General features: G+C 32.5%; 4 protein-coding genes across 6 annotated transcripts in view; 2 read left to right on the plus strand and 2 right to left on the minus strand.

The window, feature by feature from the left end:
- Positions 1 to 39561: 39561 nt before the first annotated feature.
- Positions 39562 to 103524, minus strand: LOC145292987 (transcriptional adapter 3-like). The gene is made up of 12 exons (XM_080139231.1): positions 103385 to 103524; positions 83364 to 83470; positions 62025 to 62135; positions 60428 to 60603; positions 54680 to 54727; positions 51653 to 51793; positions 48403 to 48652; positions 47938 to 48031; positions 46619 to 46734; positions 44085 to 44192; positions 43169 to 43362; positions 39562 to 40554 (listed from the first exon to the last, which is right to left on the minus strand). The coding sequence occupies exons 1-12, from the start codon at positions 103522 to 103524 to the stop codon at positions 40426 to 40428; spliced, it is 1614 nt and encodes a 537-aa protein (XP_079995357.1). The 3' UTR covers positions 39562 to 40425.
- LOC145292988 (GPI alpha-1,6-mannosyltransferase 2-like) lies at positions 103508 to 109903 on the plus strand. The gene is made up of 3 exons (XM_080139232.1): positions 103508 to 103591; positions 107484 to 108659; positions 109310 to 109903. Exons 1-3 carry the CDS (start codon positions 103523 to 103525, stop codon positions 109568 to 109570), a joined length of 1506 nt encoding a protein of 501 aa, XP_079995358.1. The 5' UTR covers positions 103508 to 103522; the 3' UTR covers positions 109571 to 109903.
- Positions 109904 to 117586: 7683 nt separating this feature from the next.
- Positions 117587 to 133290, minus strand: LOC145292990 (uncharacterized). Its single transcript, XM_080139239.1, has 3 exons — positions 133089 to 133290; positions 129891 to 130378; positions 117587 to 118413 (listed from the first exon to the last, which is right to left on the minus strand). Exons 2-3 carry the CDS (start codon positions 130368 to 130370, stop codon positions 118333 to 118335), a joined length of 561 nt encoding a protein of 186 aa, XP_079995365.1. The 5' UTR covers positions 130371 to 130378; positions 133089 to 133290; the 3' UTR covers positions 117587 to 118332.
- LOC145292989 (N-acetyl-D-glucosamine kinase-like) overlaps positions 130604 to 144179 on the plus strand; it is a 133598-nt gene continuing 120022 nt past the window's right edge. For 2 of the 3 annotated variants that reach the window (XM_080139238.1, XM_080139235.1), the window contains exon 1: positions 130604 to 130864. The gene's annotated coding sequence lies outside the window, so the exon portion shown is untranslated. Of the gene's footprint in view, positions 130865 to 131261; positions 131357 to 144179 lie in introns of those variants that run through there. The other variant, XM_080139237.1, reaches the window with a different exon arrangement.

The following is a 144179-nucleotide window of genomic DNA, read 5'->3' on the forward strand; positions in this document are numbered from 1 at the left end:
GAGATATTCATTATTATGAGTAGAAAAATATGTTTATTAGAATAAAGAAATTGATGACAATGACAACTAACCAGGTTAGCAATTAAGTCCACAAATCGCCAGGTCATTTGTCTCATGGAATTATAAAATAATTAAATGATTGATTTTTTATTAGCACTTCACAATCCCTTTTTTTTTTTTTTCATTAAGGAATGGTTTATTCGTGAATTTTGAATCATAGAAATCTACAAAAAATATGGGTTCTATGTCATTTTATATTAATAATAAGAAAAACCCTCAAACCTCGGAACCTTCGTAGAAGTCTGTAGTAGTACGTAAATAATTTTTTTCATAAAGATTCTGTATGTAACTTTTTTTTTTTTTTTTTTTTTTTTGCTGCATCATTTTACAGCTAGTGTTCGTCTATAAATGCCTTTGAATAGGAGTGTCTGCAGGTCAAGCGCGTTTTTGGGAAGGCCATCTCATTTGAGCATAAACTCCAGGTGTCTTGGTTTGGCCGCAAATTTTTCTAATACCTTATTGTGCAATTCATTTCTTTGCTCTAAGTCTTTAAGCATTTCCTTCTCAATTGAAATTCGGGCTAAAGACGAAAGTCGATCCTCAGCCATAGTGCATCTTAAAAATGATCGTATTCTGTCCAAGGTTGAGAAACTTCTTTCATTTGAAACTGAAGTAGCGGGAATGGTAAGGAAAAGTTGTATCAGTCTCAGACATTGCAGACAAAAAACCGAGTTCATGAAGCATCTCCAAAATAGCTTTACTTGAGGTACATTTTTTGAAATCATTGTCAGAATACAAATACCTGAGCTCACTTGTCAAGGATTTTAGGTAAAAAATACCAGGGTATTTTTTCTGCAACGCATCTATATGTTGCTTAGGGAATGTACAGGAAAAAACTTCAAACTTCTTCACATCGAGCAATTCAAAATATGAAAAGTCTATGTTGGCGAATCGATCCTTTAGTGACGAAATGATGTTTTGAATTATTTCAAAATATACACTTTTGTAGTTGATTCGATTTCCCCTAGTTCTTTTTGTTGGTGGAGCGTGTGATTCGTCAGATATCTCCATGTCTGTCATCGTTTGTTGGATCATAATTTCATAATGTTCATTGTCACAATTGTTTGATATTGATTGAATGAAATCATGTATTTTATCTTGAGCATATTTCACGTCGAGTTTTCTGCACTGTAAAATGTCAAATAGTTTCTCTGCTTGAGAAAGAATGACATAAAAACAGTTAATAAAAAACATGAAAGTGAAATCATTCAATTTTGACAATAAATTGTCGGTTTCACTTAGTGTTGCTTCATCCCATATTTCGCCATGATCAAGAATATCTTTGAGTGCGTTCATTATTTTTTGACGATCGTCTTTTCTAGCGGATACAGTTCTTGATTTATAAAACCATCTGGTAGCACACAAAGATGGGATGCTGATTTCAAATTTTCGGAACACACCCTTCCGTTTCATACTAGATGATGTGAATTTACTAAAGCTGTGTAAATGTGAAAAAAATATTTTAACACCATCAACATTTTCTGTACTTTTACTCAAAAGTAAATTAAGTTTATGGGCATAACAATGGATGAAATCGGCATATTTAAATCCCCTCTCTCTCAATTTAATTTGCACTCTTTTCCGTTCACCTGCCATCACGGCTGCTCCATCATAAGTTTGGCAAACCAATTTTGATTTTGCATCATCGAAGAAATTTAAAGACCTCTCGATTACATCAGCTAATCTTGTGGCACTTTTGTCATCGCTCACGTCATGAAATCCAAAGAATCGTTCAATAATTTTGCATCCATTCACATACCTAACAATGATCGAAAACTGTGCATGCATTGGATAGTCAGTTGTTTCATCAGCCTGCACTGAAATAAATGGGACACTTTGAATTTCAGCGTAAATAACATCAGCAATCACGTTATCAATTGCAGATATAATTTCATTTTGTATTGTTCTGGAAACACCTGAAAATTGCCTAGAGCCTTCTTTTGCGGAAAGTTTTGATGCAAACACACTGTCCATTTTAGAGAAACACTGCAATAATTTTCGATAATTACCTTTGTTAAGACTATCTTCCCCTTCATCGTGTCCACGCAATGGTAGTTCTTGTTTGCAAAGATATAATATTGCGTTTATCAGGTGTTTCAGATATTGTCTATTTTCTTTGACCAATTTATTGTGCCTTTCTCTTTCAAGTTTGGCCGATTCACTAATAGCAGTAACTATGTCATACATGCCAAATGTTTTTAAACGCTTATAATTGTTCAAATGAGTCATTGATTTCGAATGAATTTTGCAGTCAGCCAAAATATGCCTATAATCAGTATAGCCAGTATCAGTCCATGATTGTCCTGATTTAGGCGTGAAAAGCAAGCAAGGCCAACAATAGAGTTTTTCCTCAGATTTACTCGCACATAACCAGTCAATGTCATTAAACCATTTGGATTGGAACGAACGAGTTCTAACCTTATTCACCAATAAAGGAGTTGGGCGCCCAACTTTGATAATTTCTCGCTTCTCGGCTACATTTCTCTGGCCAAACGATCTATTTTTCAGGTCTAACACAATATCCATTTCCATTATATCTAATTTTAAATTCAGATCATTAACAGTAAATGCAGTAAAACTTTTTTTTTTTTTTTTTTTTTTTTAATGTTTTAGAGAATAATCTGCTTACCCGTGAAACACAGGAAAATTAGCCCAAGTGACGTTATACGCAAAATACAGGGAACTTCCAAAAAGTAAATTCCATCTGATGAATCTTGAAACATATGATATCTTGACCAGTTGAAGTTATCCGTGGAAACACTGAGAACATTGAAAATCTTAATTTTATCCAAAAATTCTAAGATACAAAGAATTCATAAATAAAGTCCGTGGTAAAATTGAATGTAGTGAAGCGACTGAAATATTACGGCAACTGAAGTAATGTTCTCCAAAAACGGCGATTAAATTTTCCCATAGAATAAAAGGTAATATTGATGAATAAAGTTGGGTTTAAATAGCTGTGAAATGATGGATGCAGCAAGAAAAGTTACATACAGGGTTTTTATGAAAAAAAATTACAAAGTATTTACGTATCACTACGGAATTCTACGAAGGTTTATTGGATTGACGGTTTCTTAGTATTAATATAAAATGACTTAAAATCCGTATTTTTCGTAGATTTCTATGATTCAAAATTCACGAAAAGAAAGATTCCTCAAAAAAACAAATTCACTCTTATTCAAAACCTGTTCTTTATTAATTAATGAAACAATAACTTCATCACTGATATTTACTTACAATCTGATATACACGCGTGGTTATGTTTACACAGAACTATTCGTGCTACTACATATTGCAACAGTAGTAGTAATCGTTCTTCATGTGTTTATGCGTATGTATGTGTCTAGAGATCTCTCTCTCCTCCTCTCTCTCTCGGTCCCTCATCCTCTTCCTAAAACAGACATCAGCAGGCTCGATCGTGCTAAATATTTTAGGCACTATAAGTGGGCTTCCCTTTGCGGGTGATTACAGAAAAATCTGGATTTCTCTAACATTATGATTATTACGAGTAAAGGTTTGGCTTGGCACGAATTACGGACGTTCAACGTCATAGCCGCTGTTATGGAGTTTTCAATGAATCTGGCGGTGGCCGGACAAAGACAACCCGTTCAAAACAGCATCCTTGTATTATTCCCAGATATATTTATGAATTTTTTGCTACTTAGTTATCGAAACTTGAATAGATATGTAATTTAATCTTGTTTCGTTTAGAAGAAATTATCATAATGTCTTTGGTTCGGGCGCGTGCGAAAAAGAAAAGGCTGCAGCCATGAAAAGCACGTCTTACCTCATGAAGTCCAGTGGAAGAAAAGAGGAAGAGAAACACCTCAAATTTTGCGCCAGAGTTTTTTTTTGTTCTCTTTTTTTTTTTTAGAGCTCTCCGGAAACGATGACATATCAAAAAGTCCCTGTCAACTTTTAATTCCGGGATAGGCGCTACAATCTTATCACGGACGACTTGAGAGAGTTCTTTACGTTTACTCATCCTGAGAACCTTCATGCATGATGGCATACTGGTGACTAATGTGTTCCAATACTTTCCAACGACGTAGAGTATGATCTACAACAATCAAGAAACTTCTAAAACGTATAATAGTGTCGGCAAATTAAAATGCAAATAACAATTTCCAGCATTATTTATAAAAAAAATAATAAAATATAATTTAAAACAATGTGTCCAATACTTTTTTTCGGCTATTCTCGTTTTTATTATATAATTTTTGTTACGCATTAAAAGGTTCCAATTTCTAAAGTTATTTGTTATTGTTAAATTAGTAACTATTTTTTGTTAAATTTTCGCGTCATTTGCTGTATAAAAAATGTGTTAAATAAAGAATAATGGGATGTGTCCAACACTTATTTTCCCCACTGTATTTATATATATTCGGCAATCACTCATGATGCGTATGATTGTTCTCCTGTCACTGAGATTGGGTTTGGTCCTCTGTGAGTCCTCAGATGGCTGTGGAGGCCGATCCTCGACCCACAGACTTTATTGCAGTGGGGGCATGTGTGAGTGGTCGACTGGGTAGTAGAAGAGGTGGAAGGGCCTATGTTGGTAGTAGATAGTGCTTCAAAGTTCTGAGTATTTGTCCCCAATAATAATGATGTGTTTTCTGGGTTTATATTTGTTGGTGTGTGATTTGGTGCTTGTGTATGTAGCTGGTGTGTTTTTGAAAAGTACTTTTTGGATCTTGTTGCTATTTTTTTTAAATAGTCTTAGTCGTCATGTTTTCTTTAGTTTTTTTTTTTTTTTTTTTTTTTTTTTTTTTTTTGTCAGTTATTACTTAACAATTATCAAATTGTAGGTGTTTTTGCTTTACAAGACACATTATACATATCGTGTTAGGTCTTTATTTTGTGTTTTCAGTGGTTCTTGGTCACATGGTCTTTTTGGGTCATGTATTTCTTCGTCTTATTCGTATTCTGGGTCTGCTTGTTGGTTCATGTAAATCGACGGTTGTCTGTTATATTCGCTATCAGTTCATCTTTTGTTTTGCTGTGAGAATGGTTCTGTTGATATTGGTGTTATGTTGTCATATTCGTTCTCTGTATTATTTTTTGTTTGGCGGTTATGTTTTGTATGTTTGTATATTCTTGTTTCGGTGAAATGTTCAAAGGTTGCGTCAAATTTTCTTTTTTGACTAAAGGACATTCATTGTGCATGTACTTGTGGTTGTACTTATTCTGTCTTTTATATACTCATACCAAGTTACACACTATTCTGGGTGATAGCTTTCTCCCCCCCCCCACTGTTTTAGCTAGTCTATCAGTTAAGTGACTGCATTATAGAGCATCCTCACTCTTAGTGCTTTTTTTTAGTTTTATTTTTTTTTTTTTTTCATTGAGGATTATTTTTCATGGTTCCTCATTCACGGTGCTTAGGCAAGGTATTCTTTGCATCAGTATACATTTTGCTTGGTCCACATTTTGTTTGTAAAAGCACATATCATCCATAAATATCAAACATTTGTCTTCACATTCACTGAATGTAAATGCGTCTTGGTCCTGGCATTTCATGCTTCCGAAACTACTTGTTTATTTTTGGTAATGTCTGTTGGCAAATATTGAACAAGTCTTTTTCGAATGCTTTTTGCATCCATGGTGTCATTAAATGTGTATTCCTATCTCTTTAATATTTACTTCCATAGTGATTTCTTCAATCCGTCTATTACAACAGCAACTGGGTCAAAAATCAGGACGAGAACATAACTGATGAAGAATAGTTTTATTTTGGTGCAAAACAAGTGTACATTCCTTAGTGTGAAGACTGAAACAAACACAAAAGCACTCATAAATATTTTGAAATGGAAAACAAAGTAAAATATGAAAGATTATTAGAATTGGATAAATTTAGAGAACTCGTATGCTTACTGCCTTTTGCCTTGCTATTGACCCAACGAAGACAACGCCAGTCTTGCATGCCAGTTGATTTGAAAAAGTCCAAATCTGCGCCAGGCGGTGTTCATGGTGGAAGTTTCTTCCACACCCACAGACACTGGCAGTGTGGGAGGCAAAAGTTTGCATTACAGGCGGTATAACTTTTTAGAGCAAACACCTACATTTACATGTCTCCTCAAAATAAGCAAAACTTGTTTTCCCAGTTTGAACAAAAAGGTAACATAAAGGCTCTTTGGTGGGGACTTCCCTGGTCTCAGCTTCACAACTAATTTGTGAACAGGGCATTCCAAAGTTTATAAAGGTTGGTCTCTTTAACCCATGTTCAATTTTGTGCTATCAACTGAAACTTTCACCTTGCAAACCAGACCATCATTGCCAGAGATTGTTTCGATGACCGGTCCTAGTTGCGAACTGTTTCTAGGGGACTTGTCTTCCTTGATTAGAACGACTCCAATGGAGACGTTTCTTTGATGCCCATGTCATTTCTTTTTCTCCTGAAGCGTCTGAAGGTATTCCCTTTTCCAGCGTGCCCAAAATTCACTTGCCAAATACTGCACACATTGTCATCTCTTCGGACCATATAAATCTGGCCTTTGGAAATTTTCAAGTGATAGTAGTAGGATCTTTGACTCCATTGTCAACAAGTGATTCGGGGTCAGTGGTTCTACTGTTAATGGATCATTTACGCTATCCACAGTGAGGGGTTGACAGTTCACAATGGCCATTGTTTCACAAAGGAAAGTCCTTAGAGACTTAGTGCTTAGTTATGCATAAGAGAGAAGAGTATGGTTTGAACTGTATGAATCTGCCATTCCCAAACGCCACCCATGTGGCCAACTGAAGGTGTTGTGCTTAAGTGCTGTAGTCGCAGCCCAAATTCAGAAGATGCTGTTGGAGCTGATTGTGATTTATTTCCTCCATAGCCGCATGGAGATCACAACTCGCACCAGTAAAATTTGTACCTTGGTCCGATCTCAGTTGTCTAATTGTGCCACAAATGGACACAAATCTTTGTAATGCATTGATAAATGAATTTGTATCTAATGACATGGCAGTTTGCTCAAAAAGGGTTGCTCAGGAAGCCATACATGTGAAAAGAACGCCATATCTCTTTAACCCCTTTGTTCATGAAAAATGGACAAAAAAATCAAGAAAATAAGTGAAGGGTGGCTCAGGTTGAATTCTATCTGTTGATAAATCGCTCACTTTTGGAATTTGGATTTGACCTCTGACTTTGCAACATATAACATTTTGAAACAAAGGTGTAGACAGCTGAACTACAGCCGAGAATCCCAAACCCACCTTGTCTTATCTCGTTTGCAGTCATAGTACGACCTTGATGTATAACTTTCTCGTGGAAATGTGGGATGAGTTCCATGATGAGATTTTTTGGGAAGTATAATTGGATATTTTATATCTTCACAGAAATATCCTTTGTTTAAATGACCAACATAAGACGATTCTGATCAAAAAAGGGTCAAGACAGTACAGTGGAGATGTGTATCTTAGCTGCTTAGCATGTTTCTTTTTATCATCTGTATTTTGTTGAGCAAATTTAAATCTTGCAATTCCTTGTTGACAATGTTCATTTGTAACTGTCCCAGGATTTCGACTTTAGCCATTTCTAGGTCTGCCTTCTTCAGCATTGTTCTGTGATGAAGATGCCCGATCTCTCAAGTTAGCTTTATATTTTAAGCAAAGAGCCACGGATCTCACAGCTTTCATCCAATTAGAAAAGTATTGTAAGTGATCCACTATTGAATTCTGGCTAATTAGCCTGGTCAAAATGTTAAAAACATGAGATTTCTTTATCTCTGGATCATTATAATCTATACATAGTTGTTCTTTGTTTTGGTCCGGTATGAATGGGGTACCAGATTTCCTTAAGAAATCTGGACTGTTAAACCACATGCCCTTGCTCATTAACTCATTTGGTGTTGTTCCTTACAAAGTTATATCTGCCGGATTATTAGCAGAGCAAATGTAATTCCACTGATATGGTTCCATGTGGTCTCGAATTTGTTGAACCCTGTTCGCCATAAAGACATGAAAATGACAAGAATCGTTATAGATGTAACCCAGAACCACAGTGCTGTCTGTCCAAAACCATTCTGCAATATTTGGAATGTTAATTTTGTCAAGTAGCATTGAACTAACCTTGAAGCCAAGAGATGTTTTGTCATGCAGTATGTGCATGGTTCACTGTCCATATTGCCATTTTCCCACCACAGAAACTTGAGATAATCTTGATGACAAGCCTTGACTCAGAATTGCAAAAACATCTACTCAATATCATATCTGGTCTCTGTAGTAGGAGCTCATTTAACGATTGAGACATCTGGGCAGGATCTGCTAAAAACACTCTTTCCTGCCTTGACAGAGTACAAAATAGACTTCATGGCTTAGTGGGGGATGCCCTTTTCTCTACCCTGCAATCTCTCTCCCACAGAAGAGACGTTGCGAGCCTATCCTTGTTTTATCGTTATTTCCATGGCAGGTGCTCGTCTGAACTCCAATCTTTGGTCCCCCCTCGCCAATCTTTCACAAAACACACCCATCTAGCTGAATCCACTGTGAAAAATTTCCCCCATTCTATATCTGTGCCTAAATCAAAACGCGGATTCCATGAACAAAGCTTCTTTCTTAGAACTGCACGCCTGTGGAACTCTGTTCCGTCTGCCTGCTTCCCACCGGACTACAACTTGGATGTCTTCAAGTCCAATGTTAACAAATTCCTAATGAAACACCCCCTTAAGTAAACACTTCATCAAATCTCCACACTAATGTAATGTACTTGCAATAACCCTTATCCCTGAGTGACTTCCAGGCCTTGATAAGTGGTGATCACTGTGTAAAAAAAAAAAAAAAAAACTCACCAGTTAATTGTATTTTTTTTCCTGATGCCCCACATGCAACATGATTTGTCTTAAGTGTTGGTTTTCCCAACAACTCCCACGTTTGATGTGAAATTAGGGTGATGTCTGAAGCAGTATCAAACTGAAAATTCACCAGTTTGTTGTTTATTTCAACAAGTATATACTTTCTCCACGCTTCAAAATTCACATTGAAAGTAGCAAAATTTGAATTTGATGAGGCTTTCTGGAACCGTCCTGGAGTTTTTCTGTGGATTTTCCCTCTTTGTTGTGCCGTATTAAGTTTGGAAGTGTTGTGGTTATTACCACAAAATCCATCATTGTGCCCACGACGCGCAAGGGATTTTTAGTTTTTCCAGTAGGATTTTTCTCTACTGATTTTATATTTGAAACAGATGGAGCTTGTTGTTGCACCATTGCTGTGTCCCGTTTCAAATTTGTTAGCCGCTGACATTCTGTGGTCAGAAGTCTTATCGTTATGTCTTTGTCTTTTTCGATCATAGACAATAAGCGAGTGCCGATGTCTGCATCTTGGGGTGATTGTAATCCTGCGATGAAAATGAAGCACTTGAATTGCTTCTCAGTCAGCGATTTCAGCTGAAAACTTTCGCAAGTTTGATTCACAATTCTCGCATATTTGATCAAATCGTCCGTATCGTTTTTCTTTAAGTGCAAGCAATTGTATCTAATATTAAATAAGTATACTGACTCACCAAAAATTTCCAATAGCTGTGCTATGGTTTCATCAAATGTAAAGTCTCCAGTTTTCTTAGGAAGGATAAAGTTTGAATACTGTTGATACTCGGCTGTGCCAAGTTTCCGTAACAGTAAACGCATTCTGCACGAGTTGTCCATGGAGGCGAATTCATGTTCAAACGTATATTTCCAACGGCCATACCAAGCGTTGAATGTCTGTTTTAAGTCCGGATTGAACAAAAATTCCGTTATTGTGCTTGCTATGGAGTCCAGAGAATTTGAATTTGGTAACATTTGCTTGTTAAACAGTTCAATCAGACTGTTCTGGGCTTTCAAAAATTCCATTTGTTGCGATTGAAAGATTTTCTTGAGCATATTTAGATCCGTGGGGGGTGGGGGGTTCAGCAAGAAAAAAAAAATTATTAGGAAAAATTCACTTTTTTTTTTTTTGTATTCACAAAAAAAAATGTGCAAAATTGCTCGGGAAATTCGCTTCTTAGAAAACGGACACCATGTGCGTTTTTTTTTTTTTTTTTCTCCGTGAATTTAAAATCCAACATCCTCGTCGCCATTGATGTGTGTGGGGTTAGGTTGTATTTGCATACTGGAAATGGTATGAATAACCCTTAAACACCAAATGCATTTGAAATACATTATTTATTTGAACATATAGAATAAATGGAATTTGTTTATAAAGGACGAAAGAGTAAACTATATTTGGCAGCGGCCATATTGTCCAGCCTCTCCTTTTGTCCTGTCTGGCTGCCAGGCACAACTGACTTTCGATGGAAGTGAGATAACTCTGCATTTATTCATTTATCTCTCTTTGACTATCTAACATATATATATATATATATATATATATATATATATATATATATATATACACATATATATACACACACACCCATAAATATATATACATATATATACACAGCAGAATAGATATCTCTTTAAATAGAATTCAAAGAATCATAAAGTTTGACCGGTTGCTTCATTGAGGTCAGGTCGTGTACTGGATATAGAGACTTGGTTCGGGGAAGGAAAGAGGGGAGCAAAAAGATAGAGATAAGAATAAAAATAAAAGGATGGGCCAAATACGTAAATGGAATAATTCGTTTTTTCAAGATTTATCCTAGTTTCATCTCAAATCCCTTTATCAGTTTAAATCATATTTGTTCAGTCAACTCAAGTTATATATACTGCCCATGAGGTGCTAATTATTATTAATTTTATACGTATCTATAGTTTCCCTTAAAAAGGATGATTGACATAAGGTTTAGAATATACTAATGTTTATGAGCTAATTGTGAAACCAATTCTAAGATTATTAATGGAACGTTTTATCTTTATTTTATGATCCTTACGGTAATAGTTCAATGCTAAATAAGCTAAAACAAAAGTAATAAAGTAATAATAATACCTTACTGAAAAGCGTTTAAAATCAGTAATATCCATAACATTATACTATTTAATATTTAACTGGAAAGATTTTCTACACATGCATTCAAATACACAGTTACATATAAACATATGAATACATATATATATATATATATACACACATACATGCACGCATACAATATATATTTTTACATACATGCAACCGTACAGTATATACACAAATACGCTCACTTACACTATATATACTTACATCTACGCCCATATATACCTACATATAACACATATGCCCATATATACCTAGATATACTCTCATATATACAAAAATATATATTTAGACATAAAGAAAGTATACCATTATTTAACACTATTAATTATAGCAATAATTAGTGTAGGTAACTTAACTAAGTTTATCATAGATAATTTTTAACCCCTACACTGCTAATTTACATTAATAAGATGAAAAGAGTGGGATTGTGTATCTATGGTTATAGAATTGAATTACCCTAGTACCAACAGGGATGATGCATCATTGAGTATAGTTCTTTCTTGTTTATACGTGCGGATCTGGAGATTATCTTGCAATGGGGAATTTTTACTCCTTTTCTGGTTAGTAGATGGGGTTGAAATTTTAAATTAAGTTGGGAAGCTACATGTTTTTGGAAATACTATTATAATGAGATCTTAGAGTGCAAATTACGTGTAAGAAATTTAAAGTGTAGTATGTTAATGTGCTTATAGTAAGGCCCTACTTAACATGGGCATATATACAAAAGAGAAAGTTATTATATGGGTTAAAAGAGGTGCTTAAGAACCTATCTTTAGAAAATGAACATTTTTATATTAGCAAAGTAATAGTTTAGATTTTAGTCAAGACTGATGTGTAGTTAGTCATTTGTTTTTACCTATTTATCATTTATACAGAGAGTGTATGCTATTTTATTTTAAGATGGCTGTATTTAAATTTTTTCTTGTGTTTACATCTGGACATTAGTTCATTCTTGGTATTTATTATGGGTTTGTTGAAGGTGATGACATTAACTGCTTCGGATATACAAAGATTGCAAAACTGGGGCATATGAGCTAGATTTATTCAGTATGCTCCATTTAATTGAATATGGAATTTTCTTGTCCTTTAGGCTATTGATTAATTTAGTTAAGGATGTGCTATTATTATCATTGTTTTGAGATCTTTCATTTCTGAAGGAATGTAGGTGGTTTGAGATTCTTATTTTTATTAAGCTTGATGATGCACCTATATACTGTAACATAATCCCCCATTGAGGAGCATTAGAACTATGCTGAGGTAGCTTTGTATTCCCGGGGGATGCCAGATAACTCAAGGATTTAAGATAGAGAAGATAAATATGTATATTTTATTTCATGCCAAAATAGATATTGTTTGAAAACCAGAGAAATATATTTTTACGGCTAAAAGTTGACAACAGGAAATTTCACTTAGAACCTTGTCTGGCCTGGGTCGGATGTCAGAATTGACATCTGTCCTTGAAAATCGTGAGAGGATTTCAGGTGTGGGAATGGTGCCCACCCAGCGACCTGGGGCTTAGGATTTCGTGGAGATTTTGTGGCGAAATCTTATTGGCTGGGGAGAATTACTACCCTATCCACATACCTTACTATATATACGACTGTCGTGCGAAAATTAACCAGAGTTGAGTCGCAGAGTGGAGAGTTTCAAAGCAGATTGCTTGTTGAATCCGAGAAGGGGCGTGACCCCTCCCCACCTCATTCATCCGTCTGTCGCTGTCTGTGAAGAGAGTTGAGACTTTGAAAAGAACTTACAAAATCTGAATGAGAATTGTAAAAACATTTTGTACATAATTTTGTGAAAATTAAGCTTCTGTAGATTAAAGTGAATACTGCCAAATGGAGGTTGTAGTCTGAAAATTGCCGCGAAGTTCGTTGGAGCAGACTAAAATAAAGGGATTCACTAACGACACAAAACAGGATATAGAAACAAGTATTAATTATTAAAACAATAAAATTTACAAGTTTTGCAAAACTTATTGTGTTTGCGGCTTTAGAGAAAGTCCAACTATAAACTTCTTTTACGTCCAAAGAATTAGACGGCTCTTGTAATGTTCGTATAGGCACAAAATTTTAGGAGAGGAATTTTCCTACCTATTGCTTCATGGACGAGCTGTGGTTAAAAGAGGAAGAGACTATTGTTCTAAAAGTGAACCCGATAAACGGGGGGTCCCTGATTGGTTAATTAGACAGACCCTATTTTTAGATTGTTAGTGTATTAAAGGGAGGTAAGTGGGAATGATAAACCTTTTTTTTTTTATAAGATAGACTACAATTGTTTGTCTTTCTTCCTGCATGCCGCTTCGATATTCGCTTTCAGCATACCAGATTCATGTAACAACCTCCGAGGAGTCTAGACGACACGTGCCGAGAATCTAGAGAAAGAAGAATCCTTAACCACCTTCTCGAGGGAAGCGTTACAATACGTGAATGTTTTCCTTGTTTTATTATTGTTTATTTGTTCATCGTTCCCATTGCTATTAAGTCTTATATTGGAGGGGCTGGATTAAGATGGGGCCTGGGGATTCATAGCATGGGTGCTGGTTAATCCTAATCTGGTCTTTACTGGGAGTTATATTATTGGATACGTTAGCCTGGCTGTTATTTCTGTTATTATTAGAGCCCTTACCATATGTTTCCCTATGTATGCTTGCGTTCTGAACGCTTCATTGTTTTCCTCATTTGATTGGTTGTTTGCATGTTTTGGTAATTGCATGACTGCAGGCATATATCACATCTTTGTGTATGCAATCGTTATTAAGGGGGCATTCATTTTTATTTTGGCAGTTACATTTGTTACTAGGTATTAGGTCAATTGGTATATCCAGCGCTTGTTTAATTTTCCTGTTATTTGTCGAAATTATTGTCTGTGTTAGATTAGGCATTGTGGAGTATGAGATTTTTATGGAGTTTTTGTTCAATATGGTACTATACTTATGAGGGTATTTAAAAGATTTTTCCACTATTCTGAAAAATTCTTTTGGAATGTTAGTTTTTACATTGGAACTGAAAGGAGGATTGAACAAAATGGCATTTTTACGTCTTTTCTCTTAAATTGTTTTTGGTTTGGAATTTAGTGAGGAAATTTGTATTGTTAGGAACATTTTGGCTTGTTTTGTTGTTGTTATTTTTTGTCATATTATGAGTAATTACTGAATGTAGCTTTCTTGCTAAAGGGTGTATTTTGTTATATTCTATGGGTTCTTTATATCCTGAATTCCTTAAAGCATTATTGTAGAATGTCGATACCTGGTCAAAGGCTTTTTTGTCAGCTGATAGATTTGATATTCTTTTGGAGATAGACGGAACTTGATTTGATTATTGACTTTGGGTGATTAGATTGTTTGTGTACATAAAATAGGTTTAGATTTGGTTTATGGTACGGGGTATAAGATTCATAACATAGATTTAAAGATAAGTCTAAAAAGTTGGAAGTTTTTTCATTTGGGTCGATATCTATTGTTAATCCAAAGTTTTTGAAAAATTCATGCAGTTTTTTGATAGTGTTGTTGTATTGTCTTGGTCTTGCAGGGGTGACGAATAATGTGCCATCCCTGTATAGCCCCCCTCCCCCTGTATGTTGTTGAATTCTATACTAATTTCTTTTAATAAATACAGACCCACTATGTCGGTTACTTGTGCACTATCGGAAGATCCCATTATCATGTCGAAGTCATTAGGGTTATCTTTTCTTGTCCAATATTTACCTTCAAAATTAATTAGGGATCGTCTGGCTAATAAGATTAATTTAATTTCTAAATCCGTTATGTCCGAATGCTTTTTTGCAAATATTAATGCCTTATTTAATAGTATTGGGGAGATTGAGTGATAGTAATTATTTATATCGAAAGTGATAAAGCTTAGTTGTTGCTTATCTTTAAGTTTTAAAAACCAATTTATAACTGAGTCCGTACATTGCCACAGTGGGAATTTAACTTTGTCTCTAATGGAAGGTATGATTCTATCTAAGATTTTCTTGCTTACTAGACCAATGTCCGACCTAGATGGACAAATTAGTCTAATGGAAGGGTTCTCGTGGAAGTTTTTTTTTTGTGGTCTTTCAGTGTAAATCTGGGAGTGCCAGAAGTGACAATTTCTGTATGTTCATGGATATTCATAATGTTAAGTAAGTTTTTAGCTTCTAAGTTGCGGCATTTCCATTTTAAGATTCTCACAATAGACTGAAAACAGACATCAGTGTTGCTTTTTTATATATATATATATATATATATATATATATATATATATATATATATATGAACAAATGATTAATAAAACATGTTAAAAGACATTTTGAAAAAGAGTTAAAAACATATTTAATTTTTAAAAAGGAAGCACAAGATAAGTGGATAGTCCTTAATCCGCGGAGTTTCGAAGAAATACTCTCCTTCTCATCAGAGGGCAGGAATTAGCAAAATGCGGGATCGGATTTTGCATATAAAAGTATTTAATGAAACTACAAGTAAGTCACAGATCTTACTTAATTAAATTTTATATATATATATATATATATATATATATATATATTAATGTAACAATAATTGAAGACATTCCAATTTTTATGGCTAACTATAAATGTCTCTGAAAAAATACAGATGTTCAAGAAATGATTTAATACCTCCTTGCCCTGGAATAAAAGTACTTCGGACCCTGATGAGTTAAAGGTTGCAATTTTCTTTGGTCTGTAACACTTACTATTTTTTATGGTCTGTTATCACATTTTCATTGCGTAAACGTGCAGATTGAATGAATGACTTCTAAGAATGTATCCATTCTTTTTCAGGAACTAAAGTAAAAGTAATTTGATAATGTTTACTAATTCCATTGAAAGTAAAAAGAAACTGCTGACACATTTTTTATATGATTTAAAAACCTGCTTTTAAATGCAGATGTTTATCTTTGTTTTATTATTTGAAACCTTTTGTTTTTTAATTAAAAAAACAAATCAAATGTTAAATCTTTTAAAATATTATATAGTCTTTGTTTTATCATTATTTGAAACAATTTTTTAAAAATTTTAAATCAAATGTTAAGAATCTTAGTATATTTTAATACTAGCGGGGGTACCCGGCGTTGCCAGAGTGTTTGTTTCCGGGACGGGGGGGGGGGGAGTTTTAAAAAATGTTATGGTAGGTAAGTAGGAAGGATCAAACCCGGAGTCATGAGTAAAAGTAGGAAAATAAAGTGTGAAAAAAAAAACAAAAAAAAAAAACATCTGCAACGTTAACAGTTCGGCCACCAAGAAAAGTCCATTCCAGTTGTTTAGTGAAAAACAAAAAAAAAAAAAGACTACGGTAGGTCGGCGCGAACGTGAAAATATAATGTGAATTGTCCAGCACGCTAACCACTACACCACAGAGCACTGCAGCTTAGTTTAGTGATTTTAAATAACTTGACATGAAAGAACTACGAAGCCAAACCGGTGTTCTCTTCTCAACTGTTCCTTGTGAACGATCCCCAAACGGTGTTAAGTGGTGGCAGGGGGAGGAGGAATTTATTAGAGAGAAAATATTTTACCACTTCCATTGATCTTAACCGGTTTTGGCCGTGACTTCTCAGCAGAAAAAGTATAGAAATCTAAGATTATCGAGGAATTTGAGAAATAATAAGCCTATAACACACCTCAGATATTGTTCTGCCGTTTGTGCATATTATATTTGCATGAAATATCTTGATTTTTAATCCTATTAATGTCAAAATCCCACGGGAAAAAATGAGTTCATTTTATTTATATAGAGATAAAATGAATATTTTCTTTCCCTAGAACAGACCCCCTCCTCCTCAAAAAAAGTTTTGTTTTGTTTTTTTTAATCTTTCAGCCTTCTTTGAAATGCAGATTATTATCATATTTTTGTTTACTTAATTTTTAAAGTTTTAATTTCAATTATTATTATTTTTTTTTTTAATTTTATTTATAAAGAAAGACTACCTCCAGTCTTTCAATATTTTGTACACATTTCTAGTAGAATTGTTTCACATTTGTTCAGCAGAAAAAAATTGGCTGCCAAAATGTTATAATTACATTTCCACCTTTTAATTAAATAAAAATTGATGCATCTTTCATTCTTGTTGGCATTTACAGAGTGAGGGAGGTATAGAAAATTCAACAAAATTATTTTTTCATGTAGACATGGTTAAAGTTGCTTGAACTAAACTTCTAAAGGAATATAGAAAAGATGTCACGGTAATTGGATTAATAGTCAGATCTGTCAATCGGGGAAACAATTTTATGAAAATCTATATATCTATAAAAGTGAACGTGTCTGTGTGTACATTTCCCTATGCAATAACTCTGTAAATTTTAAGTCTTGAAATTTGATATACAGGGTACGGAGATTTGGGAAAATCTTTGTGACTAGTTTTCGGCGAGAAATTTGGCTGTTAAGGGGGTCAAAGTTCAACGATTTGACCTTTGAGAACTCTATCAAACTCCTCCGCTAATTTTGGGTCTAAACACTTGAAATTTTAGATATAGGTTCCTTGGACATCGATCTAACTTAACTTTATTTGAGCCCAAAACAATAAATTCTAAGGGGTCATAATAGGGGTCAAAGTTTAAAAAATTGACCGCTTTTTTTTTTCTTTTTTTTCTTTTTTTCTTTTTTTTTTCTTTTTTTTTTCTTTTTTTTTTTTTTTCTTTTTTTTTTCTTTTTTTTTTTTTTTCTTTTTTTTTTCTTTTTTTTTTTTTTCTTTTTTTTTTTCTTTTTTTTTTTTTTCTTTTTTTTTTTCTTTTTTTTTTCTTTTTTTTTTTCTTTTTTTTTTTCTTTTTTTTTTTCTTTTTTTTTTCTTTTTTTTTTTTCTTTTTTTTTTTTCGCTCAACATACACTTCAGGCTGAAATGCTAGTCAAAAATATTGTCATAGTTTTTAATAAAATTCTGCAAAAAATAAATAAAAATTAAACTTAATATTTTATCATAAAGATGTTACATTTTCCAAGGGGGGGGAAAAATAAAAATCTGTCAATTATAAAGGAAGATAATGTAGTATTGCTTCCAGTAAAAAAAAAATATAAATAAATAAAAATTAATTTCTACTTTTAATTCTGCATTTATTTGATTCTCTTGATTTATTATTTTTAAATATGAAAATATTTTTTACAAATATTTATTGGTGCAAAAATTTTTTTAGTAAAAACAAATTTCTTCCTGTTAATTTTTTTTTTTACTATGTTAATGTTTTTTCAATTTCATTTATTAAAATTTTACCACAATCTTTTAAATGTTTTCAAACGTTTCGGAAACAGTTGACAGATAAAAATCCGATGACCCCCCAAGTACCAATTTTTTAATTTTTACCCTCTTAGCAGCCCTTTTTGTCTCCCCCCCCTTAGGATGAAAACTGATTAAAGTTTCCACATGTCTGAATACCCTACATACCAAATTTCAAGTCTAGATTAAAAATTTGTTGAGCATATAGGTTGAAGTGTCCTCACACACACACATTCTCACTTTTATAGATATATAGATAAGTGTCAAGTTTTGTTTCAGATAAGGGTTTTTTTTCTTTTTTTTTTTACATAGTTCTTGGTGATAGTATTATTATTGAACTCTGCAAGTGCAATAAATAAAAAAATCTAATATTTAAAAAATTTTCACAATATTTTTAAATTTGAATATTTTTTTTTCTAAATTGTTCAGTGTTTTGCTCAGTTTATACTTTTAAATTTACTTGTATAAACAAATTAAGCTTTTGAAATAAAGAAAAAAAAAACAATCATTGATAAACCCTCTTACCTCTTTTTCTCAATCTAAATTTTTAAAAATTGATTTTTAACTGTTAAGTGAATATTTGAATATTTCAAAAATAAAATGTCACCCTCTCCTTCGTTCAATGGATTCATTAAAAAGTATTGCATTTACTTGCAAAAAATAGGCAATCACCTGGGATTCTGAGATTTCATAAATGAAGTTTTTTTTTTCTCATAGCTTAAAAAAAAGCTTAAACTGAGCAAAACAAATCAAGTTTTAACTGTTATTTTTTTCTGTGATTGTTTGTTAAAAAGAAAAGTTTTGTTTTGTTGAGTTTCAATCATTTCATTGCATTCAAATGAAAAATGGTCTAAATTCGGAAATCTTGTATTATGTTATGCTGCGTTTTTTTTTTCTTTTTTGTTGAAGTTAAAAGCAAAGAAAAAAATTAAATCTATTTTTGTATTGTGCTGTATGACACTAAAATTACAATGATTGCAACGTTACAAGATTTCGTTAAATTTTTATAAGCAATCATCAAAGAACAATCTTTCATTTGAGTTGTTGACATAATCACAGATTCTCAAAAATCATTTATAATCGAATTGAAAAAATTATTTTTAAATTTCCATTCAACAACTCAGATTGAATAATTGTTGGGTTTTGTCCAAAATTCTCACCATATTAAAATAAAAAACAAAAATAAAGAAAAATATCTATTTTGTACATACTCATGACAAAATGAAAATATCATCTTTCAAAAATTACTTAAATTAATAAAGTAGTTTCGCTTTTTAAATACAAAAAAATATAGTTTAATAAGTGACAATTTTGCCTACTATTTTGAAAAAAACATCTTGAAAAACAAAGAAACTAAGCAATTCATACTAGATTTGGTGTAATGCCTAAAAGTTTGCATTAATCACTTTAAAATGATTTTCTTTATAAAAAAAAAATTAAGAGGAGTTCTGGACACAAGCCTAATCATTTTTAAAAAAATTTCTTTGTTTCTTTTTTAATATGAGAATCACGTGTATCTGTTCTGATATTTTGTAAAAAAAAAATAAAGTTGTTTTTTTACCTTTTAAACCTGTTTTATGTTTTTTTTTCTCCTCCAAAAATGATTTGCTTAAAACTCTAATGAAATTTTATTTCTATTAAAAAAAAAACAATATTTATTTCAAATGATTTTTTTAGATAATTGTCCAGTTTGATATTGTGCCCACAATTTTTTTTTTTTTTTTTCTGGATGCAGAGAAATGACATGGGTATGGTTTGGTGCATTTTAGGTTTGTGTCTAGACGACATTTCTGAATCCCTGGGACTGGAGGTGCCTAAACCAATGTCAGCTTTGCTTTTTAACCACTTACACTATGAACAATGCTCTACTTGGATAAAAAGGCGTAAACACATTTCAGTTGACAGACCCAAAAAAAAGTCACTGTCAAAAGACAACTTGAAATCAACATAAACAATTTTCATGGAGAAAATTGTCAAGTATTGCCATGACGAATGTGTAATTCACACCTTATGTGGAAAAGCATGCTAAATGAAGCAAAAGTAAAACTCGATTCACAATTTTTTAAAAAATTTAGAAACAGAACTGAATATATACAATTTACTTTCCGCACTTGATTTGGATATCTTGAGAATGTCTGCAATTTATCTGATTGTCAAACGGCAATCTTCAACTATATCTTTCATTTGGTTATTGTTTATCATCTTTGGTTGGCAAGGAGAATCTCTCACTGAAAAACTTCCTTTTCAAAATGAAGCAAACCATTTCTGACAGATCTGTTATATCTTCATGCAGGTTTCTGTAGTAAAAAAAAAAAAAAAAAAAAAAAAAAAAAAAAAATCAAATGTTGGTAGTGCTCTGCTTGATCTTCCATTTCAAAGACTGCAAAAATATAAGAACTCTTCTCCTCAAAGATTGATAAACAGGTTTTAGGAGTGGCAATGAGATTTGTGACAGTTAAGGAAAGTGTGTGGACAGTTTTGGGTTTGTGCTAATGAAAGCCCATGGCAAATCTGGTACAGCAGAGCCCAGATTATGGCTCTGAGCACATAGTGATTAACTGATGAACACTACCTTGGCAGACACCTATTTTGCTGTAGACATGTAGAGAATTGATGTTGTCTCTCTCACACACACACACACACACACACACACACAAACACACACTCACACTCACACACACACACACACACACAGCAACTGATATTTGCAGAATGTATCAGTTTATTTTAGTTTTTATACTTGTGAACTCCTGTATGCCCACTCATTCCTTCTTTGGCAACTATCAATGTGAGAGATGATCCAGTTAGACGAGGAAATGAAGTAAACAATGAAAATAGAGTTGGTGGTTGAATAAGGGAGCAGGGCTGGTCTCATAAGAGGTCAACAAGTTTTGATTTCTCTCTTTCGTATATATAAATATATATATTGTATTTCTCTGTCTTAATAAAGATCCAATCACTTTCGTCCCTTGCTTCCCGAGAAAAGCCTTTTGGCAACCCCCCCCTCTCTCTTCATACTCCTAATTACTTGTGCCTCTATCATCCACTGTCATCCTCTGATACCTTGATAGGGAGGGGTATCACATTCCTTCCATTTGCACCCCCTCCCTCCTTCCCTAAGAAAAAGATTAACTTTTTTCTCCTCTCCTCCTTGTATGAGGTGCCTTCATTATCTTAAACGTTTTTGTACAGGTATTTAAAATTCTCGTAGACTCTTGAAAATTCACTGTTATTGTTATATTATTGACTGACCAATTTTTATGATTTGAACATGAACAGCTACAGCAGGAATTGGAATATACCCTACTAAAGCTTGATTGTCACAGCTAATAAATTTCAAAAAATACAATCTGGAAATGAAACTTTTGAAGAATGATATGCAATAAAATTCTGTTTTTAAACTTGGAGAAAATGCCACAACTGCTATGACCCAGAGACTAAGAGACGGTTCCCAGTGGAAGCACGCTGGCTCTTCCAGACCCAAGAAGACCAGATGCACTGGGTTCTCACTGAACAGTCAACAAGGAATACTTTGTTGAGGTTTTAAAGAAGTTCAGGCCAGCACTCTTCAAATCTGGTCAGTGGCACTTTCACCAGGACAATGCACCAGTCCACAACTCCATCCTTGTCACAGACTATTTGACAAAGATGGGCATCAAGACTGATCCTCACCTCCCCTATAGTTCACACCTTGCTTCCTGTGACTTTTGGTTAGAACAATTCAGATGAAAGAGGCGGAGACGAAAGTCATTGACACGCTCACACAAGAGTACTTCCATGGGGCCTTCCAGAAATTGGAATGATACAAATGCATTGCAGCTGGAGGAGATTACTTCGAAGGGGACTAGAGTTTCATGTATGTACTATCAATAAAAGTTTCATGTGTGTACTATCAATAAAAGTGCCCAGATGAAAAGTCTGGAAATTTATTGAAGGCATCTGGTACATTTAATTTTTCTTATCAATTTTTCCAATATTTTAAGCCTTCATTGTGTCTCTTTCAATTAATCTTTTTTTCTGACAGTTTTTTTTGTTTTTTTTGTTTACCACCCCAAAATATTAGGTGAGGACTTATTCTTATCTAGCTATGTTTTTCTGATAAACCAAATGTCCCTCTTTTCACTTTGTTTGGGTCGCACCAGTACTTTTATCTGGGTGTCACATATGCCATTTTGTTTATTCCTTTTGGTTGGCTAAATATTTTGGGTTCAATTCCAGCCCTTTCCAGCATTCATTTTTCTTTTCACATACTGAAACTTACATGTATGTAAAAAAAAAAAAAAAAAGTGGCACAACTCTAAATAGAAAACTAAAAATGTTTCCACTGCCCGTTTACTTCTGACTCATCAATATTTAGAAATATAAATTCTCTTATGAGTTTTTGGATTCAGCACTAATGCATCTTTTGAACCATACGTAACCCAGCGTTCACTCGGCTTTCCCTGGAACATGACGTCAACAGCCAGATTACACCGAGCATCGGCAATGAAATCATAACAATTCTACATAAAAGAAAATAGTTAAATTTAGAAACATCAAAAAAAAGAAAAACTTACCGTAATTTTATTTTTTTATTAACTGTGAAGAAAAGTTTATAAGTGCTTTTTTTGTCGAATAATTTAAAGCAAATGTTTTCAAGAAAAGGTTCAAGGGAATGTCTTTTTTTTTTTTTATTCTGATCATTTTCTTTAAGGAAAATTGGAAAAGAATTTAATACTTAAGTTCCACTTGCTTTTTAGGAGTATTTGGGTTAGGGTTTTTTTTTTTCTTTTTTTTTCTTGCAAGTATATTTGGGACTAGTACACTTAATCAGACATGGTAGAAGGCTCCTATTGCTCTTGGGATTTGTACACAACTGGCCAACTAGTAGATTGTCTGCAACAATAAAAAGGTTTTCATTAAACAAATGGAATCGTCAACAATTTTATTGTTCCACCCTGTACATGAATAGACATTTATTTGATAAAAGAAAAATTTACGAATATTCATATAAGTATTATACTTAAGAAGCAATATTTTTATCCAAAAATGTTTGAAAATATTGTCTTGACAGTGTTCAAAACAGACTTTGTAATCTAGTAGGTGGATACTCTTTTCTCCTTTCTGCTACCGCGCTATTTTTTAATAGTATTTTCAAGTTAAAGTGTTACAATTTTTTTTTTTTTTTTTTTTAGATAGATGAAAGTACAAAATAGTTACAAAATACTTTCCTCTCCCCATGTTTAAGAATGGCTTTCTAAATATTTCAGCATGGTTCAACAAGTAGACCAGTACCGTATTTTTTGATAAAATGTTAAAACAAAAAGTAGGTGGATCAGAGCCACCCCTCCCCAAGATTTAGTGAAGAAGGTTTCAGTTCGGATTGCTGTCCTTCACATTCGCACCTCTCTAGCCATATTGCACATTGTATTGTTTTTTCCAGTAGTTTCTGCCATTGACAAAAGTCAATTATGGCGTCCAGTGTCTGTAGCTGTTGTCAGTCAGATGTTTTGCTCTTCTCTTCCTGACCGACTTTCATGAAATGGTGGCTTTTTTTCCTCCCTCTCTCTTCCAATATTTATCCAATTTCTCGTCTGCTGCTCAGGAGTAGCACTCTGGAACATGAGTATCGAGTTGAAACTAAGATTCCAAACTAGCTCCTTCAGCTTGTGGGAGAGGAAGTCATTTTGATTATCCGTTAAGGAAACAGATTTCTTATTTCCATCATTGTTACAACCAACAATGTGAAATCTCCTGAACTCATGTCAAAAGGACCACTCAGAAAAACAACCGCTTCTTGACTCAACAGCAAGACAACCCGACGTTGCCCGGTCCACCATCTGGTTACAATCTAGATAACCAATTTCCTTATCGTGCCTAATACAGGTGGCCTTTGGGAAAACCATCCCACTTGAATGATGGTAAGAGGTACAGATTGAGAGAGAAGAAAAGGAAAAAGTTCCTCAAAGCTTGAGAAATGCAATCCTTTTTGAGATTGGTTTATGGGGAATAGTGAAATAAAGTTCTGTTGATTGAGAGGCGAGGATAAGCCTATCTGACTCTGAATATAATGAAAGGCAACAATAGTCTCGAGGACATCTTTGCCTGACCGCCGGGAGACACTTTTCTTTCAGAGAAAACACCTTTCACTTAGGTCTCACTCTGCTCCAAACCACGGCGTCCACACTGTTAAGAGACAGGCCTCTCAGACTTAGGGTTAGTCACCCCAAATTTTACTAACAAAAGCCAGCAATTCCCTGAGTATTTGTATCTGGAGTTAGAAATGATCAGTTTGTAACTACCAGTGAATAACTTGTTCTTGTTACACCACAACCGGAGTTGTCTTTCTCTTTTATTTTGAAATGACCTCTACTTTCCAGTGACGCTGACTTTGGAGACCAGAGCTGAACAGATTGCACACTCTATCCAAAGCAACGTGGGGAGAGTGGCAGCCTGTTGGACTGATTTTTATCAACCAGGACCCTTGCCAAAGAGACATCCATAGTTCCAGCGGCCACCTGAGACCAGAGCAGACAAACCTGGTGACATCATTCACTGGACCTCGGTGGGAGGTACATTCCCATATTGTGTTAAATTCTAAATTGTGCTGCTTCTTTGAGTCATCTTACTCTCCACTATTCTTCTATCTATAAACTTTGTCCAATAATGGTAAATGGTTTCCTTTTTCCTTCCAGATATGGTCAGCTATACCTGATTTTTCAATCTTTTCATGTATTATGGTTTTTTGATGTTCTTCTAACCATACTTTTAGTGAATGATATGTCTCACTTGTGTATAGTTTTTCACATTTACATGATCTCATATACACAGTTCTTAGTCATGATATTTCTGTAGAGAGCTTGACTTGCACAAGCTGTTTCCGGAGAGTTGAATTGCTTCTGAATACAATCCTGATGTCATATGGATTACACATTCTTTGAAGTTTTTCCGACAAGCCTTTCACATATGGATATACAAACTGTGGTAAGTTTTCAGGTGGTGTCCATTGGTGTCTCGTTCAGATTTCTTGGAGCCAAAGTCATGCGCTCTGAGTAGTTTTGTTGGAGAGTTTTCTCTTAAACTATCTATCTATGCATTGCTGTGACTACATATTGCTTTTGTTCAATGTTGTAGGTAACGGATAATGCCTTTCATTACATGGATGGTGGGAGTTAAAGTTTCGGTAGTATCTAGTGAATGTTAGCTTCCAGTATACAGATGACATAAACCCTTGACCAGTGTGGGTTATTAGTCATATCTTTCAGTTGACCAGAGACAAAAAGAAACCATATCACCCAGACGACGAGAGAGAGAGAGAGATGCTGATTTTTGCCAAGCACCTGGTTTTTATAAAGCAGCTATTTCTTCCTCCAGCTCTCTGAGATCATGCTTTTCTTTTCTCTTTTCCTCCTCTTTCTTCTGAAATTCCTTTTGTTCTTTCCCCCAAACAAATTGATTATCAGCTATTTGTATTTTATAATCCCCTTCCAATGTCATCTTAGGTCAACTCTTCCATTGATGTGTTCACAATCCCCCTCATCACTCTGACCTAGGAAAGCAAACATGTCATTCTGCAATTTTTCTTTACCTGAAATAACAAAAAAAGAAAGAAGTTTTTCAAATATAAAATAAATGACCGATGGTTGACAATCCTTTCTGATACTAACTAGTTATGTCTAACAATTGTCCTTTCTTTTTATCATTGAGATATTCTTATATTTCTCCCTCTCAGTACAGGCCAATAAGTCTCCTGTGCATCATGAGTAAGTTGCTGGAATCTGTGTTAAATAGAGAAGTAATCAACCATCTCGGCAAAAATAACCTTAGTGATATGCAATATTGTTTCCGTTCTGCTAAATCTACAGCAGATGTGCTTACAGTTATATCTCATAGGATTAGCGAATCTCTCGACGGAGGCTACCTTTCTAGGGAAATTGCTCGATATATCAAAGGCCTTTGGTAGGGTATGGCATAAAGGTTTACTTCACAAGATCTCCAGCTACGGTATAGCTGGAAATGTCTTCTCAATTATTAAATCATTTCTCTCTGATAGGTTCATAAGAGTAGTGGTGTATGGGCAGAAATTAGAAGCTCATAGTATTAATGCTGGAGTCCCTCAGGGGTCCATCCTGGGCCCAACTCTTTTCCTGATCTACATTAATGATCTTCTAAATCACATCCTTACATCATTCATAGACATTTATTCTGATGACACTACCATCTATGGTAGCACATCTAAGACTGTAAATGACCAAGTTCTCTCCGATTCTCTCGCCTCTGATCTTGAGCATGTGGTACAATGGGGAAAGAGGTGGCTGGTTACTTTTAATGCATCTAAAACCAAGCTTTTATCTTTACATCATCAACACTCTGATCCCCATCTGGCATCAATTGAAATGAATGGCTCTCGTCTTGGAGGCCTCGTGTTTTGACAAGCTTCTGGACTTGACCTTTACTCTTGATCTGAAACAGAACATGTACATCAAATCTGTTGCCAAGGTCGCTGGAAAAATGGTGGAATCCTTCTATCGATCCAGTAGATATCTCACTCCTGATGTAATTCTCTATCTATATAAGAGTCAGGTACGTCCAAGGATGGAGTATTGTGGCCACATCTGGACAGGAGCTGATAGAACTTATCCTGCCTTGATAGTTCAAAATAGACTTTGTAGCATTGTAGTAGATGTCCTTTTCTCTTCCCTGAAACCTCTTTCTCACAGAAGAGATGTTGCGAGTTTGTCTCTGTTTTATCGTTATTTTCATGGTAAGTGCTCGACTGAGCTCCAATCTATGCCACTCCCCTTGCCAAACTTTCACAAGAACAAGAAACACTCGTCTAGCTGAAAACACTATCAATAATCCCCCCCACACACTTTATCTGTGCCTAAACCTAAACATAGATTCCATGAGAAAAGCTTCTGTCTTAGAACTGCACGCCTATGAAACTGTCTTCCGTTTTCCTGCTTTCCAGCTGACTACAATATTGTCGTCTTCAAGTCGAACATAAACAAGTTCTTGATGAGCCGTTCCACTTAAGTTAACAAATTGACCGAATTTCCATAACTAACGATTATTGTATTGTCCAATTTTACTACTGTACACTCTTTAATCCTTATCCTTGAGTAGCCTCTGGACCTTGATAGGTGGTGATGACTATGTAACAAAAAAAAAAAAAAAAGTATCTCATCATTCCTTGGGCTGTCTGGGATTTTTGACAAAGTATCAACCATAGCATAACTATACTTGATTCATCGAGATGGCTTAACAAAGCAATCCAGTTTTGCTTGGTACTAAAAAATAGCATTACATTTCTTGGCTCGGCAGAATACAAAACCAAATTTGCAATCTAGTGGGGACTATGATCTCTTCTCTTCCATACAGCCTCTTTTCTACTGAAGACATGTTGCTAGTTTCTGTCCAGTGTATCATTATTTGCGGTAGGTGGCACAACTCCCCTTATCTGAAAAGCATTCGGCACAATGAAGTTTTCTTTCTCCCTGTCTGTACACAAAACCAAACAGAACTACCATGAAGAAAATTTCTTTCCTAAAACATCTCTTCTATGGAATAAAATACTACAAGGCTGCTTCCCAACCGATTACAACATAGTTGTGTTCAAGTATAATATAAACAAATACTTGAACTATCATCTGGAATAATCAGTTCCTCTTAAGTAATCTTTTGCCCATTGTATCCACTGTCTTCCAATCTTTTCATGGTGTGTTCATTGTCTAACTGACAATCTCTTTAACCCTTATCCTTCAGTGGTCTTAATAAGCAATGACCCATTAGCAAAAGAAAAAAAAACTGTAAGACTTTTATTATTTTATTTATTTTTTGGCAGGATTTTATTATAAGAAAGCATTTGGACTTGTTAGGTTTTGATCAAAATTCTACTGAAAGTATCTCGCTAAATAAAAATCCCCTCCCCTTTTATTTATTTTTTTAATTTTAAATAGTAACATAGAACATTTTTTTTACTAATTTAAAAAAAAATATAGGCGTCAATTAGATTTTGCAAAGTGTTTTCTTATTTAAATTATTTTTGATACTTAACTTTTTTTTTTTTTGTTTGTTATTGATATTTTGGAATGTAAGTGAAACAGAAGTGTTGAAAAACATTAAATGCAATCCATTTTATACTTATATTCAAATGGTGAAAACATCCTTTGTTTTTGTTTCCTTGGAAGTAAAAAAATTTCTTTAAAATAAATTTTATTTATTAATTGCATAAAATCAATCTGTAAAGATTGAAGAAACGTTTACTTATTGATTATATCATTTTTTTCTTCCAAATTATAACGTTTTTATTTCTAACTACATTAAACAATTATTAGTTTCTTCAAATGACAACATTTATTAGAAACCTTATTTTTTTATTTTATTTTTTTTTTTTGTCAGACTTATAAACCTGTAATTTTTCAAGAATGAATTTTACAAAACTATATTTTTAGCTAAGCAAATCCCTCTTGACCGCTGTAGGAAAAAAAAAAATCATCTCATTCAGAAGATTAATATAGATGTATCCAATCCATGTATATTGTGTATTTTGCTAATTGATCGACTAATTGGCCTGAGACAGACCTAGTTAATGACACACTAGGTGTCCCGTCTACTGTTAGCTGGCAATGCCTCAACCTCAACTTTGATTGTGACGTATTTCATGGTTCGAGTATGTAGTTTATTGGTCAGACGGCGAATTAATTTCTCTGATCTCCTATCTGGCATCACTTGAAATGAATGGCTCTCGTTTTGGGGGAGGCTCCATGTTTTGACAAGCTTCTGGATCTGACCTTTACTCCTGATTTGAGATGGAACATGCATATCAAATCCATTGCCAAAGCTGCTGAAAAAATGGTGGGATTGTTCTACCACTCCAGTAGATATCTCATTGCTGATGCAATTCTCTACCTGTATAAGAGCCAAATACGTCCAAGGATGGAATACTGTTGCCACATCTGAACAGGAGCTGCTAGAAAGAACTGATCCTGCCTTTCAAAATAGACTTCATCAACTGGTGGGGTGGGGCTTTTCTCTTCCTTGTAACCTCTTTCTCACAGAAGAGACGTTGTGAGCCTGTCTTTGCTTTTGCTTTTCATGGCAAGTGCTTGTTTGAACTCCAATCTATGCCCCCCCCCCCCCGGCCTAACTTTCACGAAAAACACTCGTCTAGTTGAAACCACTATCAATAATTTCCCCCACTCTTTATCTGAACGTAGATTCCATGAACAAAGCTTCTTAGAACTGCACGCCTGTGGAACTCCGTTCTGTTTTCCTGCTGACTACAATATGGTTGTCTTCAAATCCAACGTGAAGAAGTGCTTGATGAACCATCTTAAGTAATCCAATTTACCAAATTTTTACTACTAACGATTATGACATTTTCCCATTGATTACTGTACAGTGGCCGCTGGGATTTGATAATTGGTGACTCACTTGTTAAAAAAAAAAAAATTTACAACATAATCCTCTCTGGGTGGATACACAGGTAAGCATGCACTAAGCTTCATGTTTATTGGGTGGCAATGCAAATGCACGCGAATAACTTTCTGCAAGTAATATTTAATATTAAGAATCGCTTAAAATATGGGAAATCTCTAAATTTGATTATAATGTCTTTAAAGATATAGAGCCTCAGAAAAATCTGTTTCTCCAGATATGAATTTCCAGATTTTTTTATAATTATGGATTTGCAGCTGATTAACTTTTCGTATGTGCTCTCAGTGGGTGTGTGTGTATATATATGTATTTTTTTTTCTCAGAAACTACTGAGACAATCTAGCTGAAATTTTCTGTAAATCTGTCATGATAAAATGCAACAAACTAAGTACCATGCTATCTATTTAATGCAAAAATAAGCACAAATTTAACTATTAATTTGGCGTAAAGCACTTATTTCAAGTCAACGGTCTATAACTTTAGCCCATATTTAATTGGCTAAAAATCTAGTATTTGTACACACATATTCTAGCAGATGGAATTTGAAGTAGTTGGCCTTCACACCATCTCACAGTCTGTTGGGCCCATCTCATAGTGAGAGATGGGCCAGTGGGCTGATATTGGACTTGTTTTGATTTCGTTAAGTTAAGATTTCTCATTTGCAAATCTACTAAAAAAAACAACAGTTTATACTGCAATCGATATCAGAATCCAGCATTTGTTTTGGACGGACTTGACCAGCAGACGATCACAGCCTGTGCAGTAAATGAGGACACAGAACCTATTCATCCAAGCCCTCCCTGTGGGTGACAATCGTCAGGGAGCTTTTGTGTCCACAAATGGTTGGTTTTCAACAGTGGAATTGTGATTGGCTTGGAGCAAAATATCTATCCTGATACTACATTTCATCTTCTGTCCTAAGAAATCCTTCTAGACTGAAATAATTTTAATTGTGGTCCCAATTTAGAATGCGATTTTGGAAGGAGCTGGATTTTTTTTTTCCGATACACTGACCACAGTGCCTTAGTGTGGGGAACCGAAAATACAATAGTTAATTACTTAGGACCTCTATCCAATCATGGCTGATGACAGCTGAATAAGCTACCTCCGTGAATTAAATAAGAGGTTATGTTCAAAATTCCGTACAGATTCCAGAGTTCAACAAGATACGCCTGAAAATCGGAAATTACATTAACTGAAATGTGAAAATGAGGACAGTAGTCCGAAAAATCCAAATACTCAACCCTTGTCTGAAAAACGTAATATTAAAACATAAATTTAATAAGTATGAATTATTGTTCAGTGATATCCCTTGTTTCTTGAGATTATTTCCTCTAGATACTCAAAAAAATTTGATTTTATTTAAAAATAAAACTACTTGATCAATTTACATGATTTTTGGAATATATATTTTTGTTTCATCAGATGTATGTATATCATTTATCTTTTTTTTTTTTGTAATATACAAGGAATTAGGGACAAAAACCATTTTAACATTGATCTTTAAGTCATGCCCCCCCCCATGCTGCAGGAATTTCAATCAGACCCAGATAGTATTTAAGCTGACAAATTCAAGTTAATTTCTGACTTGCCAATTTTTATTCATTATTGTAACGTGTTATTGGCAATATGAAGTACATAGCTATTAATTTATTTTAAAACTTAGTCCAACTCAGATGACTGCTAATATGAGACAATTTTTAAAATTATCACCTCAAAATAAAAAATCAGTAATTTTCATTTTGAATTTAAGGATAAAATAGTTGTCAACTTAAAGTTTAAAAATGTGCAAAGGTTAAAAACTATCCAGCAATTGAAAGGAACAAGATTTAGAATGACACCACATTTGATGTCACATGTTGCCAAACTGCAAACAAAACAAATTTTTAAATTGACTTTCATTTCAAATACAAAAAGTTTTTTCACATTTAAAAAAAATACAAGTTGATTTAGTTACTGGATGGCTGGAAAAGAAAAAAATTTTTTACCAAAACAATTGCAATGAACATGGATGGCGAGATTCTTTTATTAAAAAAAATTCCTCAGAAATTATAAATAAATGAGGGACATTAAAGCAAAAAGAGATATGAGCAACAGTAGAAAAAGATTTGTCATTTTTAATTTAATAAATGGTCAAGTTCTGGTATAAAATATCTCCTATATTAAAAAAACAAAGGTAAAGAAAAATCTATAACCAGCTATGCAGTTTCACTTTTATTTAATATTATTAAAATTTTTTTTATTGCATATATATTAAGTTATGAAAATATATATATGGCAGTTAAGCTACACAGAATATTCCGCGTTTCATCCACGCTAGGATTCATCAGGCTTATGCCATATATATTTTATGCATATATATATATATATATATATATATACTAGCCTGGGAGCCCAGCATTGCCTGGGTATTTGGAGGTGTATGTTGAGTAAAAAAAAAAAAAAAAAAAAAAAGCGGTCAATTTTTTTTAACTTTGACCCGTTAACATTTATTGTTTTGCGCTCAAATCAAGTTATTAATCCATGTCCAAGAGGCATATCTAAAATTCCAAGTGTTTAGACCCAAAATTGGCGGAGGAGTTTGGTAGAGTTCTCAAAGGTCAAATCGTTTAACTTTGACCCCTTAACAGCCAAATTTCTGGCCGAAAACCGATTAAAGATTTTCCAAAATCTCAGTACCCTGTATATCAAATTTCGAGTGTAGATATTATGTAGTAAAATGTACAGAAACACACACACTTTCACTTTTATAGATATATATATCTTACAATAGAAAAATGCGAGCATGAAAAGTAATATGGTTAAGCTTAAACATGGAAAAATAACGGACTAGTTGTTGGAAAAGAAAAGGACAAGATATTCTAGTAAAAAATATAATGAATTTATAACTTTAAAAAAAAATTCTTAATGCTGCAATATTTTAAGTTATAACTTTATTATATTTTTTACTAGAATATCTTGTCCTTTTCTTTTCCAGTTTTAAACATGGAAAAGTAAGACTAGTTAAGTTTAACCATATTACTTTTCATGCTTGCATTTTTCTATTTTAATCCATGATTTTTCCAGGCTTTCGGTAAATTCACTTGTTCTTTGTTTAATTTCAGTCTTATTTTTTTGCCCCCATAAACATATGTATGTCACTCGTTTGCTTTCAATAATAAAATCCCCCTAATTATCTCCCTTTCATTCTGTTTCACTTGTTATTTCTCTTTTTGTGAGAGCGATAAATTGGTAGCGACAGTAGTTGCTGAAGTGACGTGATTGCTATGGAAACCAGCCATAAAAAAAAAACGTTGCTGACCTTTTTATGATTTTAAACACCAGTAAATTCATAACTTTTTTTTTTTTTTTTTTTTACTGAATGAAAATTGAAAAAAATTTTTTTTTCACAATACAGCTGAGGTGATCTATAAACTGTAACAGTTGTTTGAAGTTTGGTCAAAAAATGAGTGAGCAGTGAAGCTTTAAAGCAGTTCTAAATGACTAAAACTGCCACTTAACCATATATTCAAACACGGTAGTGTTTGAATGATATATATTAGTCCTCGCGCGAAAGAGCAGGACACAAAATGTTTTAAATACTAATACAATAACAAAGACTTTTGCTGATGAAGACTACTATTGAGCGTAACCAGTGATACAGTCCTTTTGAAATTTTAATCTCTATTTTTCTTGTTATCTATTGAATATTTTTAATGAAACCTATATGAAATATGTTCCTTATTAAATTGTAAAGATTTTCTATTCTGAAAGACGTTTAAAATAACATTTCTAGATTAAATTTTTTTAAAAGTTTTTGTTAAAAAAAATTCAGATTTTCTCATTATTCAGACATGTATGACAAAGAGGGAGTTGCAAAAAAGTGTTGTGGTGTGAGGAGAAATATAAACCGAAACAGAATATTCAGACCTGTAATAATACAAAAAGGGGGTTGCAAAAATGAGTTGTGGTGTGAGGAGAAATACAATCTGAAATAGAGTAGATTTTTTATAAATACATGCAAAACCACATTCATTTTTTTAAAATCCAAATTAATGAATTAAATAAAATATAATCTTAAAAAGATACGATACAAGTTAGAAAAGCATGTCATCCAAGGCATGAAAATTGTTAAACAAAATGTTTTTACTGTAGGCTTTAAAAATAAAGGTACAAGATTCAATTTGAAATTTATTTATCTTCAAAGTGCACTTTTATACATTTTACAAAGTAAGGTATTAAATTTTTTATACCTTACTTTGTAAAATTTATAAAAGTGCACTTTGAAGATAAATAAATTTCAAATTGAATCTTGTACCTTTATTTTTAAAGCCTACAGTAAAAACATTTTGTTTAACAATTTTCATGCCTTGGATGAAATGCTTTTCTAACTTGTGTGTGTGTCTATATATATATATATAAAAAATATTCTACATGCAATATATTCTTACTTACAGGCTGTTAGGTGGCACATCTATGATGCTATATTTTGAGACGTTTTCTCTTCATCAGGCGTATGTTAAATGTGCATGGTGTTTATTGTAGACAGCAAAGTCACAGAAATTAGAAATTTGTTTCAGCAGCAGATCAGTAATATCAGACATGTGATGGCATTCAATATTATAGTTTTTTATATTTAATCTTAATTATTTATCTTTGTATTATTAACTAGTTTTATTTTTAATTTTTTTATTTTTTAACCATTATGCAGAGATAACATTTCATGATTAAAGGGGGATAATTCTGTACTGGTTAGTTTTTAAGTGACTTGTATAGACACGTCCATGCTCTATGGGATATTATTTGCAGGGAGTTGAGCAGCAAGATGTCTTAACATTTCACTTTAACTTCTGCATGTCAGTTCAGTCGGGAAACAGGAACCTAGAGAGGAATTCTAAAGTTTAGCAGTTCTAGGGAAGAAACTATTAAAGGCTTTCTTACATTTAGGGATTTCTACTGTGTAAGCGTAGGATTTTGCTGCTTGTTGGGGTATTTACGTCGAGATGGTATTAGGGCTTGTAGTTCATCGGAGCATCTACCATTAAAATACTTGTAAAACAGCCAGAGGGATGCAACATTTCGTCGATGGGACAGAGGTTGAAGCCTAGCTGATAGCGCAGGACTTATTAGGTTGGCAACTTTTTTGAACCCTGTCTAAGAGTGAGAGTCTATGACAACAATACTCCATACATGGGCGAATGGTTGCCTTGTAGAGGTACAGAATACTCTCAGGCGTAAATAACTTTCTAGTATGGTAGAGAGAGCCTACCTTCTTTGCAACAGCCTTGGCAATGCCCTCAATGTATCTATTCTAAATCTTGTTCCCTGTGAACATTAAGCCGAGGAGTTTGAAAGAAGTACTTCCAGGTAATGTATCTTTAGTCATAGCTATTGATGGTTGAGAAGGTTTCTTGTAATTATTAAAGGAAAGAAAGCTTTGTATTGGCAGCATTAAATGTTACCATCCATTTTTGTCCTCATTCCACTACAGACTGTATTGTATTCTATGTATTTGTATATTATTATTCATTTATTTGTTCACTGTGTATAATATACTTTGTTTGTATCTATTTCTTTTTCCATTTGTTTTATTTATTATTCATGAGTTGTTTTTAAAATATATTTTCTATTTAATGTGTTCGGGTTATTGTATTGTTTGTTTGGCTGTGTAAATGGCAATCTGCATTTGTTCCTAGAAGTTTTATTTAGTGTTCAATGATTTATGTTTGATGTAATAATTTAATTGGGTTGTCTTTTTTCTGGAGTTATTTGCTTATTATTGTTTATTGTCTATTTGTTTGTATTTAATTTATTCTTGACGTGTTATGTAGGTGTGTATATTAAACTAGAAATGCGGATCTTTAATTCATGTTGGCTATTTATTTCAGGGTGTAATAATAGAAAAAAGTAATAAATAAGCAATGTGTAAAACAAATAGAAAAAAATAAGGAACCATTCAACAACCTTAAATACAAATAAAGTAAATCATACACAGCAAACAAACGAATGAATAAAACATATCCAAATACAATGAATAAATAGAAAATAAATGTGAAAAGCAATTAAAAAAATTAAAAAAAAAAAAAAAAAAAAAAAATTTGAGCATCCGTTTATGAGCGACTTAAAAACTAAAACCGCTACAGAATTATCCCTCTTTAACCATGTAAATGCTACCTAGCCTTAATAGTAAAAAACAAAAAAAAAAAGCCAGAATACCTAACAATCTTTACAAAATTAGAGAACATAAACGAATAAAGACTAGTCTATATGCATAAAACAGCAGATGTTTGTGTCTGTAAATATTTAACTGATACTGGTCACAAAACACTGAAATTAATAGGAACTAGTGATTATACATCGAAGATGGTTTATAATGGATGAATAGATGAGAAGTCGGAAAATTGAAATGCAAAAAAGTTCATTTCAACTTGCCAACATTTCTATTAGTTTTCACATGGATAAAACTATTCATAGCTTGAGATGGTTTAATTGTATAGCCTATCTGTTGTGATAGCTCAAATGCTAACGAATGTGACTGAAGCACTAAATGTTTTGGTTTCAATTCTAGCTAATGGCACTAAAGTTTTTTTTTTAACGTTTGAAATTAGTACTATACATATACAGGTGGCACCACAAAGAAAGTCCGCACTTGTCATTTTTCAAAAACTGCAAATTTAAGCTAAATTAAATGCGACTGTTTAAACAACTTATACCTTATTTGATTCACCTTTTTATTCCTCTATAATTTTACCTGCAGTGTTGAAATTGGGCACCTAGGATTAAATTCTTTGTCACTAAAAATTACTTTTGACCAGTATGAAGATTCATGATCTTCATTTGCATCTGACAAAGTCCAGATGGCACTTTCTGTTCTTTACAGAACTCATTGGTTTGCGTCTTTCAACACAACCTCGCAAAATAAATTCCTTCAATCTCTTAACTGTAGAAAGAGAGCATTTTTAACAAGATTACACTGTTGTTGGATTTGGGGAGCCGTTTCAAATCCGTTTCTGAAGCTGCAGATCTTAATAGCATTTGTCTTCCCTGTAAGCACTAACTCTAGAACGACCAGATTTAGGGGCATCATAAACACTGTCTTCTAATCACATCTCAATCTGCAGCCGATTTCTTGATTGAAGAGAAAGTCGCGGCATATGGACTAAATGTTACATTGTATAACCATGGAACAACAATGACGATTAGAGATGCACAAGCTATTTTAAAACTCATTAGTTGCTGCAGAGTTTCCTTTTGCCTTCTAGATTTAAATTAAAGGTCAAGTATGAACAGGTAAAATTATAGAGGGTTAAAAGACCAATCAAATGAGGTATAAGTTTAAACAGTTACATTCTTAAATCTGGTTTTTGAAAAAATTGGCTCTGTAATAATAAATATGAAAAATACATGAACTATACCATATTTAAACATATTTTACTACCATAAATAATTATGGTTAAATATTAATATAAATAAATAACATCGAGTACCAACACACACTCGATATGATTAATCTGCATTTAAAACAAATGAATTTGGAAAAATTGGAAATTAATTTGACTCCTCATACACATTTGAAAGTCAAACACATGTCCTGAAATATAGCATAATAGATACGCCACACACACACACACATCTTTTGATTAATAGTAAAAAAAACTACTTGGACCTCTTAAAGAAAATCTGTATGATGTACATACCTCTGATGAAATGATGTCAATTGATCAAGTAGTTTTATTTTAAAATAAGAAAATCAAATTTTATGAATAACGAAAGAGCAGCTCCATTTTGAAAACAAGCTAAAAACAAAAAGGGAAAAAACTCAACAATTCATACTTACTAGATTTGTTGTAATGCCTATGAATTCCCATTAATCACTTAAAAAAATTTTTTTTATAAAAATAAGACTACTTGATCAATTTATGTAACTTTTGAAATATATTTTTGTTTCGTCATGGGTACATTTTTTTTTTTTTTTTAATATATATCTCGCAGAGATGACTATTTGTGCAGCAGTTTAGGAATTGGCAAGATTTTTAGCTTTGTTTTTAACAAATAAACATTTGGGTTTTTTTTTTTTTAGATATTATAATAAAGGGTTGAACTATTTCATGGCATATCAACCTTTATAATTATTTAAAGCTTGGGAATCATTTTTCAAAAGAACTTGTTAAATACTACAACTACTAATGCAAATGAAGAGTTCATACTTTTCCCCAAAATTAAACTGTTTAGTAGATTTGATCCTCAAGCAAAAGGATTATTTTTTTTTTTGAGATTTTCTAAAATCCTAATGTGTTTTTGATTATTTACCTAAAATATTTAAACCCGCTTTTTAATCTGAAGAGGAAAACCGATGACCGGATGGGCAGACACACTGTACAATGATCTCTGTAAAACCGGTCTTCACCCAGACAAAGTCTGTGATTATGTCAAAAATTGTTGCAAACCCTGACAATTAACATGAAATAGCTCACGATTAATGTACAGATGAATACAAATGAAACCAAAAAAGCTCAACTGAACAAATCCAATTTCATACACGATTTTCCAATCATGCCAAATATTTATTCAATAAACACTATGCATTATATTGAATTAGTGTTGATTGAATAAAATATATTTGCTCTTGCACAATCATTTCTCCTATAACATTGAATTATACATGCGTGAGAAAATTTGTTTAAATAAATATGCAACAGAATGTGTCGGTAACTATAGAAGTGAACAAGGAACCACCTAAATAGAATGATAAAATTTATTAAATCAAAAGAAGCATGATTTTGTTTTTATTTCAGTTGTGAATTTTTCTCAAAAATAGCATTTATTGGACAGTCAGATCAAATACACAAACAGTTGGAAAATGGTGCTGGAAGAAAGACAAGCTAATGATGCAGGTGAGCAAATATGTTAGAATGAGAGAAGTACTACTCTGCAAAGTTTCCGAATTGAAACAACATATCGAATCCATAAAACAATTTTGTGCTAGTTTTTTTTACATTAATTTTTGCTTATTCTCATCTTTGCCTACACATTCTGTTGGACATTTATTTTTTTGGTTTAAATTTTACGCTGATATTTTTATTTCCATCCATAGATTCACATGAAAACTTGAAACTTCGGACTAATGTCATATCATAGTATAAACGTATAATTCGGATTTATTCTGCAATTATGCTTGACAGTAAAAAGGAACAAAAAAAAAATCTTCATATATGTAACAAAAACTGAGATCATCCAGGGGATGCCAATTATTTTTCCTGAAATGCAGAAATAGAAATCTGAAACTTTATTGCAACACCATGGCAATTACTCGCCTTCAAAAGGAATATTGTCAACCATATCGGAAAGATAATGTGAAAGGCCATTCCTCTTTTCTGCAACTACATCACCAAAGCTTGTTGAAATGAAAACTAAAATGGTGCAACTGTGGATTCACATTAAATATTTTTTTGGTTGCCATTGATAGTTGCTTTTAAAATCAATATTAAAAAAAAAAAAAATCAGCTGCACTTTTTTCCATAGGATTTTTAGAAAAGATTTAATTGTCACAATTTCGTTGAGAGAGAAATTGCCTTTTTATTTTTTTGTAAAAAAAAAAAAAAAAAAAAAAAAAAAAAAAAAAAAAAAAAAGTTTTTAAGGAAATGCATGTCTTTACATAAAGTTTATGCAAACAGATGTACAAGTTCGCCTTTTCATGTTTTCCTTTCATGTAGACAAGATTGTAAAGTAGAAAACCTTTCTGAAAACACTGACCACAAAAAAAAAAATTATATAGAACTTTTTGTGTGTGTGCAGACAAATGCACACTGTATTTTTGACATGGTGCCAATTTGTTCATTAACTGCATATCAGGAAAGTTAATGACAAAAAAAAATGATCAATTTTGGTTTGTACAATTAGAATGAATTGATGACATGAAATGAAAGAAAATTCTTGAAAAGAAAAAAATCTTAAATTTCATTTTAGTTTTTTAGATGAGAATGAAAAAATAGCAAACAAGTGTTTGTGGGGTGGGGCTATGGCAGAAATGCCAGCAGGCCATTTTTTTTTTTTTTTTTTTTTGATGATATGTACATTAGTGATCTTTTTAAACCGACACATTTCAAGTGAAAACATTACAGGTCATGTCGAAATTAGTATAAATTGCAAAAATTATGAAAAATGACTCAGATGTGTTAGAAATATTTTAAATAAAAAAAAAAACTCAGCCAGAATTACATGCTGAGATTTTGTTTAAAAATAGTGGCATGTATTTAAAATAGTGATAAATCAGCATTGCAACTTGCAGAAACTTGTGAAAATTATTGATTGCAGTTAACTCCCTTTGCATCTTGCAAACTTTCCAACATTAAAACATGATAAAACTATAAATCATTAAACTGGATAATTTTTATTTTTACTTGTAATTATTTTTCTACTGGAATTATACTAATTTGGACATGACATGTAATTACATAACTTTTTCACTTGAAATGCGTTGGTTTAAAAGATCACTAATCTACACAAGCACCTTTCTTTATACACTTTGTTATTATAAATTAATGTCTTCAAATAGAAACCGTTTCCCATTTTTGTATGATGTTGTGAGATTTTCTTTTCAACTGACATAAGTCAGACTTTTTGGAAACTGACAAATGGGTAGAACGGAGTTGATTGTTGTTTTAAAGGTAATGAGGCGGGGGGCAAAAACAAAAGTGCCCTGGGGTAATAGGGAGACTACGTCCCTCTCTCCAATGCCCTCAAACCCAATTCAAGATTTGCTGTTAATAGACCAGAAAGTTCCATAACTCCAGATACATAGTTTATATGACATCAGAGTTTCCTAGGAAGTAGCACACTTCAACCGTCCAGCTGTTTCATGATGGCTTCTCGTTCATGCAAAATTTTCCACACGGCATCTTTTTCTTTTTTTGAGGGCTGACGCTTCTTTTGTCGTGCACTTTGAACTTTGCGATACGCTTCAAGCAACTGAAATAAAATAAAATAAAAATTTTTGAATTGCAACCAAATTTTTAGTTTTTGTGAAGAGAAAATGTCAAAATCAGACCACAAATCTAATTGTAACAAGATTTCCTTGGAGCAATCGGAAGAAAGGCAAGATAGTCAATCGAAATGTGATGTAGGTAAACATTGTGTTTGATATATGACTATGCGATTGTTTTGATTATTACAAGATTGAACATATTGATCAAAACAACTGCAGGTATACATCACCAATCGAGAGAAGATCGGAAAAACAGACGTGATTGTTGTTGACATCGGTTTCCACGATTCTTTCTAGAATGAGATACTCGCAGAACAGACCACATGAAGGTTGCCAAGTCATGCTATGGAATTGTCACAATTCAAACGTATAACATTCAGATGATCCATATCGTAATTAATTTGTAACGGAAAAGCAAATATGTTTCAAAAGTTCGAAAAGTTTGAAAAAAATATGCATTTTTAGATTTATCTTAACATAAGAACTCTATCTTCACAGATTAAATATAACGTTTAGTTTGACGTTCCAGAGTTTGACAAAGATTCTCATATTTTGAAATTTTTCGGATAAGGATTGATAATTTTGATTATTCAGCATTCTCACAACGTTTCGGCTGATGTAACCTCTGTCCTTCTTACAGTGCATCTTATTGAACTTTATCCATTGCGCTACAGGTCCATGGACCTGCGGCACAACAGATAAAATGATAAGTACTAATCATTTCTAAAAGGTTTAATCCTTACTAAGAATAGAAGAATGACCTAAGACTTCTACCTGATCTTGGCTGACAGAACAAGAAAAATCTAGACATGTGGATTAGGGTTTAGTTTGAAACTTCATACAAATTCAGAGTTTAACAAACCACACCTGAAGAAAGTTGGAGGTTACATTAGCCAAAACATTGAGAATGGTCACCCAAAATGATCCAAATAATCCGTTTTTATCTGAAAATTTCTGAAGGTTTATATAACAAAAATTATTTAACAATCTTTAAACTCATTGAATAATTTTGCTAATTTATGATTAAAATTCCATCGATACGAAGCTTGTTAAATTAGTGGAACTAAGCAATATGGAATTAGATTATCATTAGATAGGAGAGCATTTGAAAATACTAGGTGGTTCAGGTTATCCGTCCTGCTAACTACTGATATAACAATATTTGTGTCTAATCCTTTAAAAGGAGTTAAAAAAATAGTGTTCAAATACTGTTGTTTGTTTCAAATATATAAGTAGTTGTGAGACTACTGAAGATTGCTAGGAAGAAAAAAGAAAAAAAACAAACTAAAACAACTAAAGAAAAAAAAAGAAAAATAAGAAATAATTGATTAGCAGAATATAGTATAGGAAGTGAGCTTAGTAGGAAGACGGGGGGGGGTTGAAAATAGGACGATTAATCAAGATAGATGTTAATATATTTAGAGTTTATTCATGGACAATTTATGGAGTGGGAGTGAGTTTTTATGGACTGTCTGGAGCTGACGACAGATTACGGTTTCGATAGGATCGAGATATCTTTAGGAGTCTGTATTTTCTTTGGAGTTTTTTTATTTTATAAATATGAAACAGCGCTCACCCTATAGCAAATATCATCACAGACATAAGGACACCTATTCTTGGCACTGATTTCCTTTCAAACTTCCATCGATCTAATAAGATGGTCGTTTATCCAACACAAAGATTTCTCTTTCTGTTTACTGTGGTATGCTTTCCTGTGAAACACCAAGCGTCCACACAGCAAGTTCATCAAATGCAATTTTTGCAGACCTGTTGAACCAATTTCCTAAGCTCACCCAACCCTTTTCTAACACAGAAGATATCAAGCATCACGTGCGATATCATATCACATATGGTGTTCCCGTGCATGCAAAGCCTTAACGACTGTCTCCGAAAAAGTTAGCGTGGAAACCTGTTCAGAATTTCAACACATGATAGATCTCAGCATAATACGGCCCTCAAGCAGCCCATAATCATCCCCACTTCACATGGTACTCATCCCCACTTCACATGGTACTCAAGAAATTGGAGGGAGACTGAAGACTTTGCGGAGACTACCGAGCTCTCAATGCAGCAACTGTTCCCAACAGATATCCATTTCCATACCTGCATGATTTTTCTGCATCCGTATCCAGTTTTTTTTGCAGATTGATTTAGTTTGTGCATATGAACAAACCACTATCGTCGAGGAAGACATCCCTAAGACTGCGATATGCACTCCTTTCAGACTATTTGAATCCACCTGCTTTACCTTTTGGACTGCGTAATGCTGACTAGGCATTCCAAAGATTCATCGATGAAGTCCTTCATGAACTACCCTTTGTTTTTGCATACACTGACGACATTCTGATCGCAAGTAAAGAATACTTTACCCATGTAACTGAAGTCTTCTATGGATTAAAAATTAATGTTGCGAAGTGAAAATTCAGTGTTAGTTCCCTTGATTTCCTTAGACACCGGATCGACTAATCTGGACTCACACTGCCTTCAAAAGTGCAACCAAGATTTTCCTGTACCCACTTCCTTGTGTCAACTACATTGTTACATAAGACTTACGAACTACTACCACCGGTTCATTCCCAACAGGAAATACCAACTTACCTCTGCATCAAGTGCTGCCAATTTTTTCTTGAGTTTCTGACACTCCATTTCCTCACGTGCTAGCTTAATTAATCTTTTGGTCATCAACATGTTTTGGTGGTTTATTGACTTCAATTCATCCTGTTTCCGACGTAATTCTGTCAAAATTTCATCATCAGGATTGTCTTCGATTCGATCATCAAAATCCAAAATACCTGAAGAGAAAAGTTAAAAGTTGCAAAATGATGAAAACAAAACAAAAGCTATCAGTGCAAAAACAAAACTTCGACCATTTTCTGAATTTACTTTTTTTTTCAAGATGGGTAGCTCCTGTTTTCAGGATCTATTGCCACAGACATAGCTAATTGGTAAACAAATCTCACTCCAAAAAAAAAGGAAAATTCCAGTTAATTTTTCTGTTCAAGGTACCTCAATGACTTTTACTAGGAAAGATCATACATATGTCACCATTTTCGTTAAAAGAAACTTTTTTCTAACCATTTTTGTATAATATTGCTTTTTTACATTTAACATCTCTTTCACATCAAATGTTGGCTGACCTAATTTTAAAATGATTATAAAAGAAACAAAAGAAATGTTTTACAAATACTTTAATAATGCTCTTATAGTATTTGGGCCTCCTTGATATACATACTCCTGACAAGCAACAAAATCCCACCCCCTCACTTGAGGTACCTAGATGCCGGAAAACCTACTCTAAGAATTCCTTCCCCTAGACTGCTTGATTTTGGAATTCCCTCCCTTTTTCCTACTGTACTAACATGCAGAAGTTGAAATAATGTGAACAAACATTTTGCTGCTCAACTCCCCTGTTAGACACGATCCCTATTAGTAGCACCTTACGTTCCAAGTGGCAATATGCCTTGTTTGGGAGGGAGGGAGAAAAACAAATCAAAATGGGGTGGGTCATTCATACCTTGTTCTTCAAGTTCTCGTTTGATCCGTTTTTCAAGTTGAAGTGGATTTCCTATGTTGAGCTGCTTGGCTAACGTTTTTGTTGAGATCGAAGGGGGATCATCCAAATCTGCAAAACAAAATTTCAAAACTTAACGTTTGACAATTTTGATTATTCGGACTACTATTCTCACCTTGGTTTTTAGTTTTTATATAAATATCTTAATTACATGCTTTATTTAAAAACGTGAGGGTGGGGTGATCAGCTGGCTTTGCCGTATCGTAAAATACGCTTAAACATATTTTAGTTCATGCAAATTTCGTACTGATTAGATTGTATCTAATATATAGTAGCGATTTAAAAGGTGTTTGTTTTTTTGATTTTTGTAAATAATAACTTAGGTGCCATGAACTAGAATCGAAACCGGAAGATTTAACACTTCAGCTGCGTCTCCTACTGATGTAACTATTAAAACATAGGCAAGAAAGATTTAATATTCAACAACTTGAAGAAATGGATTGAATTTAGGCATGCACAGAAAGAAACAAAAATATGTTAGCAAGTTGAAATAAACATTATGCATTTAAACTTGCCGATTGTTTGTACATGTTATTCATCCATCCAAAGATTTTACTCGTTATAAACCATACCTGGTGTAGAATTACTATTTCCTGTTAATTTTAACATTATGTGACCAGTAGTTAGAGTTTGTCTGTGTAAATATTTAACCAATAGACATACATCTACTGCTTATATATATATATATATATATATATATATATATATATATATATATATATATATATATATATATATATATATACAATAGTCTAAATTAATTTTCGTTCATCAATTTTAACTATATCAACATCAAAATGAATTATGCTATTTAATTCTGTGATACAACTTATTTGTAATGCTGGATATATAGCACACTACAAACATATTTGCATATTTATTTTATAAACAGTTTTAAATAAATTAATATTCAGTTGTAATTATTTCATTGATAGATGTCAATAACATACTATACTTTGATCTTTGCGAAAAAAAAAATGTTTTCATGGCTAAACATTTTAAATGAATGAAGAAAAAAAAAATTTAATCTATTTTTGTATTATCGTTTAATAGAGGTGGGTAATGCGCCTCCTTTTTTAAGGAGGTGGAGTTAATGATCCCAGGTATTACACCTTTCTTTTGGGAGAGGAAGTAATATTGTTTCTGTTCTGTTGCAATGTGACCATTATGTTATTGACCATCTTCCTAGGGAGTACTTTTTTTTGTGGAGAGAGGGCAGTGAAGTATTCGCTGTTTCCATGATACCATACTCCTAAGTATAACCTTTTTTCGTAGGGCGAGCCTTCCAGGTATTATCTAGGTAGATAATACCTAGGAGGAATATATGTTCATCCCCCATGTTACCATCCTTCCTTGATTAGCTTCTCCATTTGGTAGTGGGGGGGGGGCTTAGTATACTATCAGTTCAGTTGTCTTATCCTTCCAGGCATTAACTCCTCCTTTGGGGAGAGGGGATCAGTGTAGTATATCTCCTTTACCTCTCAAATGTTCAGCATACCTTCCCAGCAAAAATATGCGACCAAAGGATAGAGTGCAGATATTTTCTAGTACCATACTAGAGTTGTCCATATGGACCCTTAGCGTAATGGATAAAAGAACTGATTTTGTGAATCAGTGCCTAAGTGACAATCTTCTGGAGGTTGAAAGTTAAAGGCAGTAAGGATATAAAAATTAACACTTCTACTTGGTGATGGCTGATGAAACAAGAACAATCTACCACTGTGGATGAAATAAAGGGTTCAGTTTGAAATTATGTATAAGTTCTGAAATTCGACAGATTCCTAAATCCAAAAAGATGAGCCTGAAACGTGAAAACAATAAGAATGACCATAATAATCCGAATTGAAATAATACACAAAGAATTAATGCCATAAGAAAATAAATCTTTCCCCAAATCTGTGATAAAATCACAATTTTAATTTCACACATGAAAAATACCGTTTTAAATAAAATAAATGAAAGCAAAACAATTCTCACATATTCCTTTAATTTTTTATTATTTCATTCAATTTCAAATCAATTTGATCAGCAAATTCTAAAAGATATGGTGATTGAAATAGTGATGTATATTAAAAAATTGACTAATCAGAAATTAAAATTTTATTTTTCAGCTTAAATGTTATTTAGGTCCAACTTAAAACCTGTCTAACATAATTTGATATATTAGAAGTCAGAATGAAAGTTTAGTGAAAACCTTTGAGACGAAACCAACAATGTCTCCTTATATTATCCAGATTTAATCTCTCTCTAGGGTCATCAAACTTAAATCTATAGATAAAACTCATATTACACATCCATTGTATCATTCTCATAATTGCTTTGCATGCAACACATGTCCTCAACACTCACTAGCCAGCCTTAACGTTTATACATTGTCACACTGCGTACACATGCCTTAAAGACTCTTGATGAAGATAAAAAATAAGTTTTATTAGTTATTTATTTCCATCTTTAAAAATCTGTTGGACATCACTTACCCTTAACACTAATATCGGCAGTCATTGTGTCATCAATTGGAGGCATCATGTTTTCTTCTAGCAAGGCAGTTACAAGGCGTTGGGTGAGAGGACCAAATGGAGAGTCATCATTTGAACTAAAAAAAAAAATAGCATTCAATTTATTTGTTTTGTCTCATCAACTAGAAAAAAAAAATCTAAAAAATCCCTCATTTATTAAGTAAAACACAACAAAGCTTCCTTTTATATCAGTTGAAATTCTCAGAAATCAAGATATCCCACTTCCTGGAGCTAACACTTAATCTCTATCTGATAGACATCGATATTTGCGTATTCCATTAAAGTTCTCCTTTACCGCTCAAACGTTCAGTTGTGTGAATATTTGTATGTGCAGTTAAGTCAAAAACTACAAAACAAATGCCCACAAAATTGGTATATTTCGGTGTTGTCCCAGATAAATAATATCTAAAATTTAGGGGGGGAGGGGGGGAAAAAAACTTGGAATTGTTGACCCTAGATTAGTGCATTTTTTAAAAATTTTTTTGGAGGGGAGAGTTTTTCACAGCCATTTGATTTACTAAGTGGAACTAACTGATTTTTTTCAAAGAGTTAATTCACTTATGCCAACTCATTTCTCAATGAATCTATAAAAATGAGTTGTGTGTAGAGAGAGTAATGGGTTGGGCAGACGAGAAAGAAAGGATTGATGAGAGGGAGGGGAAAACCGGGGAAAGGCGAAAGAAAAAAAAAGATCTTTTAATAAAAATGTTACACTTTTGTCCTGGGTAATACTGTGTAACCCTGCTAGTGCTATAATAACGATCAATTGTATTTATTTGTATACATAAATATATCCGTAATGTCACACAAAAGTTAGAGAGAAAAAACATGCCCTTGCCTAGCCTTTGAATGCAACAATTTTAAGTGATGAGGGAAAGCAAATAGCAAGTCAGATAACTGTCTGCAATGAATATAATAAGAAATCGTCCACTTTAAATAAAAAGTCAATTGTAAGTTTGTTTCTTTTTCAGGTCATGAGAAATCATTTATATATCAAAACTAAAATTACTGATGTAATTTTATGATTTTTTATGAATAACTGCGTGAATAATTTTTTTTATAAACATTTGTGAGAATACCCCCCCCATCGGGTCATTTTTTGACGGACTATGTCCACTTGTATATATAATAGTTGAGCAAAATAAATGAAAACAGACAATGTTATTTATGTATAAAGCGTAATTTTTAACATTGAGATTTCCAGTCAAATATATTTTGATTTTTCCAAAGAAATTTGTCGTAAACGAAAATGAAGTAAAAAGAAAAAAAAAAAAATTTACCAGCTTTCTGCTTTTTTCAGTAGATTAGACCCTTCGTTAGAATTAGCAGAATTCGAACCACTGGCATTTCGTCGTTTGTCAGAGATTTTGCTTCCTATAAAAAAAAAGAAACAATAAAGAAAATGAGAATGAATGAAAAAAAAAAATTTACAAATGGATAGCATTAAGAGCAGAGTTGTTGTCACAGGGAATATATCACTTTCTAGAAAACCAACCAGATCTAACATTACTATTGTATAATACTCTGAAACTATTTTTCTCTTGAATAGATAATTTTGTAGATATGTATTAAATTCCAAATAAATTTTTTATTTTATATCATTTTAAAATTAATTCATATCATTATATTTTGGTACAAAACAGAAAATAGGGAGAGACTGTTTTTTTGCTGTTTTATAAGGATTAGTAAAGCCCTGCCCCACCTCCATCGCAAGTAGATCTTTTGAGAAAACATGAACGACGAACCTTCTTTTTGTTCTTCCAAAATGTCCTCTTGTGCCCATCGTTCAGAATAATGTTTGCCGAGAGGTGGTATTTTGAAGAAGTCGGCATCATCTTTCATGGAAGAAAGCACTTCTTCAAGTACTTTGAGGTCTTCGTTGCTAATCTCTGCACAGTACGGATCAACTGATGCCCAAAAACGGTTCACAATGTCGTTTTTTTGGTTACGAGCAATGTCAGGGGATTCAACGAAGTCGTAATCTGGAAGCTTTGCCTGAAAGGAAAATGAAGAAACACAGCAAAATTAGATTTTAATTTAAGGACAAATTCTTTGAAACTTAAGAATTGAAAAAAAAAAAAATTTTTTTTTAAAGAAACGTGTTCAAATATTCAGTTTGAAATAAAAGTTATATCCCTTTTTCTTAAAGTAAATCTTGCATGAGATTTCAAAGTACAATGAATAGATGAACCAGCAATAAGTGGGTTTCTATAAACAATTATAAAAAATGGGATGCCATGCACCCTGGCAGATTCCATTTTAGGCTCGTAAGTTGGAAGGGTTCAGCCTTAGCACAACTGAATCATATCATTGCCTGACTCCAACTGTCAGCAGGAAACACTTGTGTGGGCGCTTCATAGAACTAGTCCAGCAAACTGTATTCATACACCAAGTCAATCGATTGATCAATGGGAAAATTACTCAGCGATAATCAAAATATGTGGCTGCTACAAATGAATGCTGAAAAAATATTTCATTTAAGTTTTGCCAATGTGGGATAATGGGTGTGTTAGGATTAAGGGATAATGAGTATAGATCTACTAGTATAGATTTTAGCACAGGTCAATTATTAGGGTGTATTAAAAATAACCTGACGCTTGAGGAAGATTGACTATGTGAAGGGTTGGGTGGGCATGCATATAATGTCACATAGGATCAAAGTGAGGAAAAACAATTAGGTTTAAAAGGAGACTGGTTTTTGATACTGATATCAATGATTACAAAAATAATGACAAGATAACTGTTGAGGTTTGTATACGGCTAGGGGGCACACCTGTCTGTCTTATCTAAATAATTTCCTTAGGTTAGGATTTCCATCTCTTTCTATTTAGTTAATTGTGATAAAAATATACATTGTACATAGGACATCTCACACATTTCTATTAGTAAACTTTCATTTCTGAATAAAATATCTTCTCTCTTATATCACAACAATAAGCCAACAACAGGTCCTAATTTGAAACATGAGCGCGAGAAGCAGCTGACAAAAAGATTGAAGCAGTCATGTAGCAACAGCACAGGACTTAACAAAGAAATACATGAAACACAGGGAAGAAAAAGATGACAAACAAAACACCAACTTTTTAATTCAAAACTCTCCCAAGATAAGAACACATGCATCATAGTATGTATTATTTGAATTATTTGGACTACTGTACTCATCTGGAATCTTATTCTTAAATTTCAGACGATGTAATCTACACTCACCATTAGGTGCATCTTGTCGAATCTGTACGGAAATTTGAACAGAACCATTATTTAATACATGGAGGTAGCTTGTTCTTGTTCTGAAGTCTTAAACAATTCGTAATTATTCTTAATAAAGCCCGTACTGAACCTTCAGTTTCCAGAAGACTGCCACGTAGAGCTTAGCACTTATATTCAATGCAAACAATTCTAGTATACATTTCAAGAGTCTTAAACCTAATTTTGCTTTAGGTGTGTAGCTATTACTATATATTACTACACAGACACACACGTGTGAATGGATTTGAATATCTCTTCCAACAGTAATTATCAGTTCATACACTGATGATTGCATACACATGAAATACTAGTGTCTGGAGGTACAAAAATAATTGTTAATATATATAAAAAAACAGGCATGACATATAATCTCAAATTAGTTGAAAAAGCAACAATAAATTGTTCCTAGGTCCTGCAAGAGCTAACAGAAAGTATTTTATTTTGAAAAAATATAAATACTAATGCAAAGTTTTTAAATTTAAAAAAAAACATGCATCTAAATTTTGTCATGGTATTTTTCTTATGGATTTCAAAAATAGTAATTCAAATGCTGTGGAAAAAAAAACCCCACTACAAATCATAATTATAGCAATAGCAGAGTGACTGAAAGGATATGTAAGAGACGTTTTTTATTGATTTAAAAAAGGTGACTACAGTCTGCAGGATAAAAAAGGTTGCCCAGTAGGATTGGGTTCTCATGTAAATCTGACTGATACAATTTAATAAGATGGAAAAATAGAAATAATAATAATGTGATAATTTGTATAGCTATGATGACGAGAGTATACCTTGTTATAAAAGTGTGCTATTCAAAGAGAGCAAGAGCAGTTGATAAAATAATGAATGATTATCAAGAAAGAAATAGATTTACTTGAAAATGGATGACATTACAAAGTAAACAATTTTTTTTTCCAAAGTTGCCATCAGCCATTTTCAAGATAACAAATACTGTCCCAACAGATCAAAAGTGATTTAGTATATATACATATATCATTTTAATGAGGACATATTTGTTTCAAGATTTTATCAATTCATTATTTTTTGTTTACCTGACCACGATTTTAATTTTTTTTATTTGGAATTTTTTCAAAATATATTATACCTCCATTCCCCTTTTTTTGTCATAGTTGGAGAAATTCTCGCTAGCTCATAAAGCAACAAATTTGTTCTAATACCAAGTTCTTGACTCCAAAGTTCTTGATTTCGACAATGTGTCGCTGTTCTCATCAGACTCATATTTGTACGGATTTATGGAACTCAAGATAGCAACAACATAAAAAATACTGAATTCTTATTGGTTACTGAAATCAGATTTCAACCAATCCGAAGTTTAGAATGATACTCATGTTGGTAGTCAAACACCTGCTATATATTGACTATTCAAGTGAGGAAGCTAAGGCAGTCAACAGTGAGACTAATCTTGCCACCACAAATGCGTACAAGTTGCTACATGCCAACACAGAGTAGCTAATTACAGCAGATGCAACACAAACGGACTAAACAAAGGGCAATCATGCATATGCAAAATACTGCCTAATCTGCTGAACTTACACAATCTCAAAACAAACATGTCAGCTAAATTTCTAACAGACAAAACAACTCTTTCTTAACTTAAAATGTTCATGAATAATTTGAACTCTTTACTGTTGGTGGTTCTAACAAATTATAAATAAAAATCAATATATGCATAGATGGACTTTCCCCTTCTTTTCATGCTTGAAGATTAATTAAGCATCAAGGTTTTATTACCTGTGAATTTTTGTTTTTGGGTCTACCTGGCCCACCAGAGTGTGTGGCTTTCCCATTGCTGTCTTTGAATTTTTTATTGGGTTTATCTTCTGTTGAACTTCCACCTTTTCCTCGTTTTCCAGTCGTTGGAGTTTCTGGAGTCTGAAACAAAGACAACGTTTAACAATCAACTAAAATACATTCAATCAAATTTACACTCAATGCAAATTCAATATATAAGATACACATGTGTATACTTATAAAAGATATGCAGCAATAGATTTAACAAATGAGATGGACAAAAATCGCTTTCTTGGACGCTTAAAATGATGGCAAAAACACAATGATCCAAATCAAAGGGCAATTTTTACATAATTCATTTTTTTTTTTTTAATTAAAAAGAAAATTAAAAGTTTTGCAAATTCAAAAAAAAGTAAATAAAAAAAAAAGCATTAACAAAATACAATATTGATGGAATAAACAATAAAGTTTAAAAACATAATTTTTAAGTAGAAAGTGGACCTTGATTTAGTTTCACCAACCTTGTAATTATTGCTTCCCTTATTCTGTCCTTTAATTCTCACATTCTATGAGTGATGCTTCTGACAAAGGAGGAAGAATGGCTATTTTCTGGATTTCAACAGAAAAGGCCAATTCTCCTCCACAACGATGCTTGACCACACATTGCTAAACCAACTCTGCAGGAGTTGAAAGAATTGACCGACAAAACTCTGCCTCATCCTCCATACTCTCCAGGCCTCTCACCTACCAACTACCACTTTTTTAAGTATCTCGACAACTTACTGCGTGAGAAATGCTTCAAATACCTAAGCGATATTAAAAATGCCTTACAGACTTGATCGCCATCAGATTTTTATGTTACTGGCATAAATACACTTGTTTTGCATTGGCAAAAGTTTCTTGTTGTGAAGGTGCTTATTTCAATCAATAAATTTTTGTTTTAGCCGAGATATTTTCATCTGAATTTAAAAGTTAAAACCACAAGAACTTTGTCAACCTGATTATGTATATATATATATATATATATATATATATATGCATGCATAAAAATAAAATAAAAATACCAGCAATGGTTGACGTTATGTTGTTTTGAAGAAAGGAAAAAACAAATGAATTTATGAAATGATAAACGTTTTGTCCCTATTGCAGAGGATATCTTTAGGATATTAAAAGGAAAAATGCAGAAGAAGAAAACGATCATAGACCATACGTAAATGAAAAGGAAACAGTGTTAGAATCCTACCCATATTGGGAAGGAAACTATGTGTGTGTATGAGAAGGTTGGATTGTTCAATGCCAATATATATATATATATATATATATATATACACTTTTAAAAATACGTTGAATAAATATGTACACTTTTTTTTTCTCTCTAATCTTATTCACTTTGATTATTATTTTCCCTATACTAGGGGCTAAATGGTAGAAGCCCTTTCTTTGCGTAATAGTATTAGTGTTACATATAGGGGGGCTTCTTAAAAGAGTTTTATTATAAGTGATTCTTTGTCTTGAGAGAGATGCTTTTTCATAGTGAGAGATGCTTAGAAGGAGTCTTATTACAGTGAGGGATGTTGAAAGATTCCGAGAGAGATAGAAGTTCATTTTATTGTAAGAGAGACTTAGCGAGATTGTTCCTGTTATAAGAGATTCCTATATATTAAAATGTTCATTCCTTTTTTTTGTGTAGAATGGAAGAGAAAGAGAAAGCTCTTAGAGTGAAGGGATATAGTGTTCAGACAGTTCGGACATTGTGTAGACATGATGATGTTGAGACATGTATGTAAAGAGATATAACACAAATATATAATACAATTGGACTTTACCTTTGTATAAGAAACATAAGACACAAGACGAGCTTTACAAAAAACACTTGATGGTTTATTCTTCACACGGCCGTGATTCCATCATCAAGAATTCAAAGTCTCACATTTTTCCTTGAAGTGACGTCTCGCTTCTAGATGTCGGACTGTCCCTCTCCGAGTTTTCTCACTGACTGTCTTTAACTCTAACTAAAGTTTTTCTCTATCCCTCGAACTTTCTATTTTCCATGACGTCATACACATGTTAAAACATGTGCACTCTTTCACGTGTCCTGGACATACGTGTCCAAAACTTTGCCTATTTCTACAAAAGGAATTTTAACCTATATTCAATATGTTAAAACATTATCTTATAAGCTGCATTCTTTCAATTTAAAATTTCATAATAAACTTGACAGCTCACATTCTTTTCTTGAATATTTATCTATATTCTAAACAAATGTTTTGTTTTACATTTTTAAATTCTCACACGTAATCTATTTCTAAACCAAGATTACGAGGTTCGAATTTCTCTATTGCCATCCCATTTCCATTTTTAACTAAATTCTCCATTTTTATACTTACATGAAAAGGGGACAGCCTTTATCATGTAACATTAGTGTTTAATATTACTGCCGACTCTAAAAGTCTTCTTTTGGCTCTATCTATCACGTATTTTATAATTTTTGCATGATCTAAATTAAATGAATGCAGAACACAATCATTCATTCATTTCATAAATTCATTCGGTTTTTCTTTTTCAAAACAACATTATAATATATATATATATATATATACACACACACACACACTTTAGCTCCTTACATGAAGTGGTTCATGATTTCTCTTGAGTGATTTCCATAAGGGTAGGGGAAAAAAAAAAAGGAAAGAAATACATAACGAAGACAAATATAATAATCCAACAAATATTTTAAATACATTTCTATTTACATTATATGATTTCATCATAATAAACACAGTAACTTGTTAAACATACTGCATTCCACAGAAATTGAACTTGAATTTTCAAATTATGAAACCTTTGTGTTTTTAATACTTTCTCCCTTCTATCAATTTCTTTCCACTACTTCCCGTCACATATGCCTTACAATGTCATCAGTTACAATACATCCAGTAGTGATCAGATGACAAGACAGATACATATCATCATTATTATGACTGATTTTTTAAGTCTAAATTATCTTTGATTTTAAAAATTACTTACCGTAAAACTTTTTGAATTTTCATTTTTATTTTTTGTCGTATTATTTTCCTAAAAGAAAAAAAAAAGAGAGATGTTAAAGTGGGAATATTATCATTAAATTTCATAATTCAAATTTATGCAACCAAGGTTAACAGTTATGTGGTTTTCTTTACTTTATATAAAAAATCTGGGTGCTTATTTAGAATTACACTTAACAAAAACACAGAAAATTTTTTTTATGATATATGTATTCGTCATGGAACGAAGATGTCATATTCCAAAAATTATGTGGATTGATCAAGTAGTTTATTTTTTTTAAATAAGAAAATAAAAATTTACGATTTTTAGTGATTTTAATACTATATTCAGTATAAGGATAATTTTGGTCTAGATACTAAGAATTGAGTTGTCTTCATCTTATTTATTTAATCATGACCGATGAAAACACTTTGTTTTGTGACAAGTATATACAAAGATTTTTCTGCATCTTAGTTTTTTTAAATAAATAATTCTAAATAAACACTAAAATCTGTCTGGAGAAAAATAAAAATAACAATATTGAGCGTGATATGTGAGCTATGGACAAAAATAAATAAATAAATAAAAAATAACTAAATTGTTTTATCATTTAACAAAGTACGAAAAACGGTTATAAAAAGCCAGGGTTACAGTCATATATCCCAGAGCATCAGGTTAGCAGTCAGTCAATTATTGAATCCCAAATTAAAATTCTGGCTATACTTTATATTTACTAGATTTTTAACAAAGCAATGAGGATAAAATTATATTCTTTTCAAGAAAAGAAATAAAAAAGAAAAGAAAAAATGAAAGGAAAAGAAATAAAAAAGAAAAGAAAAAATGAAAGGAAAAGAAATAAAAAAGAAAAGAAAAAATGAAAGGAAAAGAAATAAAGAAAAGAAAAAAATGAAAGGAAAAGAAATAAAAAGAAAAGAAAAAATGAAAGGAAAAGAAATAAAAAAGAAAAGAAAAAAATGAAAGGAAAAGAAATAAAGAAAAGAAAAAAATGAAAGGAAAAGAAATAAAGAAAAGAAAAAAATGAAAGGAAAAGAAATAAAGAAAAGAAAAAAATGAAAGGAAAAGAAATAAAAAGAAAAGAAAAAATGAAAGGAAAAGAAATAAAAAAAAGATGAAAAGAAAATAAATACAAAAGAAAAGAAAAAATGAAAGGAAAAGAAATAAAAAAGAAAAAAAAAAAAGAAAAGAAAAAATGAAAGGAAAAGAAATAAAAAAGAAAAGAAAAAATGAAAAGAAAAGAAATAAAAAAGAAAAGAAAAAATGAAAGGAAAAGAAATAAATAAAGAAAAGAAAAAATGAAAGGAAAAGAAATAAATAAAGAAAAGAAAAAATGAAAGGAAAAGAAATAAAAAAAGAAAAAATGAAAGGAAAAGAAATAAAAAAGAAAAGAAAAAATGAAAAGAAAAGAAATAAAAAAAGAAAAGAAAAAATGAAAGGAAAAGAAATAAAAAAGAAAAGAAAAAATGAAAGGAAAAGAAATAAAAAAGAAAAGAAAAAATGAAAGGAAAAGAAATAAAGAAAAGAAAAAAATTAGAGGAAAAGAAATAAAAAGAAAAGAAAAAATGAAAGGAAAAGAAATAAAAAAAGAAAAGATGAAAAGAAAATAAATAAAAAAAAAAGAAAAAATGAAAGGAAAAGAAATAAAAAAGAAAAGAAAAAATGAAAAGAAAAGAAATAAAAAAGAAAAAATGAAAGGAAAAGAAATAAAAAAAGAAAAAATGAAAGGAAAAGAAATAAAAAAGAAAAGAAAAAATGAAAAGAAAAGAAATAAAAAAGGAAAAAATGAAAGGAAAAGAAATAAAAAAGAAAAGAAAAAATGAAAGGAAAACATGAAAGGAAAAGAAATAAAAAAGAAAAGAAATAAGAAAAGAAAAAATGAAAGGAAAATAAATAAAAAAGAAAAGAAAAAATGAAAGGAAAATAAATAAAAAAGAAAAGAAAAAATGAAAGGAAAATAAATAAAAAAAAGAAAAAATGAAAGGAAAAGAAATAACGAAAAAAAATGAAAGGAAAAGAAATAAAAAAGAAAAGAAAAAAATGAAAGGAAAAGAAATAAAGAAAAAAATGAAAGGAAAAGAAATAAAGAAAAAAAATGAAAGGAAAAGAAATAAAGAAAAAAATGAAAGGAAAAGAAATAAAGAAAAAAATGAAAGGAAAAGAAATAAAGAAAAAAAATGAAAGGAAAAGAAATAACGAAAAAAAATGAAAGGAAAAGAAATAACGAAAAAAAATGAAAGGAAAAGAAATAACGAAAAAAAATGAAAGGAAAAGAAATAAAAAGGAAAAGAAAAAAAATGAAAGGAAAAGAAATAAAGAAAAAAATGAAAGGAAAAGAAATAAAGAAAAAAAATGAAAGGAAAAGAAATAAAAAAGAAAAGAAAAAATGAAAGGAAAAGAAATAAAGAAAAAAATGAAAGGAAAAGAAATAAAAAAAATGAAAGGAAAAGAAATAAAAAAGAAAAGAAAAAATGAAAGGAAAAGAAATAAAGAAAAAAAATGAAAGGAAAATAAATAAGAAAAGAAAAAATGAAAGGAAAAGAAATAAAGAAAAAAAAATGAAAGGAAAAGAAATAAAAAAGAAAAGAAAAAATGAAAGGAAAAGAAATAAAGAAAAAAAAATGAAAGGAAAAGAAATAAAAAAGAAAAGAAAAAATGAAAGGAAAAGAAATAAAGAAAAAAAATGAAAGGAAAAGAAATAAAGAAAAAAAAGGAAAAGAAATAAAAAAGAAAAGAAAAAATGAAAGGAAAAGAAATAAAAAAGGAAAAAATGAAAGGAAAAGAAATAAAAAAGAAAAGAAAAAATGAAAGGAAAACATGAAAGGAAAAGAAATAAAAAAAAGAAAAAATGAAAAGAAATAAAAAAGAAAAGAAATAAAAAAGAAAAGAAAAATGACAGGAAAAGAAATAAAGAAAAGAAAAAAATGAAAGGAAAAGAAATAAAAAAGAAAAAAAAAGAAAAGAAAAGATGAAAGGAAAAGAAATAAAAAAGAAAAGAAATAAGAAAAGAAAAAATGAAAGGAAAATAAATAAAAAAGAAAAGAAAAAATGAAAGGAAAATAAATAAAAAAGAAAAGAAAAAATGAAAGGAAAATAAATAAAAAAGAAAAGAAAAAATGAAAGGAAAATAAATAAAAAAGAAAAGAAAAAATGAAAGGAAAAGAAATAACGAAAAAAAATGAAAGGAAAAGAAATAAAAAAGAAAAGAAAAAAATGAAAGGAAAAGAAATAAAGAAAAAAATGAAAAGAAAAGAAATAAAGAAAAAAATGAAAGGAAAAGAAATAAAGAAAAAAAATGAAAGGAAAAGAAATAAAGAAAAAAAATGAAAGGAAAAGAAATAAAGAAAAAAAATGAAAGGAAAAGAAATAAAGAAAAAAAATGAAAGGAAAAGAAATAAAGAAAAAAATGAAAGGAAAAGAAACAAAGAAAAAAATGAAAGGAAAAGAAATAAAGAAAAAAAATGAAAGGAAAAGAAATAACGAAAAAAAATGAAAGGAAAAGAAATAAAAAAGAAAAGAAAAAAAATGAAAGGAAAAGAAATAAAGAAAAAAATGAAAGGAAAAGAAATAAAGAAAAAAAATGAAAGGAAAAGAAATAAAGAAAAAAATGAAAGGAAAAGAAATAACGAAAAAAAATGAAAGGAAAAGAAATAAAAAAGAAAAGAAAAAAAATGAAAGGAAAAGAAATAAAGAAAAAAAAAAGAAAGGAAAAGAAATAAAGAAAAAAAAATGAAAGGAAAATAAATAAAAGAAAAAATGAAAGGAAAAGAAATAACGAAAAAAAATGAAAGGAAAAGAAATAAAAAAGAAAAGAAAAAATGAAAGGAAAAGAAATAAAGAAAAAAAAATGAAAGGAAAATAAATAAAAAAAAGAAAAAATGAAAGGAAAAGAAATAACGAAAAAAAATGAAAGGAAAAGAAATAAAAAAGAAAAGAAAAAATGAAAGGAAAAGAAATAAAGAAAAAAATGAAAGGAAAAGAAATAACGAAAAAAAATGAAAGGAAAAGAAATAAAAAAGAAAAGAAAAAATGAAAGGAAAAGAAATAAAGAAAAAAAATTAAAGGAAAATAAATAAGAAAAGAAAAAATGAAAGGAAAAGAAATAAAGAAAAAAAATGAAAGGAAAATAAATAAAAAAGAAAAAAATGAAAGGAAAAGAAATAAAGAAAAAAAATGAAAGGAAAAGAAATAAAAAAGAAAAGAAAAAATGAAAGGAAAAGAAATAAGAAAAGAAAAAATGAAAGGAAAAGAAATAAAGAAAAAAAATGAAAGGAAAATAAATAAAAAAGAAAAGAAAAAATGAAAAGAAAAGAAATAAAGAAATAAAGAAAAAATGAAAGGAAAAGAAATAAAAAAAAAGAAAAAATGAAAAGAAAAGAAATAAAAAAGAAAAGAAAAAATGACAGGAAAAGAAATAAAAAAAGAAAAAATGAAAGGAAAAGAAATAAAGAAAAGAAAAAATGAAAGGAAAAGAAATAAAGAAAAAAATGAAAGGAAAATAAATAAAAAAGAAAAGAAAAAATGAAAGGAAAAGAAATAAAGAAAAAAAATGAAAGGAAAAGAAATAAAAAAGAAAAGAAAAAATGAAAGGAAAAGAAATAAAGAAAAAAAATGAAAGGAAAAGAAATAAAAAAAAGAAAAAATGAAAGGAAAAGAAATAAAGAAAAAAAATGAAAGGAAAAGAAATAAAAGAAAAGAAAAAATGAAAGGAAAAGAAATAAAGAAAAAAAATGAAAGGAAAAGAAATAAAAAAGAAAAGAAAAAATGAAAGGAAAAGAAATAAAAAAGAAAAGAAAAAATGAAAGGAAAAGAAATAAAAAAGAAAAGAAAAAATGAAAGGAAAAGAAATAAAGAAAAAAAATGAAAGGAAAAGAAATAAAGAAAAAAAAATGAAAGGAAAAGAAATAAAGAAATAAAGAAAAAATGAAAGGAAAAGAAATAAAAAAAAGAAAAAATGAAAAGAAAAGAAATAAAAAAGAAAAGAAAAAATGAAAGGAAAAGAAATAAAAAAAAAGAAAAAATGAAAGGAAAAGAAATAAAAAAGAAAAGAAAAAATGAAAGGAAAAGAAATAAAGAAAAGAAAAAATGAAAGGAAAAGAAATAAAGAAAAAAATGAAAGGAAAAGAAATAAAGAAAAAAATGAAAGGAAAATAAATAAAAAAGAAAAGAAAAAATGAAAGGAAAAGAAATAAAGAAAAAAAATGAAAGGAAAAGAAATAAAAAAGAAAAGAAAAAATGAAAGGAAAAGAAATAAAGAAAAAAAATGAAAGGAAAAGAAATAAAAAAGAAAAGAAAAAATGAAAGGAAAAGAAATAAAAAAGAAAAAAAAAAATGAAAGGAAAAGAAATAAAGAAAAAAAATGAAAGGAAAAGAAATAAAAAAGAAAAAAAAAATGAAAGGAAAAGAAATAAAGAAAAAAATGAAAGGAAAAGAAATAAAAAGAAAAGAAAAAAATGAAAGGAAAAGAAATAAAAAGAAAAGAAAAAAATGAAAGGAAAAGAAATAAAAAGAAAAGAAAAAATGAAAGGAAAAGACAAAGAAAAACAAAGATAAAGAAAAAAACACAGGAAAAAGAAGAAACAAAAAGTAAATTATCTATTTTAACGCCAATCAAAATCTGAGTATTTTTTTAAAATAACAATAAAATATAAAAACGTTTATTAAATTATCTTTAGAAATAAAAATGTCTGATTATATCCAACAAAAGTTACAAGGAAAACAAGAAAAGATACTGACTACTTTCCCAGAAGTGGGTTTTTTGTCCTTTTTATCTTGCCAACTGTTGAGCGTCGTTATTTCTTTTTCCAATAATTTTAGTCTCTTCCCAGCAGATGCCAACAAGGTTTCCAGTTCAGCTTGCAGACCATCAATTTCATCGCCCCCAATTCCCTCATCAGCCGAACGAGATAAAACTGAAACAAGAAATGAAATGGCAACAATACTGTAACATTCCAGGGTTTTTTTCTACTAGCGGGACTATCCAGCATTACCCGGATGAAGATATAAATAAAACATGGAAGGAAGTGACAGATTTGAAAAAAAGAAGGTTAAATAAAGACCAGAGATATGTTAGTTTGGAATTGAATTTTTAAAAGTCGTCCAACACATGCCAGCATGTAAAACAAACACTGAATCAAATATGATGATGAATAATTTTCAGTCACAAATATTTTGGATTTTTGATTAAAAAAAAAAAAAAAAAAAAAAAGAAGCAAATTACTTTCATCATCTGACACTGTTGTTGTTACAACAGCATTTACGCAGCTCAGATCAAGCTGGTTTCTTCTCTGACTACGTTCAAAATCATCATGGCTGCTGCATGATGATCCCAAGCAAAGTCACACAAGATGGCTAACTAATCATGATTCCACTATCAAATGCTGACACCTGAGAACTCAGCTAAGTCCTCTTTGATAGTTGTTGTCCAGGTTCTCGGCCGCCCACCAACACATTTATGTCACCCAAGTAAAGAGGTATGAAGGACGGTGCTTAGTATAAGTCACAAATGAAAATCACATTTCAAGTAAAAAAGACTTTAATATAAATGCAGAAATAAATATCCTCACCAAAAATTAGAAAAAAAATGATTGCATAAAAGATCAAGTAGAACTTTTTTTTTAAAAATAAAAATCAGTCTTATTAAATTTTTGGATCCACTATTGATTAGAGCAGAAATACTAGAAGTATCTGTGAAGCAGGGGAGATAAGTCCGTCTTTCATTTAACCAAGTAAAAATGAAAGACGTAATAAAAAAATTTTTTTTTAAAAAAAACCCTGCAATTTACAATAAAAAATGATTTTAATTTGGAATTTCACATCTACTCAATAAGTTTTCTAATTTTTAGTTAGGACACTGATTTCTGCATGATACACAAGTACATCAAAATGTTTTTACTTGATAAGTAATTTCAACTTGTGACTATTATATAAGCACTGGAAAACTATTGTGAGTTAGCAACAATTTGCATGCCAAAACCATCAAACACAAAGACTTTAAACTGAAGTATTGTCAAAGAACTACAGTCGAATGCAAGATATGACAAAGATAATCATTATAAAAAATTCCCAACTTTCATCTATTCACCACCTTCATTGGTCATGTTTCACAACCACAGAGGAGGACTGACCAGTTGACAGATATGCCTTTTTGTTAATAAAATCAACCTATAAAAAATATTGGAAGTGTAAAAAAAAAAATTTGCGATCCTCACTTAACAATCAACCTTTGCTGAACCTTGCCCAGATGAAACAATGGTGGACAACGGTTCAACGTTACACATGTAAATATATGAAACTATTTTCTAAAATGTACACAGAAAAGAATTTGATTTACCTGCAGCATAAAGTGGGCAAGCTTTGGTATGGTCAACCGGCTTCAGATCAGGAAACTGTAATGGGCAATCTTTTGTTTCTGACATCCCTTTACCCTTTCCTTTCATGCTGCCTGAATAAAATAGAAAGGTTTACAATACAATCATTATCGATAAATCATTTAACCGACACATTCAAATCAAGATTGATAATTTGAATTATTTAAACTATTCTTATTACAACAGTTTGTTCAATATAATGTCCAACCTTCTTTAGGTGCATCTTTTCAAACTTGAGAAAACTATATGTAATTTCAAACATAAGTCTTTATTAAATCCACAGGGCTGGATTGCTTTGTTCCATCAGCCATAATCAGAGGAAAACATTAATTTGTTAATGGATCTGTAGCATAAGAATTAAAGGTACTGATTAACAAGCAGTTGTAAGCAACTGTAGGTTGAAGGCTTACTACAAACGATAAAAACTAGATTTTTTTGCTTGTTAAAAATGGGCAAAAGTTGGGATTTAGAATGAGTTCTTTAAGCCAAATTGATGGGTGAACATGGTTTAATTTGTGCTCACTTTTGCATTAAATACTAATCTCTATTAATCCCTGGTTGGATACAATAATACTTAGTTTGATGCATTTATCATAGCAAAAGTCCATACAAAATTTCAGCCAGATTGGACCAGTAGTTTGCAAAAAAAAACAAACAACAAAAAAAGTCGAGCATGCGGAGTCCCCCATCACAAGTGAACAATTTGGGGGCAATTTTAACCCTATAATGCCTCCCTAGGGGGTCAACCAGAGTTATACCGGAAAATTTGTTCCGACAAAAATTTACTTTCACCATAACTGATGTTTCAAAAAAAAAAAAAAAAAAAAAATCCAAAGCGGTAGTTATTGAGAAAAGTGCGACAGGGGTTAATTACTAGGTCCAATTCCTCCTTTGTTGGGGGACCAAAAAGTGGAACTGACGGACATACAAACAAAGAGAAATATAATAAAGATAACATAATTAACATTTTTTCCCCCATCAAGGCTGATGAAATGAAAAGAATTTAACCTCCTGAATTAAAGTGTTGAATTTAAAATTCTGTCAACAAAGATTCCTTAGTTTGAAAAGATGCACCTACAGAAGGTTGGGAGGTTACATTGGTTGAAACATGAAAATAAAAACCAAGATGTGAATAATAATCCAAATAACACAAATACTTACAATTTTTATAAAGAGATTTAAAAAATAAAGGCATTCCTTTTTTATACAATGAACGTCGTCAATAGCAAATGTAAATCGTCTCCAAACCTTTTGAACGGAAATGTGATAAAAAAAAAAAAAAAAAAAAAAAAAACTGAAGATTTTAAAACAGTTATCACAAACATGACTATTGACCACACTTTGACTCAGAACTCTCACGTTCAGAATTAAAATTATGGCGATTATATGCGTCCAATGAATGTATTGCACAATTTATATTAAATTAAAATTCATTCTTTCAAAGATTATCGATAATTCTAAAACTTTAAAAAATGTTTAACAAAGAAAAAAAAAAAGTCAAAAGGGAAGTTCGTATTTGTGTGTGATTAAAGAATCCGTCAATGAAAATTCTTCAATGGAGCTGGCTATCCGCTGATATTATCGCAAGGGGAGATTTGGTTGAACAAGGTTATATAGAGGAGTATTTTTTCAATTAAATAATCTAAGCTGAGTAAATAAAATAGTTAATAAAAAGTTGCTTTTATTAGATACAAAAGTAACCCCTACTACCCCTGAAGAAAAAACAACCATGGAATTGTTACTAAATTCACAATCCTTTCTGTAAAAAAAAAAAAAAAAAAAAAAAAAAGAAAAAGAAAAAAAAAAAGAAAGAAAAAAGGGCAGCTATAGTTGAGGACGTCCAAAGGCTCCTTTTTCATTGACTACTACACTGAGGTGTAAGAAAGGGTGTCACGTCTTTCCTTGGATTACTCCATTTATCCTTGATTCTTATCTCATAATACCAAGTATTTAATAAGGAGACGGTATGACTTGACCAAGGATTGAACTCTGGTCTTACCATTATGCCAAATAAGCATTTCTGTAATCCAACCCTATTTGGTACAAATAAACTTCAATCTATGCCCGACTTATGTATGCACCAAGTTTCAGTCATCAATATCCAACAGTTTGTTCTATCGCCATTCAGTGATAAACGCACCTACATATGACATGCAAAATTGTCAATAACTGTCACACACTTCTCTTAGTATTGCCCTGATTTTGGCTGTGATGGACCTTTCCAATTCAGAAATAGTATGGAGATTGTTTTGACAAACATCATTTGATGAGTTAACCACAGATAAGAATTTGGAAAAGGGGGGTTTGTTAAGGTCCAGGGAGTGTTGAGATGATCACCCATGTCCCTGAATATCATTCAAAGACCAGACTAAAACTGTTGGACATTCATGACTGAAAGTTGAGAGACAAGTAGACAAGTCAAGTGTGAACTGAAATTAATTTGTATTGATGTGACTTGTATGAATGGCATTGTTGGGGGGGGGGGGTGTCATGCAAGCAAAATGATTTACTTTGTTGTTTTTTCCATTTATTTGATATACATTTGAGAATCTTTTAAAACAACTCCATCGTAACCAGTTTAAATATTGTTTAGTAAAATTTATTTGGAGTTGTGAATAAAATAAAAATGTATTATCCTGTTCAGGGATCGAACTCGGTGTCTTTAGATTATAAGATGCTTGTATTTAATACATTCTCTTAACCTCTTCCCACCACTTCTCATTTTATATCACGTTTGATAATAAACAGGTGTAAAGATACATAAGTACCCATTTTTTTTTTTTTTTAGTATGTCATCCAAACAGCAAATCCCTATCTTCAAACAGATATCATTCACCTGGAGTGTGTTGTCAGTGGTTGTCAACCAGGATGGTGACCAGATTATCCATATTTATCTACAAAGAGCAGCTTCAAAAAGTAAATCTGTTCTCAATTGAGCAGCGAAGGATATGAGGGCGACTATTAACAGAATATAAATCTACTATTGAGGAGTTTTTCACCTAAACACTTAGTCACAGTCTCCACATCACCTGCAGATGTAGCATCATGTAATTCATCTCAACAGAAGAAAGGAAACATTCTATGTTCGTGTTTCAGTTTTCTAATACAGCCTGCCAGAGGAGGTTGTGATACCTACCATATCCAGGTTTGAAGTCACTTTGGACGAACATTCAGATGATATATAGATACAATATCTACAGTCTTTTTACAGGATTCATACAGATTTTCGATGTACATTTTTTCTACAGACAAAATTGAAGTTTTCAAAACAAAATTTGATATATAAACAATGATATAATTAACCAAAAAACTTAATCGACAACAGGAAAAATCATTTTCATTTTATCTCTTTATTTCAAGGTCACAGTTATTTATATGAACATAACGCGCAACAAAACTGGTCAACTATTTACAGCTTAAGCTCACAACTACACTTTGAAATTTAGTAATTATGAATGATTTTCAGTTTTTGTTTAGTTTGAAGAATTTCTTTGAGCTTAACCAGTTCAGTTTTCCAGAGGCTGATTTTCAAAAGGAATTTGACTTTGTCAACACATTCAAATTTCCAAAATTCTCTGCTTTCAGTACAAAAACATCTGCTGAAGTCAATGGCACAATGTCATTTTCTATTCTCATTTTTTATCATTCAGTTTCTCTATCTGCTCAAAGTTTGCCTTTCCCTTCAGTTTTTGTCCATCTGTTTGACTCTCGTCTTTGTTTTTCTAGGCACACATCACACCTTTGTCTAGCCATAGAACATAAAACAATGAAGGGATTCATTATTGGGACTTGACACACCCCTCCTGCTGCCATGACCTGGTCACAGATGATGCTCTGTCCCACTAGTCTCAGTCTTCATATTTTTTACCTCTATTTCTTTGTTCACGGAAAATCCTCTCTCGATACTGGCCTGACCATGAGAGTACACTAGAATAGTCTTCACAAAAGGTCACCCATGTAAGTTGTGAAAGGTTTATCAAGCCTGTCATTTTTACACAAATATGCTGTTTTCTTTTTGCCACATGCAAATTTAATCGCAATTGCACTGTCAAAGAACATCGACCGAAATATATTTCTAACATGTTCATTTGACCGATATGATGCCTGGTTACAGTTTTCAATGTCCACAAAATCTCTGCTCGAAGTATGTCGTTCTTTGAAGTGAAATCCAAAACAGAATTTGGTTTGTAGCTTATATCTGAAGTTCCAGTTTATGGCCGAGCTGAAATTTCACATGCTGATTTGGAGTTATCAGTTGATAGTTTTAGAACAAAGTTGTAACTTGTCAATTTGATTGCAGTTATCCGATATGTGCATTTGTTCGTTCGTTTTGTGTTTAGTGCCAGCCATGTGCAATTTCAAAGCACTTTCACTCATTTTGCTCAAAACAAATGCCTTTTTTACATACACAATAATATGCCTGTCAAACATCATAATTACACTCCCTGGCTCACTTATATTTGGCCAACTAAATGCGATTAAATATTGTTGTTTTCCCCATTTGTTTTACTTCTAAATTTACGGTATCGTGAAAGCAAGTTTCATGATAAAGGGACATAACTCCAGAATATTATGATTCAATTTCAGAACAATGTATTTTTATTTTCAGTATTTAAAAAATATTCTAATGGTTTTACTACTTAAATAATTTTTTAATATTCATTTCGATTTTATTTTTAATATTTAGATACAAATTTTTAATGGACATAAAGAATACAATTTTCAAGGCAAAAGTAAAAATTCAAGGACTTTTCAAGTTTATGTAGATTCTGTTTTACATGGCTTGCTGCACTTTCATATTTGTCTTGCAAATAAAATTGATTGATATCTCTTCATCTTTATTGATAAGAGAAAAGGGGGGGGTTATCTGTTATCTTATATATAAAGTATAAGAGAATATATATATATATATATATATATATTATATATAAAGTATAAGAGAATATATATATATATTATATATAAAGTATAAGAGAATATATATATATATTATATATAAAGTATAAGAGAATATATATATATATATTATATATAAAGTATAAGAGAATATATATATATATATTATATATAAAGTATAAGAGAATATATATATATATTATATATAAAGTATAAGAGAATATATATATATATATTATATATAAAGTATAAGAGAATATATATATATATATATATATATATTATATATAAAGTATAAGAGAATATATATATATATATATATATATTATATATAAAGTATAAGAGAATATATATATATATAAAGATAAGAGAAAAGGGGGGGGAGTTATCTGTTATCTTATATATAAAGTAGAATCACTCCGCCCCATAACATTGATGGACATACCTTCATAATTAAAACCGCCATTAAAAAAACAGCTTAATCATTCATTTCTACCAAAACAATGCTCCATGTTAGCAGAAACAAAATTCATTCTTAAGTCACATTTGATTTTATTAGTTCTGCTTAGATTTTTCTCTTTAATAAAACAGTTAGAGATGAAGATAATGAAACAAAATTATTTGCTTTTGACCAGTCTTACATTAACCTTTTTTCTTCTTTCATTTTTTTATTTTTTACAAGGGAGGGGGGGGTCACCACTTATCAAGGCTTGAATGCCACACGAGGATAAGAGTTGCTGATTGAATAAATAAAATCTATAAATTTGTTTGCTGCAGAAAACTGAATAATGGTGTTAAATTTACGTTAGATTAGACTACTTAAAATATTCCGTGCATACATCATAATTGTAGTATAGTGTGCAATATATATGACAATGTAATTTTAACAACTGCATTATTGGTATTATTAGCTCTCCTAGAGAGTTACCTCCCATTACATACATCAAATTTCCTTCTCTACATATGCATCATCGCCCCATTTTTAGGGACGTGTACAAACATTAAGTATATAGTACAGCATAGCTAACTGTTTTATAAGTAAAATAAATAATATATATTCATTTACATTAAAAAAAATATGAATGATCTTTCTAAGGAAAAACTACTTCCCCAATCTCCTAGGAAGGAGACACTAATACTGAATATTGAATTATCATTTCATCAACAAGAAAAAAAATTTTTTAAAAAATAGAAATCGACATAACTTTAAAGCACTAAAAATAGCACATAATTTCAGCTGGGGCCCATAGTGTAACAATATACACACTCGATCATAGTACCTATGGTTTGAGGTTCAAGCCCTAAAACAGTCAAACTATACTGATAAGCTGTAGTATGACGAAACACATGTATGTAGATAAATATTTTGTCAGTAAAATAAATAATATATATTTATTTGTTTATGTTAAAAAAAATATGTGTGACCCTCCTAAGGGAAAACTACTTCCCTGATCTTCTAGGAAGGAACCGCTAATACCAGATATTTAATAATTGTTAAAAAAATTTTTTTTTAATATATATATATATATATATATATATATATATATATATATATATATATATATTCATATTAGAAAGGAAGAGAGAGAATCAGTTTTATTAATACATTAATTATGTCATTCACATCACAACAAAAGCTTAAGCATTTTATACTTTAATTCAAATCAGAGAAAAATGTTGTCAAAGCTTAGTGGTAAACTCACTGTTTGTAGAAAGAGGTTATGTGCTCAAATCTCCACAAATATAGTTTTACTTTGTTTTTGTCCAAAAATCTACATACACATTTATAATCACCTTATTAAATTAAATTGTTCAACTGCATATTTTCATTTTATTTTTATTTTTTCATGTTCAATTTACTTTGGTGATTATTGCTTTTCTCAATTTGTCCAGTAAACTCTAAGACATGGGTCTTGCAAATCTATATAATAAATAAAAGTCAGTTAGTTTGTCAACTTTTGTCATCGATAGCTTTCATCCTACAAAATGGACATTTTATTATGAAAATCAGTTCTTATAAATAATAAAACACAAATAAAAAAAAACAAACAAGATAAAACATTCAATCTGGTTATTACAAACTTTTTATGCATGACAGATCAGCAAAGTAGCTATTTCAAACTTGATAGACCGAGTTGTATGCATGCATGGCGGTATCAAAAATAACGCGTTTATTCAATGCAATGTTTAGCAATGAAAATGCTATTTCAAACTTGAGCGTGACAAACAAACAATATCTTAAATAGTTACAATCACGTATAATATCCAGTCAAAGAAATCACTCCACCCCTCCACCAAATATCGTTATCCGTGGTGTTGGAATTGTCGAGGTGCTCGTAGCAAGATAAACCTAAGGGGTGGGAGGCCTCTCCAGTCTTGGATGACAACCTTCCTAGAGCTGGTGACTCAAACAAATTACCGGTCTGCAAACCTAAACTGCTGAAGGAGTAGATGGGCTCTGTCTATCATTGCCCAGCTTCCATACGCCTTCTTTGCCTATTTAGTCAGGCGCAGAGACGCTATCACAGAGTTTTGGCAAAACACTCAGTGGTAGATCTCGTTTCTTGTCTAGGTTAATGAACGCCAACTCCGACACATCCGACCCCTAAAAACTGGGTAATTGAGAGTGCTTGAGTACCACATATGCCTGTGCAATTATATTGGGTTGACCTTCTGATGGGTTGAGGGTACCAGATTGACAGTTCCTGGCTGCTGTTTCCGACTGGTAGTACAGGTGCCCTAACTCTTTGGTAGCGTTTAGAGCAGCTGCTCCATCAACAGTTGTATAATATCGGGATGTTTGTAGTGCCATGTCACGCATGGAAAGGAACCCTGCACTCATCCCCGGTGGGCTTTCCTGAGGCCACAGTCCTAGTTGAAGGAAGGTCAGCTGATGGTCTACTTGTGTTGCATGTCTGATACTCTGCATAACCTCTTGTTCAGCTCCCCCTTACCTAACTGAAACTCTTTAAAAACATGATGACACTACAATAAAAAAAAATAAGCTTAAACTAGGCTTAGGGTCAAACAAATCCAACTTGCCTCCTCCCTTGAGGCTTGCATTCACGAACATCCGTGGGCTTAGAACTAATTTAGCTGATGTTGAAGCATTTCTCTTAACAAATACCCCGGATATCTTAGCACTAAGTGAGACTAACCTACCCTCCTCCATCCCCTCTAACTACTTTAACATGCTTGGATATCTCCCACTCAGCCGTAAGGACAGACATATGCAAGGACTTGGAGTCTACATTCGTGATACCCTCCCCTTGACTAGAGAAACAAACCTAGAATCGGACAATCAAGCCTTTATATGCTTTAGACTAAACATGCAGCATAACATTAGCTACTTTTATTTTCTCTACTGCTCTCCCTCAACCTAGGACTGCACCATAATAAACAAAGTCTCTGACAGCATAGACACAGCACTGTCCCTCGACACTAGCGCACAAGTACATGTATTTGGTGATTTTAATGTCCACCACAAAAACTGGCTTGGATTCTCTACTTACACAGATGCAGCGGGCAGTACAACACATAGCTTCTCTATATCTCACTCCCTATCACAAATGGTTACGTTTCCAACCCGTTTCCCTGACCAGCAAGAACAACACGCATCACTTCTAGATTTGTTTCTGATCACAGTTCCCGATGATTGTATAACGAATGCTGACAGCTCACTTGGAAACCCTGATCATGCAGTGATAATGGTCAAAATTGCCCTAAACTCTAGAACCAAAACTGAAGAGCCAGTGCTCAAAACAACGAGATATTATAAAAAGGCTGACTGGAAAGCCATCAGAGATCTTATCAGCATTGCCCCATGGGGAAATATTTTTTCTTTTCCTGCTGAACAGAGTGCAAATGAGACCACTGAATGGTTCAAAACGGCAATTGAAGCACATGTTCCCATGCAGAAATTTTATAACAAGCCCCACTCTCCTCAATGGTTTATTTCTACTTGCGCAACTGCCATTGTATAATTAATAACGTCACCAAAAAAAAAAACATCACTGTTTTGTTACACTATTTTATACAAGATAATCTCCTCAGTGTTGTCCTAGATTTATAATAATAATAATAATAATAATAATAATAATAATAATAATAATAATGTGGTATCATATCATAATAATGAAGTATATTATCTGGTAATTGGTACACAGTAATCCAAGAGTGCTCAATTTTCGAGGTAGAGTAGGTGAGTTTACACACAGTATTGCCCTTTTTGTTTAGTTTTTTTAATATGCTGTATACTAGACAAAGTACATGGTGTTGCCTGAGTCAAATTAGGAAAAATATAGTATCATACATGGTAAGGAGTATAAATTAGTCAATCAAAAGTGCTCAATATTCTGGATAGAGCAGGTATGTTTAAAGACTTGCCCAGAAAAAATAATGTGACTGAATTCTGTTATACTGTTTTATACAAGAAAGTCGAGAAGCCTTTGCTTAGTATAGAAAGTGGTAGTCTAGCAAAGTGCTCAGTATCCTAAGAATAGTAGGTATGTTCAAACGTAACTTCATTTTTTTTTGTTTTATAGTCCTTGGCAACACTGGGGAGCCGTGCTAGAATAATATAAAGGGCAGTTGTCTGTTTGTATGTTTGGCTAAAAGTAAAAAAACAAAACAAATGCATATATTTGGTATTTTCTTGATGGGCATTGTCACAGATGAATAATATGTAAGATTTAGGAAAAAATGACCATTCTTTAACCTTGAACTGGAATAGATTTTGTCGAGGTGTGTGTGTGTGTGGGGGGGGGTAATTTTCTAACCAGAATATGTGTTAACTAAAGGAAAGTAACTGAGATTTTTTTTTAATCAAGCAGTTAATTCCCTTATGCCAATTCATTTCTTGAGGAATCTATAAGAAAAATGAGTTACTTGTGTGTATGTTGAGAGAGAGAGAAATTGGCTAGGCAGAGAAGAGGGAGGGGGAAACCGGAGGAGACAGAAGTTTTAATAGAAATATGTTATACTTTTTCTTTAGCAATACTGGGTATCCCAGCTGGTTGTAAAATTTTTTTGGGGAGAAAGAGAAAAAAAAAAAAAAAAAAAAAAAAAAAAATCAGCATAAAACTTTAACGATTGATGCAAAACCGGCAAGCTCTTCTAAAGTTCAGATGAAAGTTAAAAATGGATGAGGACTGTTTTTTATCAAGTTGTTACTGTTAGAGAAAAACTTTTCAAAGAAATTGAATATTAATACAAGAAATTAAATTCTTTAAATTAGAGCAAAATTGTAAAACCTTAATGCAAACAATTTGTATGAAATCACACAAGTATAAAAAGCTAAAAAATACAGGTTTTACAGACACAAAAAAATTGTGCCAAATATGTTTCAATAAGTCTGAGATTGTTCCAAGAAGACATGCAAATTGAACAGTTTACACTGAAATTTAATTTCTGGAAATAATTTTGTCCCAAGCGTTTTGTTAAAACAAACACAATATCAGCAGAATAGCGACATGAAAACTCCAGTTTATTTCTCTCTCTTTTTTTTTTTTTTTTTTAAATCAGCCTCAGTGCACTTTGCGTCTTTCTCTTGTTAACGGACAGTTTTTTTTTGTGTAAACATTCAGCTTCAAACTCTTATTGCACAAATTATGTGTAAGCATTTTGAAAAACTTTAAGTAAAAAACAATTATATGAATTTAACATAAAATGATCCCCCATTTCCAGTTGATTCTAGCATTTTAGAGTAGTTATCTTCTATAATATAAATCTCACCTGTCTGTTTAAATGTATGTATGTACGTTTGTATGTCTGCCTAAAACTTTGGGCAGAGGCAACGGAGTTTCACAAGATCAGTATCGTTTTAAAGCTCGACCCTTCGGACAACAAATAGCAAAAAATTGGCTAAAAACATGAATTTCTTCACCCTTAACTGGACACTTTTCTACAGGGAGAGGTCGCTTTTTTCAGCAATATTTTCAAAAGTCATCCTCTCTTTATGATTGACTAGCGTTAATTTAAACATTTGTCACTTCTGGTTTGGCGATGGGTGCAACAGCAAAGATGTCACGTTTTTGGGGGTTTTTTCCTCCTTCATGGTACAGGTTTAAGCTTGTCTGCCTACTTACACTTTTTTTTTGTGCTCAACACACACCTCCAAACACCCAGGCAATGCTGGGCACCCGATATATATATATATATATATATCTTTTTTTTTTCCTATGGACTTGTGAGAGGTGATCTACTTGGGCTCACCACTCAGACTTAAGGTAAGTAAATTTTTTTTTTATTACTAACTTTTCACTGACTCACCTCCACCACCAAAAGAAAACATAATTTATCTTCGATAACAATTTATTATTATTATTATTAACAGTGCTAAGCAGTTAGAATGGACTGGAAATGGGTTACCATTTTACATTAAATTTCATGCATGTGTATGTTGAGGAGAGATTGGAAAATTCATTTTAAATTAAGATCATTTTGTCATTGACTACTCGAATCCCTGATAAAAAGAGCTTTTTCTTGCATCCTGTTCTCATGTTAATGTCAGCTTTCTGGAGTTAGCAAGTCAAATTTCTAACTCATTAGGGATGGTATCTGAGTCCAATCAAAGACAGCCCCAAGAGAGTTAACTACTCTATTTCAGGAAGTACAGGGGACTTTTAGTGTTGCTCATCTAACAACAAATGATATACAATGTCAAGATAATGTAATGTAAGATTTACGTCGCTGTAACCACCTGACGAAGGCCAGAGGAATAGTTGGCTGAAACGTGAAACAATAACTAAAAAACATGAGGATAATAGTCCGCAATAAATAAATTATAAATAAAAATCATCTCAATAACGAATTCCAATTAAATAATATATATAACATTTACACATTGTAAATAATTTCTGCATTTCGAATTTCTTTATTATTTGACAAATCTAATTTGTTTTCCAATCTTTTAAGCAATTCAATTAAAAACAATAGCAAATTCGACACAAAATTATTCACTTAACACCCATTAATAAATTTTCTACAATTTTTCAAATTCTGAAATCTCTTGCTCAATGGAAAAATTAATAGCTTTGTTTGGATATTCTACGGATGTTTTGAGATGGCCAAGAAAAAGTTATTCATAAAAGAGTTAAAGGGTTTATTTTTTTAAAGTGTCATTGATTTTTCAAGCTTTAAAGTACTCCTTATGATGAGAATGTTTTTGAACCATTTTAGATAATATAAATATATGACTTATTAGCTCAATCAAAACAGAAATTATTGCCTGTTGACTTAGAATGAGTGCTTTATGTTAAACTTTGAGTAAATGTGGTATTGTGGTGATTAATCCCTAACTGTGCATCGAATGTAAACCATAATATTTAGTTTGCTTCATCTTATAACGGTTCATACAGATAGGCCCTGTAGTTTCCAAGAAAAACTGGAACAGAAAAACAGTAAAAGAGAAATATAATATAGACTTATATAGATTTTCATCCTTCGTGTTCAGTCTTGTTAAAATCCACTTTTTGTGTAGGTATATAAAACCAATAGTTTTATATGGTCCTAAGTTGGTAAGAAACTTAAGGAGATTCAAATATTGAGACCCCCCCCCTGAATTTTACAATTCTTTTTTATATTGTTTATATTCTTAGTCTGCAGAAAAGGACAATTTCAATGTTTCTTGGATCACTATGTTATAAAACAGGACTTTACATTGTGAGTGAAACAGCCATATTTGCAAGCGATTTTTCCAAGTGGCGACTAGAAATAATAAAACGCTTACCTTTTGGTGATTGTTCATGAAAAAACAAAAAATAAAAAATAAAAATAACAAACAATCTAAAGTTCATTACTGAGTGAAAAATGTCTTTTGAACCTTTATTATTATTACTATTATTCCAAATAAAACAAAGTCAAATTATTTAAACAATATACTCTTTTTTTAATGAAGGTTGTTTAAAAAACATTTGAAGAATTTTGAATGTTTATACATTCAAGTAAAAAAATAACAGAAAAATTTTTATGATGTACGTACTCGTCACGGAACAAAGATGTCATATTCAAAAACTCATGTGGGTTTGGCTAGTAACTTTTCTATTTTGGTCAGTAAACACAACTATTTAGTTGTCAACTTAATAAATTTGTCCGTAGAGCCCTGTAAATGTGAATGCTTGATAGACAGTGATGACTTATGTTGAATAATTGCATTTGGTTATTATAGTCAAATGTGAAGTCAGGACATTTCCACCAGAGTTAGGCAAAAAAAAACCAAAAAAAAAAAAAAACCCAAAAACAAAGAAAAACCCTGATTATTTTGACCTTTTTCTTGCAAATAATTTTTGATTTTTTGCAGTAACAAAAAATATATTACAAATGTTAAATAACTAGTAGTTCAGTCTAGCTTTGCTCAGGCCCTATGTACTGTTTATAACTTTATGTGCATATATATATATATATATATATATATATATATATTAAAAAGTTCATGTTCAGGTAACCTGCATCTAAAATTCCAATTATTTAAACCCAAAATTGGGGGAGGAGTTTTGCAGAGTCTGGAAAGGTCAACGCTTTCAACTTTGACCTCTTGGCAGCCAAATTTTTGCCCAAAAACTGATTAAAAAGCTTGCTGCATGTCTGAATACCCTTTATGTAAAATTTCAAAATGTTTAGACCCAAAATTGGCTGAATTGTTTTACTAGAGACCGCAAAGGTCAAATCTTTTGAACTTTGACCTCTTGGCAGCCAAATTTTCAGCCAAAAAACAATTAAAAAGCTTGTCCTATGTCTGAATACACTTTATGTAAAACTAGCGGGGAGAGGGGGTACCCGGCATTGCCCGGGTGTTTGGAGGTGTGTGTGTGTGTGGGGGGGGGGTTAGATAAAAACAACCCTGTTTAAAAAAAAAAAAAAAAAAAAAAAAAAAAAAAAAACGTTGGCTGGGTGTTTGGAGGTGTAAAAGAAAAAAGGTAGGCTCAAATCCGAAGCCTTGATGCAAAGGTGGAAACGAAAAGGGAAAAAACCCAGACACCTAACCATCTCGGCCACGAGAGGAGAGGAAGTGAAAGCTGTGTTAATTTATCGTTTATAAAGTGAAATTAACAGGTGCTCGAAAGTTAAGTCACGTAATGTTTGACCATGACCTGATTTGCGCTGCAAGCCAATTTCTGTTTCCCCCTCCCCATCATTTGCTTTTTTATACTGAAAAGCGAAAGAAACACGCAGTGATCGAAAAATCTGGAAAAAATAGTGCGTGAAAGTCGGGCAAATTAAATACACACGCCCGTTCATAACTTGTACATATTATCATTTAGACAGCATATAAAAAGTTTTAAGAAAGAGCAAGCTGACCGAGAAACCCGGCGAAAAAAGCCTTTTGCGGACATACAGAAAAAGTGCACACACACACATTTTCGCTTTTATATATATAGATTTCAAATTTTTTAGACGAAAATTGGCCGAGTAATTTGGTAGAGACCACAAAGGTCAATTTTTTTAAAACTTTGACGCCAATTTTAACCTTTTAACATTTGTTTGGGGCTCAAATCGAATTAAAAAGTTTGATCTATGTCCAAGTAACCTACATCTAAAATTTCAAGTGTTTAGACCCACCATTGGCAGAGGAGTTTGGTAGAGTTTTCAAAGGAAAAATTGTTGAACTTTGACCCTTTGACAGCCAAATTTCTGGCCAAAAACCGATTAAAAAGATTTTCCCAAATCTCAATATCCCTTATGTCAAATCTCGAATCTGGAGACTGAAAATTGACAGAGTAGTTTGGTAGAATAATGTATACACACACACACACACACACACACACACACACACACACACACACACACACAGATAATTTCACTTTTATAGATTAATAAATTTTTTTAATTAACAAATAAAATCAGTAGGGTTGTTCCAATTAAAACTATGAAGTGTGGAATTAAAAAATGCGTCCCAATTACACATTGTTCCAATAAATTTCCAATTTAACAAAGAAACTTTCCAAATTTCAAAAGATCACAATATTTTCTGTTTAATACTGATGTAATGAATATGAATATGAATGACTGGTGTGAAACCTGAATAAATTGGTAGAGTCATCTGGGAGAGATGTTGAAAGATATGCTAAACATCTAACACTTAAGGATATTACGAGCTATGATCACAAACACCCATTCATTAAGGCAACTTACTCGATTGCATTACTCGATTACTATAGCCCAAACCACTCGGCTATTTCAAGCAAATATACCCCCTTTGTGGGACATATCAAATGCAAATTTACAATTTAACAAATAAAATCAAACAAGTGGAAATTACATGTTTTAAATTTTTCATTTTTAGATAACAAATTAAACCTCATTCTATTGACAACTGTCAAAGAAATCAACTTATTTCTATATTTTTCTATTTAATTTAATATACAAGTAAATGAATACTGAACATATTTATAAACTTTGAAAGACTCATCCTCCTTAAAAACTGGGCAAAAAATAATAGGGTTATAATTTTAAACCCAGCACTGATGAAAATATGACATATTTGTCCGTGATGACTCAGTGCTATTAAATAACAAATACACCATTTTTTTTTTTTACCTAATTTTTATACTTCATTCTTTACTTAATTAGATAGTTCTACAGGAAATTATCTTTGGTCTTGAAAAATGCTATGCAGATAGCTTCTTGGGCCAAATTCTGAGGTATAACTTTTTTTTTTATTTGTGGGGTGGGAGATCCAATTTCCCGGGATAGGAAATCTCTACTCAAATGAGTGGAAAATACAGCCCACTGGCAACGCTACGTAGATCTGAATAGTTAAGATCTGTGAGCAGATATTTCAAGACTTAAGGTTTTATTGAAAGTTTATAGTGTGTTTATGAGAGATTTTATTTAATTAAAATTGGACAAGCACAATATAAATGATGGTACCAGTTGCAGAAGTTATTCTCGTGTTCTGTCGTTATAAAGCGCAACTAGAAAGGTTGTTTAGTGTTTTAAAAAGATGATGTTTGGGAAGCTCTTCTTTTAAAACTTGACTGAATATATTTTTTTATGCTGCCTGAATGTGAAATACCTGGTTACAAACCGAGTCCTCACAGTGCTACTACTTGTGGTCCCCTAAAAAGCAACACGATTTCATAATACATGCAGAACAGCGATATTCCACCAACTAATGATCTTGCATTTGGAAGGGCTTACTGTCAGATTAATTTGACATCTTAAAAATGGCGAAGTGTGTCGTGCACCATCAGTTTGTTTACACTGCACCTGCTGGTGGTAGTCTCCACTTATTTTAAATAATAATAATAATAATAATAATAATAAAAAATGTTTGGCAAAACAGTGAATTTGGATGCTAGAAAATCAGTGTTGAATTTGTACCAAAAAAGTGAACAATCCAATATCTCTTTTTTTTTCATTACATCTTTATCTTGTCAAAGAAGAATTTAAGTTAATGCATGTGTTAGTTTCCACTTCAATTTCCATTTCATACTGGATGATAGTTCAGATTATCAACACTCATGTACTGTCAGTAGTGTTATATGTTTTCGAGTTTATCAATTGGACAGAGAAAACAGAGAAACTCACCGTCTTTCAAAATAACAATGTGTAGAGCAAAGTTAACACATCTGATTAGAACAATCTTTTTGTGAAAACAAAACTTGCAGCCATCTCATCTGTAGTTGAATAAAAAGTGTTAGAATCGTGCAGGCACACAAAAAGATAAACAGTTAGTGTGAGCAAGGTATGTCTAGAAGGTATGGTGGGAAAGTGCAGAAAAAGAAGCAAACCACCAAGAAAATGACATAAGTGTGTTCTCTACTTCCAGATCAATCAATCAGCTAAACAAAGTATTGAGAGAAAGGTCTTCAGGATTGATTATTTGGATCATTCAGACTACTAATCTCATCTCGGGTTTTATTTTCACAACATTTCGATCAATGTAATCTTTGACTTTCTTCAGCTGTATCTTGTTGAACTTTGGAATCTGTACAGAATTTGGTGTAGTTGGTACAGTACTTGGTAAAATTCAGTTCTAAGTTACACTCTTCTGGGGGTTGAAGATTCAATCTTCAATGTAGGCAAATTTCAAAATACAATTGTGAATTACTTAGGACTTTTACCTAGTCATGGTTGATGGAACAAGAGCATGATACCTCATGGATGAAGGGTTCTGTTTGAAATTCCTTGTAGATTCATGAGTTTAACAAAAAGATTCTCTTGAAGATGGTCAGAAGTTACATTGATTGAAACCTGAAAATAACATTCAAGATGAGAATAATAATTTGAATAATCCAAATAATATGGATGATAGATCGTAGTCTGCAGGATGTGGAGAAAGTGTTTGAAGATATGTGCATGTGCATATTGGTTCAGCAGAAAAATTGCAGTATGTTTGAATCCCAGTTCATTACATTGCTTTTACCAATACACTTGAGAAAGGTATAAATTCTAACCGGCCCCTCAAATTTATGGGTGAAATAGTAGGGTAAACTTTAGACAGACCTTTAGAAAAAGCAACTAAGCCAGGAGAAGGAAAATAAAATCTGAAGCTTGTTATTCATTTGTATGGTGACGTTCAATTATTACCAGCATGGCCAAAACATTTTGTGTGGTCGTGTGTACGTTAGACGAGACAGGACCATCCAGCAGCACAGACTATCTGATCAGTGACAAGCATATACAACTGACTAATTTAGCCATAATGGAAACAAAGAGTTACAAAATAATAACAGTAGTTAACGCCCAATGTTGTTTTATTGGATTTCAATGATAAGCACACCTGAATACAACATACAAAATGGTCAATAATTCTGACACATCCATCTCTTTGCACTGCCCTTGAATTTTGCTATGATGACCCTCTTTTAGTTCAGAAATAGTCTGGGGATTGTTTGAATAAACATTATCTTAGAGATAACCCCATAGGTGAAAGTTTTTTGGCAGAGTTTTGACATGGTACAGCAAGTGTGAAACCCATTTAGGATCACACCTTCTACTGATCAGACAATTACCAAAGTGCTCCCTTCCACATCACTTAACAGCGATAAAACAAAAACTGTGGGCCATTAATAACTAAAACGTGGTGGATTAATCAGGTATAGACTGAAGTTTATTGGTATTAAATATAGTTGAATAGCAAAAGGGATAGTGAATTTTATTAACGATTTCATGGGTTGTATTTTTGGAGGGGGGAAGGTGGTGGCGATCATTGCATATCTAGATACATGTCACGTTGTTTGCTAAAATAAATATCTTCTGTTTAGTTGAATTTTAAATATTTACTTTAGATTAAAATTCCATTTTTTAACGAGGGAAAGGAGGTAGATTTTCTTTGATCCACTGAAGTTGAAAGGTCTGTGATTGCATGAAATGCTTGTGATGACGTTCAACAGATTGCAGTTTCTTGTTAAGTTCACAGGGTCTTGCCTATGTATAAAAGCACTGAGAACTTGTAGTGGTTCCTTATAAAGGCAACCCAAACTCACCTGGTAGTCCTGTCATATATATGGAGTATTTTAGGTAGCTAGGTGTTGTCAGCCCTTAATCCATTCTGTGCTGATAAATGAAAGATAGCCAGTTAGTCTAAGACCCTATTTAGTTGCCTCCTTACAAGGGCACAGTTAAATACAAGACCGGCTTTTGGTGTGAATAAAATCCTCAAAAACAGACACTCTGAATTGGGAGAAAAATAAAATTGCCTCAATTTAGGATTTCTTCTTCATTGACCAAGGACAGAAGTGTAGCATCAGAAGAGATATTACACTTTGCAATATTTGCAGAAAATATAACAAATTTACATTTTAAACAAGACATAAGGCCATCAAAAGTGTGAAGAAAATGTTTATGATAACTATAAAATGTCTACTCTTAATTAGAATCATCGGTACTCTTGCATAATTTGGCACAAATTCTTGTGAATTCCCATCAAGCATGGATCGGTGAGATCGGCAATTATCGGTGTCAGCCGAGCGCATCGTAACAGACACAGACTAATGGGAAAAAAAAAAAAAAAAAAAAACCTGGAAAAAATGCAAATAATTAAAAACTACCTTGAAAAATGAAAATATTTTTATTTCATTTTAGTATTTAATTTTTTTTTTTTTTTTTTGCAAAATATTTATCAACAGAAAGTTTGTTTGTTTTTTTTTTCTCCAAGAAAAGATTTTTTAACCGTATAATTATTAGGTGTAGGTACAAGTTTTTTGTTTGTTTTTTTCTTCTTTTTTTGTAACCATATTTTTTTTTTCGGTGCTAATGCACTTACTGATCCGCACTATTTTTTAAATCATATTTCCAAGTTTAATTAAAGTTGGTACTCATGCACTTAATGATCCGTGCTGAAATAATAACGTTATTATTTAAAAAGCCATTCTTAACATGGGGAGGGGAAGGTATTTTGTACCGATTCTGTACTTTAACTTTACAATTGAATAAAAAACAAAACTTTAATTAAACTTGGAAATATGATTTAAAAATAGCGGATAAAGTGCATTAGCATCTTAAAGTTTTATGATATGCTTTTTATTCAATTGTAAGGTAAAAAACACCCTCCCCTCCCCATGTTAAGAATGGCTTTTTAAATAATAATAATATTATTTCAGCACGGATCATTACGTGCATGAGTACTTTTTTTTTCTTTTTTTTCAAGACTTGTTGTTCAGTCAAGTTCTTTTGGTGGCACTGTCCATTTGTACATCTCCAGGAGAAACCATCCTTTGAACACAATCTTTTTTGTGTTTGTTGCACCTTATTTTTGGGGGACAGCAATTTCTTCTCCTGACAATATGAGATTGTTGTCTGCATCGATGTTTTCATTTGTTTTTCTAACAACTATAGATTTATTTTCTTGCCTATCATTTTTCTGTTTGGCGAGTTTGAAAATATATTTGTTTGTCAGCTTTTCTTTTTTTTTTTTTGTTTGTTTAATCGCTTTCTTCCAATTCGAATGTCGTCTGCTTCCATTTAGATAGCACTTTTTCATTGGCTAATCAAACTCCCAAAAAATTCAATTTAAAAAAAAAATAAGTAGCTAATCAGAAAATAAAAAGTCACCCCCGCCTCCTTATTATCACCTTAAAAATTACTCAAAACATAACAGAAAAAAAATTAAATAAATAAAATAAAAAGCTGAGTTAGCATTTCAACATTCGAACAATGCTTGCGGCTGACACCGATGATTGCCGGTTTCACCCGATCCATGCTTGACGGGAATTCACAAGAATTTGGGTCAAATTATGCAAGAGTACCGAATCATCAATCACCATAATACCACATTTATTTAAAATTTCTTAAATAGTTAGAAATTTTATTGTTCTAGAAAATAAATATGTCTATATACAATAATAAAGGTCAGTCCAGATATGTTCATTTCAATGTGACCGAATGATAAGTCTTTCAAAAAAAAAAAAAAAAAAAAAAGAAGCAGGCCACACCATCACATATTATTGCTATGCTGAAACGCATTTAATTGATGGTTGCATCACATTATACAGCATAGTAAAGCCTCCTTCAAAGTACTGATGCTCATCTCTGGTTCTATAGCGTTAAGTAGAACAGATAGCCTGAACTTCCCTGTGATAGGATGCTAGTCAGTTTCTTGCTATATTTCCCTGCAAGGCAGATACTCATTCAGAAATCATGTCCTTAAAAACGCTATCTAGTCCATAATAGGGTCATCACTACAAACCAAGCTGATCAAAAGCGAGTGATCATTTAGCATGAAATTTATATGTGAAAGTGATCCCCACTCTAATCTAAAATAATTTTTAAATTTATTTTTATGTTTACTTTATGGAAATTGCTCCATGCAAACAAAGCATAAAGCCATTAAATGTATAGAAGTAAAAAAAAAAAATAAATAAATAAAATAAAATAAAATAAATAAAAAACTACTACTTCAAAGTTAAAAACTGGCCAATGATAAACGTTAGATGGATAGATTCCAACCTAGAAAACAGAAATTCTATCCCCCTTCCCTTTATCAGAAATATCATTCATGGATTGTGAAGACTCAAAGACAAAATAAGAAAAGCAAGAGTTAGAAAGCTGCCAAAAGTAAACCCAAGGTTCACTGTCTACTTTCCTAAATCATCTAATGTAATCTCCCTAAAAAAAAAATTTAAAATTTTTTAATTTGTCACCAATCTAAATAGTAATGAAGCTGAATGTTAGTAATCTAATGACTGATGTATCAACAGGATTTAATACTAAATAAGAAATAGCAGAACCTCACACAATATTTTCAGGGCAGGCTTACAAGTTCTACACCATGCCAAAGGGCTATCTCAAACTGTGCAAGGTAGCAATATCCAATTCCCCAAGAAACACATACACGCATGCAGGTATTAATAAAGTCACCATGTTTTTCAAAACCAAGAAAAGACAACTGCGAAAGTTTCAAGAAAGCTCAATTGACGCTCACATTTTTTTTTTTTCAAGAAAAACAAATGAGTTGTTCTTACCTTCAGTCTCGGACGAATTTTCTTTAGGATTAGGGTTGGGGTTGTCTTTAGCGTTGAACATTTTTCTTATCGCAATTAAACAGACGATGTCTTTGAAATATCCATTACTGGGGACAATGAGCATACAAATAAGGGTCGATGTTATGCAATGTTAAATGCATGTGGACATTAGTAATATATATAATATAGATATATATAGGTTAATAAACAAAAAAATCAACAACTAGTTTTTGTTTGTTTTTTATATCAGAGTGACATGTTAAACGTTTTGATGATATGACTACCAAAGGGTGAGAAAGCTGTTAGAAATGCGATTTCACCATTTCAAGTGTTTATGTATAAGAAGAAAAAAAAATCCAATCTAAGACAGTCAGTTATCACTTCTCAAATTTATAAAGCTTGTTTGGATAACAATCCTCAGTAACTACAGTAAATAAGATTTTAATTTGATGCTATACAAGTCTAGTATTATGAAAAAAAACTGCAAAAAAACTGCAAAAAAAAAAAAAAGACAATAATATCCACCCTCATTTGTATAGTTAAAAAATATTTTTACTCAGAATTGCTTGCTAAGAATAATAATGAATTGTGATTTAGCTTTAAATATTGTAAACAATAACAAAAACTGTTGGAAATTCGTGAGTGAAACTTGGTGAACAAGTCAGTCATAGACTGAAGTTTATTTGTACAAAATTTTGTTGGATTGCAAAAATATATTTTCTTCACAAATGTATACAATTGCGTTCAATGTATCGATGTTAATTAAAAAGATCACTTTCATCATCTCGTAGCGAAATGTATTCATAAGAGAAATATCATTGGAATAAAGTTTGATTTTTTTTTATGATAGCAATAATTTTGTCAGCATATTTATACATGTATTTGATTTCTTAGCTTATAATAAAAACATTGTAAATACACTTCAGAGCGAATGTATATAATGAATAGCCATATTCTTTATGAAGTTAGCTTGTTGATATACGTGGGTATAGACAGAACATAGCAAAGAGCAAACCTTGAACCAAATCTACTCTGTACACACAGTTGTAGTTGTTGCAGTGATCATCACCTAAGACCATACTTGACAATGTCATAACTCATATATGACACAATCACATTGACATGCCGGTTCTGGTTAGATCACTGAAGTTAAGCAACATCGAGTCTGGTCATTATCAGGTGGGTGACCATTTAGGAATACCAGGCAGTGCATGTAGGAGAATGCCAACACTCTTTGCAAAAACTGCAAAAACCTTATATCGTCATCTCTCCATGCGATTAGGGACCACTTGTGAATATGATATTCCTTAGGATTCAACCTCCCTAAGAGTGAGTGCTGCTGGCTTTTTATCTTTTTTAAATTACTGAGGATTATTATCCTAATAATCAGAATTAAATTTTAGAAATTGAATAATTATTTTTTTATTAATATCTTTATAAGGTGCAATTGAAATCTATAATTTCAGAATGTGAGACATTTAACATTGTTTTCCCTTTGACTATAAAGTATTTTGCATAGGTAATACCATTAAATAAACAGTGATAAAGTATTTTGCATAGGTAATACCATTAAATAAACAGTGATATTAATTTTTGAAATTGAGAATAAATGGAGAAAAAAGTGAAAAATTAAATGCATACAGGACTCAAACCTGCCCCCGCCCCGAGGGACCACCTAATTAAATGAAGCCCACCCAATTACCCATTCTCCATATCGAAGCTCTAAATAATTTAAGAAAAATACTGACATAAAAAAAGAAATGCATTTGAAAATTTGAGGAACAAAGATTTAACATTAACTCTACAGGGAATTATAAAAAAAAAGAAAAAAAAAGAAAAAAAAAGACACTTGATATTGTTTCAAAACATTGTATTGCATAAAACTTATCACAATTTTTGTTGACAAATGTTTGTTTTTTATTGTCAACAAAAAACATTAAAAACTTAAACAAATAAGTACACAAAAGATAACTAAAATAAAATAAATAATATTGCAGACCAACACAAGGCTTATATTATTAGGTTTAAATAATATAACTTTAAAACTAATAAAATTAATTTCCAATTTCTGCACAATTGCTCAATTTTTAATATACATGTTTGAAAGTTGAACACATGTCTGACAAAGGTATATGTCCTGACATATTACAATCTGCCATCCAACTACATGTCAAAGATCGGATATCAGACTGGATAATTGAGCTTGCAAACTGAAAATAAGCTTAATGTTCCAGCTCTGAGGACTCTCACCAATTGCATTGTTAAACTGCCTGCTTTGCAAGAGCCAATCACATTTACTGGCCAAAAACTGCTGAAAACATGGAGCAAGGCTCATCAGTAGGCGATACCAAGAAGCTGTACAGTATTCTTTGATCGATCATGAAACCCCTCAGGTTCCAACTGTTTCTTCTATGGTTTATAACTGTTATTAATAATATATTATTATCCCATCACACATGTATACACACATTACTGATAAAATCTTGGACACCATCAAAAAATCTGAAAAACAATAAGATGGCTGGAGAAGATAGCCTTTCATTTGAAATCATGGAACATTCTTCAAACATAGTCTCAACCCTCTGCTAAATCTTCAACCAAGTCTGGGAAACTGAAAAACTCCCTTACGACTGGAGCGATGCCATACTAATTTCTTTTTACAAGAAAGGTGATAAATGCTGTTGAAGTAATTATCATGGTATCGGCCTTATCGATATCAATGCATAAATCTTTGTTACCATTCTGTGGAAACGGTTATAAAAACAGACATATGGACAAGGCCAAACCAATGCTGATTTCACCTAGGCCGAGGATATACTGACCAGATTTTCACTCTCCAAAGAATACTTGGTCAGGAACCATGCTTCTTTGACATTCACTCTAGTATCCAACAAGAATGCATCCTCTTTTCTGCACTCTTTAATTACACCATCAACTGGATCACATCAAATACCCTGGCCAACTTTCATGGTGTAACAGTAAGTTATGATATCGACTACGCTGATATCGGCATATTGGGTAAAAGCTTTGTTGACATTCAATCAACCACTGACAAGATGCAATCTTATGTTCCAAAGATTGGCATGAAGATAAACACCAATAAGACAGAGTTACTGATGGTAAGTTTTCTTCCAACTGAAAAACAACTGGTTGTCCTGAACACGGAAACCCTGGAAGAGGTTAATCATCACTGCCTATGCTGTATTCTCCATGTCTGCTGGCAACAGTTTACTCCCAACACTACAATTTGCACTTGCTACAAAATTCATTCGCCCTAAAAATCTCTTCTGGTTACACACCTTTGTTGATTCGGCCACACCCTTCGATGACACCTAAGTGACTTTATCTGTGAAGTCATTGACCCAGCACCACCACCAGGCTGGAAAAAACATCGTAATGGCCAACTCAAAACCTAGCTCAGGATATTGAACAGATTCTAGGCTCTCACCTTTACAGGGTTCACTGTTGAAACCTCAAATGGCTTGCACTCATAATGGAAACAGTCTTGGATCGCCTTGACTGGTCAGCCAGTATTTGGGACGTGGCGGTGAGCTTGTAGGAAAAAGCTGGCCAAACTGACTCGGTGATGCCAAAACCATGCTAATGCAAGTAAGAACATACACACACACATATATATATACACACACACTGTATTAAAAGGTGAATCTGCACAGCTTATTCCACCATTATATCTTAACTTTTCAGTTTGCGTCTATCCGTTACACCTCTGCATTGTATTGTCTTCTATAAAATTAAATTTCTTTAATATATTAAATATGATTTTATGCAATAAAAGGTTTGAAAATAATACTGAGCAGAATTTTTTTTCCAAAGATTTCTCTAACATTAATATGCGAACTAAAAAAAAAAAAAAAAAAAAAAAAAATAGAAATAGAATGCAAGGAAAATTTCTAAATTAACATTCTCAGATAAATCACCCTCCTCTACACATTCACACACAAAAATTATATTCTACTTTTTAGGCAATCACATGTGAACACTTAAAATATTAATTTAGAATGAGAGATCAGTTTTGTCTAACCAGATAGCGTTTAAAAGGTATATAAACAAAATTTTAATAAATTATGTTTTGTGGGAGGTATGGCAATTTTTTTTTGCAAAAAAATTAGTAATCAAATTAAAACAATTACGCCATATTGTTCACCAGTGCCTCCTCATCCAAACCCTAACCTTCCCTTAATCCTAAGTTCGAACAGCAACATGGTTGAATCTAAGGTTTAAGTAAAATGCTTACATGTCGTTTAAATGTTATTTATTTAGGAAGTGGGTGATCATTTTCTGTTAAATTTATATGCAAAACTGATTTTACACTTCAGATTTTAAAATAATTGTTTTGTTTTTTTTTGTCTGCCTTTCACTTTCTTTTAAGATTTTCATGTAATTGCCTAAAAATGTAGAATCTTATTTCTTTTCTATGTGTGTGGGAGGGGATAGCCGAGAGTCTTCATCTACAATAATACTATATTCAACATAAAAACAATAAATAATAACCATAGAAACAAGAAATAAAAAAATGAAAACAAAACGGCTAAGGTATAAATCTTGCCCACCCCTCTAAAACTTTGAGTTGATATAAAAAACAAAAAGTAAATAATAAAATCGTCGTCCAAAACAAAATGATAAAATGGTTTTGTGTTGTTTTTATTATTATTATTATATGATGTACCACTTTGAGTTAAAATGCATTTAGTATTACACATGAAATCTGAAGAAAAATCATGTTTAAAATGAGTAAATATGCTAGAATAATCAAAGCTTTTACAAGATGGCGTTATATTTGAACAGAAAGTAGTGTTGGAATTCACATTGCCTGGAACACTTCCGCTGTTGCATTTCAAGAGTTACGTTTGAACGTTTTTTTTCCATTTTTTTGATATGCATGTTTGGCGTGCATTGTCTCATTTTGAAATGGCACGTTAAATTTAATTTCCAGTTATGTTTTGACAAGACATTTTAGATTCGTCTTTAATTCAAGGGTGGTTTTTTTTTTCCCACCTTATTCCTGCAGAAAGCATTATAGGAAACTCATACTTTCTGTGAATGAATCTCCATTGTGTGGAATTTGTAAAAGAAATTACAGATTCAACTCAATTCCTGTCATAGACTTTAGAAGAGATTTTCAACTAATAACAGTAAAAAGAAAAATTGCTATTCTTCTAAATTCTTGATTTGCTACAGTCAAGAAAAATAGACTTCTTGGAGAAGACCTCTACAAGCCCTGATAGCACGTAAAGGCGCACCACTTATGCAATTAGAGAAATCCACTCAAGCTTCTTGAGGGTCTTTCATCTCTGTGGATTTCTTCACAGTAGGCTATGTAAAAAATTGAGTTTATACTACCGGAAGCAAAATAAGCACTTTCTTTGTCCCAGGAGGTAGTTTTAATAATTCCAAAAATAGTATTTGATGTCATCGTGACATTCCTGGGTGGGTTTTTATGGGTATTTTGTTCAATTTTTTTATTTTTCAGCGATTATCAGCAATATTTGTGCAAATAAACCCTTTAAAATAAGTTCAAACACAAATAAGTTTATCCAGGTAAATAGAAGAATAACTTGCCTTCGTAACATTTATTATATATTTGTTTTTTTTATCACTTTTTCATTTTATTGGCTCTACTAGGACTTGGTTTGACTAAATATGGAACAGAACAGAAGTCAGTAAACATGAAACGAAATACGAAATCATATAAAAATAATATATTTCAAAAAATATTTTAGTTTTAACACTTCTTGTGCTATCATGAAACAACAAAAAATAAGCTTTAATTTCGGTTTTGTAATTCAATTGAAAATAGCTTTGTTTTATGATACATTATTTGTGACAAAATTTGTGAAAATTTTAAATTATTTCCATATAAAAATGAAAGTGTGCTGGTTGACCACCGGAATTCTTACCTTTTAGAAGTTGCTTTTTAAAGCTATCCGAGGTGTATTCAGGTGTATTGCGAACGAATATCACGTTTAAAATTAAAAAAAAAAAACACACACACATACATCATTTCAAACATTGGATAGTGAATGTGTTAATAAACTTGATTAATCCTAAAAGCAACTTCTAAAACGTAAAACTTCCAATTCACTTTCACATACTTTTTATTGTTTCATGATAAAACAAGAAGTGTTTCCATATGGTTTCGTATTTTGTTTCATGCTTAGTGATTTCCGTTCCATATTTACCTAAACCAAGTTCGGCATCTTAACCTTGTGTACTGAATTTTTTAATTTATCCACACCTTGCACCGACTCAAACTTTTTCAAAAATAAAAAAGGAAAGCTAAAATGCAGAAGTAACTTTAACTGATTTTAATGTTAAGACGTTCAGCTTAAAAATTTTTTTAAAAATGAGCTATTTAATTAATCATCTTTTCACAAAATTACATGGGTCAAGAAACTATGGCTTCCACATTTTAGCAACTAGTTCTGATTTTCTAAACAATGACTGGGTAAATTAATCCACCACATTAATTTTTATAATTCTTTGTGGATTGCTTTTTTCTTTTGCAAAAAATAATTAACAAATAAAATCAGGTGTTTCTTAAAAATACTCTCACCTGGACTCAAGGTAAGTGGTAGTGCTAATGGAGTTTTGTTTTGCAATAAATAAAAATAAAATCCAAGCGTTTTTTTTTTTATAAAATAAAATTAAATATGACATACAGAATATTACTGAAAAATTTTTTTAAATAAAATTAAATATGACATATAGAATATTACTGAAATTTTTTTAAAATAAAATTAAATATAACATATAGAATATTACTGAAAAAATTTTTTTAAATAAAATTAAACTGTAAAAATCAGAAAAGTCAATATCTGAAAAATAAAAAAAGTAATAATTAATCTACAAAAATAAAATAAATATGATGGATTAATTTACTCTGTCACCAAAAAAAAAAAAAAAAATAGCAGCGTAACAAATATATTGCAGCTATTTTTTTCTTGTGGTCGCATAGCAGTTGACACTGCTTGTTTTTCAAGCTGAATAAACATTTTACATTAGGTAAAAACACCAAAAACCTACCCAGCTAGGAAGGAGAGTAACTTATTTTGCCTTTGGTAATAATTTGTTTTATTTTTTTACCATTTTTTGAACCTCTGCAGATTGTAAAACAAACCCGAAATTTCTAATTAAAAAAAAAAAAATTCATACCTCAGCCGAGAGAAAAAAAAAAAAAAAAAATTCATACCTCAGCCGAGAAAAAAAAAATAAATCAAAACATAAACAAACGCACATTGTTTTGAAAAGAAATATTGAAAAACAAAAATGGAAGTGTGACCTAGAAAAAATAAAACGTCACCTCTGAAAATTTTATAGAAATATTAAACTTTAGGCATTTTAGATTTGTAGATTTTAAGTTAAATTTCAATAGATTTAAAAAATGAAATCACAACATATAAACTTAATTTAAATTGGCAAATGTGTATTTCAGTGGCGTAAATTATTTGACAGACAAAAATTTATAAAAATTATTTATTTTTCTATAAAACACATTATTAAACCCTAAGGCTAAAATAAAACCCCCAAAAATTTAATTTTTATTATTTTTTTCAACATTTTTTATTAGACTAAATGTACAACAATCGAGGCCGCCAACATTTTGAAAATTTGGTCTTTGTAAGGATTGTCAGATTGGCCTTTTTTGAGGTCAAGTTTGACCTTTTTATGCTCTTGTATGGACCATGGTTCCACACAAAAGCGTAAAAAAGGCCAAAAATTAAATTTTTTCAGGTTTTATTTCAGCCTTAGGGTCTAATAATGTTTTATATAAAAATAAATAATTTTTATACATTTTTGTCTGTCAAATAATTTACGCTGCTGAAATACACATTTGCCTTAAATTGTCTTTATTTAGAATTATGAAAAGGAAGGAAACCCTTAAAGGAAATTAAGATTAATTTGTAAATAAGTGTTTCTTAGTTTTCATGTAACTGATAAAAAAAGTTAAGCAAATTTAAGATTGTGTGGCTTTCGTTAAGAGTCGCATTTCTATGTTTACAAAGCCATTTGGCAGAAGTGAAGTCAGAGAAATTTTAAGGTATGGATGACCAACACTATATAAATGTAGCTTTTTTTTTCTTAAGTAAATATCAAACAGTTTTTATTTGAACGTTTATAGCAAAATTATCATCTTTATAAGATAAAATATGTTTATGCACTTTTTTTTTTTTTTTTTTTTTTTTTTTTTAAATCAAATATCAGGTGTTGGTAATTTTTTTTTTCTTTTTTACATCAAACATAAAAATATACTGTTATAAAAAAAATATGGGTAACTGCGGCCTAGTAGACCAACACAAAACCTACCTTCAAAAACTTTTTTTTTCTAGAGGTTTTCGGGTGTGCACATGTTTTGTGTAGTTATGTAACGTGGCGGCCATATTTGTTCAAAACAGAAACGTTATGAATTTAAGATAATGAAGAGTTAATTTTTTTATTTTTACTAAATATATATATGCACGCGCTTGCGCGTACAACAATGGCCACCACCTATAACAAAGAATTACATTGCTTAATATCCGGAAAACTACATATTTGTGGAAAATTTAAATAAGATATTTGTTTCCAGCATACACGAAAACCCATACAGTCATCATTTTAAAAGAAAATATTAAGGTAAAATTTTAAAACCAATTGTAAAACCAAGTAAAATTTTACAAATTTGGACAAATAACCTCTAGAAAACAAGTTTTTTAAAAGTAAGTTTTGTGTATGTTGGTCTACCAGGCCACAATTACCAAAATATTTATGAACTTTTTAAAAAATATATTATGAACTGTTTTTTGTTTTAATTTAGAAAAATTTAAAAAAAAATTGAAAAAACCAGTTCAATGAACTGGTTTTTCCAATAATATGTTTATGAATTGAGTTCATATTTATGAACTGAGTTCATTAGGAGGTATCATCACAGCCGAGTGTAAAACGTCATCCTTTTACTTAATAACAGCAACGTCATCATTTCGTTTTTCTGAGTCAATTTCTATGGATGGGCATCGGTGCTTAAGTGTTAATGGAAGTAACATTTTTTTGCTATCGGATTTTCATATTTACATTGCAAAACAAATAGATTTTTATTAACAAACTACACAGACGAGAGTTAATAAAACAAAATTAATTTTAACGTCTTCTGTTGACACTTATGTATCTAAAGATAATGCTGCTTACAGGCCTCCGTTCTTTTTGATGAAAAGCACCAGAAAATAACGATTACCTTCTATCATTTCAAAAGAAAATCAAAACATTTTTTTTATTGTCCTAAGAATCATATATTCTATTATATGAATATATTTTTTTAATATTGGAAACCTGTTATAAAAGAATTTTGTTTAAACTTCATATCACATAATATTTGAATTTAATATCATTTAAAGCTTTTTAAAAATAATAATTTCTTTTAGAATTGATTTTGTTGTAATTCAAATAAAAAAAATTATCAAGAAAAAATGTTTTATATTGAGTTTATGTCCAATTTTATTTACAACTTTAAGGCAAGTGAAATAAAAAACGAGATTTTATATATTTATAAAAATAACTATTTTTTAATTATTTCATCTTTTCAGCCTAAAAAAAATTTTGAAATTGTTATCGACCTACATTTATTTTGTTTAGTTTTCATCACATGTAGTACACCTAAAAAAAAAAAAAAAATTCCCCTAATATATTGAACGAAACCTACTTTTATCATGTAAGTTTATTTAATAATGAAGAAATATCGAAAATTTCAGGAAAATATGACTATTATTTGATTTTTGCTAGATTTTTTAATCATGGGTATGTCTATGGCTTCAAAAACGTCACTACGTAGGAATGTTGTTCTAAAACGTCGATAATATAAACATGATTTTTCTCTTGCATTTTCATTATTTTTGTACGCTGTAAAATTTAAAAAATATTAGTTTATTTGAAGCTTCTTTTAAATGGTAAAAAAGTTATGATGATAATATCAAATTAAATTAGTTACATTGTGTTAGGATGATATTAATTAAATTAATTACAGCGGGGGTTAAAACTGTGGCGCATGTTGGCGGTGAGTTCATAAATACCAAAGTGACTTGTCACACCGCGGAGGAATCTTTAGCGGACATTTAAAAGAAGTTAAAAAAAAAAAAGTGGTTGATTTTTTTGTATTGTTATGTAGTTTTTAGTGCTTTTTAATTTTTAATTGATCTAAAAGATCGAGTTTTCACAAGCGGTTTACAAAAATATTTTTGTTTTTTCACTCTTTTGTTGTGGAGGGAGATATTTAATTATCTAAATTGTATAGTTTTTAATAGATGCTTCGGCAGTTTAATAAACCGTTTTTCCGTAAATAACGAGCCGACATTAACCGAGCAGAATAACCGTATAATAATTCACACAAATTCTGTTTACGGCCGCCACAAAACCCCTTGTTGATGTGATAAAAAAAAAAAAAAAAAAAAATTATCAATACCTGATATTTGATTATAGTGTAGTTATCCGTACCTTAAAATTTGTCTGACGTAACTTCCGCCGAATGACTTCGTAAATAAAATGTGTGACTCTTAACGAAAGCCAATCGGGCAGTTTATGGAAAACCCTGAAGGTGCCGAACAAAAGTTTCTAGCAAATGCTTGCCATTTGTTTATTGAATAATTTTTTATGAAACTTTTAAAAATTTAGATAAATTTTTATGACATGACCCAGCATCGTTTAACCCCTAAAAAAAAAAATGATCTTTTGTTTTTCTATTTTTTTTTGCACTATATGTTTAAACGACCTTTATAAATAATATGAAAGGAGAAATTTTGAAAAATCATAAAATTTAACATAAATTTTACGTAAAATGAGCACTCATTTTTTGACTACCTAGCGTTCAACGAGATGTCACCAAAACTTAAAATAAAGAAAACAAAACATTTGTTTTAAGAATGTTTTCATGATTTTTCTATTAATTTTTGTTCAAATCAAGATAAATATTTAGATTGTTTTTGATAACCAATAATAGAGAGCAAATATTTTCTTCAATTTTTTTTTTTTTTTTTGTATTAAGGTTAAGGCGTTCAGCGTTTTTCATAAAACATCAGGACGATTACGACGATAGTATAGTCGTAATACTGCATAAATACTCCTCACCCCACCCCAAGAAAAAAAGGGGGGGGGGGAATGTGTATTTCAGCAGCGTAAATTATTTGACAGACAAAAATTTATAAAAATTATTTATTTTTATATAAAACACATTATTAGACCCTAAAACTGAAATAAAACCTGAAAAATTTAATTTTTATTATTTTTTTCAACATTTTTTATTAGATTAAATGTACAACAATTGAGGCCGCCAACGTTGTGAAAATTTGAAGGTCTTCTCAGGAAAATCAGATCATACGGTATCACGGGAAGAATAATTAAATCCTTCTTAGATAAGAGAAAAATCCAGGTTGTCCTCGATAGTCGTACATCTAAATAATATTCTATAAATGCGGGAGTGCCTCAGGGGTCTATCCTTGGACGTCTATTATTCCTAATATTCATAAATGACCTGCCTGACAAAATTGTCTGTGAGATGGGTATTATGCTGATGACATCATGCTCTATAACAGACACGACAGGAAAACAAATGAACACATATCTAAAGAAATGGCAGGAACACTAGAGGATGACTAGGTGCGTCAGAAAACATAAAAAATGCGTGATAAAAAATTGAATAATTTGATCTCCTATCTTTCCAAGCTTATAACTACTTGAAAAATGTCATTTTTTTTTTCAATTAAAGGAGCAAAGACCAAATTTTTAAAAGATAACAGGTTTAATAGCAAATTATGCAATATTTGGTTTTTTAAATCGGGTTTTCTTTAAAAAAGAACAAATTTTAACTTGCTTCGATAAATATATGTATATATAAATTCCAAAAAATGACTTACCTATAAAAACGTACTATTCAATGGGTACTTTCATTCTTCATTGATTTATCCATATTTATATTTTAAATTCCATGTATTTTTTAAATAAAAGAATGTTTTTAAACAACTATTTGAAAAAGCCGCCATTACATAAGCATTGTTACGTGTTAGCGAAATGCCGGAAGTAGTGTTTGTTCTTGTCTTGAAATACGGATGGACAGAATGACGTAAAAACCACACGTTCGCATTAGCCTTGTGCGTGAAGAAATAGGTGTCCCATAGGTAAAAACTAGTCACATTTTAAATAATTAATTTACTCACCAAAGTTTTATATATCACAAATTGAAGATAAAAGAGCAATAAATAAGATATTCTAATTTAAAACAAAAAAAAAGTGTTTTTTGGAAATTTACCTGTAAAATCCAAAGTGTAAAACCTTTTTTTTTTTTAAAAACCACATTAATTTTTTTTTTTTTTTAAATAAAAGCTCATGTTATGCTTATATTGTCAAGTAAATATCGGACGCTGATGACAACTTTTTCTATTTTATTCAATGTTTTCTTTTTTTAGATACTTAAAAAAATTTTTTTTAAATCACTCGATAAAATAGAAATAAAATATATTAATCAAAAACTCGTGTATTTCATTAAAAGAATAAAAATCGGTCGACTGGGTTTTTTGTTTAACGGCAAAAACTTATAAGTGAATGTGTACATTTTCCAACTACGGAGGCCTAAAAATACTAATTTTGGTTAACAGCATGCAATAGAAAGAGATATTAATTGTGGCGTTTAGAAGCCACCGGAAGATAAACGTGAAAAAAATCAGCGATTTGTCTCCCTTTATTTGAACAGTGAAAAACTCTGAGTTTTTTTTGTTTTTTTTTTGAATCCTTGTTTAAAAAAGAATTTTATTTAAAAAGGACATCGGATATAAGTATAAATATATTAAATTCAGTACAATGAAAGTACACATTGAATAGTATTTTTGGTACTTCTACACTTTATCGCCGAAACTGGAGACACCATTTTATTTTGCACACTTGCTGTTAAAATCCAAGGGAGAAATCATTATTTTAAACTATGGCCGAAGCATGAAATAAATGACAAAAAATTAAACTGGAGAACGAATAACGATTGCTTCTGGAAAAAATAAATTAACCTAAAATTGAATTAAAAAAAAAACTTTCCCGTTTTCATTAATTAAATCGAAACATTTATGACCTTCACCTTCACCGAGGTGCACGACTTGACACAAAAAAAAACAACTTCTTAATCAACTGCTAACGCACGCGTCACTGTAACGTCCAATGACAACAACAACAACCTTCTCACTCGACCTGCCTTTTATACCACTCTCTCAATCCCTCCTCTTGCGCATGCACCCGGAGATTCCTGACAACCTCGAGACTTCCGCTTATAAAAACCCAAGTTTTGTTGTCGCGCATGCCTACACAAGGCACAAACACGTGGGGGTTTTTTTGTTGGTAAGTACTACACTCCCCCCTGATCTGATGATCACATAGAGTGCACTCTGGGGGTGGCCTCTTAGTTCGCTGGCTTCTGCGAAGGGTGGTATTTACAATCTCGGATTCAGGTTCTGGTTCTGGTTCTGGTTCTGATCCTGCCTGATCAGACGAACTACAACTACCACTCTCTTGCTCGGTAACCTCACTTATCAGCAACTCATCATCTGATGATTCATCGCTCTCTATAGTTGTGGGATGTACTTCACTAGCTGGGCGAAGATCGCGCACATGGCGTGGGGTTCCATCAACAAGGACCGACTGCTGGCTGACCACTCCAGATATTCGTCCTCGCTTGAACTTGGTGGTGCACCGGTTTCCAGGGGGTCTTACCCAAACTGGATCCCCTACCTTGTATTTGTCATGACTCTCCTCGTCGATTGGCTGGGCAGTGTCAATGCCCTTTATCCTAACACGGTATTTGTGTATGGCATTGGCCGGTGCTGTTGTTAGTGTCTTCCCATCCTTTAGTGTGATGTTATACCAATACATGGCCTCCGTAATGGTGCATTGCTTTCTGGCAGCAATTCTCTTGATGCTGCGATGGCTCCTCTCAGCAATGCCATTCCCTGATGGCACATGAGCACATCGCAGTCATAGTCGGACACCTCACTCATTCAACAACTGCCGAACTTGGTGGCTACAAAAAGCAGCATCGTTGTCTGTCAATATCTCTTCCGGCGCACCTCGCTCAGAAAAGATAGATTACAGTTGGCGGACAACATTCGCTGAGTCCTGCCTGGTCATTTGCCGCCATACCGCAAAACGAGTGGGTCCACAGTCGATAAGCGTTAGAAAGGGCTTACCACTGTAATGGGTAATATCCATCGCTACTCGTTGCCACACATGCTCAACCTCCAATCGCCCCTTCTGCCATTGCTCAGGTGCAGGATCGATAGACTGGCATGCCTCACAGTGCTTGATGATCTACCTGACATCTGCCCTTGTCACTGCCGGGTCCACACGCCTCGCAAAATACAGAGTACTTTTGATACATGGATGTCCACTCTGCACATGAATTCTTTGTATTTGGCATGAGCTAATCGCACCAACTGCGCAAGATCGAGCAGCGAACTCCACGCCTGTCTTCACAGCTTCATACCATTTGTGAGGCACACGGGTTAGTTGGTCTGCACGATTACAGTGTGATGCCATGAGCGTTACACTCACCGACAGGTCATACGCCGATACCAGACTCTTCAGGGTATTTAGCCTCCGCCGGATTAACATCTCACTGGCTGCCTTAGTGCGGACTCTCGTTCGTCCCGAAAGAGTGTTGGACACCCAGTGGTAGACAATCCGTGTACAAGTGCAATTTCTTTGACTGCCATTGCAGTGCCAGATTTAAACCCTTCACAACAGCATCCAGTTCCACCAGGTTGATGTGTTGAGCATCATTCACGGGTCGCAGCAAGCACGCGTCTTCAATTATGTTTCCACGTGGCTCCAATAACACTCCCAATGCCAAAGAACTAGCGTCAACCCACACATTCACAGTGTCCCCATCGACACACCATTCTCCACAGGCAGGGTCCTCCTTGTCAACTCTCTATAGGGTTTCCGTCGTCATCAGAGTTAGAAGAGCATCATCAGATACATCATCCCAACCTGTAGTTACTAAACTTGCCCTGCGTTTGATGACGCCCACAGCTACTCGGAGCCAGCCACACGCTGGTAAGTGACCAATAAGTTTCCCACACAAGGAAAAAATAGTCTGCCGCGTAATAACATCAGGAATGTTTGGAATCTCACTGCCACGCCTCCATCGTAAGGTACCGTCTTTCCCGCAGACGTCCAATCTTAATACCCGTGCTCCATCCCTCAGACCTTCGGGATCCTTGCATTCCAACCCGAATTGAGCTAACTTTTCTCTGACATGCGATGCAGATTGTATATCTTCATTGACGTACACATCGTCAATATAGGCTGATGTTGCATCCTCAGTGGTCTTTTCCTGGGACAACACTGCATTTACAATGGTCTTCATGATTTGCGGTGCCACATTCAGCCCAAAGCCAAGTCGAGTAAGGCAGTATCTCTGACCCCGGAACAACACTGTCTGGAATGGCCACAATGTCTCATCCACTCGCACCTGCAAATAAGCATTCCGCAAGTCTACTATAGACACATTGGAGCCCTTCTGGCGCCATTCTCTCAGCTTGTTGGTGCACACATTAGCATCGGCAGTGTACGTCTCAATGTATCTACTGAGTTCACGATAGTCCAGCACCAGACGAACTTTTGATTTGTTATGCTGGACTACCGCCATTAAGGGAATCAAACCCTTGGGTGGTCCCAGCTTGTTGGGGTAGGGGATCAGCCATCCATCCTGGATCCATGCCTCAAGCTCCTTCTCGTATTCATTACGGGCCTTGTCGGGTATCGAGTACTCTGCAATGCGATTCTTGAGTTTGGTTGGCGCCCTTCCTTCTGTTCACTTCCACGTTGCAGTCCATGCTTTTTGGTGATGGTCGTAGTCCACCTTAAAATCAAGCCGATCAATGTGAACTGCAGCACACACTGGGGTTTCCAAAAACTGCACAGTCCCATCTCTTCCAATAACAACTCCCCCCAGTGCCTTAATAGCATCATATCCCAACAGTACATCGAATCCCAGCAAATCCCCTCGCATCACCAGCACATTAATGTCTGCGGCCACACCAGAGTCTGTGTGGACTTTGACAGTTCCGGCTCCACAGCAAGCTTGCGTATTGCAACCTATTGTGGTTACTTTGATGTTCTGCTTTGTCCAGTTTCGACACAACTTGGCACTCATGATGGTGTGTGAGCACCCGGAGTCGAGAAGAGCTGAACAAGGCACTTGGTCCACGTACACATTTATTGTCGGTTGCGCCTCAATTAAATCTTGTCCAGAGAACAGGGCGACGCTGACGTCCTGCCCCCTGATGCATTTCCCGCACAATTTTGGGATAAATGTCCATAACTACCACATTAGAAACAGCGCGGGCGCCCCCGCCCCTTGTTAGTACAACTTCTTGCGAAATGGCCTCGCTGGCCGCAGCAGAAACATCTCCCATTGGTCGTGGGTCTCAAACTGGGACTCTTTTCAGCATTAGTCTTGGCTGCCTGCACCATCATTACAACCGGTTCCCTCAGGTCCTCCTCATCTCTGATAATGGTCAAGCGCGTTCCAACAAATGTTCCATGGGCGTTACAGATATGCTGGTAGAAGCCCTCAACAGTTGCTTAACATGGGTGGGAAGGCCGGCCACAAACGCATACGCCAGTGTTTGCTCTGACACTCCATTGCCAAATAGAACTGCAAGTTTCTTCAGCTCCGCGAAGAAGACGTCCACGGTTTCTCCTGGCATGAGCTTCCTAGAGGCAAATGTTTTGTAGGCTGTGCAAGGATCCATGGCAAATGCCTTGTATAAAGCATTTTTTATAGAGGTAACATCAGCCTTCTCCACGGCACTAAGTTGCTGATATACACTCAGGGCACCTCCAGCCAATCTCAGGAGAATCACGGTATGCACCCCCTTTACTTCACAAAGGTTGCAGATCAGCTCAACCCTTTCGACCCAGTCGACAACAAAGTGGATTCGTCGAATTCGGGTATCAGTTTTAAATCAAACTTTGCCCCAGCCATAGTTGTCCAGGAAAAGAGACAAAAGGAAATCGCCGAAATAGCTTATGACCTTCACCTTCACCGAGGTGCACGACTTGACACAAAAAAAAACTTCTTAATCAACTGCTAATGCACACGTCACTGTAACGTCCAATGACAACAACAACAACCTTCTCACTCGACCTGCCTTTTATACCACTCTCTCAATCCCTCCTCTTGCGCATGCACCCGGAGATTCCTGACAACCTCGAGACTTCCGCTTATAAAAACCCAAGTTTTGTTGTCGCGCATGCCTACACAAGGCACAAACACGTGGGCGTTTGTTTTGTTGGTAAGTACTACAACATTCTCAATTAAACAATTATGGATATATGTTCTCTTTCACTTTATTTACTTTTTTTCATAGTTCTTTTCGGAAGTTTATCTAGTTTAATTTTTTGTTATTTATTTCTAACTTCGGCCATTTTAAACAAAATACTGATTTCTCCCTCTGATTTTAATCGACAGGTGCTCAAAATAAAATGGCGTCTCCAGTTTTGGCGATAAAATGTAGAAGCACCATATTTTTTATAGGTAAGTGATTTTTTGGAATTTATATATATTTTATAATCAAAGTAAAATTTCGTTTTTAAAGAAAACCAATTTAAAAAAACAAATACTGCATAATTTGCTATTAAACCTGTTATTTTTTTTAAATTTGGTTTTTGCTCCGTTAATTAAAAAAAAAAAATTAAGGTTTGAATTACATTTTTCAAGAAGTTATAAGCTTCGAAAGACAGCAAGTCTTAATATTCCAGTGTTTACTACGAATTTTTAATGACGATTTCTGACATTGCTACTTTGGAATTCCCTTCCAGGTTCCTGCTTCCCCAACTGTACTGACATGCAGAAGTTCAAGTGTAACGTGAACCGATATCTTGCTGCTCAACTCCTCACATAGTACCCCTGTAGCTTATGTCCCTGATAGTAGCCCCCTACATCAAAGTGGCAATGTGCCTTGTTTGGGGTGAAAATGCAATAAAAAAAATAAATAAATAAAAATAAAAAATTGGCCTTTGTAAGGATTGCCAGATTGGCCTTTTGATGCCAAATTCGACCTTATTTACGCTCTTGCATGGACCATGCTTCTACGCAAAAGCGTAAAAAAGGCCAAATTTGGCCTCAAAAAGGCCAATCTGACAAGCCTTAGAAAGGACAAAATTTCGAAATGTTGGCGACCTCGATTGTTGTACATTTAGTCGAATAAAAAAATGTTGAAAAAAATAAAAATTACATTTTTCGGGGTCTAATAATGTGTTTTATATAAAAATAAATATTGGGTTTGTTACTGTACACATAGATTCGAAAAAATTGTCAAAAAAACAAATAAATGTTATCAAAGGCAAGATAAGTTACTTTTCTACCAAACTGGATACATTTTTTTTTTGTTTTTATTTAATGTAACATGTTTATTCAGCTTGAAAACAGTGTTTACCGATGTATTGGAAAATTCAAAATGGCGCCCGACACTCTCTTTAACATGGTAAGTTTAGGAAAAAGTGTTATAAATAATAAACTAGAAAAATACTATTAAAAAAAACACCGAATATATGTCAGGTCACGGTAACATATAATGAGCGAATTTCTAACAGTATTTTGTCTAGTTTATTATTTTTTCCTGAACTTACCGTGTTAAAGAGAGTGTCGGGCGCCATTTTGAATTTTCCAATACATCGGTAAACACTGTATGCTTTTCGAGCTGAATAAACATGTTACATTGAATAAAAACACGAAAAATATATCCAGTTAGGTAGAAAAGTAACTTATCTTGCCTTTGATAACATGTGTTATATATTTGTTTTTTTGACAACTTTTTCGAATCTATGTGTAATACAAACCCTAAATATTTATAAAATTTTGTCTGTCAAATAATTTACGCCGCTGAAATACACATTTGCCAAAAAATGATTATATAGATTGATCCCACAAGGCTACCCCTTATTAATTCGGCAAAATTCAGGAACGAGTTACAACAGTAGAAAGACAACTGCAAAAAATTAAACTCGGGTTCCTGAAACGGAAGTCGCAATAAATAAATAAATATATCAACATCTTCTTTTACTAATATATTTGCATTGTATTTTTCATGTAAATTTTTGCTTTTTACTTATTTTATTGTTAGCATTTTTCTTTTTTTTCAGTCACGCGAATATATATATATATATATTATATATAAAATGTTTAATTCCTTGAATTTCGTAGACCAAGACACGAAAACTACAATAAACCACGTCGGAAAAAACGCACACAAAAAAGATAACGCTAGAAACCAATATTAAAAAAAAAAAAAAAAAAAAAAAATCTCTGTATTTCGCTTCACGAACCCGAGTTTAATTCTGTGTGCTCATCGAATTTTTATGGAGTTAATATTAGCAGCTTTGAGATTGCTGATTACTAAGAAATATTGACAATAATAAAAACAGTCTAAGTTAACTTAAAATAAAAACATTTAAAAGAAATTAGATTTTCTAAGTAAAATAAGCCTAATTTTCAGATATTCTTAAAGAAAAAAAATCTTCATTCTTTTCTTTGGTTAAAAAACAAAACAATAAAAATGAAGTTGTTTTGTTTTGAGAAATGAAGTTTTTGTAGTCAACAATAAAATGAACCTACTACATGGAAGGTATACAAGCAAAAAGGATGTACTTAATAAAGCACAAAAGTAGACAGGTTTTTGTTTAAATAATTAAATATTCAAATCATTAAAATATTATATTTGAATAATCACGAACCGGCGTTGCCAGCAAAAGTAAATTAAGAAATAAGATCAGAATTTTGAGGGAGAAAATAACACACGTGGGGTGGATTAAAGTCTATTTTTGATGGGTATTATCCGATGCAAAAATACCGTTATTTATATAGATAAACATAAGTATAGATCACTTTTTAAACTTTTCTCGATCTGTGAAATCGGTTAGGTTATTTTTATAAAATAAAGTATCGAAATTTACCACTTAATACGAATAACAATGAAGAATTTACAATGGCTTACCTTCCAAATTGACTATACCGTTCGGATCGGCCATGCGAAGTGAATAAAGAACCAATGAAAAACCAGCTTCCAATTTCGATTGGAAATTGGCCAATGAAAATCAGCGTAAGATAAACGGGGTTTGGAAAAAATAAGAGCATGGACTCCAGCAAAGAAGTCTTAGTCTATTTTGCCCTCACGTACAAGATTTTCCTTCTTTCCTTGCAGGTATTATAATAATTTTGTTTTATAGTTTCCTTGTCAAAAATGTGCACTTAGTTTTAGACAGAAAAAGAAAAAAAAAAAAAAAACGCTTTCAGTGTTTGAATTGAAAAATAAAAATCTGACTATATTAGAACAGTCAAAACGGTGAGTGCGGTGTACCACGTATTATGTCCTGTATGAAAATTTGTTCCGGAACATCACACTCGTGTTGTCGGGACAAGTGATATATTTCTTTTTAATCTGACATTCGTGCTAAGATGAAAGTGTAGTATATATTATCAACACTTATTCGTTTTGATCTGCAAGAGACACTTTTAAGAAATGACTTGTGTTCCCGCCTTTAAGTGCTGGCTTTAAAACATATTTATTTTTCTATCTGGGAATTTCTCATTGTATAGGCTGTTTTGGGAAATCTGTCCTGCCCTTTTTGAACATTCTTTTTTATAGCCCCTTTTGGTCATTAATTGTTGTTTGTATTCTATTAGCTCAGACTAAGCAGCTGGCAGGTTTTGGGGAAACTGAATGAAGGGTTCATTGTTCTCGAATCAACAGTCTTGAGATTGAGATGGAGGATAAACCCCAGGAGGGAAGTTTTGTACTCAACAACATTTCAAGTGTTTGGTTGGTGAGAGAGATGTTGCATCTGATAACACCTTGGTCGCAGACTGCTCACTAAGCCTAAGATGGGCGATTGAGAATGGAGTAGCGTTCATTGAACAGTGTGAGGTAGGCTGCTCAAATGAGCCATCTAGGTATGTCAGAATGGAACACCAATGTTTCTAATCTGGAGTACTCTGACTTCAAAATGAGCAGCTGTTTTGCGGGTGAAGCCCCAAGTCCTTCAACATCAGACCTTCAAGATAACTTTAAAAAAACGGGACTACTTTATTGACTTCAAAGAAGAGAGCTGTGGGTGCTGCTATCCAGAAGAAAAAGAGCATACAACATTACATTTGAATAAATAATTCTTATCAGTTCTGGACCAAGTAAAGAATAGATACCCTGTAGCAGACGACGCCGCCTGGCGGTGCCCGGCGCATTTTCAACTAACACCGGTGATTCGACCTTGACATTGGCACGAGCACATGGCGTCGGTTGTTTGTAAACACGTCAAATAGCAAACATGCTCGAATATTCGCCAGCATTTTTTTTTTTTTAATATATTTACAAAACTTTTGAAGATTTAAAAGAAAAAGTATATATTTACAAAATATTTTTTTTAAGTAAGTAACAAAACGAACGTATGTAAATAAAAGATATTTAAATAAATGGGTGTCTCTTTCTGTTTCGGATTTTTGCGACTAAGATTGATTTTTATGTACCGTATTTTTTTTTGGGGGGGGGGATTTTCTGTGTGCGTTTTTAAGACAATTCAATATTTATTCTTTAAAACATTAACTTCAGCGACAATTAATATATTTTGAAAATAATATTTTTAAATATTAAATTTTGACGAATATTCGCGAGCAAGATATTTTTTTTAAATAAAAGATATTTCAATAAATGGGTGTCTTTCTGGGTGCGTTTTTAACATATTTATATAACTTTTTAATAACTTTTATTCATTTTATCAAACAAAAATAGAACTTTTATAATGACATATATTATGGACTGTTTTTCAAACATCGAAATTTTAAAATTAAAGTTAGTTTTATTTAAAAAAAAAAAATAAGAAGAAAGACCAGGTGTTTTTTTTTTTCAATCAAATTATAAACTTTATTTGAACTTTCAACAAACTTTTACAGGCATAAAAAATAGACTTTATAGATATTTTATAATAATTTTTTAAAAATATATTTAACGAAAATTTTTTTTTTTTATCATTTCATTGTTGAATAAAATTTCAAAGTAATAAATGGCGAAAAAAAAAAAAAAAGATCTCGAAAGGAAAAAACATCTCGTCTTTTTTTTTATTTTTTAAATAAAACTTTTATTTTAAAATTTCGATGTTTGAAAAACAGTCCATAATATATATTTCATTATAAAAGTTCTATTTTTGTTTGATAAAAAGAATAAAACAGTAAAAAAAAACCAAAAAAAAAAACCAGTCCAAATAAAAACTGTTTGAATAAAACTTATAAAAAAAGGTTCATTCTATACAGTTTTGGCCATTTTTTTTGTACGTTTTTAATACAATTCAATATTTATTTAAAGTGCGATGTATGTCGGTGGTCAGTGAAGGAGAAATCCTTCTCGACCGAGGCAATTTTTATGCATAATAAAATCACAAGTATAAACAATCGAGATTTAAAAAATATATTATTTTATTCACATATCTTTTTATAACTTTTATTTTTATAAAGATGAAATGTAGTATCACAAGATAGAAATCTTTTTATAATTTTAATTTTTATTAAAAAAAAAAATGCACTCAGAAAGACCCATTTATTTAAATATCTTTTATTTAAAAAAAAATCTTGCTCGCAAATATTCATCAAAATTTAATATTTAAAAATATTATTTTCAAAATATATTAATTGTCGCTGTAGTTAATGTTTTAAAGAATAATTAAATAAATATAAGTCTTAAAAACGCACACAGAACCCCCCCCCCCCACAAAAAAAACGGTACATAAAAATCAATCTTGGTCGCAAAAATCCGAAACAGAAAGAGACACCCATTTATTTAAATATCTTTTATTTAAATACGTTCGTTTTGTTACTTACTTTAAAAAATGTTTTGTAAATATATGCTTTTTCTTTTAAATCTTCAAAAGTTTTGTAAATATATTTAAAAAAAAATTGCTGGCGAATATTCGAGCATGTTTGCTATTTGACGTGTTTACAAACAACCGACGCCATGTGCTTGTGCCAATGTCAAGGTCAAAGCACCAGTGCTAGTTGAAATGTGCGCCGGGCACCGCCAGGCGGTGTCGTCTGCTACAGGGTAGATATTCTTTACTTGGTCCTCAGTTTCAAACTTATGATAACTTTCGCACAAAAATCTCTTCAACCAAGAGTTACATACAAAATCTCCATTTAGAAAGATATGTTGGTTTGAAATGATGTATCCAATAACAACAACAACAGCAAAAACCCTCTAATCACGATTTAAAAATTTCCCTTGAAGAAGAGGTTTTTCTTGAAATATTGGTTATTTAAAAGATTAAACTAGAAATAAGCACAATTTACATCTTCATCTAATGCCGAATTAGCTTCTAACAGAAATAGTTTTTTTCTTTTTTGTTGCATGTTCGTTCTAACATGTCAATTTTCTTATACATAATTTTGTTGCACATTATTTTCTAAGCCCTTAATTTTGTTACATATTGTTTCTAGCTCCTTAAATGCTTTTTACCTTGGGGGGGGGTCACTGCTTATAAAAGCCTGGAAGTCACTCTAGGATAAGACTTAAACTCTTTAATTTTGTTACACATTTCTAACTCCTTAAATTATGTTACATATTTATAAAACAAGGAGTATATTAATAGATTAAATAATCCTGGCTTTTAAAATAAATCATCTCCCTTTATCGACTCTTAATAAATTACTTCCCTTGTCTTTTAAAACAACCCCATTTGATTGGGCAAGTCAATTCTCTTTAACCAATCACCAGGCACTTAATTTTGGTTAATAAAGGCAAAAACTCAATTCTCATTGCATTTTGAATTAGCCTTAGTTTATATCGGAAATTTTTACATAACTCTCCTTGTGACATTAAGATTGACAGTTTTTTGCACATGCTGTCATATTTAAATGGACAGTATTAGATAGTGTTTTTATAAAACCACAGACACTTTGTTTGCAAAACATTTCTTACATTATGATTTCAAAATATCATTAATCTCTCTCTTGTACATTCTCCTTTATAACATTTCCATTTCAACTTTCCAACATTTTGCAAACAAAGAATTAGAATTACGTTTCCTGTTTCTAACTCTTTAATTTTCTTACAGGTTGTTTCTAATGCCTTAATTCCGGATCATGAGGCTCGTGTTTTCAACCCTTTCATTGAGGAAGATGCTGCAGCAAACTATGCAGACTCTCTGGTTGATATCCTATTTGCAGGACTGAGACGATGGGATGCAATATATTTTCTCCACATAGCTGAGCATGGTTACACCTATGAGAACTGCCTTGCCTTTTTCCCTCTTTTCCCGCTCGCAGTACAGCTCATGGCCAACACCTTTCTTTTCCCCTTATACTATATACTTTCCTATTCTCGGCATCTCCTGCTGTCTGCAGTCCTAGTGAACCTCTTCTGCTCGGTATCATCAATGCAGATACTCTACATTTTAGGAACAAAAGTAATGCATGACAAACACCTTGCATTTAAATCTGCACTGCTCTATGCCTTAACGCCCGCATCTATTTTTACGCTTGCACCATATTCCGAAAGTTTATTTAGCCTCCTCTCGTTCAGTGGCATGCTGTTAGCGCACAAGCAATTACCAATTTGGTCGGCGCTGTTATTTGGTTTTAGCGCTCTTACTCGCTCTAATGGAATCATAGCAGTCGGCTTTGTTTTATATTTTAGTGCTCAGAAATTTCTGTGTTTCATATCTGGAGTCCCTTTTGCAAAAATTTTGAATAGCATTCTAACCATATTAATAAAACTAATCTGTCCAATGATTCTTCAGATCCTCATCCTTCTTACACCGTTCCTATTGTACCAATATTACACGTACCTCCTCTACTGCAAACCGACTCAATATCCGCAAGGTCCGTTTACATCTTCTGTAATTGCTTACGGTCGACGATTGGGACTCAAATCTCCTAGCAATGAAACTGCCTTATCTGAATGGTGTTACCGAAAGATCCCAATGTCCTACACTTACATCCAAAACCATTACTGGAATGTTGGATTCCTTAATTACTTTCGATGGAAGCAAATCCCAAACTTTTTATTAGCGCTACCAATGACATACCTGTCTTTATCAGCATGCAAAGTTTACTACTGTTTACGGAGACAGCATTGCCATTATTTGGGACTTTATCCATCAGGCCAAACCATTTCTGATTGCACAAGCAAGAAGTCTGTGGATTCTGGATACAGCAGTGGAAATATTTTTGTTTATGGCGTCTACACTTTGTTCTTCACGGTTTTTGGATTTTTCTGTATGCATGTGCAAGTAAGTGATTGTTTTTTGTTTTGTTTTTATTAAAAAATTGGCTGAAATTATCTGAAATAATCTACTTAACATATGAAGTTATCTTGTTGGATTTGAAAAGTCAGACCAGAATAGTATTTAAACTGACAAATCAAACTTTGTTTTTACTAGCCAATTTTCATTTGTTATTGTTGTACCATGTTATTGGCAATTATAATAACATACTTAACTGCAATATATTACCAAAATTACTTAATCCTGTCCAAATGATTGCTAATATAAAAGTATTTATCTCCCTTTCATGGCAGATGTGACACAAGGGCCAGAAAATGGCATTGAAGCTGCAGCACCCTAGAGAAAGAGCAAAATATGTCTGGACAACCCCATCAGCATTCCCCAATAGAGGCACCTTAGGCGATTAGCAATAAACTAACCCTTTATCAAAGGGAGATGGTAAAGCCTGGGAAACTGGACTTCCTAGAACTGCACAGGTCTAGCAATATATCGCAATCAATAGAGAAAAGACGATTCCAAAAATTCTTGACTGAGATATGAAACATTTTCAATTAATTACCTAAAAGTAAAAAATCGACATTAAAAATTATTATTAGATTATGTTTAGTATTGATATTTCTATATTCTTTAATGTTTCTTTGTTTTTTGTCTTCTAGGTTCTGACTAGACTCATGGCTTCAAGTTCTCCTTTAATTTATTGGTATTCAGCATACACCATCACAAAACCAACCAATAATGACCAAAGCAAATTACAGATTGACAAAAAATCTTTACCTCTGATTAAAAGACTTCACTTCATTTCCAATGAACATCTTTGGAAGAATTCTTCAACAGCTTCCAGATTCATCATCATTTATTTCATATCTTATAGCATCATTGGAACCATTGCCTTCTCAAATTTCCTTCCATGGACCTAAATCGACAAAGTTGTAAAGTTGGTTATAAGAATATTTCTCCAGTTACTATCCGCTATTGATTGTATGTCAGGAAGGATATAAAGGATATTTTGTTTGGCATACCTGTACAATTTCAGATATGAATACTTTGTTTTCCAAATATTTTATTTCTGAAAATAGACAGTGAATTTTGCACCAGATATACTACTGAAAGACTTATCAGGATGGATAGTATATGTAATCTATGAAATAGATTGGAATTTCTTCTTTTTTTAGATGAAGAACACAGACTGAAAATGTATGTAAAGAACTGGCTTGTTAGGATTAAATATCAATTTATGAGATGCAATACTATTTAAGTCTAACTTGGAAGATCTGACTGACTTACTTTTATATTACAGGGCTTTGCATACAATTTTTAGATTAAAGGGTTTTGCATTTAACTTTCTTAATATAATATCATACATTCCTGTATCTCAAACTAATCATCGTTTATTTAATGTATTCTAGCATTATTAGAACCATTGCCGCCTCAAAAGATTTTGTTCTGTGGATCTAATTCAACAGAGTTGTCAAGTTGATTATAATAACGTTCCTTCTATTTAAATTTATTATTATTTTTACTTATGACTCCCCACTTTTCAAGGCTAAAACAAAGCACAAAAAGGTTAAAGGTTAATGTGATGGATAGATTGGCAGTTCAATTGAATGATTATGAACACTATGAGATGATTTAAAATCCTTACAGATCACTCATTCAAAACAACAGCCAATCTAGAAAACTGCAATTCTTCCCCCTTTGTTAGAAACATCACTAATGGAATGTGAGGAATGTATATACCCAACATCCATTTTCTACTCCCCATAAATACACAATTACCAATTCTTATCTGATGAATGCAAATAAAAAAAAACTGCCAGCAATCATGTACTATTGATTCTACATTCTTCAAACCTATATTATACTAGCAGGAGGCACCCGGTATTGCTCGGTTGTAAAGTATACTTAAATATGATATTTTAATTTATGCAGATTTTGTATTTATTATCAAAGAGCCAATTCTGTATCAATTATTTTGTATCCTATTGTACACTATATAATTTATGGCGCTCCAGGCTGAAACATTGCCAAATCAGCCATCGTCAGTTGGATAAGAAATAGCTAAAAATAAACTAAGATTAACATACAAATGTATATATATTGCATAGAGGAGCAGTTTAAGTCAACTTATGCTACCCAAGTTCTCATTTTTTTTTTATATTGATCCCTTAGCAACTATTTTAATTGGGTAAAAAAAAAAATTTTTTAAATGATCCACAAAATATGGAATTGTTTTCAGCCACCCCCACACTACTCTGCAACTTTCTGTCTCGGAGGAGATAAGAAATGGAGGCAAACAGATAGACATAGTGAGTTTCATAAATGAGATTTCTCTTTGTCTGTCTGTCCATTCCACTTTTTCTCAGAAACTACTGGGGCAATTTGGCTGAAATTTTGTATGAACCTTTATTATGATAAAGTGCAGCAAACTAATTATTATGGTGTCCATTCGATGCACAGTAAAGAATTAATAGGGATTACTATGTGATGCAAAAATGAACACAAATTTAACCATATTCAACCATTAACTTGACATAAAGCATCCATTCTAAGTCAATGGGCTATAACTTTTTTCAGTTTTTAATGGGCTAAAAAGTTTGCCATATATATAAAACTAGCCTGGGTGCCCGGCATTGCCCAGGTGCTTGAAAGTGTGTGTTGAGCAAAAACGTTGTAGCAGGCTCAAACCTGTGGAGCAAAAGCGGAAAAAAAGTGGAGGCGTGTGTAAAGGTGTTGATTGAGCAAAAAAATACCTGGAAAATTGCAAGCGCAAAAAAAACAAAGATTTAAAAAAAAGTAGTAGTAGGCAGGCAGGCAGGCTCGAACCTGTACCACGAAGGAGGAAAGAAAGTGAAAAAAAAAAGTGACGCGTTAGCTGCTGCGCTCATCGCTAAACCAGAAGTGACGTAGGTTCAAATTAAGGCTAGACAATCGAAAAGAGGGAATGACTTTCGAAAATATTGATGAAAAAAGCGACCCTTCTCTGTAGAAAAGTGCCCAGTTGAGGGTGAAGGAATTAATGTTTTTGGCCAATTTTTCGATATTTGTCGTCCGAATGGTTGAGCTTCAAAATGATACTGATCTTGTGAAAATCTGTCGCCTCTGTCGAAAGTTTTTGCGAGACATATAAACATACATACATTTAGACAAACGGGTGAGATTTATATTATACTCAGGATTGAATGAAGAACTCTGTCTTCCTGCATCCATCCTATAACACCAAATTACATGTTTTAAAATTATTTTTATAGTTTATATTTATTTTTGAGGTGGGGCTGAAATATATTTGCAGCATTTATTGGGTGAAAGGAGGGGGGTGTAATTAAAATAACATTTATTGAAATGAATTTCGGTCAGTTAATAGTTTTCAGTCCCTTGATTTTGAGATAGTAGAAAAAAAATTTTTTCTCTAACCTTATAGGTCTCGCATGGTCTACTAAGCTCCAGCCCCTGTTTCATCATCACATTATGGCATCCCTGTACTTGTTTCACAAGTACTTTCACAGAATGTTCTCTAACAAAGTCATTGCACTTGTACCACCTCCTTGATCGATCTGACAAGCAACAAAATCCCACCCCTTCACAGTCGAGGTCTCCAAATATTAGAAAACGTTCTACTTTAATAGCTTCTTTTCTCTAACCACTTGCTTTTGGAATTCCTTTCCTGCTCCTTTTTTTCCCCTGAACTGTACCAACATGCAGGAATTTAAATATAATGTGAAAAAATATCTTGCTGCACAACTCCCCACTTAGAATGTACCCTATAAATCTGGCCCCTAATCAAAGTAGGCCCTTATGTCTATGTGGGAATATGCCTTCTTTGAGTTGACTCAAAAGTAAAACTAAAATGCAACTTCTTATTAACATTTCTATTGTTTTTCAGTTTCTATAATTTTCAAGTTATAAACTAAATCAAATACAAATGTTGCATCTCCTTTTTATGGATGTCAAGTGCTAAGGTAGATCCCAAGACAATAGTGTACACCTTTTGGGTACTCGTACAGTTTAACACAAAAAAATTAACGTAAGGCAAACGAACGTTACGTGAAAAATGGCTTAAATAATACAGGGTTCAATATTTAAATTTAAAAAATCGAAAAAAAAACAAAAAACATCTCACACCACGATTCGAACCCAAAATGTTTAGATAATGAACCAAGCCCTTAACTACCTGCACTAAAGCGGCATATATAAAGTCTGTTCGGTTTATCAACTATTTAAAGTAAATCAGGTCACGACGTCATAACGTCATCTGACGCATGCGTTGTTGACCCTCCCCCCTGTCGAATCTGTCTAGACATCTCTCTCTCTCTCACTCTTACTATCTCTCTCTCACTTCGTCTGTCTTACTCTAAAGACTGGAAAAATGGCGTCTGGCTGTTTTTATTTTAAAAAAAAACTTTGATCGTTAATATTTTTAGTAAGCGTATTTTTTTTTTACTTTATTTTTCGTTTAACTATCGTATCTACCTATTTTGAATGTGGTAATAACTTTGGTAACGTTGCCATAGCGTAGTTCATAGTTTAGCTTTAATTAATTTTTTTTTTACCGATAACAACATTTTTAAATTGTAAATTCCGATGGCCATTAGAGGTTGCTGACATCAAGATCACGTGACATGACTCAGCGGGTTTTAAATACAAGTTGACCCAAAATAAACGGCCGCGTGTATACTTTATGTATAAGAGTTGGCGGCCGTATTTTTTGGGGCAGTTGTAAATCGATTTAAAAATATGTAATGTTTAACATTAAAATGTCACTTTTTTGGGGGCCCCCCTGCAGAAAATCGATCAGTTGACGCACTTCTGATGGTCACTTTGGGCCGATTTTTCGATATTTGTTGTCCGGAAGGTGGGGCTTTCATATGAGACCAAGTTTGTGAATTTTTGTTGTGTCTGTCGAAAGTTTTTAGCAGACACACAAACATACATACAAACACACACACACACACATACATTTTCGCTTTTATATATATAGATGGGTTACTATTTAGAATCATGTCAGGAGTTGAACAGTGAGATGTTTGTGGACATTACATTTAAACTTCTGCAGGTTAATACAATTCGGGAAGCAAGAAAACAGAGAGAGAATTCTGAAGTCTAGCAGTTCAAGGAAAGAAACTACTAGAGTAGAAGACTTTTCAGCATCTAGATACCTCAATAGTGAAGGGGTAGGATTTTGTTACTTGTTGGATTAGTCGGGTGTATGTATATCAAAGGGACACAAGTGCTATGAGTTTATCAGAGCACATTATATTAAAGTACTTGTAAAATAAATACAGGGACGCAACATTGCGTCGATGGGACAGAGATTGGAACCAATAATGCAGACCTGTTAGATTTGAAACTCTTTTTTGAAGCCTGTGCCGGAGGGAGAAAATAGTGGTAGATACACCAGCCCAGATGTAGCAACAATAGTCATGGGCAAATAGTGAACTGACACTGTTACCTCCACTAACCCCACAACTGTCATCCATTCTTTCAATATGACCAAACCCTCAAAGTTTCTATTCTTTACACATCTCCCAATAATGTCCAGATTTAATCTCCCTCTGATGTTATCAGAACAAAGCCTGTCTTTAAAACTCCCATACACATCCATCATATCATTCTCATATCATTTCTCTTCATGCAATGCATGTCCTCAAGCCTTACTAGCTAGACTTCACTTCTACAGCATTACACTGCATATATGTGCCCGATAGACTCTTCCCTTGGTTGACAGTGACTGCTGGTTAGTAATGGCAGAAGTTCGCTAAATTTACTCCATCCACTTCTAATTCTTGCAGTGAGATTAGCACCTGCTCCACACTGTGCTCCAGTGGTATCACCAAGGTAACAAAACTTCTTGATAGCTTCAATAGCTTTGCCATCCAGATATATTCTGAAATAGTCTAATTTTTAAGACAATGGAATTTGATGTTTGTATATATTACTTCTATTTTTTTTTTTTAATGTAAATTGCTTCAGACAAAGCATAGAGAGCCACTTGATGTCAGGAGCTAAGAAAAAAAAAAGATTTCAAAGTCAAAAACCAGCCAACAAGTGTAAGATGGATAGATTCCAACTTGAAAAAAAAAAAAAAAAAAAAAGAACAAAAAAAAACCAGCAATTCTTTCCCCTTTGTCAGAAATATCACTTATGAAATGCGAGAAATAAAGGGCAAAATAAAGGAAGCAAGAGTTGAGGGAAAAGTAAACCCAAGACTTATTTTTCTACTTCCTGAAACCATTTCTCTTTAATTATTTATTTTTATTTTATTTATCAAACATGCAACAAATCCTTATCTACAAAAAAGTGTGTTCAACGGTTGGCAACCAGAATGGTGATGGAACTATCCGTGCTTACCTATATAAAGTGGCCCTAAAGACTAAATTTTTTTCTCAATTCAACAGCAGAGAATTTAAATTTACCTTTTAAGTTTTTCACTCCCAGCATCAAGTCGCCGTCTCCGCTAGCAAAAGATGTACCACTGTGACTTTCGCCTCAATAGAAGAGAGGTTGCATTTCTCTGTCTGTGTTTCTACTTCATGGAACTGTTGTGACGCTATCATATTCAGGTTTAAGGTGGCCTTGGATAAATATTTACACTGTATCATATACCTGTCTATTTACATGGCTGTTGTTTGCTAATATTTTTTTTGTCAAATTTGATTTGATTTTAAACAAAAATTTTTATTATGAAAATAAAATTTGTAATTTTCTCAATTTTATCTCATTGCATTGACTTGCTTTTGTAATAATAAAAAAAAAAAAATGTTTTCATTTGTAACCTTGCCGGATGTGTAAAATGGAGCTCCCCTCTAAAAATTTTATCGCTAAACAAACCCAGTGAAGAGGAGCAGACAGTGAGGAGACAAAGCTATGAATTTACTGGAAAATTTTTTAGATGTCAGGAGTCCCACTTGATGAGAGACTGAATGAAACTAAGACGAGACGTTACCTGTTTCTGATGTTATCAGGTTGGGCACATTAGTAAGAATTACCTTTTTGCTTCATGAAAACAAGTAGTCATCTATTTAATTCTGAAAAAGTGTGTGAGAGTTTGTTGCCACAAATAATGGTCACTGTCAATGAGAAGAGGGCTACAAGCCTTGTTGATACCAGCTTTACAACTACACTCGTCATGACAAGTGTCTCCGAACCAGCAATATTAAAGCAGTAGATGACAGAGAAGTAAAATGTTGTGGAAAGATCGATGCTGGTAAGGAATATATCATTATGACTCTCAGTGATTGTGCGCTGGATAAGTATTGTGGGAATGATGTGATACTGGGCTTGGATGTAAAAGACCAGCTAGGAGTTAAAATTGCTAAGGGCCATGTGAAGTTCGGCTAGGAGTATGTAACTTTTTTGTTTCATTTTATTTTAGTTCTCAAAAATTAAGGAACCTCTTTCCTTGGGGTTTATACTTGAGATACATAGATATTCAAATATTCCATTAAATTTCCCCTTTACATCTCAAACACTGAGTTAGTAAAGAAGTCGAGAACATAATTTTCCTCTCCTTAATTGATCATTTAAATATGTTATAGCAAACCTTTCTTGTAATCTCTCAGTGTACTGGATTCCAGGACAAGAATTCATCTAGTCTGGTGGATTATCCAGCTTCGTGTTGTTACTTGAAGTAAAATCACTTTGTGAAGATGAACCATTCCTTGTGGCTTATCCATACTGAGGAAATCTTATTTGGGCCACAAATACGATGTTATTTTTAATATTTAGTCAGAGTTTATTTGTAGGGGAAAGTATCCTCATGACAGGTTGACCTAACAAACCTCTGGATAGAGAGATGTTAGACAATCAAGGATAATGTCTAGTAGGCATTCAAGTCCTTAGAATAAGAAGTGCGACCAGTAAAAATACCATCCAACCGACAAAACTCAAGCCATATCAGATCGAGGATAACTTCTGAGCCCATTTTAAAGCTAGCAAGCAAACAGTAGACTGACAATGGGCCATGTGATTGGCTGTTATAAAAGCATGCTAAGAAGTGAGATAAGGCTGCAATTTATCTGGATGGGGGAAAGGTTACATAGAGATTTAGCACCACTTCCATTGTCTTACTAGGAAAGTTTTATAGATATGATTTAAATTTATAAATTTAAAACAAAGCCCTCCCCACCCCCACACACACTGAATGCAGTCAAACAAACTAGTCACTCGTCCTCCCTCCTCCAAACAAATAACTTGGGATAGGAGTTCCTTGGTTTATGACAAAATTTCAATCATGTCATTCTGTTGAATCCTAAGGATTAACGAGCCTACAAAATTGTGGACAGAAACTGCAAATGTGATACTTCTATAATTATATGTTCAAAGTCTTCATTAAAAAGTTAGTTCCAATAAAGATTTAATAGTATTACTTAAAAAAAATGTAGATATAAGCATTAATTTTTATCATGGTTACTAATATTGTCATGATCTGGTAGGATAGCAACACACACAACACCAAAACAAGATATGAACTGATTAAAGTACTAATTACTAGCAAGAAGACCCAGTGTTGCTTGGGGTTAAATAAAAACAGTTATTTTTAACTATGATCATAACGTTATTATTTTTTTATCTTTGGAGGGGGGGGCACACAGAGAGATTTGGAGACCACTTTCATTGCTTTGCTCAGATAATTTTATAAATATATAGGAATAAAATATATTTGAAGTTTTAAAAGAGTTTTGTTCTTATAGCCCCCTTTAGAGATTAAAGCCACATCCATTGTTTTTCCAGAGAAAAAATTTACATAGGACTACACTTTTAATTTTTATATAAATTCTGTAACCTTTTTTTATTATAGGAAACGTACATTGACATTTATATATATATAAGATTAAATCATTTTATGTAAGTAAATGATTTCATTGTGTTTGATTGGACTCCTTGGGTTATGAAACAATTCAAGCAAATTATCAAAGAAAAACTAAACTGTGAAACCATTTTGTTGTCATTTTGTCTTGTTAGTCACAAAATTTCTTCATTGTTTATTATTAAATCGAATAAAACCAATTTCATTCAACTTGAATTCATGCAAAGTGTCCCATGTAAAACGGGCGTAAAGTTCATATCAAGAATAAATATAGAAAGGTTAAGAGTCAAAGTTTTGCTTTTTTTTTTATTTAATAATAATAAAAAAAAAAAGGTCCAAGAGTTAAAGCAATAAGTTTTCTGATATTGTCATTTGCTACAAGGACACGTTAAACAGGCAAATCATTTCATGTAAAGGGGATGGGGTGGGTGGGATAATCAAACAAAATATAAATAAAAAATAAAAGAATGTGATTTTTGTTAGGAAATTGCAAAGTTTTAAAAACAAAATGAATCTTTAATCGCAATCGAGATTGCTTAGAAGGACAAGATTCAACATGCTGAAGATTTCTGTATAACAGAAGTCCACTTCTTTTTTCTCGTCGTCTGCTGTTCATAAAACCGTCCATAATGCCACAAATAAAAAACAGTTAAATCGTATGTGAAGCTTAAATATATACATAAAAAAAACCCAGATGTGACAGGATTTATTATATCTCTTAAAGATTGAGACGTCTTTGTTTTTTTAATTTCTTTTCTTTAAAAAAAAAAAAAAAAATTAAAAGGAGCTGTTGATTCTGCTTCTGTTGTCCTGATCTTAATCCTTTTTCAAGAAATCTGAAGATGCAAACAACTTTGCCAAAAAGTTTATCTTATTTTAGGTTCCGACTGATACTGGCAAGGAATAAAGCGAGACATCGTGATTTAGGATGTTGTGGAATTGCAGAGATTCTTTTGTCTGAAAATAAAAAAAGAAAAAGTTTAATATGTTCATTTGTTGCAGCAGAGACAACTAAAGGGAAGAAAAAGAGACAAGTTTCAAAATTTGATAAAAATCATACACACACACACACACACACACTAGTAGGAAGACCCAGCATTGCTCAGGATTGCTAACTTGCCATCTGTAAAATCAAAATGCTGTAAATACTAGCAGACATCTTATGTCTTTGCAATAATCATCTTTCTTTCATGTTAGCTCCTTACAGCAGATGGTTTCACATCTTATCTGAAATAATTTCCATAAAAAAAAAAACTGGGTGGGATAAAAGTATAAGTAAAGTGGTATTACTTCAACTAAGTTCAGGTAAGTTTATAGTCTTTAACCGCTCTTCAAAGCACACCTGACGTTTCCCAGACATTAGTGAGTATCCATGTGCATTATGGTTCCAATCCTAGATCCTAGATATCTTTATTAACATTTCTGCTCATAGTTTATTGGTCCCCGACAAAAGGAGGGTGGACCTGTAAATTCACCCTTTTCCGTTTGTCTGTTCGCACTATTCTCAATAATTTTTTGAAATGGAATTTTTTTAAAATTTTACACAAATATTCAACATGATATGAATAAAAAAGTAACAGAACGAATTTTCTGAGAAATTTCCGGTTACCTTCCTAGGGGTACCTTTCAGGTTAAAATGGCTAAAATTTATGCTTTTGTGCTTATTAAAAAAAAAAAAATGATGACTTGGATTTTTATAAAACTTTCTGAAAAGTTGTAACTGATTTCTATATAATTTTGTTTGACTATATTTCGCGATAACTTTTGAATGTGCCCCAAAGGCTCTTTTAGGGCTAATAAAAACACTCCATTTTTGGGACTATTTTACTATACTTGTTCATAATTTTCTGTGTATGTCTATTTAGCAGTTTTGCATGGTGCTGAACTCAAATTTTAATATGTTGAGGCCTTGGGGATTTTTGAGGCTAAATGGGGAGGGGGGCAAATGATGGACTTAGTCATTTATTTTTATGCCTCGTTCACTGTGCACTCACAGGGTACCATGCATGCTCAACTTTTTTCTATTTGATATTTAAAAAGAATGTTGTGTTTAACCATGTAAATGTCTGTTAAAATGGATTCTCTTAAGGATAAAAATAATATTAATATTTAGACCCAAACAAAACATCAGTGACAAATCACCTTGGAGTTAGTGTTATTTATTTAAAGTACAGTTGAGTTTTATTCAGTCAGAAAAAAAAAAACAAAAAAAAACTTTCAAGTGATTTTAATATTTCAGCTTTTGCAGCAGTTCAATCTCACATTTCTAGTAATTGCCATCATCAGGAACAGATATGCAAGTATAACATCTTCAATCAACCATACATTTGCATACTATTAAATGCACTCTCTCTTTATTCACAGACTCCTATTAGAGTTTTAACTTATTTTACTGATAACATGAAAATAACAGAAACAAGTGAAGCATGCATGGTCCCCTGTGAGGGCACAGTGAAACGAGGCATTAAAAAAATAACTAAGTTCAGCATTTGCACCCCCTCCCCCCATTTAGCCACCCAAAGAAAATAATAATTATTTAAAACTAATTCATATATCTGACATTCAGTATATAACACAGCTTCACTGTTTGTCATGAATAAACTATCCCCAAACAAGACTACGTACACTGAGTAGCAAAAGTATTTGGTACATTGATTTTTTTTGTATTTCTCCAAAAAATATCAAATTAATTTGACTGAAATTTACACTCAATCTTTGAACAGATAAAAATAAAATGGAAATAAAGATATACTTAGTTGCCAAATATTTATTCACAAAAAATCAGATTACCTATCTGCAAAAGTATTTAACACTGTCAAATTTCATTCTTAAGCAATCATTACATCTTGTTAGAATATTTCAACCAATCATAGAGCTCCCTGGGGTTTCAGCTCCTTACAAGTCAATTGAGAACAGCTCTCAGGCACTGAGCAGATTACCTCTTTCATTACAGTTTGAGTCATCAGCAAAAATTACCATCTTGGACATGATTGTATCAGGGAGGTCATTTACAAAGATCAGGAATAATAAATGTCCAAGTATTAATCCTTGAGGTACACCCACATTAATGTGATGTTTGAACTTACGGCCATCGAGAACAATCTGGATCTTTATTTTAGTTAAGAAGGTTTTGATTATATTGAAACAGTTGTCCAGTAGTGCCATAAGAATTAATTTTCCTGAGAAGCCCCTCATACCACTTGCCAATGACTTTGGATATATCAAGCACTATCACCCTAGTTTCACCTGTCCAGTGTATGGTATATACATTAGGATATCTGCAGTGTCAGCTAATTTCCAGTGACTTAGACTCTTAAAACAATGAATTCACCCATGATAGTAAAAGCACTAAATAGAAAGAAAGGAAATATTTTTTTAAACCTGCTATAAATAAAATTTATAAGCAGAAAGAAAAAATTGCATAGGAAAAAAAAATTTAAATCAATTAAAAAACTGAAAAAAAAAAAAAAAAAAAGAGGGACATATTTATGCACTGAAAATGCTGATTTTGATGTATAGCTTCAATCTGAGCTTCAATCTATGCTCCCCCCCCCTTGCCAAACTTTCACAAGAAACACTCGTCTAGCTGAAAACACTATCAATAATTCCCCCCACTCTTTATCTGTGCCTAAACCTAAACATAGATTCCATGATCAAAACTTCTTTCTTAGAACTGCACGCCTGTGGAATTGTCTTCCATTTTCCTGCTTTCCAGCCGCCTATAATATGGATGTCTTCAAGTCCAACATGAACAAGTTTCTGATGGGCCGTTCCACTTAAGTTAACAAATTTACCAAACTTCCATTACTATCGATTACTATATTGTCCTTTTGACTACTGTACACTCTCTTTAACCCTTATCCTTGAGTGGCCTATCGGCCTTGATAAGTGGGGACACCTATGTAAAAAAAAAAAAAAAAAAAAAAATATAATTACTTGTGTTCCTATTTCCTTTCTGTACTTTTTACACAGATTACATTATGTAGATTTGTTACTGTGTTAAAATAATTAAATTTTAAAGAAAAGGGCCACTTGTAAGATTTAATCCAAACATTTTTGCATATATATTTTTTCAGGCTTGTGAAGGAATATTAAAAAGAAAAAAAAAATCAAGTTTACTCTTTGTAAATATTTTTTTAGGTATGGACTTGAAAAGATATTTGCCAAAACTTAACTCTTGGCCGAAAGTTATGACTAAATTTGTTTTTTTTTAACAATATTGCAAGAAATATTAACATATTTTATGCTGATGAGACCAGTAGATCGCCCAAAACAATGTGCCCAAGTTGCCTGAATAAAGAATCAGCAGGAGCAAGTAATTGTACATTTAGTCATGCCTAAATTTAGTTGTACATAAAAGGTTTTACTATATATGAACTTATAAAAATTATATTTTTTTTTTACATAAGAGGTTTAATTATTTATGCATGACTAAATGTATGATCAGCTCTTGCGGATTCATTATTCAGGCAACTTGTAAAAAGTAAATAGAAACAAGAAATTATATACATCGAAATCAACATTTTCTATACAAAAATGTTGATATTGTAACTTGAAAAATTTATAATTTTGGGAAGGGAAATGGTTTTCCCCACATTAAAAACATTTGTGTCTAACTGTCCTTGTGGTGAGACAAGTAAATGACTTATTTTTTTAAGTAATTCCTGTTTTTTCTTTTCTTTTTAAAACAATATTGAATAAAGTTCACGTTTACTAAAACGTGACTGTTGTTAATCAAAAAGAAAAAAAAAAAAGCAGGAATTTTTAAAGTTTTCTTTTTATTTATTTATTTATTATCATTTATTATCGACTATTGCTTGTTCTTGTATTTTTTGGGGAATGGGGTAATAAATTGTTATAATTGTCATTTACTATTTAAAAATTTAAACTAGTATAAGTTTGTCTGATATTTTTTTTTTATATAAAACAAATTAAACTCTCGATTTCATATAATTTTGAGAGCTAACTATTGTGATTAAATCACACACAAAAATGTCTTATAAAACTTTAAAAGGGATTAGCTAACAGCTAGTTGTCTAAGGCAACCCTACTGAGAAATGTTGATGGAGCTGTCCAGGAATTTTTCATAGGCCAGAGTGTTTTTGACATCAGAATTGCAGAAAACTACTGTAAATTACTAAATATGATTCAAATTTTATTTTACGCAGATTTGTTATTGTATTTATAAAATTCTTTTTTTTTTTCAGACTTTATAAAATTAAAAGTTTATTTTGGAAATTTTGTCAAACATTTAATTAAAAAAAAAGAATAGTTATTTACTTGTCTCTCCACGAAGGCAGAGTTAGACACAAGGTCAGTTCTAAATATGGGGAAAATCCTGTTTTCCCAAAAGTGGCAAACTTTATTGGTAAAAAAAATAATTGCCTCAGTCTTTAAGGATTTCAAAATTTTGTTTGCTTGTGTTATTCCATCAGTTATTGACACAGCTGAGCTGAAGCTCCACTGCACCCAGGCTGCCCACTTCCTACAGAAGTTCAGTCTACTAGACGATTGAAGTTGGGACTAGGGTAGTCTGATGTTGGTGGCTAGTCAGTTATCTTTTCCAGCCAGATGTCCAGATGTTTCTTGAAAGTGTCGGGGGACGCTCTCTTTATATTTCTTATTGCGTCTGGAATGCAGTTGAATGTTCTTGTGCCACTGTAGGTGAAGCTGTGGTGGATGAGGGACTTGATCCTGTGTAGTCCCAGGTGTAGTTTTTATCTAGCACAGCATCCCTCACTGCTGGTGGGTTATTTCTACTATTGTTTTGTTTGTGAGCTTTCCTTCCAAGATTTTTCATATATAGATGATAATATATTGTTCTTTCTGACGTTGTATTGAATACAGTTGCAGGTCCTTCAGCCTCTCCACATATTTAGCTGGTGAATGTTCTTTGGGGTGCTTCTATTTAGCAAATTTCTGTTACTTTTTGTGCAGACCATAGCTGACCACATTTTTGTGCAGACCATATTCCAGCTTTGGGAGGACAAGAGATTTCCATTGAGTGAGCATGCACGCTTGTGATTTATTGTTACCCACACCAGTATCCAGATCCTTGAGATGGTCTTTATTACCGTATTGGAGTAGTTCAAATTTGTCTCTGTTTAGAGCCATTATATTGTTGTCATTAGCCCATTTAATAATTTTGTTGAGGTCTTGTAAAAGCCTTGAGTCATTTGGTGTGGAGATCTTTTTCATGATTCGTGTCATCCGCGAAAGATGTTGCTATGGCGTGTTCCAGTTCTCTATCTATGTCAGTAACCATTATAAGAAACAATAGAAGACCTAATACTGAGCCTTGTGGTATGCCACTGATGACCTTACTTGCCTCTGATAAGCTCCCTTGAATGGTTACTTTTTGTGTCCTGTCCTAGAGGAAGCTGTGTATCCATGTCTCAAGTTTTCCACAAATTCCGAGCAAGTGAATTTTATGCAGGAGTATACTGATGTCTACTTTGTCAAAAGCTTTTGTGAAATCTATATAGATTATGTCTACGTTATCTCCATCTTGAATGTAGGATGCTCTCATAGCAAAATAGTAGCTGTGAGAAGCAGGAGCGGCCCTGTTGAAATCCAGGTTGTCCTTTGTTGACGGCTCCTTTGTTTTCCAGAAAGTCTACCATCTTATGTCACACTGTTCTTTCAACAATCTTTATTAGATGTGATGCCAACACTACTAGTCCATAATTTTTTGCTATTTCTCTACTACCACCTTCATGAATTGGCATAATCATACCATACTTAAGAGCTTGAGGTACATATTCTTCTTGTAGAGATTTATTCCAGAGCAGTTGTAGTGGGAAGGATAGCTGGTGTTTGCAATTTTTCAGAAGTTGCACATGAAAGCCATCAGGTCCCACTGCTGAGTTAGGTGAGATTTTGTCAATGGCTGAGATTATGTCAGTCTTTGTAACCTCTACCCTTGAGAGTTGATCTGTGGTTTCTAATACAGTATTGAAGAATTATATAGGATTGTTGACTCGTTTCTTCCTTTGGTGGACTGAAGATGCTTTTATATTATTACTTGAGCATCTTTGCCATCTTGCTTGGGTCACATTCTAGTTTCTCAGTAGTTGTCCTTAAGTGGTCCTATGGTTGGGGTGTTGTTATGTTTCCGCTTGGCATATGCATAGAATTTGCTATTTGTTTTGATGTTGGATATGGCTTTTAACTTCTCTTTTAATCTTTCATCTTTATGCGATTTGATAAGTTTAACTTCTATTGAATCAAGTTCCTTTTCCAGTTTGTGCTTATTGTTGATAAAAATGGCTTTTTTAGTTTGACTTTAGTTTTTGCCCTCTTTTACATTAAGATTCTTCTGTCTCTGGTGATTGCTCTTATTTTCTTTTTTTGGCAGACCTGGCTGGTATATATCTTCTGTAGATCTCAGCGCATTTATTCTGGAAGGCCTTGAGTTTTTTTTTTTTTTTTTACATAGGCGTCACCACTTATCAAGGCCGATAGGCCACTCAAGGATAAGGGTTAAAGAGTGTGGAGTAGTCAAAAGGACAATATGAGTATTCCATCTAAGCTTTTCTCGTTAAAGAGAGTCACCGGTCAGTGTCTCCAGTTTCTGATTTTACTATGTCCTAGTGCTGTAGAAATTGAACATGCTTAACAAATTTCCCTGGGTGTGTTCAAGGTCTTTTAGGTTCCTCTGAAGTGCTGGTATACTTGGGGTTATGACCTTTATAAAGTAATGATCTGACATCACTGCTTTACTAACTTCATATAAGTGGACCAGCTTGAGAACAGCAGATCTAGTGTGTTGTTTTCTCTTGTGGGAACTGTTATGAACTGCTTTAGGTATGCTGTGTCTGCAATGTTCAGCAATTCCTCTGCTTGCCACTTCTCAGAATTTGTTCCTCTTGATATTTTCACATAAGGCCAAACTATCATGGGAAAGTTGGAAGTCCTCTGCAATTATGATTTCAGTGGTACTCGGCAGATTATGTAATAGCAACCATATTTTTGTTGTGATGTCCATAAAGGCTTCTTCTGTACTGTATATAAATACTTATGTTTCTATTTATTTTGTTTAACCTTTTACAACGATTTTCTACTTTTACATTATGTAAATTTGTTATCGCGATAAAAAATTAAAATTATAAAGAAAAAAAAAACCCAAAAAGGTCAAAAGATTTAGAATGAACATTTCTTTGTATTTTATTTACTTTTTAAATAATTCTCTTTTAAGAGAGAATTATTTTTTAAAAAGTGAATTTTAATTTTTGGAAATATTAATGATATGACGATTCCAATATTCCCCCCCCCCCCCCGATTCCGATAAAATTACTGATTCTGATTCTTTTAGAACGTCTAAATGTTTAGCTGTAAAGTTGTTTGGGGGGGGGGGGGTTATCGTAAAAATCAAAGTAATATGTGCATATAAGCACAAATTTTTCTGATTCCGATACCCCCCAAAATACAGATTTTTACAATTCCCAATTCCAATTTATCATCCCAACATTAGTAAATATCTTTTTAGTTAATGACCTAAAATATTTTGCGCTGACGGACCCAACAAATTGCCAGAGTCGAAGTTGCTTGAACAGCAAATCATCATCATCAGTTAATCGTACATTAATTGTGACTTATTTGGTTATACATAAATAGTAAAATGGAATTAATTCCTATTTTAAATTTTCCCTGTTCTTTCTCTTGCACTCTAGCAATGGAGGTGCAAGCTATAACATGGATGTGATTTTTCTTTTATAGTTTATTGATTTAATCTGAATCAAAAGTGTATTTCTTTCTTGTTGGTCCTTGGTATGACTTTAAAAGACATCCTATGGTGAGGCTCCATTTGAGGGTTGTGGGGAATGTGGAGTTGCTCCTTAGTTACCATTGCTCCCAGGTCCATTTTGACCCAGAGTGATAATACCTGTTAGGGCATCTGATGCTACTTGATCAGGCTGTCTGAAAATACTGGCTTCCTGACCAAAAATGCACCAAACATTACAAGTGACTAGAGACCTCCTGTGAATTTAGACTCCCTTGACACTTCTCCCTTTGGAGGAAGTCAGTTCAATCAGCCTAGGGTGAATGCCATACAACGAGAACAACAATTTGTTTCTGGTGGAGTTGATAATAGTTTTGCTTTAGCAAATTGGATATAAATGGATATATGCAAATATATACATGCACACGTATAGGTTTAGCGTGTATTCTTGTATTTAGTGAAGAGTGCACATTTTTTGCATGTTGTAATGTTACACTTGTCTTTTTCCTTTACTCAAAATTACGGACAGATTATTTTATTATTTATTAAGTCGATAAACGGTATAATCATGTTGACTCACCGGTTCCTGTTAGATCATTGAAGTTAAACGATGTTGAGCCTAAATACTAAAATAGGTGACCACTTAGTAATACCAGGTGCTGTATGTGCTCAGAGCCTGAAGAGGGATGGGCGCCGACAGGCTATTTTTGTCCAAGTCATGCTGCATGAAATAATGCAGTGCACCCATGATTCCATAGTGTTAAAGCACAATTAAGTTGGACAAAAGAGCACCTTATGTGCCCACTCCTACTATATTTTTATTGAATATTTTTGCATTTGAAAATTATTGAAGAAAGATGTTTTATGTTTCTGAAGTTTTGAGATCAGGATTGATTATTCAGATTGCTGTTCGCATCTGGACTGTTATTTTCACAACGCTTTGGTCGATGTAACCTCCAACTTTCTCCAGGTGTATCTTGTTGAACTCGGGAATCGGCATGGAATTTTATTATTTAGTCCATGGGGGTAGCTCTCATTCTGTCAACCATGATTATATTTTGAATGTTGCCCACATTGAAGATTGAATTTTCAACCTACACAGCTGAATTTTATTAAGTACTTTATCCACTATACCACGGATCCTTGTGAACAATTCCAGTATGAATTTTAGGAGTCTTAAAGCTCTTTTTTTTAGATGTACAATCTTACTACTTATAGATATATATATATATATATCTCAATCACTATATTAGGGATGGGACGATTTCAATATTTTTCCAATTCCAAACTAAATTCCTGATTCTGATTCATTATAAATCTCTAAATATTTAACCATATTGTTATTTTTTGCCCAATTACCATAAAAACACATCTTAAATGTGCAGATATTTTCCTAAATATAAAAATACACTTGTAGGGGATGATCTATATATTTCAGTTTTACTAGAAACTTAAAATCAATAAATATTTATTATTTTATAATTACTGCCAGCAGTGGAAGATTTTATTCTAAACAAAATCAAATAAAAAAGACAATTTAAAGAATCATTTTGGCACAAATTTTTCCGATTCTGATACCCACAAAAGTTCCGATTTTTTTCAATTCCTGATTCCAATTAATCATTCCAACACACACACACACACACACACACACACACACACACACACACACACACACACAAGGTAAATGTTCAAAATAAAAAGTGATTTTGAGATTATATTGTCTTTTATTGTCTTGAGAAAACATTTTTTAAGTGATGAGTGAAAAAAAAAAAACTCAGGAGACCTCTAGAGCACTAGTGCAAACACTAAAATTAAGGAGGACCCCAGAAAACTACTAAAACCAAGTTTCTAACCATATTTTAGATTTGTAGAAGCATAGTCTTTATCTATGAAATTCAAACAGGGAAATAAAATCTCATAGTTTAAAGGGAAATAATTCATAGGTTAAATGAAAACTTCCATTTTTAAATGCAGCTGATGTTGGTTATACCAATAATTAAAAATAAATTAAATGTAAATTAAATTAAAAATAAATCAACGAATTTAATATATTTCTAAATAGAATACTAATAAGAATTCTATTACTAATTGCCATTAAAAAAATTAGAGTTCATTAAAACAGATTTTCATTAATGTAATATGTAAATGAGATAACCTTTTGAGTGTTGACTTTTTAAAATAAATAGTATATATAGAAATCATGCAGGAATGAAAGTATATGAGTCTGTTTTCAGTATTAAAATCTATTTGTGAAACTGTGCTTTTTGTATATGTCAACAAAATTGTGAACAAACAGACAGGAATATGACTTTATTATAATAGATATACATACAATTCATAATGATTGGTTAATTTATTTTTGGAATTAATCTGGTCCATACAAATATATATTCACACAAAGAATTCGTAATGATCGGTTTATTAGTTTAGAAGTGAATCTGGACCATACAAATATATAAACAACCATTCATACAAAAATATTCATAATGATCAGTTAATTAGTTTTGAAGAGAATATGGACCATACAAATATATAAACATATACACATACAAAAATTCATAATGATTGGTTATTTAGTTTAGGTATGGATCAAACACTGGCTGGTAATAACTAATTAGTATTGTGATCTGCACCATTGGCGATAACTAACTTATCCATCTTAAACAATTGTTGATTGGGCATTTTGGAATATTCCATTTTCATTCTAAGGGAATTTAGCATTATAATGGTCGAAGCAAACACGGTTATTAATACATATATAAAAATTATATTGTTGACATTGTGTATGTTTTGCAGTAGCTTTCAATATCTGACTTAAGACAGGGCAGCCATGAAATAGGGAAGGAGATGAAGATGAATTCTTTGAAACTAGAAGTTGCAAACCAGATTGATGGTTTCATCGGCCAAGCAAGCAAAATAGTGATATATATTTGATAAGTAGTAAAATTATACATCTAAATAAAAAAGTTTTATGGCTCTTAAAATTCATACTAGAATTGTTCACAAGGACTCATGGCGTAGTGGATAATGTACTTGGTAAAATCCAGTTTTAAGTTATACTCTTCTAGAGGTTGAACTGGCTACACCGAACAAACTGGCTGCCGATAACTTAGCATTGTGATTGTTGTGATCTGCACTGACCAAACACTGGTCGGGAATTACTAATTTATTAGTAGTGTGATCTGCACAACCAAAAACTTACAATTGTAAATTACTCAGGACTTCTACCTAGTCATGGCTGACAAAATGAGAGCATGCTACCCCTGTGGATTAAATAAAGAGTTCAGTTTGAAATTCTGTGCAGATTCCAGAGTTCAGAGTTTACACTGACCGAAAGGTTGGGAAAATAACACTTAAGATCAGAACAGTAATCTGAAGAATTCAAATGTTACAAAGAAATTTTATTATATAAATCGGCAAAAGTTATAGCCCATTGATTTAACATGAATGCTATGTTAATGATTGAATATGGTTAAATTTGTGCTCATTTTTGCATTAAATACTAATCCCTATTAATATTTAACTGTGCATCGAATAGATACCATAATACTTAGTTTCCTACACTTCATCATAACTAAGGTCTATAAAAAAAATTCAGCCAGATTGATTCAGTAGATTCCAAGAAAAAGTGGAACAGACAGACATCCAAGAGAAATATAACCAGAGTCAAGATAGGTTATATTCAAAAAAAGGGAAGGGAGGAACAAACCTCGACATTTTTCTCATTTGATTCCTGGTCCGTGACAGTTACTTCTTGCACAACTTGCAACTGCGGCAAAGGATGTTCTATCTCTGGTAGTTGTTGCAACTGTTTCAATTGATGCTGTTGAAGTTGTAGGTCTATTTTCATTACTTTTTGCAGTGTTGTGTGTGGAATCTGTAACTCTGCTGATCGCTTGCGAAATGATTTTTGCGGTGATCGTAGGATAGACTCTCGGACAGCAGCAATATGCATCATTCGTGTTGCAGGACGTCCGCACCGCGGTGCATCAAGGACGCTGCCTGTCTCAAACACTTTCTTCTCCCATTCACGCAAGATCCGGGCAGTTGGGGCTTGCTTATTAAAGCGTGCCTGAAACATTCTTTGAACTTCTGGAATCTTCTTCTTGTCTCGGACACGATCATGCATCCAAACTGCAGCAATAAGCCGTTCTTCTATCGTATACGGACTCTGATCACACATTTTCATTGGATTGCCTGAAAAAAAATATATAAATAATATTAGTATCTCCAAAAAAAAAAATAAATAATAATAATTTTCATTATATTTAAAAACTTTTAATGTGGACATATAAATCTTCATAAAACAAATATTGATACAAAATAACAACCAGTTTTATTTGCAAAAGCAAATAAAACTGATTGTTTTATATCAATATTTGGGGAGGGGATCCTTTACTGATTCTGTTCTGGCTTTGTGTCATACTTTCACCTGGCAATGCCTGTAGGGACGGGTCCTGCTAGTGATAAATAAAAATTTATCATATAGAAGCAATAATTATAAGATCAAGCCGACCTAAATATTGGACAAAATCACAACACCTCGAAAAAGAGAGAGAAAACAAAATAGGAAAATTACACGGATAATTATTCATATGAAACTTATTTCAACAAAAAAATTACTATCTTCGTAATAGTCGTCTATCGCCTTACCGTAGCCACTTTATTCTGCGACGTCAGCAGGTAAGATGACTTTAGTGGAACGCCCTTCTATTTACGTAGGCCACGCGCTCAAGTAGGTTAATATGCGTGATTGCCGTATAAAAAATAAAAAAAAAACTACAAACATTATTGATGCTTATGAATTTTTTATACCGCGCTATTTTCAAATAGTTTTTCAGGTTAAATTCAAGTTTCATATCTTTTTTTAAATAATTGTTAGGTGGAAACACAAAATAGTTACAAAACACCCTCCCCATGTTAAGAATGGCTTTCAAAATAACGTTATTATTTCAGCACGGTACCAAAAATGCGCAAGTACCAACATTTTTAATATGAATGAGGATTTTAAAAAATGCTAAATTCAATAAAATCTCAGGAAAAAAAATGCTAAACTAAGAAATTAGTTACAATTGTATTACGCAACTGTATTACACAAAAAAATGTAATACTCTATTTACATTATTAAATAGGTCGGAAAAAAGACATTATTGGTTTGCATTAAGTAACTGTACGGTAAGACTAATTATTGGTATAAAATTGTAATTTTTGTCCTGAAATAAAATTCTAATTTCATTTTTTAAATTTATATTGATTTTTACTTGTATTCAAAATGTTTATTAAAAGAGGCCATCTTTCTTTTTAATTCTCGATTAGTTATGTCTGAGATTTAACAGTTTAGTGTTTGCTTTTAAGTTCGTTCAATTCCGTTAAAACTTGTTTTAGTGTAAAAAGAATGTTTAAATGTTTTTTTTAATGAAAGTTTTATTTTTATGTGCCACAAGAATTTTAAAACAGTAAAAATTATTTTTTTGTGTGTGCAAAATAAAAAACAACAAAAAAGAAAAACAGATGGCCACCCACCAGCAATTAAAACACAGAATTAACATTTGATTATCAAAACTTGAAAAAGTAAATTAGAATTTTATTTTAGGATGAAAAAAAAAAATAAAAAAATTCACATCTGAGGCAGAGCCACTTATGTAGAATACGGAACGTGCTGAAATAATAATGTTATTATTTAGAAACCCATTCTCAACATGGAGAGGGCGTTTTGTAACTAGTCTGTACTTTCACCTAACAATTTAATAAACAAAAGATGCCATAAAAATTGAATTTAACTTGAAAAGTCCTATCTAAAAAAACATACATACAGTAACTCTGTACTCTGCATAAATACTAAGATCTATAATTAATTTTATCAAAACTCTCGTGAAAAACTAAAACAATATTTCAATGGTTCGTATATGTATTGTAGTTTAACTTAGATTATACGAAATTGGAGCTTTTCTTTTTTTGCAAGGATTCTTTTTAATAGCAACAAAAATAAAACTTTTAAGAAAGAATTTTTTTTTTTTTTTACTTTTTTGTGTTAATATTAAAAATTAACAGTTACATTATTTTAATTAAAAACAAAAAAAAAAGTCCCGATCAACCCAATTAAAATAGAATCGATTCTTGAACGAACACAATCCAAAACAACAAATATTACAATGTCAATATTCATATTTGTGATAATTTTCCGTGTCTGCATGTTTCTCGTTTCTACGTAACTTACATATTTTAAAAAATTATTTATTATTAATTGATTATTTATTGGAATAATAAAAAGAATGAAATAACCTAATGTATTAAAACGATAAAAAAAAAAAAAAAAATGGGGATTTCGACAAAATTTGAACCTATTTTTTTTATGCTAATCCAAATTTTAAATTTTCAGCAAAAAGTCGATCTTAGTTCAGTTCAAATTCTGTAGGAGTACCAAAACTTCTATAAAATATTTTAATTACGAAATTAAATCTAACAGAATACATTTGCGTTTCATCGTAAACAACTCAGCCATTTTAATCTTTTGTTAATAGTTAAAAAAGGAAACTCGAAGAAAAAAAATTATAAAAATTCTCGACAACAACTAATTAAGTATAATTAATGTTTTAATGTGTTTTTTGTTTTGTGAGTGAAAAAAAAAACCTTCATTAAAAATAGTTCGAATTTATTTCCTTTGTTGTTTTTTGTTTGTTTTCTCATAAAATCTTATAAATAAGATATAGGAAAACATCTAGAAAGATTTGCACATGCATTAATTAAAGATGTAAATAAATAATCGTAATATGCATTCATTCGCCAATTCATATGCTGTCAAAAAGAAGATTAAGCCATGTTTTATTGACGTTTCAATCGTTTCTTGAATAAGTTAACAAAAGGAAAAGTGTTCGCGTTACGTCAATCAATAATACAAAATACTCACGAAAGATGGAAGCGTTTTCAAAAATGGAGAAAGGGAATTCTCCAGGAATTTCCAGATCGTTTATTTTCCTTTTCTCCAGGATGTTATTTTTTTAACAGGGCAGACAACAGTGAAGCGTAACAACACATCCAATAATAAAACAAAAACAAAACACGTGTGAATAGAAAATTGACAACTCCGGGTTATTTGCCCTTGGATTGCTGCAACTCACTAGTTCCGGTATTACGTGAATGCCCAACTTTAAAAAATTTTTTTGCAAGGGGCTCACAACCTATCAAAGTCCGAAGGTTACTTGAAGATAAGGCTTAGTGCGTGTATAGTGATGGAAATTGGGTAAAAATTGACTATTTAAGGAGTCTCAGCAAGAATCTATTTACTTGAAAGCGATGTCGTAGTAGCAGAAAGCAGGCTAGCTGAACAGAGCTTCACAGTTCTAGAAAAGAAGCTTTGTTCATAGAACTTGCATTTAAATTTAGGCACAGAGTGAGGGAAAGACAGGCTCCGACAAACACCTACCATGAAATATCAATAGAGCAGAGCCAAGATTGCAACGTGTCTTCTATGAGAAAGAGGTTGCAGAAAAGGAAAAGGGCATTTTGAAGTCGATTTTGAACCCTGTCAAGGTGTAATATAATAATAGTGTACCAAAAAGAGGTCTGTTGTGTATTGCGTACTATACATTATACAGCGATATGTACGTGTGACGAAGGGTTCATCCTTATGTGTATACGTGCCACTAAATGTTTATGGTGGTTCTTCAATATCTGAACCTAAGTTATGTTGTTGCTGTCTATTTATGTTCCAATACTATGATCGTCTAAATGTTTGTGTGTGTGTGTGTGTGTGTGTGTGTGTGTGTGTGTGTGTGTGTGTGATACATGTATTTTGGATATACCTTACTTTCAGGCGTCGTTGATTTTGGTCCACCTGGAATTCACCTCGTTCTGGGAGAGGAGACTGGAACCTGTTTAAACGAATATTCATTCACTTCCAAGAATGCTAATTGGTTTTATATAGTTTTTATTCACTTTCCAGGTGTCGATTGCAGAAGAATGGAAAGTGAATATCTTTGCTTGAGTAGTTAATTCTAGGTCAGCTCCCTCCCCCGTGAAGGGAGGGGACAACCTGTTAAACTGTCCACTCTGCTCAACGTCCAAATTCCAACTCCAATGATCTCCAGCTAATCGGATCCATATAACTCACATGTAGATCTTGTCAGCTGATCAGATGCTTCTGGTAAACGTGTCTATGATTTAGCTTTGTCATATTTTGACAGGTTTTTATCAACATTTTCATATTCATCCCTTGTTTATCTCTCCAGTTACATAGATAGATCGAGATGGATAGATACAGAAATAGATAGATAACTAGATCGAGAGGTATATCAATAATACATACATAGATAAATAGATAGATCGACAGACAGATAAATAACTAATAAATACTTTCTTGTGTTAGACCTACTATGTAACAAAGGCAGGATAAGGTGCTTCGAGCAGCTCCTCCTCTGATGTGACAATAGTACTTTATTTTAGGATGTACCTGGCTCTTATACAAGTAGAGGATTCTGTTGGTAATGAGATACTTAATGGAGTGGTAGAATGACACAACAATTTTTCCAGCAACCCTGGCAACTGATTTGATGTAAGTCTTCCACTTCAAGAGAGAAGGTCAGTACAAGAAACTTGTCAAAGCAGGGTGCTACTTTGAGACTAAAACCATCCATATCAACTGGAGCCAGGTGGGGATCAGTGCGTTGGTGGTGAAAAGATAGAAGTTTGGTTTTGGATGCGTTAAAATTAACCAATCACCTTTTGTCCCACTGCACCACATTCTCAAGGTCAGAGTAAAGAGACTTGGAGAGATCTTAGTCATTGGTAGCCTTTGAAGTATTATCATAGATTGTAGTGTCGTTTGCATATATATTGACGAATGAACTTAGAATGTAGTTTGGGAGATCATTGATGAACATTAGAGAGTTAGGCCTAGGATTGATTTCTGAGGTACACATGCACGGATACTTTGAGCTTCTGACTTCTGCCCATCAACCACTACTTGTATAAGCCTATTGGAGAAAAAGTATTCAATGGTTGAGAAGACATTTCCAGATATTCCATTGCAGGAGATCTTGTGAAGTAAACTCCTATGCCAGACCCTATCGAATACTTTTGATATATCAAGAGCTATTGCTCTAGAGAGGAACACCCCATCAAAAGATCCACTAATCCTGTGTGAGATTACAGTCAGCACATCAGCTGTAGATCTCATAGGACAGAAGCCATATTACTGAGCAGGTTATTTTTGTTGAAGTGGTTGACAATTTATTACGGATTCAAACAGCTTACTCATGTCACACAGAAGACTAATTGGTCTGTACTGAGATGAAGAAGATCGATTTCCAGAGGTTTTAAATGCTGGGCAAACTAATGAGGTTTTCCAAGGTGTTGGGAAGCATTTCTCCTTTAGGCACCACTTGAACAGCTTTGTAAGAATGGATGTCAGCTTCAGTTGTAGCTTTTTGAGTACTATGACTGGAATATTGTCAGGATTACTTTGCTGGTGTCTAGGTTCTTGATGATTGTGGCAACATCACAAGCAGATATGTGGATGTCACTTAAATTGTTTTCAATCTTGTGGGGAAATTCAGGCGGTAAGTGGCCCTGATTGCATAGGATTGAGTTTGATGCAAAGTTCTTGGCAAAGAGTTTGGCTTTGTCAAATGCTGACAAAATTACCTCAGGCCCATTGATGATGGTTGGGATTGAGGATGTGCATCTGTTCAGAACCATGTTCATTATTCACTAAAACTCATGGAATCCAAGCCTTTGTTTTTCTACTTATTAGAGTTATTTGGTAGGGAAATGCATGCATGCACGCACGCACACACACACACACACACACACACACACACACACACACACACACACACACACACACACACTTTTATAGATATATAGATTATTATTATCTTTATTATTAATATTGTTGTTATTATTATCATCATTAATAATAATAATAATAATAATAATAATAATAAACTAGAAAAATACATAATGCAAAACGCTGAAATGATAATTATGGCAGCAAGAGACACTAAAAAAATCAACAAAACAGAAAAAAGAGAGACAAAAAATAACACAGGAAAATGGGGAGAGAAACAAATGACAAAAAATGTGAATAGTGAAAACACTTGGACATGGATGCGAAAAGGACATGTAATCTGAGAGACTGAATCCCTAATAAAGGCAGCACAAGATAACTTGATAAGAACCAACCACATCTAAGCTAAGATTGACAATAATGCAAGAAAACAGCAAATGCAGACTGTGGACAAAGAGAGGAAACAATAAACCATATAGTAAGCGAATGTAGCAAACTAGCCCAAAAGGAATGCAAGAACAGGCACGACCAAGTGGGAAGGGCAGTACACTGGGAATTGTGTAAACAACTGCATCTTGAATGCACGGACAAATGGTACAAGCATAAGCTGGCAACAGTAATTGAAAACGAGAATCACAAAATCCTATGAGACATGGACATACAAACAGATAAACGCAATAACATGTCATAATAAAGAAAGAAAAATCCTGCCAAATTGTAGACTTTGCTGTTCCAGCTGACTGCAGGATAAATATCAAAGAAAAGCAAATACACAGAGCTAGCCAGAGAGCTGAAAGGGATATGGATAGTGAAAAAAATCAAGATAGTGCCCATAATAGTAGGAGCACTAGGAACAATTCCAAAAAACTTTGAAAAAAGAATGGGAGAAATTGGAATCCGAGGAATAGCTGGAAAGATACAATGAATAGCAATAATGGAAACAGCTGAAATAATTTTACTTTGAATAATAGCGTTAAGTTCATGGGCATCTTTGTATTGACCTGCAAGAATAGCTCATTCACTCAGTCAAATGGAATTCTTATAATTTGAATATCTGCAAAAACCTTTTAAACTAACTATTCTTTTGATGAAATAAAATTACAGAAATTATAGAAGTTAAAAGTCAAAGAATTTTGCCCTTAACTCTGACCAGCTGGCACTTTTTCGTACCAAATTCCCCACAAGTGATGCAAAAGTTTTTGTGCGGATCGAACAGTCTGCAACTGGACATGCATATTTTGAGTTAAGTTTAATGTCTTCACATGGAACAAAAAAGTAGAGTATTTGAGGCAAGCATTTATTTCATCTGCTGGTGTTGATTGAAGAATAACAGGTAACATTTGTCTGAAATCTCCTGCAAGCAATATTACTGCATTCCAAAATGGTCTGGCCCTGTCGGTGGGGCATTAGAATACGCTGACTGCCTCCCTGCAGAGGGTAAAAGTCCCTCAACGGGGGTCCTGGATATGACCTTAAACTATATCCAGTGGTGAGGCCCCAGCTTGTGGGCTTTGGGGAGTGTGGAGCCACCCTTTAATTACCATTGCTCCCAGGTCCACTCTGACCCGGAGTGGTAGTACCTGTTAGGGTTCCAACTATGGGTTGAATAGAAACCGACGTGGAAACAACAAATATATTCTATTAAAAAAAATTTTCTTCAAAATCTTTGGATTCGGCATTAAATAACCCGAAAAGGGTTGATATGCCGTAAAACAAAAACAACGAACCAACCAAGCAAATGGTCTGACATTGCCACGCAAATCTTGCAAGGATCGATCAAGAGCCTCAAGTGATTTTTTGCGTACCATTGTGCATTCATCCTAAACAATAAGTTTGCATTTCTGCAATATTTTTCCCCATATTGGATGTTTTGGAGATGTCGAACATGAGATTTTTGAAAAATTGAATGTTTTAAAGTAGAATAAATAATTCTTCTACTTGGCAGCAAGGTCGCAGGTATTCCTCATGCAGCAAGGGCTAAGGCTATGTCATTTTGTTACCAAATGTCTGCCAAAATCAATTTAAGTAGAAAGGTTTTACCAGTTACTTCTGGTGCTGTTCAAGGTAGCAGTAATTTCCAAATAACTTCTATTCTCACAGTCAGTAAATTAGGTGACTAAAATAGGATTTATCCATGTTTTGACAATGCCTTATTCACTGTAATTAATTTAGGAGACTAAAATAGGATGAGGGATTAGAGATGGACAGATAGAGAGGAAGATATATAGATAGAAAAGAGACAGTGAGAGGAAAATAGAGAAGGAGATAGAGAGATAAAGGGATTGATAGATAAACACAGAGAGGGGGAGAGTTAGAAACAGAGAGGGATGAGACAGAGGAAAGGAGAGAGATAGAGGGAGTTAGAGAGAGAAAGGGGCCCAAAGAGAGATGGAGAGGGTGATATAGAGAGAAAGATAGATTGAGAGAGGGAAAGGGAGAGATGGATAGAGAGAGATATTAAGAGAGGAAGAGAGAGGGGGAGAGAAACAGAAGGTGAACTACACTTCACCGTTTGTTTCCTCGTTCAGTAGAGAAGAAATCTTTCGAGACTGAGGCAATTTTAATGTTTTGTTATTATCCAGAGTACCCCTTTTTTTGGAGAGGGGGGCTAGATTTTCCTCACATTAGAAACCGACCGGGTTATCTGTACTTTCACTTAACAAATTAATAAAAGAAAAATATATTGTAAAACTTGAATTTAACATGAAAATATTATTTTAAAAAATAGCACCATAACATAAGTGCATGTACCACTTTAGGTACTCCTTGGGCGTTGAGTTCCATGGCGACCAGCATAATTATTTAATGGTCGCTCCCTTAGCCCCCCCAGTCAAGGCTAATGCATGCGCACATAACATTTTTTTATTTACTGACGTTGGCTTAGTAACTAAACGATTTATTGATAATTTCGTAACCCTTAAACGCATGCCGGAAGATTTAAATTGGTTCATTATTGTTGTAATGAAAAATAAAAGTTTCATTCAACACAAAACCAACAACACATATTAATGATAAATGATTTATTATTCTATTCATTGAAATTTACTAATTTTTAAATAAAAAAGTAAAAAAAAAAGTTAATAAAAAAAATAGTTGCTTATGTGCGTATAAAAAACTTGTTTTTTTTTTTTTAGATTAGGTCCACCTTATAATCACCCCCCACCCTCCTCATCTTAAAAACAGCTTCCGGAATAAACACCACTTTTGGAGGGGGGGGGGGCTATTTGCAAAATTTAACTGATATTTGTTGTCAGCATACCCACCCAAAAATACTATTAAAAAACAAAAGGAGGGGTTCAGTGCCCGTGGCAGAGAAGTAGATTCATTTATCAATAAAAGTTGCGGAGAAGTAAATTTATTTATCAATAAAAGTCGTCATTTAAAAAAGAAAATTGTGGAGGTGGACCTAAATGTAAATATTTACCCAAAATATTGTCCCAAAGTTTATTACAAAAACGTTTTGTTTTCGCACTATTCAACAATTTGTTCATCCGTGCATGTAAATTAAAACATATTTGTAAAAGTGAGAAGTTATCAATAAATGATTTAGTTTTTAAAAAAATTTATTTATTTATTTATTTTTTTACATTAGGTCCACCTCCACAAATGTTAAGAACGGCTTTCAGAATAAACACCCTCAACCTCTCCATGGTAACAACGGATTTTAGAATAAATACCATTGGGGGGTATTTAAAAAAAAAGTCGATAAAAGTTGTCATTTAAAAAGAAATTTTAAATCAAATGTTTGTAAAAGTGAGAAATTATTAATAAATGTTTAGTAACATTTTTCGGTGCTAATGCAGAGAGTGATCCACGCTATTTTTAAAATCGTATTTCCACGTTTAATTAAAGTTTTATGATATGTTTTTTTTTATTCAATTGCAAGGTTAAAGTACAGAATAGGTACAAAACACCCTCCCCTCCCCATGTTAAGAATGACTTTTTAAATAATAACGTTATTATTTCAGCATGGATCACTCTCTGCATGAGTACCCATTTTTCTTTTAATATTCATAAAAAGTAAAACTTTTTTCAAAATAAATAAATAAATAAATAAATGTTTGTAAATGTGACAAATAATCGTTTAGTTACGGCAACGTCAGTAAATAAAATATGTTACGTGCGGGGTGGGGTGGGGGACTAAGGAAGCGACTATTATTTTTTTTTGCTGGTCGCCATGGAACTCAACGCCCAAGGAGTACCAAAATGTAATTTTTTTTTGTCAAATAAATAAATTTCAAGCAATTTTTGCACTAAATAATAGATAGCAACTTCGTTAATTTTACGACTCGCCCCAGCATATTATAAACACCCTAACTTCCCCATGTTAAAACAGCTTTCGGAATGAACACCCTCAACCTCCCCATATTAAGAACGGCTTTCGAGGTTTATGGAAGGGCGTTTTTTTTTAATATGAGGAGGTTAGGGTGTTTATAATACGTTGAGGTAAGTCGTAAAAATGAAACAGTTTAGAAAAAGTTAAAACAAACTTTTTTATGTAAACAATTGTTACATGATAAGGGCTGTCCCCTTTTCATGTAAGTATAAAAATAGAGAGATTTAGTTAAAATGAAAATAAAATGAGAGAAAACAAGAATCGAACCCTGGAGATAAGTTTTAAAGAACAATAGGTTTAAATGGAATGTCCAGTAAATTGTTAATACTGATGAAATAAATAATAAATAAACTATTCATTATTAGAAAGAATGTGGATAATAAAATATGGGTTAAATGAATTAGATATGTAGGTTGAATTCCTTTGTGAAAACAACAAAGGAAAAAATGGGAAATCAGAATGTTCGGAAACGTGCAGGTCACGCATGTTGATGGCACGTGAATTGTGGTCACGTTGGCCGGACATGCATGGATTTCTCAATATAGGAAGTGAGAGTTAGTTAGTTAGTTAGTTAGTTAGTTAGTAAGAAGTCAGAAGAAGGGAGGCAGAGAGTCAGAGTCAGACGATAGTCTGGGTCCAGACATGGTTTCAATCGTCTAGAAGCGAGACGGTCACTTTTTAAACATTAGAACGTGAACCTTTGAATTCCTGAATGCAAAGCCACCAACCGGTCAGTGGAAGAATAAATGCTCATCATGTTTTTATAACTGCCGTCTCCTGTGTCCATCATTACATGAAAAAGGTATTGTCTATTTATGTGTAAAAACCATTTGAAATTCATCATCTAAAAAATATATGTGTTAGAAAGTATATGTGTCTATTTATGTTATATAAACACTCCCGTTCATACGAACTGTCAAAGCATAAATGCCAACCTGTCAATCTATTGGCATAAATGCCAACCTATCGGTCTGTCTATATAGATATGAAAACACCTTCTCAAAATGTATTTATATGCAATCTCTCTCATTTATAAACTCTCACTCTCTCTTTATATACACCTGTTAATGTCTTACAATATGAACACTTACAACATGAACTCTCCTAAGACTCTCATCTCTCTTAAGACTCATATCCTTTATAACATGAACAACAAAAGAACATTCATCATCTTAAGTATAATAAGCAAATTGTTAATATATAACACAATGCCGTGAAAAGAAACTAAACAATTAAAACGTAATGTTTCATGAGTGAAAAGCCTTAACATAAATAAAGGAATTTAAAATTAAAAAATTGGTAAGTACATAAATGAATTTAAATTTTTGAAATATGGGATTATTTTATTTTTTGTGTGTGTGCTAATGCAGAGAGTGATCCGCACTATTTTTTTAAAATCGTATTTCCACGTTTAATTAAAGTTTTATAATATGTTTTTATTCAATTGTAAGGTTAAAGTACAGAATAGGTACAAAACACCCTCCCTTCCCCATGTTAAGAATGGCTTTTTAAATAATAACGTTATTATTTCAGCACGGATCACTCTCTGCATGAGTAAGTTTTTGTTTTTTTTACTTATCTGGTAATTCGAGAGTAGTTGAAACGGAAGTTACCAGAAATAAAACTGGGCAAGTCTCGCAGAAACGACTTTGAAAAATATTTATATTTTATTTAATATTTCAATAATTCGTGAGGTAAATTTATTTTAATAACATAAAAACATCCCTCGACTCTAAAGATGGGTTGTCTGAAAATTTCAAATAAATTGGTAACGTAGAAATATGGTTTTATTCACTTTTAATGAACCAAATTTACATTTTTATATATATATATATATATATATATATATATATATATATATATATATACACACTAGCAGGGAGACACGGCACACGGCATTGCCCAGGATCAAATGATGCTCAATGAATTGGACGAAATAGAAAATATGAACCACAACTGACTTCAATGTGAAAAAACAAACAGAAGGACACATTTTGATTGACACTGCCAGGCACATAAAGGATCATCGTGTGAAATTTCATAGAAATACCCCCCCCCCCCCCCGCCGTTTTCGAGTCCACAGGGAATGAACTCACACACACACACGCACACACACACACGCACACACACACACACACACACACACACACACACACACACACACACACACACACAGTTCCTTTTATATGAGAGTATAGATAAAAAAAATCAGTCCAAACTTTAAAGTCATGTAAATACATAAAAAAACACAACTTCATTTGTGAGAAATTCTACAATTATAAGCAAGCACCTCATTGGCTGATTTGGTCACCCACTGTCTTAGTTTAGACCAATCATATTGGTCGATGTTTTAACCGCCAGCGATGAGCTTGGCAGGTTTTTGATTGCCTTTTTTCTTTACAGACAGTTCCAGACATGAAGGAACACAGAACTCAACTCTCTATGGATATGAGGCATTTGGATGCCTCTAACCTTCGGTCTCCTTGAGACTTTATCTTAAAGCCTAAATGATTAGGCGAAGTTATTATTATATGTGTCTCCTAGAACTTTTTTAAAGGTCAGAATTATCCACCTGTCATTAATGACTTTTTACTGAAATGAACATTAATTATGAACTTCTGTAATATCGATTCAAGTTGGGAATTAAATTTTTTCATCAGAAGGCATCATACCAATGCCTTCAACAGCTGTAATTAATCCGATCTTCGAACAATGCTGTATCCGAATACCAGTTCCTGATGAAAATAAAAAACTATTATCTTTCGAGGTTGTTACCTGTTCTATTCAGAGGCAAATCAGGCGTTTCCTTTTTTGCAATGAAGAAAGAATAAAATTTGTGTCGAATTTTAGAGATATGCTTCTTTTTTTTTTAACATGATGGTCACCACTTATCAAGGCCTGGAAGCCACTTGGGGATAAGGGTTATTGCTTGTACAGTAATCAATGGAATAGTATGATAGTAATCGTTAGTATTGAAGATTTGATAAAGTGTCTTACTTAAAGGGGCGGTTCATCAGGAATTTGTTTATGTTGGACTTGAAGACATCCAAGTCGTAGTCAGGTAGGAGACTGGCAAACGGAAGAGAGTTCCACAGGCATGCATTTTCAAAAAAGAAACTTTGTTCATGGAATCTACATTTTTATTTAGGCACAGATAAAGAGTGGGGAAAATTATTGACATTGGTTTCAGCTAGACGGATGTTTATCGTGAAAGATTAGTGAGGGGGGGGCCAGAGATTGGAGCTCAGACGAACACTTGCCATAGAAATAACGATAAAACAAAGATAGGCTCGCAATGTCTCTTCTGTGGGAGAGAGGTTGCAGAGAAAAAGAAAAGGGCATCCCCCACTTAGCTACGAAGTCTATATTGTACTCTGTCAAGGCAGGATAGGCTGTTTTTAGCAGCTTCTGCCCAGATGTGGCAGCAGTATTTTTTTGCCACTTTCTTGGAGCTAAAGCAGGTGAGATAAAATATCTTGCATTGTTGGTTAAACAGGTGTTGACCAAAATGTATCCTGTTTGTTTTTCGCATTGAAGCCGGTTGTGATCCGTATTTCCCATTTTGTCCAATTTTCTAAATAATAAATTACAATTACAACGATTTATTATCCTCCCTGAAAAAAAAAAACAAAACAAGAAAAACAGACAAAAAAAAAAAAAAAAAAAAAAAAAGCAGTAGTCAATAATAAAAGCTAACTTAAAAAATAGTTTGAGAAAACTTAAAAAAAATTGCTCTTTCTAATGTTCTGACTAAAGTGACTTTTCTTTAAAATTTTGGTGCTTCTTCATTGTTAGAGCGAAATCCGAAAATCTAAATAGTGAATTTCAAGTAAAACCAATGGTATCTACTTAATTATCATGTCGCAAGAATGAAA

The sequence above is a fragment of the Euprymna scolopes genome, chromosome 14 (assembly GCF_053919585.1).
Source record: "Euprymna scolopes isolate OS-2025 chromosome 14, ASM5391958v1, whole genome shotgun sequence".
NCBI lineage: Eukaryota > Metazoa > Mollusca > Cephalopoda > Sepiida > Sepiolidae > Euprymna > Euprymna scolopes.

What these genes read in the sequence shown, in the direction of transcription:
- LOC145292987 (XM_080139231.1), bottom strand. Translation starts at nt 103,524, where the DNA reads ATGCTCTTATTTTTTCCAAACCCCGTTTATCTTACGCTGATTTTCATT. An exon ending in CTGAAAAAAGCAGAAAGCTG is followed by an intron (nt 46,735 to 47,937) that starts GTAAATTTTTTT and finishes TTTTTTTTTTAG; the next exon opens with TTCAAATGATGACTCTCCAT. An exon ending in TGCCGATATTAGTGTTAAGG is followed by an intron (nt 44,193 to 46,618) that starts GTAAGTGATGTC and finishes TTTGTTTTGCAG; the next exon opens with ATTTGGATGATCCCCCTTCG.
- LOC145292988 (XM_080139232.1), top strand. Translation starts at nt 103,523, where the DNA reads ATGGACTCCAGCAAAGAAGTCTTAGTCTATTTTGCCCTCACGTACAAG. An exon ending in TTTTCCTTCTTTCCTTGCAG is followed by an intron (nt 103,592 to 107,483) that starts GTATTATAATAA and finishes ATTTTCTTACAG; the next exon opens with GTTGTTTCTAATGCCTTAAT. An exon ending in TTTTCTGTATGCATGTGCAA is followed by an intron (nt 108,660 to 109,309) that starts GTAAGTGATTGT and finishes TTTGTCTTCTAG; the next exon opens with GTTCTGACTAGACTCATGGC.
- LOC145292990 (XM_080139239.1), bottom strand. Translation starts at nt 130,370, where the DNA reads ATGAAAATGTGTGATCAGAGTCCGTATACGATAGAAGAACGGCTTATT. An exon ending in CAAATGAGAAAAATGTCGAG is followed by an intron (nt 118,414 to 129,890) that starts GTTTGTTCCTCC and finishes TTTTATTTTCAG; the next exon opens with ACAAAAGAATCTCTGCAATT.